We start from the raw sequence: 144,179 nt of genomic DNA, 5'->3' as shown, positions 1-144,179 counted from the left end.
CCCAAATTAATACTATATTCATTATACTAGAAATTTGAGCTAGTATCAAGAAATTTGAGCATTCCTTGAATCTATGTCAGTGGTGCCAGGGTGACTTGTTCAGCTTTGGTCGAAGCTTACCTCTAAGGTGTGCCGACCGTCACTGTTCTAGATCTTTGGATATTAAGGATAGACAATTTTGAACAAAATCAATAAAATTTACCTAATTTTCAGCTCAAGCAGGTTCAAGTAGATGTCTACAACCACATATGGTATGGAACGAATGTGGATCAGCTTGTGAACCAACCTGTGGCGTACAGGTAGACTATTGTATTGAAATTTGCATTTCAAAATGTGTCTGCGAGGATGGATATATCTTATCTAATGATGGCTCTTGTATGTTGGAAAGCGACTGTCAATTCTAATTGTTTTTTGTTGATAATTTTATTGAATAAAAAGTTGGATGTTGTATGTATTTATGCTTTTTAATAAAATCAATCTTTATCACGTGGCCAGTAAATTTTGCACCGATTTTCACGGTCTATTTCCTTAAAATCAAACCAAGCAATTCCTAACTCGCTCAGATTGATTTCTTAAACTTTATATCAGTGCATACCAGACTTTTTATGGTAAAATATAATTCGCATTTAATATTTTCCTGGTATGCTGGTTTCCCATTGGAAGTATAACTTATGTTCTAGAATTAATTTTATAATGATGAATCACTTAAATAAACAAGACTTAAAGTAGAAATTTAGATGTTGACACCAATAAGGTACAAGTTGTTGTTTAACAATAAACTGATAAAAGTAATAAATTTTGTCGCTGATGGATCCTCTAAAATTATCACTTGCAAGAATATTGAGGCAATTAACTAGTACAACGTGAACAAGAAATTTGAGCAAGTGCTCATCATCCTTAGAATTATTTCAGAAATGAATGCGCAAGTTGGTCTCTTAATTGTCCTCCTTTTAGTGGCCTGTCTGGAATCGGTGAGTATTTTAATCTTGAATGAAAATCTACTAATGTTAATCTCAAAACATGATTCACAAAAATATGTATGGATCGACTTTGTCCAGCTTGTGCAAAAATCCAGATCCACAAGTTTTGTATTGAATGCATTTGTAAAATGTATTTGTTGCATAATATCTTGTCCTTAAATGTAGAGCTCATAAAATTGGAAAGCGACTAAAATTCTAAGCATTTGTTGTTTTTAATAATTTTACTGAAAATAATTGTCGCTGTGTAGTCATGTATCAGGTCATGCTTATTTAATGTTCATCAATCTTTATTAGTGGCCAGTAAAATGTGGTCCGAGGAACACAAGTGCCACCAACATTTTTAAATTTACACCGTTTTTATGGTCTGATTCCTCAAAATTATGTCAAGCAAAACTTGACCTACTCACTGGAGATTGATTCCTTAAATGTATGCCAAGCGAATCATTGCCTAAAAGGTACGGTGTGAATATATTTGAATTTAGTATTCCACCAATTATGCTAGTTTCCCATGGGCAGTCTAACTTATGTTCTAGTTAATTTTATAATGATGATCCTTTAATTAATAAACAAATTCAAAGTAACGTGAAGATGTTGACACCAAAACAAGTTGTTGTTTAACAATCAACTGATAAAAGTATAAATACTCGCTGAAATCCTCTAAGATTATCACTCAAGATATTGAGACAATAACAAGTACAACGTGAACAAGAAATTTGTAGCTGTGCTCATCATCAGAATTATTTCAGAAATGAATAAGTTGCTAATTGTCCTCCTTATTGTGGCCTGTGCTGGAATCGGTGAGTTTTGAAATCAGCATCATGTGAACATCTTTTGTTCATCACTAATATGATACTGATACACGGACCAATTGATGCTGACTAATATTTCAGCACAATCAACCGAAAATTCATGTCCAAATCATAACATGGTATGGAACGAATGTGGATCAGCTTGTGAACCTAGATGTGTTTATAAGCCAAAAAGGTGTCATCATATGTGCATTCCAAGATGTGTCTGTGAGGAGGGATATGTCCTTTATGAAAATGATGTTTGCATCTTAAAAAGCGACTGTTCAAAGTATTTGTTAACTGATTAATCTTAGAATTTAAATAAAAAGCTGAATGCCATTTGATGATTTTATACTCGGAATGTCTTTCTGATTCAAAGTTTATAAGCATTAACTCACGTATACTTAAAAGGACTAGACATACTCCGAATAGCACTTATGATAACCAATTGTATCCAAAATCCGGCACCAAATTAGCCTGTCTTAAGCATGTTACCAGATTTCAAGACGACAGTTTATGAAAAAGAGACTGAGCTTAAAACGGAATGACAGACAGAAGGACAAATGACCTAAATTATATTAATAATGAAACTTAACATCCAACTGCTCCTATTCTAAAATGAATGCATAATATTTCAGCTCAGTCAGACGAAAATCCATGTCCAAATCCTAACATGGAATGGAACGAATGTGGATCACCATGCGAGCCAGTATGTGGAGAAAAACCAGCAATTTGCTTAACAGTCTGCGAGCCAAAATGCGTTTGTGTAAAGGGATATATACTAGATAGAAATGGAAACTGCATTTTACCAAACGAATGCCCTACTGCTGTCAATCAGATAACATGTACTAGGCCAAACACAGAATATACGCAATGTGGAGCAGTTTGTGAACCAACTTGTAGTTATCCTGGTCGATCTTGTAAAGATTATTGTGTTGAAGGATGTAAATGTAAAGAGGGATATCTTCGTAATGATCGGGGCATTTGTGTCCATTCAGACCAATGTTTGAAGAACTTGTAAATTAAAGGAAGTAAATAAACATTTTTAATGCCACAAACCAGGTTGTAGTCTCCTCCCAATTAGGAGTGTATCCAAGCGACAAAATGGTATTTTTGTCATAACCTTCATCACAACCTGCCTTCCCCCTTGTTTTTAAAATTGTAATAAAATCAATTGAAAAGCACGGAAATTAATAATATTTATGTCACGACTGTATTATGGCTGCTTTGGACTCCATATAAATTAAAAGTAATTTTAACTTTAATTGTCAGTTGTAAATTTGTCACGAAACTTTTCAGATATCAGTCTTTAGTGCCATACTTTATAGTTTAATCAGGAAAAAAATGAAAAATATTTTAGTTATTTTCCTGATTGTCTGCCTGATTGGACTTTGTAAGTTGAACTTTTTGTGAATTAATGAGAAGAGGAGGTGGAGAAAGGGAAGTGAGGTCGAGGACCATCACTGTTCTAGCTCTGGATATTAAGGATAGACATTCTTAAACAAAATCAATAAAATTCACCTAATTTTCAGCTCAAGCAGGTTCAAGTAGATGTCCAAAACCACATATGATATGGAATGATTGTGGATCAGCTTGTGAACCAACCTGTGGCGTACAGGTTGACTTTTGTATTCTTATGTGTGTTCCAAAATGTGTCTGCGAGGAAGGATATGTCTTATTTGATGATGGCTCTTGTATTTTAGAAAGCGAATGTCCTTAATTTTAATATTTTGTGCTGATAATTTTATTAAATAAAAAGTTGGATGTTGTATGTATTTATGCTTATTTAATGTTCATCAATCTATAACAGTGGTAGGTAATTTGCGGAACAGACTGCCATTAGTCGATCTGATTTCTAGTTATAAGCTTGGCAATCTTCGGCACATATCTACAGGTGTATAGTTTATTAGTAGGCATAATGTCGACTAATCGAAGCTTTTTTGCTTGGACATAACTTATTCTGCTTCCGATAAGTGGAATTTAAGTTACAACAAAATGCTTTCAATCTGACTCTGTTGCTGGCTCTGTCACTTAGTATGTCCAAATCCTCTGTCCATACGTTGAGTTCACTCAGGAATAGTAAATGGTTAGGATTAAAACCCAAAGACTTTCCATCTGCAACATCAAATTTGATTCATGCTTGCTATAATTATGCCAATTCTGAAACTGTCATACAGAATCAAATGTGAACAGAAATGCAAAAAATGTATGGAAAATCAATAAGCAGGAAGAAATTGAAATTGAGGCTCATTTTTCACCCATCCATGAAACGTGACGACTATCAAGTCTTAATGGATTTTAATAAATTTCTCAAGCACAAAAAAAATGCAAAATTCGTGAATTTCCATTAAAATCTTGTATTACGCGCTCTCTAAGCTGCAAAATGGAATCATAACGGAGATGAAAAAAAAATCTCTGATAAATTAAAGCTCAAAATCACCTGCTCGTCTCAGCAGTCAGCATCCACGACCTTTTCCTTCTGATTTCACATTCAATTTAACAAAACGTGAAGGAAATAAGCCATAAAAATTTATTAGATCAAAGTTGAGAACAGAGAGAGTGAGTTGATAATGTAGGAAGGGAATTTGTGCCAAAAAAAAAAAAAATCGATTGGAATTCCAAGAAGACTTCAAAACTTTCCCATCAATTTTATAATTGTTTACAAATTTTTTTGTTTGACTAACTTTCAAGGTTGAAGAACAAAAATCAAATTATTTGCTATGAGTTAATTTTTTGGGTGCCTTTTTTTATTGAGAGGAGCTCCGTGTTCCTCAACATTCTTCTTGTTTATTGTAATTTGTTGCTGGAGCTATAATGATGTTATTTTATTGCTCACTGAAAATAGCTTCGTTTCTCATGGAAATTACTGAAAAATTATTTTTAAATATGTCTTGTTTACGTAGCTATGACTCTCTCCTTCTCACTCTTATGTAAGTGAGTTTCAGGATAAAAAAAATTTATTGCGTTGTTTTGCTTGTTGCTAAATTTAACATAAATTTTGAATTAAGTCGATTGTTTACGGAATTATTGTGGAGTTATTCACCTTATATTGAATGAATTAGTGCTATACGAAACATCTGGTCCTAGATAATAAGATCCAGTTCATATTTAGACAGTCTACATTCATTATAACAAGATCCAGTTAACATTCAGACAGTCCATATCCATAGTATACATCAAATTAACCTCCAGATAGTCAATTACCATCGTAACGAGATCCAGTTGATATTCAGACAGTAAATGTCCATAATAAAAAAGATCCAGAGAGCATCCAGACACATTATGCATATAATAATAACATTAAGATAGTCTATGTCCATTATGACAGAATCTAGTACACATCCAGACAGTCATATGACCCTAATAAGATCCATTTAACATCCAGACAGTCTGTGTCCTTAAAAACAAGATCCAGTTAACATCCAGAATCAAAATTCATAAATATTATTTTGTGTAAATTTCAATCTAATTAAACAGTTTTTAGAAATTCAAACTTAGTGACTAATCCAATATCAATGATATTACCACTAAAAAGAGAAATGATATTTTAACTAAGCAATAGTAATGACTTTCAAAAAACCAAAAGTTTTGAGCACCTATACGAATTAACATCCATCGAATGCCAAAATCCCGAAGTCTCCAAATGCTTCCTACATCAAGTTATTACAGTCACTTTCTTCTCCAAGAAAAATGCGCTAAAAAAAATTACACAATTGAACTTCTCTGTTCATCAATATGCAACAAAATAATTTCTGAATTATATGTATTTGCAGCTTATAGTTTTTAAATTAAAATTTTGCTTAGCAAACTGAAAAGTTTCTAAACTCATCGAAAACCATAAAGGGGTGTTTGCACTTGTTACGTTATGCATGAAATGAACTTACTAGCTCTCTCCGTCCCTCTATATTACATACAAATATTCCATCCACAATTCATTCTTTTTAAGCCATTGTTGGCCAACATGCGTCCAAAAGAATCACATGTCATGTGCGATTTCGGTCGTGGCTTACCACCAAGATGTGCAGTGACTCAACTTGGACACAACGCTGTTTCAGCCATTGCAAGATCTTAGATCCTTACCTCTTAAAAATACAAACGTAACAAATGAACGAACCCCATATAATACCCCATATGTTGCTATGCTAGAAGTTAATAACATCCTTAATTTGTGCATACTTTGTAGAATAAGAAATCGATAGATATAGTCAAAGAGTTAACTGAACTCTCGTCAATTATTCCTCAAAGCTCAATGACTTCTCTCTTTTTTCCAATAAAGTTTTATGTATGCAATATTTAAATATCAAATTTGTTTCCAAACTCAATTAAACTTTATGGAGTTGTTTGTGAGGATATTTTCCATCTCTAAGAGACTGTAGCCAAGTTCCTATGTGCAGATTAGTTTACAATAAGAGGGTTGGAATCTGGCAGTGTTGTTGAGATTGTCATTTCATTGATTTAGTTCGGTGGCTGTATAGGTCAACTGTGATTCATGGTCTAACTTGATTGACGACTGAAGATGGGTTCCTATCTCCTAGTAGGCAAAGAGCTTGTTATCAAGAGCAGAGTAAGTTGAGAGCACGATCGGGATGTAGGTTTGCTAGTATATTTAAGTACAGCAAGCTCTTGACAGCATGCTCATTGCATATTAAGGATTTATGCAACATTGTCAAGGCTCTGTCATCTAGTTTGAACAAATTCTCTGTCCGCACACTGAGCTGACTGTCTTTCATCAATGTACTACGCCAACCTCAGCTTATGGACCTATTGGATGCCTTTTAAGCTTCCGGACCCCAAACCAAGGGCGAGGAAGGCATGAGAGCTGAAATTTCCATTCCTGAAAAGCCTGGATCTGCAGGTTCCTGTTCCAAAGTTGGACCAAAGCAGACCAAAGTTGGACCTGAAAAGCACATGGAGCAGTAATGTCCAAAAATCTGGCATCAGGTGCTGGATTTAAATCTAGAAATCCTGAAACCAGAATTTTATCGAATTTGGCCCGAGACCAGAATCACTCTGGCCGACCCTAGAATCCAACCCTATGGATTCTAGGCCATATCTATACTGTGTGACTTCCTGGGAACGTCATTTATGAATAGCTGCATAGAAGCATTCCTAAAATGTGCCTAACCAACAATATTTCAGTCAATAATTAAATGCACAATAATTGAAATAGATCCTTACATTCCAATAGACATTCAATTGATTAAAAATTAAACTTTTTTCATTAGAATGTTCCAGCAATTGCATTCATGCTTAGTAAATAAATAAATCTTACTGAATATTCAGTAAGACGAAAATCAATTTCTGAGGATGCAAAATTTTCCAGCATTTTGATTAAATATTTAAAATTATTTTGCATTTTATGTGTCATCTACAGTTTCAGGCAAAAGTTAAAATAATTTCTATATTTGATACTCGAAATTAAAAAAATAATTTTTTTCTTCTTCCTCTCTTACTCATGAGACTTGCCATTGATGCTGAATATGCAAATAAAATTAAATGAATTTGAAATTATTATTAGATTTTCTATTTTGCGCAACTTGAAAAGCTTTCGTGCTATTTCTAAATTGTCTATGGAAACGATCTATATGTGCATGTATCTATATGAAGCACTTTTGTGGCTGTAGATTCATCAAGATGGATCTGTACACTTTGAGGAAAAATTTTGAAATTTTTGGTAAATTGAATTTTCAATTCTTAAACATGAATGAATATTAATACTCACAGCTTACGCAGAAACGGGACCCCTCACAGCTAGATTAAGGGTGTTACCACAGCTTACCAGGGGTCAGGGCTTACCAGAAGGTCACAGCTTACCAGGGGGGTCACAACTTACCAGGGGGGTCACAACTTACCAGAGGGATCACAGCTTACCAGTGGTCAGCTTACCAGGGGTCCAGAGCTTACCAGGGGTTACAGTTAACCATGGTACCAAAGCTTACCAGAGGTCCTCAGCTTACGAGTGGGCCACAGCTTACCAGGGGGTCACAGCTTACCAGGGTGCCACAGCTTACCAGGGGGCCACAGCTTACCAGGGGGATCACAGCTTACTAGGAGACCACAGCTTATCAAAGGGGTTTACAGCTTACTAGGGAGCCACAGCTTACCAGGAGGTCCCAACTTACCAGGGTACGCTCTCTCTACTCTTCTCCTATGTAACAAAGCCACTTAACGGCGCTCTCCGCTAACAGCCTTCCAGGATTGAAGCCAGAAATTAGAAACAGCCTGTCTTGGCAGGGGTGCCAAACAAACTCCGTCGGGTGTACCCTGAAATTAGAAGCATCCTCATCTAGGGCTCTAATAGATATTTTTGAGATTATTTCATGCAAAATCTTGAGCAAGTTGAAGAATTTTATCAAAAAAGAAGAAGGTTTAGCCTCAAAACTCCACATACACCCTCCATCCCAACCCTCCCTCTTAACGCCTCTGTGCACCTTACAGACGCTTTTCTCAAATGAATTACGTTCATCATTCCTTTAACATTCATCATGTCATTTTCCATCTGTTTTTATTAATCAATTCCCAGAATCTTGAATATTAAATTTCCATGAGTGTATAAAGCAACAATAAAATAAATATAGCATCAGCATTACCAAACAAGCATGTATGCTGAGTAAAATGATATTCCTTTTATAATTAAATTTCTCATTCTTTTTATTATTTTTTTACTCTCTTAAAGAGAATCAGAAGCATCGCATAAAAAAAATCAAATTAAAAGAATAAGGAAAAGTTTTTCATATTTTTTTTATGATATAAAAATTGCAAAAGGGAAACTTTAATGCGCTTCAATAGCTTCTTGCATAATAATGAAAGACAAATTCTTATTACAAAGATATTGCAATTGACAAGAGGAAGAATCATGTAAGTAGAGAAATTATTTGTGATTTGTGGCTTAAACGCACTTTAAACCCGGAAAGTAGAAGTCGCAAGAATCTGAGATAAGAAAAGCTTAGAGCCAAATTAAGCATGCTAATTCCAAATAACTCAAATGAAAAAGGTTCCGTCTTGTTTCCACTTAATAATGCTGCCTGTTTATTTTGCTCGGAATTTGAGTCAATAAAGCACGACGTTGACCTTATCATACATTTTTGGCATTCTGGATGTTATCCATCTGCCAGAGAAGGTTACCTATCAACATTAAAACAAATCGTTGAGTACAAGTCAATTGCTTTTTTTAATGAATGGTTAGGATCCGTGTCGACCAAGTGACGATTAAGAAATGTGGATAGGGAGTAGATCAGTTTAACGATGTCCCGATTTCGACGAATTATCGAGATCGAAACCAGAACCGGAACTGGAATTTAGGTTACAAAAGAATTCTTCAATCCCTCGGTCACTATCTCCGGGATCGGATGAGTCAAAAAGTCGATTTTTTGCATCAATTTAGTCAATTAAAGATGCGCGGTCTCAATTCCTTTTAGAAATCAAACTTCAAACCACCAAATTACCATGATTACAATTAGGAACGTATTCGTTGATGTGTAGACACGAGCTCTAAAGTCCTTAACATTTCGAACAGAAGTTCTTGAAGGATAGAGCCGACTTTAGGAAGTAAAAGTAAGTAAGTACAATAAGGAAATCGAATATATCCTCCAACTAAGAACAAAGCTATCATGATGCTCAATTCCATCTCAAAACTCCTCCAACATCCATTAACTTATGCTCCACTTTCCCCAAAAATTCCCAAACTTACAAGTCATTTTCCTTATTAATATAGTCAAAAAGACACGAGTCAAATGATTCATGAAAATTCATCTTCAAAATAAAGTTCACAAAGTGCTCAAGGATATTTTTCTCTCAACATCCATTGTGCATCAAATACGACTGTAAAAAGTAAAGTAAAGAAATTTTTTTTTTCATCTCCTTGTGTCATTCCGTGCCTTTTTTTCGTGTGTTTACATAAAAAAAGATAAAAATCATTTTCTGCTTACTTAAAAGTCATAATTCAAATATTTTACAAAACGATGTTCAACTTTAAAGAAAGTACCGAGATCAAGAGGAACAGAATAAGTTACATAATAAATTAAATTATACAACTTTAGCATTTGCTATCGTGCTACTTACAACAACGAAATGTTGATGACGAATATAAATTGCACATGAAAATATTAGCGTGCATATTTTAAATGTTGAGAGGATTAGAGATACAGTTTGGAGGGAAATTCGAGTAATTTAGATGACCTTTTGTATCTAAGCATGGTTGGCGGGACTCTCCGCTTCTCATCTACGCTCCTTTACGCTGCTTTCCGCTCGTCTACACTCTTCTCCGCTCCTCTACGCTCTTCTCCGCTCCTTTACGCTAGTCTCCGCTCCTTTACGCTCCTCTACGCCCTTCTACGCTTCTTTACGCTCCTCAACGCTCTTCTACGCTCCTCTCCGCTCTTCTTCGCTCCTCTACGCTCTTCTACGCTCCTATATGCTCCTCTAAGCTCCTCTCCGCTTCTCTACACTCATCTCCGCTTGTCTACGCTCCTCTCCGCTTGGGTACGATCCTCTTCGCTCTTCTTCGCTCCTCTACGCTCCTCTCCGCTTGTCTAAGCTCTTCTTCACTCTTCTACGCTCCTCTCCGCTCTTCTACGCTCCTTTCCGCTTCTCTACGCTGCTCCAAAGTCCTGCTCCTCTGTATCTATGCTACTTCTTGATCGATCCGGTCATAGCTTTAATGAAAGTAGATTCGCTCCATGAAATCCACGTGACTTAAGCTCTTCTACGCTCTCTAATGAGGTCGCTTGCCGCTCTTCGATGTGTACGCTCCTCAACGCTTGTCTACGCTCTTCTTCACTCAAATTCTACGCTCCTTTTGTAGTATGCTCCTCTAATCATCTCTTCATCCTCTACGCTCTTCAACGCTTCCTCTACGCTTTTGTACGCTCCTCTTTCTCCTCTCCCTTCAGGCTGAATGATGAAGACACCTCCAAAGTCTTGCAAAACTCTGTATCTAAGTTCTACTTCTTGATCGATAAATGTCATAGTTTTAATGAATGTAGATGTGACCTTTGAAATCCACGTGACTTAAGGCACATCGCAATTAACATCCATCTACATAATGAGGTCATTTGCCACTTATAACTTCGATGTGTAGGTTGACTTCACCCACAGGCTAGATGATACCTTCGATAAATGTCATTGACATCGTTAGTGGCAAATTTGTGTCAATTTTGAACTAAAATGCGCCTTTTGTAGCATGCATCATCCATAATCATCCCCTGTATTCATCCTTTATGTATTAATGCTGAAGGTGAAACTGTCGTTTATTGCAAATGATGTATTTTTATGTAAATGAAGCTGACAGTGTCATCGTATTATAATTCACAAAGTAAAATGAATGGTACAGCTATCACAAAAAAAAAGAGGGAGATTAACAGTTTTATGTTTCGTCTTACACTGTCTGTACAGTCCTTAAGCTCAAAATAATGGCCCATCGAGATAACATGCAAGAGAAGTAAGAAGTAAAAGCAACAAAAAAAGAATTTTATGTATTTCATTTCAGTTTACTGTCGCTGTCTACGTGTAAATTTTTCTTTGCTGTAATTTTGCTGTATTGCGCTCATTATCAGCACAGACAGAGACAGAATGAATGATGATAAATGTGTTCAAACTCAACAGATATATATAATAAAAAGGAAATGATGACTGAATGTGTAACAAGTTTAAACTGGAATTTACTTAATTGAAATTAAAATTCTTGTGTGTGATTAAGGTGAATCCAATTGGCTAATTAAAATTAATTAAAATTTTGAAATTGAGAATTGTTGTTGGGGATTTTTTTACTGTAGATGTTCATGTAATGCGGAAAAATGTACTGGATGTAATTCTGTAAATTCTGGCAATTTTACAAATGGATTTGAATAATGAAGTACAGCATTTTTATAGCATTTATTGCATGAAATATAGGATTCTTTAAAGAACAGTATATATTGATTACTATTGAAAATCTGGACCCATACCGGGGTGACCCTGACTTGCTGCCGGATCCGGTTCAAATTCTAGGACGGATTTGGTTTAACTGACTTAGTGTTTGAATTTGTTAAAATCCAAGGCCGGCTTACTCTGTCTTGGTGCCGAATTCGGTTAAAATCCCAGGCAGACATGACTCTTGCTTGGTGCCAAATGCGAATCAAATTCCAGGCTAGCTCAATTCTAATTAAGTACCAGATTTAAAACTAATCCTTATTTGTTCATGATTCTGACTTGGTGCTGGATTTGGTTCAAATCTCAGTTCGACGTGATTCTGACTTGGATCAAAATTCGATTCAAATTCAAGGCCGTATGTGTAACTCTGTCTTGGGACTGGATTTGGTTAAACCGGCATCATGCCAGAGTCACGTCAGTCTGGTGCCAAATTCAGAAGAGTGGCCAGACCACACCCCAGCCAAATTAAAGTTCGATCATCCGACTTGTGCTATTCAGCTCTGGACTGATTTGAAATAACGCAAATGGAGAACCTCAAAACCTTTTCTCAGAGCTAGAAGTCGACTCGAATTTTATATGAAGTTTACTTTTCAATACAAAATCTCTTTTTCCTAATGAGCCTATGAACATTTGTAATTAGCAATTATAATATTAATTTTGGCATTTAATTCCTTTCCTTGGATACTCTTGATGAGTTGATTTTTTAAAAAATTATTCTGAAGAACCATAAATTCAATATTATTTAATTAATTAAAATTTAAATACCAAACTGAAGTCTACACCAATAATTAATACATTAATCGAGACAGATTAGGCCAATTTATTATGTTTTTTGATCGACGCTAATTATGAACAAGGTTCGTTAAAATAATTAAATTAACTAAATTTTTAAAGTTTGTTGCTTAATACTAGTTCAATACTCTTTAATATTTTATACAAAAATATTTAGAATCAATTATTATTTTCCTCAAAAATACACAAGCAAATATTTTAACAATTTTTTGATCGAATTAAATAAAAAATCTTATTTTAATATCCTAAATGTGCTGTTTGCGTTGCCTATAAAAATATTTTTGTTAACAATTTTAATTGTGAAATAAGTTATGAAAATGTTTGGTTTTCATCATCGATAATCTATTATTTTTTAATTCAATTAAATATCCGCAATACTTAAATTTGGTCATAATATGTCTAATAGAGTGAATTTGAATCATTTTTGGTGAAGGTAGCATATAATTCAGTGATGTTTAAACTTTGTGCTGTCACTAAAATGCTTGAACAAAGCTGAAATAAGTACTAAGATTGAAACGCTTCTTGAGTTGAAAGCAGGACTACCCAAAATCTCAGTTTTGACAAATTTATGATACCAAAACCAAGACCAAGACCGGGACCGAGACCCAAAATCCCTTTAGATCATTGAGATTCAGAGTTACGCTAGGCCGTTTCGAGGCTAATGATTGCTTAACGAATGAGTGAGATCAAAACTCTGCATTAGAAGACTGACCTTTTGCCGTAGAATTAAAGTTTATAGTGAAATCAGAACAAATTTGATGACATCCACAGCTCGAAGTCGAGTCAGAGATTTTGTATGAAATAGTCAACTTGAGCCGACCGGACTCCATACAAAATTGTAGTCAACTTCAAGCTCTGGTTGAAATTAATGCCTGTAGCCAACAGGGGAAGGAAGAGCATGTCGCGTTTCCACTTCATAAGATTCGAAAAAGAACAAACGAAAAATTTCTCCTGCCGAGTTTCAAACTCATGATCGCTGGATCGATGGTTGGAGTATTAAGATATCGAAGTGCTAAACCACTCCGCCACCGAGCCACTTCGACTCATCCGGTACCGAGACTACAAATATGCATATAAATGCGTCATAATTTTACTATTATTCCTAAAATCATCAAACTTATAGTGATAACTCAAAAAAAGCACAAAACTATCCAAACAGAGGCAAACCCTCTATACTGATAGTAAAAAAAATATCAGCAAAAGCTTAATGTTTAACCAAAAATCTACATTTTTCATGATATATATTTTATTGTTTTAATTCCAAAATAAATTCATCTGCGCTATTTGATGTCCTCAAGGCAATTCAAAGCAGATGAAGCAGGAGTGAAAAATGGCTGGAAAATTTCACTCGAACAACTCTAATCAAATTATTCGGCTATACCGCTTTTTATACAAAAAAAAAGTGTCATAAAAAATATTGAAAATTAAATTTATATCGTGTCATATGAACCGTCGGATATAATTTAATAATTTTCATTCCCATACACATAGATAACACCGACGGATGTATGGGGGGGGTGTTATTGCAGAAAAATGGCAGATGCAATGTCAATATGCATGATCAGTCGACTGAAATTTTTTCTTGCAAATTTAATTGCTTACGGCAGCATAAAAAAAATCATCATTATTAATAATACCAAATGCTCTTGTCTAATTGAATTAATTTATTCAGTGCTGACTTTTTTTCTGCTCTCTGTCGTCTCATTTCAATATGATTGGCTGGTTGTGCATGAAAATATTTTGAAATGGTGCTTCAACGCTACATGATTGACACGATGCAATTAAATTTTTATTGCTAAATTATTCAATATCTGCATACTTGCATGGTTGACATATTGACTCGAGTAAGAGATGTATGCTGGATGTGGGTGCATATCCCGAGCTGGACAATGCTGCAGACTCGCAATTTTCTCTATGAAAATGAGTTGAAATCAGCTGTGACGGTAGCTTAAAGACCTCATTCCGTCTAACAGTTAATGAAGCGACGTAGCAGTGTCCTAGCGGACACATTGTGCTGTTCGGGATTTTTCATCGAGATTCTTCGATTCAAAGGCATTAAATATTCAATTCTCACAGTTACATCAAGATATTTGATTAAATTAAAAGACTTTTTAATTGAATTCCTTTTAGTTTTGAGGATTTGAGATGTGAATACTCTATAGACACGCGCGTAATAAATGTTTAACGAGTAAGGGCGAGCTAGATGTTATGTGCTGAAATCCCAAGTCTGAGCAACAGCAATAAAAGCTTTTAATGCTCCATCAAAGTGCTTTTAAAAGCATCAAATAGAAGTCAATTCTATAAAGGAGCTATTAGGATGCTCCACAATACCACTCGAAGCCTGGGGTTGAGCAAAAAAATCGGGACACTTCCAAATTCGGTACTATTAGGTTCTTTTGAACAATTTTTAGTCATAATATTCATAGAACTAGTTAAATTAGGTAAGAAACTTGCAAAAAAGAGCAGAAAATAATTGAAATTCCGAAAAAAATATTTTCAGTCCTGGGCTTGAACCCGAAACTCCAAAATGGAAATGTTCATAATTTATCCAAAGTTCCAAAATTTGTATGAAGTTTTCGACTTCTTGAAAAATCGGGACATTTTGATTGCTTTGTCGGGACACTGCAGCAAAGCAGAAAAGTACAGCAGCGTCCCGGCAAAAATACAGCAGATGACCGCCCTAGCTTTTGTGGAACTTTACTCAAATAGCCACGCTTCCCGGTAAGACTCAAGGTTGTCGTGATGACACAGTAATTGCGGATTTTGACCCAATTTTATTTCGATAAATGCATTTCACTGTCTTCTGATGCTCGAGTCACAAAGTCTCCGTGGAGGAGCCTTCTCCATTTGTGACACTCGGGAAGTCTCCTCATCATCCCTTAAAGCCATTGAAGTTACAAATACCGTCGAATTAATTTTAAATCCCTCCCAAAATGACATAAAATCCACACCATTATACAAACTTTTCAGTCACGCTATTTAAAAAGAATCACATGATTAATTACAGTTTACAAGATTGCCATGCAAATTAATAAACTTGACGCGAATGTATTAACTAGTTTGCTTATAAATTTGTCTTTACTAGCTACTTTATCTCTCAATCCCACTAATTTTCCATGTCACAACTTTATAAATGCTGATTTATCACAAAAAACAGCTCGTGAACTTCACAGACATAAATATCATGTGAATTTAACATTAGATTGCCGTAAGGCAGGAAAATGTAATAAACTCACATCCAAAAATTTCTCTAATCAAAGTGGTTTTGACATTTTCAAGTATATAATATAAACCAGATGAGGATTTTATGATAGGAAATGGAAAAATGAGTGGGTAAATCGGAGATTTAAAGGGCTTGAGAATAGAAATGAACATTTTTTTTGACTCGAATGTAGAGATGGTGATGATTTCAGAAGTTTTATGTTTAAGTTTATTGTAGATTTGGATATTTATGGATTAGATATAGGAATGGAAATCAATAACCACAATCATTTATTTTATTAATGATTCACAAGTCTACTTAACATCAGATAGAATGATGTAAATGCATTAATATTATAACTTTGAAGTAATATGGTCGATGGATGCATTCATGCATGCATTTGTGTTTATTTTGTGTGGTTTATTGCATTTTATAGTTCATTAGTGATGTTCCTGTCCATCAAATGGATTGAAAACTGTCGTGATGATGAGGCAGTGAATTGAAGTGGTGGATGAGTTGTAGTAATTCGGTCTTCTGAGTTAGCTTCCGGACTCGAGTCACTAGGGAAGAACCAGTTAGAATTTGGTTCTTTTTCGCTGTTTCTAGTCATTTAGTTTGAGTGATTTACAGCATATTTGATTGATGTACTTTAGCGACTGGGGGCATTTTGGTGCTGTTGAATGTAAAGCACAATAGGTGGGCTGGAACTGTCTTCTATAAAAATTATGCGGATGATTTTTATACCGATTATCAGAATGTTATTCGTGCTACTTTCTCTCTTCCTTTCCCTAAAAGGCACAGAGATCGCTTTTAGGTACAATAGTGGCCTTTCTGTAATATGAAAGCATACTCTTTGTTTGTTAGGATCAACTGTGCTCCTCGTGCTTTATGAGACTTCTCGATTCACTTAACCAAGTTACTCTTGCTGCTGAGTGCCCTCTGTAAGTGGATGCTGCAATATCCTGAATCCAGTAGTAGTAAAGGATTGAAAAAAAATCAATTCCTGTCAAGCAACTAACTCTTTCTTTCATGATTCGACTTGAACATGCTGACATAACAAAACCCAATACCCTATCCCTTATGATATGTCGCTCAAAATGCCTTCATTTTGGAATGTATTCAGGAAAAACAATCTTCTAAATGTTCACATTTCAAATCACGTTTATCTTCAAAATACACCTCAATAGCTTCACATAATAAATTAAAAACCACATTTGACTATTATCAGGCAGTTCCATTGAACAATCACATCTCCTATTATTTCCAAGAAGCAATATACTTTTTGACTCTTATCAAATTTATGTCATCAAACTCACCTTATAACTTTATGCTATATCCTTGAGCAAATAATCACAGCGTCAGATCCCAGTTGGAACATCGTACAGGAAATTGAATCAGCGGAGAGGATGTAAATGAAATGAAAGCAAAAAAAAAAGTCGTAATTAATGTCAAAGCGAGAAGTGAAATTTTTGATGTTCTTATCAGCACCTGTGACACTTCATAGGCACCATGGAATGAAGGAGGAACAAAAAAAACTTTTTTTTTATCAGGAGAAGCAGCAACGAGAAGAACAATGTGAAAATGTAAGAGAAAATTTTTTATTTGTTTTAAAGATTTTTTCAGTTCTTAACTAATTTCCGTTCACAGCTGAAACTTTTTCTTCCCGAGGATTTACTTTTCTATAGAGAATGCGAGAGAGACAGAGCTGGGCTTGATAACATTACTAGTGGATTATTATTATTCGTACTCTATTAAAGAAGAAGGATTTGATTGATTATGAAAAATTATGTGATTTTGTGAATGGAACTGAACGGCACAATTTGGTAAATCACATGCTCGTAGTAGATAAAAATAAGTAGGGTTCGCCAAAATTAGATGCAGAAAACTGCAGGCCTGCGCATCTGGATGCGCATCCAAATGCATCTGAAAATTTAATCAAATACTTTAAAAACTCTGAAAAAGACCATTTTTCACATGAATTCACATATTTTAATGATGAAAAATCTTGTAAAATGCTAGTTTTCCCTTAATTTTCATATATAATGATGAAAAACTTGGAAAAACACTGGAAAATTACATTTTTTTTTAATTTTTAAAAATAAAGTTAGAGTATCGTAGAAAATGTTATTTTTGATTTAGTTTTCCAATTACGACGGTGAAAAACTCTCAAAAATGCAATTTTTCATCATTTTTTATGAAAAAAATTTCCATACAAAAAGTTCAAATGGATGCAGTTGGATGCAATTGGATGCGCATCTAGAACAATAGAAACTGCAGGCCTGCTGCAGGCCTGCGCATCTGGGCGAACCCTAAAAATAAGAAGTACAGTGCGGTGAACCAGTTTGAAAAAAATGGGACCAAAATCCGTCGTCATCCTGATCGGCACAAACTATTCATGGAAGCTATGTAACAATTATCATGTTAACTGTCATAAAATTGAAGCAGCGAAAAAGCGGTAATGCTCAAGTGGTTAGAGCGTCGGACTACTGTTCCAACGACCCGGCTTCAATCCCAGGGAAAGTCTAGTTGTATTCGGATACTTTTTCGCTGTTCTAATCACAACAACTCGGTTTGTTTGATTCGCGACACACAAATTATGGCTTGGGACGTTGCATTGATATACTTTGGGTCATGCAGCGTGCAGAGTTGGGGAAAGAAAAGCATCCATTGGACAAACAACTGTCATCACGACAAAATCTTGATCTTTAATAAATGCAACAATATTCAATAATCACGGGGCACGGTCCTGTCAGAGCAACATATTGTCTTTCCGTTAATACGGTGAAGTGGAGGTGCTCTAGTGGACACGGATTGGATCCCGAATGACACACATGAGGAGGACTCCGACAAGGACCTGTTAAAGCTCCTCTAAACCTCTTTTATCAATATCAAATGAAAGCCGCCTCCGTTTGGTGTTCAAATGGAAGCCAAATTTGACATTAATAACAAATGGAACGATTTCGTGTTGCGTCCATATGGTTTTGATGCTAAATTTAGCTTTCATGGTGTTGAAGCAGTGTTGATATCTTGCCTTTGACTTTAAAAAAGGCAAACTTTGCAAAGGAAATGAAAAGGCAAAGTTTCTCAAAAAAGAATCTTTCAAAGGCAGAAAAAAGGCAAAGGCAATTTTTTCTGCCTTTGCAAAGGCAAAATCTTTGCAAAGTCAAAGGCAATGCCTTTAATTTTTCAAAAAAAATTGATTTTTTGACAAATATAAAAGTGGAAAAAATTTCAAAATTACATAAAACGATAGTTTATGATGACAGCTTATGTTTCCAATAGCTAAGGCACAAAAAAATCCAATTTTTAAAAAATTGTCTGCCTTTGCAAAGATTTGCCTTTGCCTTTGACCTTGACTTTCAAAGGCAGAAGAAATTGCCTTTGCCTTTTTTCTGCCTTTGAAAAAGGCAAAATCTTTGCAAAGGCAAAGGCAATGCCTTTTTCAAAGGCAATCCATATCAACACTGTGTTGAAGGTATCGATACCGAATTTGGATGTCATATAGACACCAAACAGAAGCAGCTTGGATTTGATATCAATATAAGAGGTATAACGGAGCCTTTAAAGTTCCATGTCTAGTAGCCTTCTTCATTTGTGTCACTCGGGATGTATAAGCTACAAAACTTCAGCTGTTATTAGAAGGCTTCTTATTACTTCAATTAAAGGTTAACCTTTTTTAACTTAAATATGAAAAACATTGAAGATTGCTATTTATAGAATTATAAGCATCATTAACATATACAATACATCCTACATACGTATATACACATTAAAATGACATAATGATCGTCAACTTACTATACAAAATCTGTTGAAAAGTCGCCTACATGATTTAGGGGTGTTAAGGAATCAGAAAATATTTCACAAATTGTAGCTTTTGGTTGCCTTGGAAATTATTTTTAGTCATCATAAATTTTGCGTAAGTTTTTGGGTTTGTTTTTCGCAAAAATATTTTTCCTTCTTGAATGTTCTCTTTTTGTTGTTTTGCTGATTATTCATGAAAATTTTGTTGCTTTGTCGAGCAAATTTGTTGAAAATTTATTTTGATAGAATATGTAATCAAGTGAACTTTGATTTATTTTGCAGGGATTTTGTGAATATTTACGAAACTTAGGGTGAGTGGGTCTGTTATTTTGAAGATAGAGGAAGTATTGTTCAGTTTAGCGTTTATTGTGATGGCAAATTGTCTATATTTGCGAATTTAAGTTAATTCCTTATTTTCTTGAATCTTTTGATCTACTTACTTGCTTTACTGGCCATAGAGATAGATTGTGATCCATTATCTACCAAAGATGTCGCCTGAAACTGATAGTCCAGCTAGTTATCACTTGCTCCTGATTTTATATTTGTTATGATACAAAAATGGTCCTTCTTAGGTCTAAATTTGATTTTATGAATCTATTAATAAATTGGCAATACTCATTCTTAATGGCCATATTTAATCCATAGCATTTCAAAGTCAGCATCCTCATCAGAAGCAAATATTGCTATCTATGCCAACACTATTACTTCCTTTATTCTAAAATTAGTAACATCCCACATATTACCCACATAAATGTAATCCCGACAAATCCCCAACTTACAGCATCACCAACTGCCCTACTCTTAATCCACGAAACAATAGTAATGATAATGTTACTTAAAAAAAGTGAGAAAAACTTTTTATTTTCATCTATTACTTACTATGTCTTCCCGCTTTTTCTTTTGTGTATTTTCAGAACCGCACATGTTCAGAACAAATTTTTACTGTATTTAATTAGTACAGCAACAAATTAAAAGAGTGAGAAAAATATTTTCTTTGTTTAAACTCAATGGATGTTGCACATGAATTTATTTTTTTAACTTTAATTCCATTTCCAAAAGTAATTTTGTTCTAAAATTGAATGCGAAGTTTTTTGTTACTTAATATTTTTTGCAGGTAAGAAGGAAAAGGTTCTATTAATTTTTGCAATAAAAGTTCCCAATTAAAAATTGAAATTACAGCTTCGAAAAGTTTTCTGAAAAGTTTGAACAATAAAGTTAATAATGAAGACTATGTGGACAGTTGCTTGATCTCTAGGAGATAAATAGCTTGCTTTCGTGTTATCGAGATTCACTCTCGATGGGTACTGTCCAGTCAAAGGCAATAGTTTTTGCCTATAACAGGAATGCATATAACACGCACTGTCTATAACATGCATGCATATAACATGAACTGCCTATAACAGGCTATGTTACTTTGATGATACTTATAACGAACATATAACATGAAGCTATTTAACAAATTTTTGTTATATCGTTATATAATATAATTGGTACGAGATTTGACCTCCAAACCCTATTTCCTCTGAATTCGCTCCTGATAACTAAATTTTATAATTTTTTCATTATGCAAATGTTCAAAATTTATTTCAAAGATTGTGAAATTATTCGAATTTTTTTTTTATTTCCAAACCAATTTATTTAGTAGCTTTTTTAAAACTCTTATAAAAAAAGCGCTAAGTATCGCAATAGTTTGGAACAGAGTTGGCAGGATCTCAAAGTGGAGTCCGGACTTCAAAGTCCTGCCAACTGGTTTGGAATTTTACTTTTTCTTCTGATTTCCTTGGTTGTTTCCTGAACCTTTATTCCCAGAATTATTTCTGTCTTGAATTCGTATAGAATCATTACGAGCTGTAGATGATGTCAGATCGTTTTGCTGTTGACTCAAAAGAGATTGATCCTTTTTTCTAAATAAATAATAAAGTATGAAAAATCTTGCGATCAAAAATTATTAATTTCTAGTGGTAAGTACTTCTTTAATTTTTTCCTTAATTTGGTAACTTCATCTTCGTCAGAGTCTTCAGTATCAGTTGAATTAAAATTTTGGCTTATTCGGTCATTTTCGAGTTTATCCTCAGCTCTACTCATAATTTTTTCAATTTTTTGGAACTGGATTATTTTTTTCACTTGTGAGTTTGTCGACAGATAGATTTATTTTTCATTATCATGAACAATCTCAATTTCTAATCTATACATTCTCAAAGAGTAATCACTACTAGTATGCGTGAATGGAAATTTGAGAGTCGTAATTTAAAATTTATTCTGACTGTTATGACAGTCAATCTATTTTCTATATGCTGATACTACCTCCGGTAGTCACACATAATACGGACCATGATTTCCTCTTGTATACTTAATAATTTGCATAATTTACATTTTGAATCTTAGAGCTGGAGCATAATAACTAACAAATGCAATATACAAGAGTGGACAGTCCAAAACATAACAATTGACCACCTTTATCCTAATTTAAATCACATCCTCGTGTACACCAACTCAAAGTTCAAGAATCACTGCTTCAGCTTTATACCACCACTTATCTAACCTCCCATCCAAATCCACAATTTTATCATCCACAGCCCACCATAATAAAAAAAAAAATTTCATCTTCACCTTAATCTTCACTAAAGCTATAACTTGTCATATCCAATAAAATCAAGTTAAATTTATTGCAACACTAAATCAACTCGACTTTATTATCCCATGAATATGCCCAAGTCAGTTAGTTTCTTTACTTAATTACTTATTGTTCTTAGTACAGCATCAGCCATTGGAAAGACAGGAAAGGAGATGAAAAAAAGTTACGGAATGACAAAGTTGAAGACAATAATAACGAATTAAATATTAAACAATTTTATTTAATTAGCGTCATGGAAGTTTTGAAATTGAAATATCAAGGGAGGAAGAAAGGCAAAAAAGTGGAATGGATGCGACAGAAAGGCACGAAAGTGGAAGAAGAAAGAAATGAAACTTTTCGACAGTTTTCTTTCGTCACATTGGTGATGGAAAAAAAGAGAAAAATAAGAGCGGAAAGGAAATGGAACAAAAAAAAGTTTCGATCAAGTGACGCAGTTTTTTATGAGATGAGGACGGGGGGTGTTGTTGACAATATGGTTTGTAAGAGGATGAAAATAAGAGCTTTGAGCTTTTCCTTTTCTTGCTGTGAATTTAATGAGTTTGATCAAATATTCGTTTTGTAATGTTAAGGAATATCCTGATAGGATTTGAGAAAGTTTACTGATCTATATTGAACCGGAACTATCGGAATTTTTGTGCTGCATTTATGTATCTGAGTGCTTTTGAGTTTTGGGTTAGAATTGCTAGAATGGCCAGTTTGATCACTTTTTGGAATGTTCCTTGTAAAATTGGAAACTAAGCGAAAATCAGGTGAATTCCGATGATGCTTATTCTTTAATGTGTACTGCTGATGTCAACAGGACAACTGGCTGAAAATCACAAAAACCGCCTCAGGCTGACCCCAAGCCATGACCTTCAGGACTTAACTCTGGTCTGTGGAAGGATATCCTAGTCTGGCCTAATTCCACGCAGGGGTCTGAACCTATTTTCCTCCGAGACTGATTCCATTAAACATAACTTCAAAAATCAAAGACGTCTGTTCTCTCAATATTCCCTAGGCTTCTAAATTATGGAGTCTAGTAGCTGTGATACTTTCAGGTCCTCTATCAATATTCGCTATTCTAGTTCCTAGTTCGCTACAATCAAGTCCGATCTTTCCTTAATCCAAACATTGTCATGAGCTTCAACCTCATACTAAACTTCAAGTTTCTAATCCGTTCCTCAATCTAACGCAGCCTAGAGCTCCAATTCCGATTTGATCTTGCAAATTAAGCAGTCGAAGTATCTAAAATGCCTAAAAACACCAATTTTGGATATGGCAGGATTCGAAACGATGACCATCGAGTTACCACACCAAATTCGACCCTAGCAATTTACCTATACCATCGGTAAGACCAGCAATATATTAAACAGCCCATCAAATACCTTCCAGTCTTACAAAAGCGCCTTTACTTCCACCAAATCCTCTTAAATTTTCACCCAAACTTTCACATCATCTTAAAAGAAAATGACAAAAGTCTTAATTTGAAGCGATTGTTTTCAACAAGCAAGACATTTGAATTATTAATGACTGACGTAGATCCATTCTTCTTTATTTTATTTTTTTCTTTTGTTCACACTTGAAGATGAAGATGTATGTACGTATGTACATCTCATTTCATCTCATCCGTAAACAATGTTAATCCTTTTTCTGTTCTAAAATTCAGAAGAGCTTTTTCAACTTAACATAACAAGATGTAAGCATGAAAAATTTAAGGATGAAAACTAGAGATAATTTTGTCAGAATTTTTTTTTGTTAAAGGAAGTGAAAATTGATTTTTCGTAGAAAAAGGCTGTTTACTTACATGCTTACTAGGAAGTGGTGATATTGGATTTGAAGTGAGTCTTGGAACTGAACTCATTCAAGCTTCTGTCAACGATGATTTGTGGTAGTGCATGTAAATGCCACCTAGTTTACAGACGTGGTGGGCAAACTTTTTTTCTGCGGCACAACTTGATAATAAGCCACGGCAAAAACCGCAAACTGTATAAGGTTCACAGTAATGTGCCTCGACTCACAAGTTGTCTACAGCACAAGTCTACAATATACAGCAGTGGTGAACAACATTTTCTTGTTCACGGCGCACCTTAGTGATATGTCTCGCCAATTGCGTATGGCGGCACATTAGTGTGTCGTGACACACAGGTTGTAGTCTCCAGTCTACAGAACTCTGCAACATAGTCTAGTCAACCCACTTTTTACTTATTTTGCTGACCGTACAGAGTAATTGTCATCCATGGACTCTTTTAGTTGGCGTCTGAAGTTACTCTATCGCTGACTGCTCCTTGCCTATTAGCAAATGTCAATACAAATGCTAATAAGACGTGAATTTGAGTTTGAATGAAAATGGACGTAATTTCTAGTCTCAATCGCACCACCATGCAATCTGCTAATTCCTTCACATCCCCTCACTTATAGACATTTAAATACCCAAAAACGAAAGCCAATTCTGCTAATTTCACCATATCAGCTTCCTCCATACACCCAAAATATTGTATGAAAATTTATGAAAAAGTTGAAATGTCAATTATCGTGAGTGATGTGGGTATCGAGACACAAAAGTAACAAAGACAATAAAAGATTTTTTGTTTTAAAATCTTGTGAGTTTCTGGTGTGACCTAAAAAAGGAATAAAAATACGCGGAAGGAGATGAATCAGTCGAAATCTCTTCTTGTTCCTCTCATTTTTGAACTTAATTTACATTTCAAGGGTTTATGTTGTTCCATTTCATTAATTCTTCATGATTTGTAAAGGAAAGCAGCACACAAAAAAAGGGAGAAAAGGTTAAAGTAAGATGAAAGGCAAGACGACGTTGTGGTACTTCTTGGAAGTTCACTCAAGTTTTTGTTGTGTATGTTTTGGAAATATTTTGGCATTTCTGATGTATTGTTGCCCCAATTTGTTCATGGTAATGCTATTTATAGGCATTGATATTGTGTTCCTTTGAAAGGTTTTTGGACTTTAGTTAGAATAATTTGAAGACATTGTGTCTGTCATCGAGTACGGTCGTGATATATCCTTCAAAATTTGATTGATCCAACTGTTCTCCTTTATCTGCTGCACCCACGCAATTGAGCCTTTTTTTGGTGACGTTTTGCTTTATTCCGACTCTGCACAGCAGCATATCCCAGAATATATCAATACAACCAATTTTGCACGGCTGAATATCCCAGAATATATCAATACAACGTACCTAGCCACAATCTGTGTGTCGCAAATTCACAATCCGAGTTGATGTGACTAGAAACAGCGAATAAGCACCAGAATTCGACTAGACTTTCCCTGGAATCGAACCCGGGTCGTTAGAGCCGATAGTCCGACACTTTAACCACTACGCCACTACGGCTCTTTCACTGCCTCTCGCAATAGAACCAACTCCACTCAAATATCACAGACATGAACATTTCGTTCCTATACTTTACAATACTTCATTTCCTCATTTTTAAAGGAAATTTACTTTAACATAAGAATTATTATTGAAGGTGTTATGCTTTTGCATAATATACAGTATGATTACATCCATATACATAAGTATATTGCAAATATCAAAATGAAAGTAAACGTACGTGATTCAGCTCTTAAAAGCCAGCTTGAGGGGTTGAAATTCATCTTCTCATCTTTAGAACATGAAAAGAGTAAGAATTATAATTGCGAAATTTTTAAGTGTATTAATGTTAATGAAACAAAGTAAAGGAATGAACATTTTTTAACCTGTTTCACACTTACTTCCTACATGGTTTTTTTTTTGGGTGGTTTTGTGAAGTTATGGAGTTTTTGTAATGAAGGAATTTTGAGGAATTGATGATGTGAAGTCTAAAATAGACTTTATTAATGACTTCTGGAAGTTTTAATATACATTTCATGTACATTCCCGAAATGGAAGCCATATGGATTCAAAATTTAGAAGGTTTCCATTTGATGTTAATAAAAGAGGCTCTTGAAGACTTAAATTGTGTCACTTGGGATGTCAGGGGTTGATGTGTCTTTTGAGTCTTTAGAGTTTCTTGAAGAATATCAAATTCTTTCTTGCTGGCAATTGTTATTAATGTTCTCTCTTAAATGGCGCCTGAATTTTGGTCAAAAATCTTTAATCCGGCCCATATAAATCTTGAAGATGAATAAATCTTTCATCCGGATGAAACGAGTACCTATGCCTTGGTTTCTATAGGTCTGTATGATCGTAGGCCCTGTGAATCTCGAGGTAGACCAAAGAGCTCATGGGATTGCTGTGTGAGCAACGATGCAAAAGTGCTGGGAATGAGAAACTGGCAGAAGTTATTTAAAGACAGATCATGCTTTCGACGAGTTCTAAATGCGGCAATGGGCCCCCGTGCACCTTCGCCAAGGAAGTAAAGTAAGCAAGCTCTGTGGAAATCTTTTTTCATACCGACAACAATCAATATAATGATTCAATGATCAACCTATAATGAGAATCGAACTCATGTCCTCATAAAAACAGCGACATTGATATTCGGTCGATAGCTTAGTCACGAGGCCACAGAAGCATTCCCGAACAACACATTGTGTCCGCTGAAGAAATCGGTAAGTTGCCCGATTAACGTCAAAACGCAAAGTTTCCCTGAAAGCTTCATGTCGAGTGATTTGGAACCATTTTGACGGCTTTGGTTTAATATCGCACTTGCAAAATCAACTGTACATGGCAGAACTCGAAGTCGATATGGTTGAAGTCGAGTCGAGTCTTCTCGACTGGACTCAAATGTAGTCGACTTCAAGTCGACTCGACTCGACTTCGAGCCCTAGTTTACGGTCTGATACCCTAGATTCCACTCTACTCAGACATTTCAAGGTCTTACCCATATATTCTATACCATCTGATTAACATTTCTCAAATCCAACAAATCTTCAAATATATTCTGCGTAAATCGAAAATTTCAGATAAAAATATCCACAAAAATCACATTAAGAAGTTCCAAGAACCTTCGAAAAACTGTCAAAAATTTCACGAAAACACCCTCATAACATCTATACATCTCACGATTACGATGAATGTCATAGCAAATGTTGTATGTCTGTATGATGATAATATGAAATGATATAAACTCTTACCTTCATCCCAGCTCAAGCCCCGAGTAAGGCTCAAAAAAGGAGAAAAAACTTTTATTTTTTCGGTATGTTTGCTTTAATTATGACACATGGAAAATGTAAATTTTTCCGTGCCTCCCTATGTATTCACATTCTGTGAGGATGTGAGAGATGCCTGTGACTGTGATAAGAGTTGAGAGCAGCAGTAGGAAAAGAGGTGGAAAATAAACATAATTATTAAACATTTTACATTGAAAATTTTCTTCGCGGTTTATGCTTATCATTTTCCTTTTGTGTAATTATGCAATGACTGTGAATATTCCTTTATTTTTTTTTGTATGTTTTATCTTTATGTTAATTAAAATTTTTAATTCAACCAGCTTTCCTCATTGTCTCCTTTTGCCTTTTTAAAGTTTTACGCGGTAATTTTAAGGCAAAAATTATCATTTTGATGCTTAAAATTCAAAACGGTCGACTAGATCCAATTTTTAAGTTTTTTTAAGGCGAAAATTATGTCGGATTTTTAGCATCAAATATGGATCAGATTATTGTAGCTTTCATAGGGATAATGATAATTATGATAATGATGTTCCATAGTAAATAGACCTAGAAAATTAAAAGGGGGTGTAATTACAATCAACTGTCATTACTTGAGTGAAGAAGCAAGACTTTTTACAATTTTTTTTGCTTTGGAGGCATGCGGCGGAAATTGGGACATTTATTGATCTGCTTTAATAAGGCTTCAAAATTTGTGGAATCGCAGACTTTAAGGAAATCTGGAAAAATCATTAAATAGCGTACAGAGGGATTTATTTGCGATTCCAACCAATTGATAGCGGAATAACTCGATAGCACGGAACAAATGCTTCAAATTAGAGCTTTTTACGGTGTCTAGTTAGTAAGATCTCGTCCCTTACCCAGCCAGCCAGCCACTTAGCCATCCAGCCAACTAGCAAACCGTCCAGACAGTCAGTAAGCCTTCTAACCAGCCAGTCATCCAGCCAACAAGTCATTCAGCCAGCCAGCAAGCCTTCCAGCCATTCAGCCAGTCATTAAGCTTTCCAACCAACCAGTCATTCAGCCATTCAGCTAGCCAAAAATTGTCTAGTTTTGCATTTTTCAAAGAAATACGGCACACCTGAGATTTTTCACGGCCTACAGGTTACCTCCTTCTTACCAAAATGGTGAGTCAAAGTGGCTTGGTGACATAGTAGCCTACAGGTTACTTCCTTCTTACCAACAAGATGAGTCGAAGTGGCTCGGTGACATAGTGGCTTCGTTCTTCGGGATTTAATCATTGCACTCTAACTCAACGATCATGAGTTCGATATTCGGCAGTAGAAATTTTTCACATTTCTTTTTTCAAATCATATGCACTGTAATTGTGTCTCACTGCCTCTCATTTTAGGCTACAGGCAGTAATGTCGTCAGAAATATGCTTCGGATCCCACTACAAACTTCAGGTCTAGACATAATTGCGGTGGTTTAGTGAACTCTTACTCGTTTAGCCAGTGGTGGGCAACTTATGTTACATTTCCTACTAGTGTGTAGTCAAAGAAATTTTGGAAATGCCATCGTTCGCCAAAAATCACCAAAAATCGTATGTCGTGTGCGGTTTTGGTCTAGACTTTTCATCAAGATGTGCCGCGAATAACATGTTACCCACCACTGCGTTATGCTGCCATTATCAGTGATACGCATATAACGCGAAGCTCTAGATCTTTCACATCCGAAGTTTATTTTTCAGCTTATCCATCACTAATCAAGACTTGAGACAAGCAGGCATGAAATGTAATGAAAATCTTTTCATCCAAAAAAGTGAAAGCCTTCAAAGTTTCTTTTACAGATTTCTATTTTTGCTTCCTTACATAAAATAATAATCCACGCCATACATCTCTTCAGGTGTTTTTGCTGTCGATGACAGATGATTTTTTTTTCTTCTCTATTTATGCTGCTTTTCATCCACTTCGTCATGTAACAAAATATTCATTTCAATTCATAAACATCTGAATGAGCTTCTCATCATGTCTGTTAATTAATAGACTTGCACGGAAAAATCTCACCAGAAAAAGGTAAAATATACTTACTGGCGCATAATTAAATGAGGATTAGTGGCTTGTTTTATAATTAGAGGTTCTGAATTGTCTTTAATTGTTGTAAAATTTATGATTAAATCCTTGACAATGGTTGTGTTGCAGACTGCTGATTATGAAACTTTTTTCATACATAATTAAGCAATACACGTTTTGTAGCTTGCTGTTACTGACTTGTTGTCGTTATTTTGTTGTTTTTATGAAAACGGAATATTTTTTTTTGTTCTTTTCCTTCTCCAAGTTAATTAAAACTAATTAAAGATTTATTAAAGCTTTTCATTATAACATGAGCTCAGTCTGATACAGAGTTGGTGATTGACGGCACTCGGGCACCGGGAGCCGACAGTTCTGGACACCAAAGTCGACCGTCAGCTATTGACACCTTCTACTAGTCAACTACACCTTCCACTAGGAGCCGACCGTCAGCCATTGACACCTTCCACTAGGAGTCGACCGTCAGCCAGTGACACCTTCCACTAGGAGTCGACCGTCAGCCAGTGACACCTTCCACTAGGAGTCGACCGTCAGCCAGTGACACCTTCCACTAGGACTCGACCGTCAGCCGGTGGCACCTTCCTCTAGCAGTTAACCGTCAGCCATTTAAACTTTCCACTAGGAGGCGACCGTCAGCCGGTGACATTCTCCATCAGAAGTCGACCGGTGACACCTTCCACTAAAACCCGACCGTCGGCCGATAACACCTTGCATCAGGAGTCGAACGTTCGCCGGTAACATCTTCCATCAGGAGCCGGACAGCCAACTCTGTAATCTGATATAAAATAAATGAAAATGAATTTCGGAGAGATGATGATGATGATGATGCGCATTAACATGTGTTCAGGTATGTTATCATGCAGATAACGGCAATCTCAGATATCCGATGATGACCTTCTGCCATTTTATTTTTGTGTTACTTAAAACCTCAAGTTGCTGGATATTCAGGGCTTTATTATCCATTCATAAATAATAAGCTTAAAATTTCCAATTAAGACTTGATTAGTTTCGTTTATCAAAACAGAGTGTCAAGAAGAATTAAGTCGGTAAATTCCACATAGAATCAAAAAAAAAAAGTTATTTCCACATCCATAAAACTGTCTTATTTCTCGGAATAAACTCAAACAGAACTTGAGTGAATGATTAATAAATGATGAATTAGTTCTATGGGAATTTTAATAGGATGTAATGGAATAATTAATGCCATACTCTGAGCTACAAGTTTTGACATAAAAAATTTATATTCAATTTCGGTGCTATACTTTGTTGTTAATTGAAATTTGAAACACTTCCTGTAAAGTTTAAAGAAGATATTTTAATTTTTTGTAAATAAATTGTTGCTGTTTTCGAAAATTTGGTTTTAGCGAGAAATGATGCTTACTAGTTCACTTTGATCGGCTGGATGAAGGTTCACTTAAGGCTAGAGATCTCAGTAAGTAGACATTGGAGAAAGCTTGGCAGGCGCGTATTCAAAGGAAGAGAAGTTCTGGTTACGTCCAAAGAGCTTTGATTTGAAACATTGGTGCCATCCTTTTGAGTTATTTGACTTATCGCTTGATTTGGAAGCTTAAAACTACAACTGAAAGCTTGAATTAATGATTTTATTTTCAAAATTTTCCAATTTATTTGCAAAACTTTTCGACTATTTTCCCATCGACAGCAATTTAACAATCCAGCAACAACGTTTGTAGAGCAACGATGTAAAAGCCCAACAATTTTCCTTAACAATAATTCCTTAAATCAGGTATTTATGCATACATAAGCTCAGGAATACATAGAATAATCCTTTTTCAGTGATTGTTGGATAGTAACCAATTAAAAACCTCTTATAACATTTGAATCAGGTTTCATGTCAGTTTTCGTTCCAATTATTTAGTTGTGATGTATTTTCAGGTCCTTTGCAGTGACATCCCTTCATGTAAACTCGAATTTTGTATCGTTGACTTTTTCTAAAAATTTGAGTTGACTTCGAGCTTTGATCAAAATCTTCATTAAATTGCTACAATTAAGAAACCGAAGTATCTAAACTTCCGAAAAATCACCAAGGATGATGGTGGGATTTGAACCCGGATGTTCAAATTGAACACCAATTTAAGTGACCTACACCATGCTAAATGAGCTATCAGGACAATTTTGCTTGTTTTCTTCTTTGAAAAAGGCTGTTATATTTGACCAAATGTGAGATTGTCGTACTGATGAGATTTTTAAATCGATTCTTAATCGCTGGACAAAAACTGCGCTTACGTCCTTTAATAACACATGGACTTTCAATATAATTTTGAACGAAAAGCTTCAAGCAATCCACAAATTTTCAACATTAGGTATTTCGCTGATTAAAAATTAAAACTTCCAATTCTTTATGTTAAACAAATATAACATTTTATTATTATTATTTTTTGAAAATTAATGATTCAGTCTTTCAATATATACAATCATAGAAATAAATTTTCAAATTAAATTTACTTTTTTTCACTATTTTTTATATTATATTATTTTTCACGCTGTAAGTTGCTGCATTTGAGAAGAGAAAAAAATTGTTTTCAATTTTTTATTTAATTATGTTCATCAATATTAGTAAAATTTATTTTACATTAATTAATAGAATGGTTGTTTGATCTGATTCACAATCTTTGGTCGTATACGATGCAATGTGATACATGAGGAACCTGATCAGCATAGAGATGAAATGACTCATTTTACGACGGGAAAAAACATTAAAATTCTAATCTTAAGATTGTTAAAAAATTTGATCATTTCTACTCAATTACGAACAGTTATAGTCATTGTATCTCTATGCTGCACATGATCCTCATCGTGTCGTTTCCATCTGAATCTCAAATAAACAATTCCGTTCAAATTACAAATTTTCTAATTCTTAAGTAACAGCAACTTTGGACGCTTTTTACTGATTCATTTTTTTATCATCATTTCCTTCTTCCATCTCCTTCAATTATTAATTTTTTTTGATTCTTTTCAATATTATTTATAAGTTTAAAAAAAAAATTATTTTCTCAATACAAACAGCTCCGAAAGCTGCTCGCGATAGGAAAAATTTTTTAATTAATGAATTTTCTTTGCTCTAATAAAAATGTGGTGAAAATGAAAATGCAAATTTGTTGGAGATGATTTTTTTTTGGTGGAATTAATAAAAACGGAAATGAACTGAATGATTTGAACGAGATAGAGAGAGAGAGACAAAGAAAGAAGGATTGAGAGTTTTTTTCTATTATTTCTAGAGAATTTGAAAGGGTGCTCAATCAAATATTTACAATTTTTTTTACTTCTTCCATTTTTTATATTTTATAAGAGTTTTAAGGATGAAAATTTCGTTGTTTTTTCATCATTCTGTGTTGTTGATCCAGTTGATGATTAATTCGAGATCGTGGCATTGAGAGGCGGCATGAAAATGAGAGAAAAAAAAGGAAAAAAAAGATACTTTAGATATATTTTGAAATAAATGAATTTCATTTTATAGATCAGGCTTTGGGTATTTCAAAGGTTTGGATTATTATTCAATTATTCAAGTCATGGCTCAATATTTGGTAGTTAAATTTGATTCAAAATTGCAGATTTTGAGTTTTTTTTTCCAAATTTTGTAGTCTTGAGTCTGAAATAATTGGAAATTACCCTAATCAGCAAAGAGCTTGATTAGTGCTGCATACAAATTCAACCAATCATCAATCTCATTTCTAGATTTTTGGATTGTCCCGAATAGCAAATCCAAAATCTATACCAGACCGGTTAGGACATGATGCCAGATTTAAATTGAATAGGGTCGGATTTTGGATCGATTGACAAATTGGTAAGTGGAAACCTGCGATAGAGCCAGATATAAGCGACTCCCGTGGAATGTTATGGATCAAGACTGATCTGTACGACCAGCCAAGTAAGTAAGTAAATTTGCATCGATTGGCAAATTAATGATGCTACACAAAGGACGGCTTTTAGCACATATTTGGTGAAAATTTCATGTATGATGATGGTAAATTTTCAGATCTAGCTTGATGCATCCATAGTTTGAAAAATTACAGGATGCAAGAAAAAACGCTAGGATGCCGCATTGATGGCAAGAAGTCGATATGACTTGAAAGCAGCATGGCGTCTGTTTCAGGTTGGTCTGACCCTTGGTTTTAGACTCATTCTTACGGAAAACAGAAACTTGCCGCATCGTACTGATCGACTATACTTTAAGAAAGGCTTGAAGTTTTGTCTAGATTTTGTTATAGTCGGTAAGTTTTGTATTGTATTGAAGTGCTTACAAGATTTCAAATATCAAGACTTATTTTGTCAAAGAATTCAGATTTGTAAGCCGACCAGCATGATTATTTGATAGGTTCAAAATAATCAGACTAATCCTAAAGCAAGGATGTAAAATGTGCAGCATCAATTTAAAAATTCAACAAAACTCCCTCAAAATTTTTCAAATCCAACCCCAATAAATCCTCCGTAATGTCCAAAGCCTGCCTTTTAATAATTAATAACAGAATGCTAATAAATATCGTTCTGCCCCGCTTAGCAAGCGAGGCATTCTAAATACTTTTTGAAAAGCTCTCACAATTTCCTTCATGCTCAGTAAATTAATCATTATAAAATACCAAGGATTAAAATACTGATACGCAGCAAAAGAGAGAGTGAGAAAGAGACAATATTTATAGCAGACGAAGGCATAAGAAGAAGAAAATGTGAAGAACCACTTCTTCTTCCTTCCTTATTTTTGAACGATGTTTGGTTTGCTTTTATCTGTTCCATATTTTGAATGATACTTACATAGCACAATTGCCTTAGATTAGAAACCATAAGAATCTCTCGCACATTTCTCATTACGTTAAACGTTTGAAGAATGAAGTTTTATGTCCTTTATTTTCGAGTTAGCGACGATTTAAATTCATCCGAAATTTTCTTCTTTAATTTGATTTTTTCTTTAAATTTATCTTATTAAATTTATTTATATTCTTAACCTACTAGGGATTTGAGGGGGGAAATTAAATGTTCCTGATATCACTACAAAAATGTTCATCATTTCTTTTTTTTACGAAGACTAAATGAAAAATAAGAAAATTTTTGTGTCTTTTTTTGTTGTTGTTGTTGTTGTTGTTGCTTTTACAAAGAATGGATTTTTTTTTATATTTTTTTGGGTTTGTTGAAACATCAATGATGATGTCCCATTAAAAGTGATGATGGTCACAAGAGCTGTCACACTTCCTTCATATCCATTCATTCGTCTTCTTCGTCTTTTTTTTGTTGAGAAAATATTATCGCTAAAATACATTATCCATCTGATTCACTTCATTTACTTTTATTCATCTGCTATACTATATTCTTTATATTTATATTGGACAATCTTGCGCTAAGGCGCGCAGTTCCTCTCCAACAGTACTCGGATATATTATCGGCGAAAGTGATTTCTTCAAACGTACTTGATCCTCTGTTGTTTTACGATATACGGGATTATCAAAGTTTATGGACGTTAGATTTTTGTGAACATAATGTCGGTAGACAAACACAGCCAGCTTGAGATGAAGGAAGAGAAAAAAAAAATTATAATGAAAATTAATGGAACATGATTTTTACATTTTTATCACGCTCAATGCTCATTTTTTTGTGTGTTGGTTCTTTCAGCACAGCTCACTGTGTTTGCACAGCACTGCTGGTGATGATAGCACCAAAAGAACGAATGAGGGAGGAAATGTTATTTCAAAGCTTAAGCTAGGGAAGATTTTATTTATAGCGCATTCTTAAGGTGAAATGAATGTAATTTTAGATATAATCCCTGAATGAGTTCTTACTAATTTTTTTAAATTAGATGGTTGTGAATAACTAGATTTGGGATGTAGGAAGAAGAGATTCAATGTTCTAGGCACAAATGTGACCAATCTTCCGTAAATTAATGCTTCAAATAACTTATCGTGGTCTTATTTTGGGGGTTGTTTGGGACAGAGTTGCAAAACAAGCACATGTGACAGGCAAAAACCGTACAAATTTTCGACAATTTGTATGGTTTTTCTTATAAAACCATTGAAATTACCAAGAATTTGTACGGTTTTTTACAAATCCATACAAATTTTCTAGAAATTGAACGGTTTTTGCCTGTCACAGACTGGATTTGTAAGAAAATCCATACAAATTGCCAGAAATTTGTACGGTTTTTGCCTGTCACAGGAGCCTGTCTTGCAACTCTGGTTTGGGATATTATAAAGCTACAATAAATAAGAGTGACTATCCACCAACCCCCAAACCAAGACAATAACAAGCTAGCAAAGTAAACTAAGTACATAAAATGACTTACGACTGTTAAGACGAGCAACAGCAACGTAGCAATAAGAATTGTTACAATAGCAATATATCCCGAGTCGGGTGCAACATTCAAGACCTGTTCTGGTTGTGTAGCATTATTGTAAAGTCCAGCTGTAAATGTAAAAAAAAAATTTAATTTCATTAATATTTGTGGTAATTAGCTAAATGTCAGTAATTTTGTGGGTTAATAATTTTTCCCAGCAACTTTTTAAAATTATGTTTTGTATCATGAACAGACACTGTGTGTAGCATGTATGAGAGGTGGACTGAAAGTGAGTTAGGATGAGCAATAAAATAACAAAAAGTTTTAATGTTTATGCATTAATGTTAAATAACAGAAAAAAATGCTAATTAATGTCTTTTGTGAAATTAAAAAAATGTTTATCGCGTTTGTAGTTTGTGGATGGTTAGTTCTAATGAGAATTAACAATTTTGTAGGGATAATGAAAATTTACGGGAGCTGTAATGAGCTTTGATGATAGATAAATTGAATTTTTTAATTTTTTGAGCATTTTTGCTAAGAATTTTGCAATAAAATTGCAATTTTGAAGCTTTAAGATCTAAAACTCATAAAATTGGCGCATTTCTCACTTCAGACCAGAGTTGCATGTGACAAGTGCATGTGACAGACAAAAACAGTACAAATTCTTGATAATTTATATGGTTTTTCTCATAAAACCATACAAATTAGCAAGAATTTGTACGGTTTTTGCCTGTCACATGCATCTGTTTTTCAACTCTGCTTCAGACACCTGAATCAAATAGAAAACTGGGTGACATCAGCATGTCTAGCTGGTAAAAGCTCCCACATCTCATAAAAACTAAACCACACTAAAATAAAATACCAATTTATATGAAAGTTATGACTATAACTAATGTTTTAATGCTACATTAACGATACCATACGGAATAAATTAATTAATATTTCTACTCATAACCCATCACCAACATTAAAAAAATAAAAACAAATCACATGTACGTCAACATATTAATCATAAAAGATAAAAATTATGTCCGCATGTGTTCCATGAATGAGCAGCACAAAAAAATAAAAGCTTATTTTACGTGTGCAATTGTGTAGGTGAGATGTGAGAATGGATGCTGTGGAAAAATGAAAATTAATGTTTGCTTATTTTTTTGTTTCCATTCCTTCTGATGCTCTGCTAACTTTTTTTTTCTCCTTCATTGTTTACGCTCGCAATTTTTTTTTGCTTTATTTGTGCTCCTGCATAAATATTATTTACGTGGCTTATGTAAAAGTATTAAAGGAAAAAACCAAAAAAAAATTGAATAAAATTGATGTTGACTACGTACAATCAGTGAGGATTTAAAGAAAATCTTTATTTATTGTTTATTGATGGAAATAAACTTGATTTATATTTTAGACACATACGGGGAATTTTTAAGCTGAATAGATGAATAGAAATTGGAATTAAATTAGGGTGAGTTTTTATTCGAAGCGGTGAAATTGAATCAGTGGCATGAATGGTAGAGCGTTGGCTTTACATGGCAAAGATTCTGGGTTCAGGCTCTTGTGAAATACACAAACCGAGTTGATGTGACCAGAAACAACGAAAATGTACTCGAATCCGACTTGAGACCTTCTACTTTCCCTATAGATCAAACCGGTCCCGATCCCGAAGCCGAGAAAGCATTCTAAACCCGCAATAAGCCACTTCTAGACAACTGCTTTTTTGCTGCCTTATGGGTCAAGCTCAGCTTATGTCCAATTTTCTAAGTTCTTTTTCCATTTTAGTCAATCAAGATACGAAGCTCGGTTCGGCTTCTGGGTACAAATGTGAGTACTTTGGGTCATAATGTATCTACATTGCTAGGTTTATCCACTAGGATATACTAGTGTCTGGATGATTTTCGTGGCATTATCTTGCGCATACGAATTGTAACTAGGCACATTTTAGGATAAATCAGTCTTACAATGTACCTGTATCCTTGCAATGTGCACAGAAAGTGAAGAACTCTTAGAATACTAAAAACTGGATTCAATAACTCATCAGCTACGTCGGCAACTTTGACTATCAAAAAAGTCCAATCACCCTCAAAACAAAAATCATTTCAAACGTAACTCACAATCGATACGTATCGACATATAAAAGAGAAAGTGCGCAGGCAGAACAAAAATGCGAACAATTAACGACAGATACAGATTTTTCATCTTATCCAACATTTACAGTAAAAGGTATGATTAATCAATCTTCCCTTTTTTCGTATTTACGATAAATTAAACTTTTTCTTCTTCCAGTTCACAATTCTTTCAATTAAACCTTAAATGTCATCTCATTGAGCAGTAAAAATAATTAACATTAATTAATTGTGAACATCTTGAAATGACACGGGGGTTATTAATTATAAATTAATCATTACTGCTCGGTTATTGCCACTATTGTTACTAATTTTTTTTTTATTCCAAGTCTTTTTTTCTCTATTCACAGATGTTTACAATGAAGTGCATCATGTCGTTGCTGTTGTTGAGAATTATGGTTGGGAAAAAAAGTTATTAAAATTTAATTGGAAATGAGAAACAACAGGAAAGAAAATGAAGGATTTATTTTAAAAGTGATTCAGAGTTGGTGAGAGAATGGGACGAAATGAATCTGCGGATCTATGTTTAATCGTACGACATTCTTGATAAATCATGGGATTACTGTGTGAGCAACGATGTGCTGGGAATTAGAAACTGGCAGAAGTTATCTAAAGACAGAATTCCAGCTTCCGACGAATTTTAAAAGCGGTAATGGGGCTCCGTGCGCTTTTGAATGAATGAATTTATTAGTCCTCACGGGTAATCCTCCTTTGCCAAGGAAGTAAACAAGGAGGTCTCCTGAATTTGTCAATTTGAATCTTCAGGATTTGATAATTATAGCCTTAGCGGTACAGCATAGCTGCTAGGGTACATCCTCGTCGCCATGGATATCCTGGATGCATCGAGACATCTGTTTTTAGTAGGATTTATCCAAAATGGTAGGGTTTGCAGCCTTGGACAAACTATAAGTTACAACCGATATCTACAGGCTTGCGCATCTAAAACGCTGGAAATGCAGGCATGGTCGAACTCTAGTTTTGCGTATTTGAACGTTAAACTGTGAGTTTTGCCCCCAATTTTGATTGAATTTCTCCAAACTTTCTGATAAAAAGTGAAAACTCCAAGGAATCGAGCAGAAAATCCTCCCAAAGCACCAACTCTGTTACATTTCGCAATAATTTCAATTTTACGCGCATCTTTGAATTCCTCCTCAAAGCTACTTATTCACATAATTCCTTCATTTCCTTCCTTTTTCAGAAATCGTTTTCAGGTTAATTAACACGAACAATAAAAAGCATATTTTTAAGCTTTTTCAACAGAAACTCATTAAATAAATTCTTGGAAGTCTTACAATGAATGAAAATATCCGTTTTTTTACAGAATTTTTAACTTTAGGAACCGCAGTAAAATAATAAAAACTACCTCAACCATGACAAAAATTTCTTCTAAGCGGCGCGAAAAAAAAGAAAAGAAAATTTAAAAAAGTCTTAATGAAGAAAAATGTTCTCAACGAGTAGAACAATGAGTAAGGCTTTAAAAGTTATTACGTCTATATGGAAATATAAAAAAAATTATATTGTAAGTTATTGCGATGGCAGATTTTGCTTCAAAAATTTATGACATTTAATAAATTGATGGGACATGAATTGTAATTCTATCATTAAATTAGAATTACTTCCAGCATTTCTTTTTTTTGCTTTTCATTTTTATGAGCATTCTTTACAGTTAAATTGAACGTGAAATAAGAGTACAGGCTGATACGAGCAGGTGATTGTGAGCTTTAATTTATCAGATTTGTCATCTCCTTTTTGTTCCTTTCTCCACCGTTATGAAACCATTTTACAGTTTAGAGAGCGCGTAATACAAATTTTTAATGGAAATTCATGAATTTTGCATTAATATTTTTTTGTTGTTGTTCTGCTTGAGAAAAAGTATTAAAATCCATTAAGACTTGATAGTCGTCACGTTTCATGAAAGGTGAAAAATGTGCCTCGATTTCAATTCATGCCTGCTATTCGATTTGCATACATTTTCCGCTTTTAAATATGCATTTTGAAATCATTTATATTTTCTATTGTGTATTGAGATTTTCAATATTTTCAGACAATTGAGACATTTATTACTTTTTATGGCTGTAATGGATTTAAGAAATGATTCATTTACCCTAAAATTTAACAATTTATAATATTGAAGTCTACACAAGTGAACAGCTTGGAATAGTTAACAAATAGACCAGCGGTGGGCAACCAATGTGCCGTGACACAAAATAGGTTGCCATCACTGAAATAGGCCTGAGGCCAGGTCTACGGTTGATTAATGGCATTTCCCTAGGAACTAGGTATTATCCCGAGTAATACAAATCGGTTAGTGGACTATGGATGATTTTTGCTATAGTACGTCGTGACTCTGACTTGGTTACGGGTTCTGTTTAGATCCGGCAACATGCCAGAGTCACCTCAGCCTAGTTATCCACCAGGACTTGATTTTGAGCTGCAATTAAGCATTTGATTGTGATTTAAGTTGGATTTAAGCATATTTACCAGTTGACATAGCTCAGAAATATGCTTATTAAGTACTATAACCACGAATCGCTCTGGCACAGCTCTGGATTTCAAAAGATTTTTTTAAGATTCCCAGAAATCCTGGCAGAAGCAGATCAACTCAAACTTCATCACTATCGAGCCAAAATCCCTCAACATTCAATCTTCAAGAAACTTAAAGATTTAATTTTCAGCTCCAAGAATCTTCCGAAATTGAAATTCATCGCCCACTAACAAAACCGAAAACAAGAAAGAAATGAATACAGCTGTGACGCTGTTGGTGACCCAAAAATAATTCTGTACCCAATCCGCAAAAGAAAATACTTAAATTTCGAAAACAAAAACAAAATGTTGATTGACACAAAACCTACTTTACTGCTACTGATCTCAAGGGAGATTTTGACATAAATAATTTAAAAATCAGATTTCTGGTGCCTTGTTAGTTCGTACAAATAGGAACGTAAATACACATACAAATTGGAGATGACGATCTTTACCTTGTTTACACAATAATTCTAATACTTTTACATTTGTATGTGAAAAAGTTTTATCAGCACTTGAAATATCCTCAAAATATTCTTTCTTACGGTAGTTGTCAGAATGTTCAACAAGTACCGAAGACCAATAATAAGTGTCTGAGGCATTATTTGGAAGTAATTTGTAATTGTGATCCTTAGGTGAACCAGCACCTTTTGATGAGCCAGCATCCAATTTAGCTTTTAAATTATCACAAATACCTGACTTTTTTAAATATTCCCGACTCAATCGTTGATCATTTTTGTCTTCAAGTTTATCATGCAAAATTAATTGTCGTCCTTTTCCTGATTTTTTGTTCAATTTTATATAGCGTAGAAAAATAAATGTTATTAATTATAAGCAGCACAAACACACTCACACACACTCACAACAAGCAAAAAAAATTAATCAAGCCAAAATTTAATTTATTCTTTCTCATTCCTCAATTCATTTTTTTTCTGTCTGTTCAATTATGGAGCATCTCTCATGTTATTTAGATTGTTTCTTGTTGCTAAATAAATAAGTTTACGTATATCATTTCACAAAATACAAGCTTGTTACAAAAAAAAAAGCAACAGAGATAAATAACTTTTGGGGATATGTTATTCACAAAAGATATTTTGGTATGATGCATATGCATGATGTTGATAAAATTTGTGTCTTGTTGAAGTTTATTGTCAGTATCTGAAGCATTTTTGGGAATGCACAGATTCAAAAGCTGTTTTGAATCAATTTGTCTAATGAATTTCTCAGCTATTTACAGTGAATTCTCAACTATTCTGCTTTTAAAAACCTTCAGATTCTGAAAAAGTTTGCTTTATCTTCCCAATTAAATCCTGACAAATAGGATAGGCTTCACACTTTGAAAATGGAATAGTGTTGAAGCTTGGGGAGAGACACAAGCTTGCTATACTGCCCTTGGTTGGAATCTACAAGGGAAAAGGCGTCCAGGTGCTCCAAGAGCAACGAACGGTAATGAAGGAATGCCAGTTAGATGTCAAAACTGAGAATTTGTACAAGCTTTGTGATACAGCCAGCAACAGAGTCAGATGGAAAGCATTTTGTAGCAACCTAGGCTCCAAGTCGGAGCATGGTTCCAGTAAGTAAGTAAGTAAGTAGCGGACTTTGAGGTTGTTTGAGGACATACAACAAAACAACGCTATTTGGACATTGTTGGCTTTATCAAGGACATAGGCATTTTGTAGAGAATTTGGGATGGTACAACAGATCATCGATCGCAGTGCCGTTGCTATAAGCAAACCCTACATTATATTCTATTCTATTCTAAGTAAATTTAAAATAAAATAAAAAAACACATTAAATAAACAATTTTTCAATTCTCGGAGGGGGTCCTATGCCCCCTATGGCCCCCCTGGGTACCTTCCTCCTGACAAAACATCTCTAAATAGGATTTAAAATACGAGAAAAATAAAAGGCAAGGTAATATTTATAATTAAATTAACTTCCATTTCCACTCACTTCAGCATTATTTCTGATTTTTTGTTTGCTTTACTTCCTTTAGTCCTATTCAACTTATCGTCTTATATAAACATACGTTAAAAAATCACGTAGAATCTCTTCATCAACAAACGTCATCATCATCAGAATCCATTAATATGATAGAATGTGATGACTTTTAATGTGTATAAAGGGAAAGGGAAAAATATGTGTCGAGTACAAGGGCAAAGATCTCATCTATATTTAGAAATTCAATATAAAAGACATCAAAAGATCCTTTTTTTTTGTGCCTTGTAAATTGTTTGTGTTTCTAGATTCAACACATCCATACAGTACAAAAAATGAGAATTCATTTGGAAAATTGACATTAAGAATGTGAAAAAAAAGCTTTTTAATAAATTAAAATTTGAATTTTTTAAGATATTTCATATAAAAGTTCTGTAGAGGAAAATTTACAGCATGTGTTGATACATGAAGTTTATAAATAATTTTTCTTTCAACTCATTGTGATGCTGCTGTTGAATGGATGCATGATTTTAAAGTATGAGGGTATGCTTTTAATTTTGAAACGCTATTAAATTTCATTTGATGGGTTGAACAGCTATGGAAACATGTTGTTGTGTACTTTGCAAAAATGTATGATTTTAACTTAGAGATAAAATGCTTTAAATCTTAGATTTAGTGCTGTAAGGACATTATTATGTCTCTATAGTGTTTGGTAATTGACAATATGTGATGGAATGTTCGGAAATTTCGTAATGCTTAGGTTAGGGCGGGAAGGGTTTGCAATAACGCTTAGATAGGAGCAGGAAGTACAAATTTTGGTTCATGATATTGTTACTCAGGGCTAAAGAAGCGGGAGGGGGGCATTCGAGTTTGTAATTTTGTAACAGAATCAGAGTTCGTGAAGATCGAAAAAATCATGATTTTCTGAAATCCCAAAAAAAAAAAGATTTTGTGAGAATCAAAGATTTTTTCGATCTTCACGAACTCTGAACAGAATGCAAATTTTAACTCGTGATTTTATTACAAGACGTTACGGTAAGGCGAGGGAGGCTTTAAAAATGCAGGATTTGCAATTTTGTTACCGAGTACAAATTTTGGCACGTGATTTTGTTACAAAGCGTTATGATGGGGAGCCCTAGCAAACATAGAACGTACTTTCAAGAATATAGTAAGCTGAGAGCAACGTTTATTTAAGGTAAGCAATCTTTCGAGAGCATTATCTGTTAGGGGGTCTGTTATGGGGTTAGGTGGTCTGCTATGGGGTTAAGGGGTATGTTATGGTGTTAGGGGATCTGTTACGGGGTTAGGGTAATTTATGAACATTCCCAGAAGTTCATGTACTCTAAGTTATTTTGCCTTGTTCGGGTCAAGGCAAGCTGTGGTCGATCTTGCCATAAAGCATCAAATTCATATCCTTGACTGATTGCAACCTAATTGTACCAAAAATCTTGAAATATCTCAAACAAATCCTAAAAGTAAGTAACCCTAAATTGACCCAAAAAAAAATTTCCCATAACTTTATTGTTCCAAGAACATTTTCATAAAAAAAAAACAAAAACTTTTGAAGATGTTTTCCTTTCATCCACAAATGAAGAACCTTCAAGTATCATTCACATACCAATTCCACACTTTTAAACAGACAGAAAAAGCTAAGTCGAAGAAAAGAAAGCTCTCAAGACGCAAAAATTTTTTTTACAATGAATTTGTTAGGTTGTCGAGTGCAGAACAATCACGAAAGTGTAATAAATTCACTTCTCATTCACTCAAAATAATGTTTTTTTTTTTTGCCTTTTACCATTATCATTGTTATTGTAATTAATGTCTCGTGCAAGCAATGAGGGAGGCAAAAAGGTGTTTTTTGTGGAAAATAAAACTTCAAAAAAAAATTAAAATAAAATAATAAAGCTTGTCGAGCCTAGATATTACTCACTGTGCGATCTAAAAATATCTTTATCACTATCATAAATATTTGATGAGTGATGATGTATCGGATGCATACTTTTTACTTCTGTTGTTTCTTGATGATTTGTGCTTGAAGTTTCAGCTTCCACGGGTTTTGTAGTTGTTTGTGTTTCTAATAATTTGAAGGATGTTCATGAATTTTTGATGATTTTTCATATTATTTCGTAGAATTCAGCATGTTTTGGATGATTTTTTTCAAAATAATTTTTGTAATAAGCATGAGCGGATGTTCAGAATTGTATGAAAAAATTGTTAATAATTTACAACATTTTCAGCATTCCCAGCAGAGATTACAAAATAATAAAAGAAAAAATCCAATTTAAATATTGCAAATTTCATAAAATAATCACAGATTCATCCAATATTCACAGGATTCCAATCGATAAACAAGTTGGTTGTGTAAATAAATTTATTATGATGATTTTTTTGTATTTTTCGCAGATATTGCAGTTTCAGAAATAAAGTATGTATAAAGCACATCCATGTAGTGTTGAAAAAAGTTATTGTGTAGATGGGGAATACAAAATCATAACAATTGGCGATGGAATCGAGAAATAAATAAAAAAAATAAAAATATATAAAAATTAAATTAAAAAATATATTTTATTAGATTAACAGAAAAATAAATGGAATATGTTGTATGGCTGGCTGTTCATTTATTGTTTTATAAATAAAAATTGGTATCCAGGGGATTTAATTGCAATTTAGCCATTATGATATAAATCGATAATCTCTCATTTTATAAATCTCCCAAAAAAAAAGGATTATCACGGATGAACAAGTAGAAAATGTTCCCTTGAATACCATAATACAAGTTATGTGGAAATTGTAGATGAAGAAGAATTGAGAGAAATATTGCTTTTTTCGGTATCAAGTAGAGGTTCCATAAAAGCTTTTGTGTGTGAAAATTTATTGAGTTTCTTAATGAAGTTTAAATTGTTAGATTAATCTTTAGCTTTGAGGGGACTTTTTTGTGAATTAAACTCAGTGATGGGCAATCTGTTATTTTGCGGCTCACTTTGATAGAAAGCCTTGATCGAAGATGCACACGATATATGTTTTATGGCATTTCTAATGATTTTAGACAGCATAATTGTGTGTCATGGCACATAGGTTGTCCACTATTGACTTAACCCTTTGTAGAGTCCATCAATTTGACAGAAAGCTAATTTATTGTGAGTTTGTGGACTGAAAGACTCCACAAGCTGCTGTCATTGTGAGTTTGTGGACTCCAGAAATTACATACGGCATACCCACACTAATGTGCCGCTGTACAAAGGTTGCCCACCATGGGTGTAAGCTCCACAAGCTTCATTAAGAGTTTGTGGAGTCGTTCATGTCCTCAATATAATCTGTGGTGTGTATGGTGGCACACAGGTTGCCCACCATTGAATTAACCCCATCCTGAAAGCTCTACAAGCTTCATTAAGAACATGTAGAGACTTCCTGTCCTCAATATAATTTATAGTATCCACAACAATACCCCAAACCCATTCATTAATCAAAAACCCATCCCCAGCCCATGATAACTCTAACATATGCTAAGTCAATACCATTACAACCAATAAATTAACCAAAATTCCCATTAAATTTTCAAATTAAATTCCATTCTCAGAAATACCATCAATAAAATTCAATTGATTGACATTTTCATCCCAGACAATATCCCTCATATTATAAATGTTTTTTCCTAGAAATCTACACACACATCACATCATGTCGGAACCCCTACTGTACATCAAGCAGTAAAAAAATAGTAGGAGAAAAAAAAAAAATTAATTGAAAAAGTTTTTTTTCTTCTCTTCTTCTGTGAGAAAAAAAAAATTAATTGAAAAAGTTTTTTTTCTTCTCTCCTTCTGTGATGGCCATAAAAAAAATAAAAGTTCTTTCCCCCAAAATCTCTGATAAATGTGAATCAATAAACGATGATGAAAAAAATGGTCTATTTTTCAATTTTCACATCCAATTGAATCACATTCATCAGTAAAAGAGGCAAAAAAAAGTTCGAATGAGAGGGAAAGGGAATCGAAATAAAAAAAAAAGAATTGAAGGGCAAAAACCACAAAAAAATGGCAAGTGGCACTTACCATCTTCAACACACATCAGTCCATCGTCCATGAGTTTTAATCCTGTCGGACATGCACATGATATTCTCGGACTCTTATCGTTTATATGGGGTGCTGGTAAACATAAATGAGAGCAGTGTCCATTCACTGCTTGACAATGATTCTCGCCATCTGGTTGTCGATAGGGATGATACACATGAATTGTCATCGGATGTTGTAGCTGATGCATGATTATTGAATTGTATAAGATTTTGTGGGTTGAGACATGGAACAGATTTCGAATGAGAAAGAGAAAATTCAATTAACATATGTTATTCTACTTCCAAAATTGAGTTTAGGAATGTAGTTTGAGTATCTGTAGCGCATTTTTGCAGAAATCAGTAATCTTCAAAATTCTGAATTTTAGTCAAAAATATCAAAGTTCAGCTTTAAGAATCATTCATATCCAATCCTAAATATACCTATAATCACACTCAAACAGCCTTGGAAACTGAACACCTGTTACTGCAAATCAGCGCTAGTGTATACAATCATTTATGCATGTTCTTACCATATGTAATGCTGTGACAGGTTCTACATCTTTTCCATTGAATTTATTTGCACGAAATACAGCCTCCTTATCCCAATCGGTCCAATACACATAATCTTCAAATGTTGTAATTGAAAATGGATGTCTGAGGGTATCGGTTGAATGAAGCACTAAATTACGTCCCGTACCATCGTAATTACATGATGAAATTACATTTAATTTAGCATCGACCTGTGTATATGTGTATTTTATGTAATGTACAAAAAAAAAGTTAAGATTCCATGTAATATTGAATAGATTAATTTAGTATCAGCAATTAATTTTACCCAGTAAATTCGTTTTTGCACGATATCGAGTGTCAATCCATTCGGCCATTTAACATCATAGCTAACAATCGTTTGTCGATGTGTACCATCCATGCCAGCACGTTCAATTCTTGGATTTGATCCCCAATCACTCCAAAACATCCAGCCATCCAATGGATTTAATGCAATTGCTCGTGGTATTTCCAAATTGTCTTTTATCAGTACTTTTCCCATATTACCATCAAAATTCATTATCTCAATTGTATAGCGTTTTGTGTCAGTGAAATAAATGTGATTGTAAATCCAATCTACCGCAAGTCCATCTGATGTCACTGTCTTGTCCTGTAGTACCACAATTTGTTCCGTACCTTCGTCAATTGGCGCTCTAATGGACAAGATAACAAGTTTGAGATTGTTAGATTGAAAATTAAATTGTGTGGTTTGAAGCAAGCTCAAATTAAATTTTATAGCATTTTTCAAGTCAGTAACTTACTTGTAGACACGCTGTTCGGTTACATCGCTCCAGAAAATCATACCAGTACGAAAAACGTAGTCTAAAGCTGTGGCCGATCGTGTTTCATTAACAATTGATGTCATTTCACGATGGTCAAGTGAGATTTTTCTAATATCATGACGACGTGCGAAGAGTAGTGATGCATGTCCTTCAGTTGCCTTACATTTTGTGTGATCACGTGGATCCTTTAAATATCCTGTCGCACATTCACACTAAATATATGAGAAATGGTAATGATATATTATTGGGTCAATTTGATTCTCAGAAAAAAGGACTAATTGAGATGTATTGTATTAAGGAGTGCTAAATTTGAGATTATTGCCCGAACTATTTTTATAGGGAATTTTAGTACATGACTAATGAATCATATTATTCAGGAAATTCAATAAAACTGTCTACGATTCAGTACCAAAACCCATCAATTTGTCAGCTTCTAACTAAATTACATCACATTTGTCCTTACACAAAATGCACGACTATAAAATATTAATACTACTTACTTTAAATCCACCACGTTCATTAGAACATAATTGAGAGCACGAACCAGGTATTTCACATTCATTAATATCCTCACACGTACGATTGTCACTTAACAATTTATATCCCTTCCGGCATTCACAATAAAATCCAGCCTGTGTATCAACACATATATGTGAACATCCGCCATTATTCGCTTTACATTCATCACGTCCACATTTATCAATCGGTTCATCTTCCATATTTGGACAATCTTGTATCTTATCACAAACTTTTGACAACGGTATACACATACCATCACCACAATCGAATTCTGTCTTGCGGTCACATGTTCTGTCTGGAATTGCTGTTGGGGATTTAAAATTGAGAAAATGATAAATTGAAAAATTATCGATTGAAAAAATTTATTTCGTCCTTACGGCAATTTAATTCGTCACTTCCATCCTTACACTCTGCTTTTCCGGAGCAATGGAATCGTCCATGAATGCATGTCTTATCAGCACATTGAAATTGATCAGCACGACATGTGACATTTTGGCAAACTGGTGGCTTCTCATCGTCACCACCAGGACAGTCTTGCTCGCCATCACACACCCATGAACGATGTATGCATGTAATTCCATCCTTACATTGATATTCGGCTTGTACACATGAGGATTCACGTCTTATGATAACCGAGCAGTTCTTTAAATAGAGGAGATTTATAAGGTGGTGGTATGAGGTATAAGATGATGAGTTTTTTTGGAATGGGAGAATTATGGATGATGATAAAGTTTTGCATGTACATTTGAATATTTTATAGCATAGATTCGGATTAGTTTGGAATTTTCTTATTTTTTGGGTATTATTTATGCCGAGCAGCACTATGTGCTCGCTAAGGATCTGGTCAGTCGCCGTATAAATGGCAAACTGCATGGTTGCCTTGAGGGCACCTCGACGGATGATTTTGACCCTTTTTTACAGCAGAAAATTCAGTCAAAGAGAATGTTCGGCATATAAAGACCACTACGGTACCTAAAAGTGGTCTCATTGACTGTTAGGGACTGTGCAGCTCGGGATATTTTCCACAAAAATTGTCTAAGATATTAAATGGTCAAGATTAGTCTGCATCGAATCATTTTTGAGCAGTCGTCCCCAAAGAACAAAGAACAATATTAGGGTGAAAACTAGCCAGACCATGAAAATTATTGTTTTTGTTCAGCTTGAAAGGGGTGTGTGAGAAAAGAAAATTTATTATTTATATCAAAAAAAACTTTTCATTGTTAATGCCTCAAGTCATTGAATGTTAATTGAATTTTGGGTTATGATAAAGTTTATTCTCATGTTCCCTTTTTGCTGTTCTGAACTTTTTTATTAATTTTCTTTGAACAAGAATTCAAATTGAAAATAATCTTTAATTTCAGAATTGCAATAAGAAGCTTTTACTGCTTCTGATGGGAATAAATGTAAAAATATGGCAACTCATTGACCTTTTTATTTAAAAAAAAAATCTTTTATGTCCAAATAACTTTAAAGAAAAAGAATCCAAAATAATACCCAAAAGCACTTTGCTGTCTTGTCATTTGCAACATTTAACAGACAGCAAATTGAAGGATAAAGACAAAAAAAAAATAAATTTTAGATTTTCTTACCTTTTCATCAGATCCATCAGGACAATCCATTTCACCATCGCAACGCCATTTTGATGTAATGCAATACTTTTCCGAACATTGAAATTGTTTAATCGGATCACACATTTTTGGTGTACATTTTGCCTCATCGCTACCATCACCACAATCATCATCACGATCGCAAACCCATCTATTTTGAATACATCTACCATTATTACAGGTAAATTCGTCAGAACGACAGGTATCATCTGAAAATTATAAAAAAATGTTTATTTTGAGTAAATCAGTTGATAATGTGATTTAATTTTAGGGATGGGCGCTTTTATTTGGGGGTGAAAATATTGATTTGCTGAAGATTTTGGCAGTGATTAACTGATTATTGTCGAAAATAAGAGGTTTTGACAGTTTGGCATGATTTTACATGAGCTTGTCTGAATTTTTGCCCTAATTTTAACTTGAATAATTTTTTGGCTGTCTTATGAACTTGGCTGGTGCACAGAATAGTCAGGAAGCACAATATTTGCTTAATCAAGTCAACATCGAGGTCTGAAATATGTCAAAGCTCAAAATATCCCTTAACAGACAGTGCAATAGACATAATCTTCTATATGAGATGATTCAATCACTATAATTGAGCATACTCATTTTTGTGACCATACTCATGAGCATGCTTACTGTCTGTTACTCCCTCATTGACATTGAATCAGCCTTTTCATCTCATAACAAAATTTCACCCATAAAAATCCTCATTGTCTCTCATTTAATCAAATAACTTCCAAGAACATCTTAAAATAAAAACAATTGTGCACCAAAAATATCCAAATTCTAAAGCCAAATAAAAATAACCTCAGATGCCATAAAAAAAATCATCTCAAATTTCCTAACCTAAAAAAAAGTAAACAACAAATTCAAATAAAAGCGCGGAGAAAATAAAAAGAAATTTCCCTTTGAAATAAAAGTTGATTTGTTGCAAAGTCATTCTGTTTGCGTGTGTTGTGAAAAAAGTCTATTCAACTTTTTTTATATGGATTGAGCTTTCCGAGCAGTAAAAGTCGGTTAGTTGATCCAAAATAAGGCTTAATAGTAGGCTGGCTATGGCATGTTGCAGGATCAGAGTTCGAGGTCTACTCGAATTTTATATGAAGTAAATTCGACTCAGGTCGACTTTTCTCGAGCTGTCGACTTAGATTCTGTTTAAATCCTGACAAACGTGACTCTTATATGTTGATCAGACCACAAACATATGAACTCAAGTCGACTTTTCCATACAAAATCTGAGCCGACTTCGAGCTCTGTGCTGGGTTCTGTTTATTAATCCAGCCTAAGCCAGCGTGACTCTAGCATGGTGCCGGATTTAAGCAGTATCCGAATGCTAGAGTCACAATTCTGCTTAAATCCGGCACCATGCTAGAGACACAACGGCATGATGCCAGAATTAAGCAGTATTCGGATGCCAGAGTCACAGCAGCCTGATTCCGAATTTCAGATCAATTACCCAACTTGTGCTGTTCGGGTTTGTTTATTTCCATTCTTTTTGGATTCTTTTTCCACCAGAGAATCTTATTTCCGATGCCAAAAGTAGAACAAAAAAGTTTTATTTCTATTTTGACAGTCTGCATCATTCGATCCGATTTTCACTGTTTTCTTTATTGTCTGCTCGTTAATTATTCTAATATTTTTTTCTATTTAGAAGTAACTTTCTCCTCACGAACAGATGGAATTTTGTTTTTGTTCTCTTTAACTTTGATTTCATTATGCGCGACTGAAGGAACGAAAAAATTTTTTCATCAATTTTCATCGAGTCATTTGCATAATTTTGAATATAATTTACATTAATATCATCATCATTATCGTCATTAATGATGGTTTCATTACGGAGCTCATTGAAAAATTGTTGTTTATTTTTGTTAATTCACTAAATTCCTCATTCTTTATGGAAAATTTTGATTATTAATTCTTCATGTTACAGTCTTATCACGTAACATGCTATATTTAAAATTTTCCTATTATGATCAGACAATTATGAAAATTGTTATGTACATTAAATGCCATTTCTAATAGCAATAAAACCTGTGTATGTGAGTGGGATTTTTGATGATTACTAAATTGCGTTCATTTTTTATTATTTTATTATTAAAAAACTTTTCTACGTCTCATATGTTAAAAGCTTTTGTCCCTTCTCGGAAGGGATTTATTTATTTTAGCATATTTTACAGCATCGACCGTAAATTGATAATCCATTTGGTTATTAAAGAGCAATTCCCTTTAAAGCTTATTTTACAATTTCGCGGAACAACTCTTAAATCCTTGTTTTTTAAGCTTGGTTACATTGGAATTTATAATAAAAAAATAAACTTAGCAATATAGCTACTTTGCATAATGATCATTGAAAACTTTAAGCATCCATTCAGCTTAACCTTCTTTCTGTAACTGATATGAAAGACAAAGTTTGCATAATTTCTTATGCTTTTATTTTATACATATTGAATCTGTTGCACATGCAATGTTTAAAGTTTACAATTCTTTACATCTCTTATTCAACTCTTCAAGTTCAAAGTTTTATAATCCTCAAAAACCAATGGCAACCATTGAATAAATTATTGATGCTTTTTTTGTTATAAGTTCCTAATTTTCAATGCTATTTTGTAAGACCAATAGATTGCCAATAGAAATATGAAAGAAAAGCAGTGTTGTTGATGTTGATACTTTTGATAATTCTACATCCTGATCTAATTTACAAACGAGAATTGATTTCAATCCTAACAGACAAAGATCATACTCAAAGTATACTCACTTTAGTGAACATGCTCATTTTGAATCTTTTAATGGTTACGAGCATCCTCTTTGTATGTTAAGGCAACATCCTTTTTAGGACATACCCTAGCAGGCAAACGTTTCGTGGTATAGAAAGACCACTACAGTACCTAAATGCAGTCTCTTTGTCTGTTAAGGATCTCGAAAAGCACAAATAGGTTAATCGATCAATAATCCGTTCTCAGGCCGACGTAACTCTGACTTGGTGCTGAATTTGATTTACATCCGGCATCATGTCAGAGTCACGCAGACCTGGTGTTGGATTTTGAATCGATTAACCGACTTGTGCTATTTTACAAAACGCAGATGCATCAGATATCAAAACTACCAAGAATTAGATTAAAAAAACTTCTCGAACATCACAGTGTATTCGCAAGTGCATCGCAAAGTTGCCCTAAAGTCACCATTGCATCTGATTTCAACTCATTTTCACAGTGAAAAATGAAACTCACCGCATTGTGCAGCTAAGGCTTTATTTAGTAATAATCACGGATAAATCAATTCCAGAGTTATCTATATCAAGTGTCATTTTCCATTCAAATCTAACTCCAATTTGCCCTGATTCAATCATATAACCAGATACCAACTTTGATTAGAAAAATTATCTAAATTAAAGTTGTAAAGTTTTTTCTCAAAAGAGCTTGAGAAATTTATATTAAATATAAAACTTTAAAGAATTTAGAAAACACAGAATAAAAATGTTTGAGATGATTCAGCAATAAAAAGTTTTCTCATCATTCCATTCAACGCATTTTATTGTGAACTTTTTGTGGATATTTTTTTATTACCCTAAAAGCATTATCGAATTGTTTCTCTTGTTTTCAGCACATTCATTATTAGATTTAGAAAAATATTCGATACAACATAGAAGTTTTCAATAAACACATGACAAAAACCACATGTTACAGACAGCATGTCTACAAGACATAACCTCAAAAATTCATTATTGTTGTTGTATCATAAAATTTACTTATTATGTTACAGTTCATGTCTTGACGATTTGCAAATCAAATTTTATGCAAACAATTTACAAAAAATTTTTTACATGTCAAAAGAATTTTTAATGAAATTTTAATGTACTTTACAGCTCACAACAACAAAAAAATGGCATTTATGTTGCTTATGCATAATTTTTTTTTCAATAATGCTTACTATGTGCAATAACATGTCGTGAACATAAAGGAAAATTTCTTCATAATATTCAAGCTTGTGTAGCATATTGCCTTTAACATGTCATCATGTACACATACACGTATTGAACTTCATTTCTATCTCCTGTGAGAAAAAGTAAGATTGATTGTTGGATGCTGTAGACTTCCACGATTATCACGACATGATGTGTTATAGTGAAATATGATGGATGTTGTTTATAGAATTGCATTTCTATTCTTAAAATTAATAAGATGCATTGAAATGTTTTATAACTCTAGCATAAGATGTTATTTTAAATGATTGACAGCGACAGGAATTTGAATTAAATGGATGGTTCGAGAAATGAGCTAGATATAGTGTGATCATGATCGTTTCGTCGTAAGCAATTGCCAGTAACCGCAAAATCTGTACAAGCTTTGTGATGTGGCCAGTAACAGAGTCAGATGAAGGATCTTTTGTAATAATCTAGGCTCCAAATCGGAGCATGGTTCCAGTAAGTTAGTTAGTAAGTAAGTAAGTAAGTAAGGAAGTAAGTAAGTAACCGCAAAGTTATCATTAGCTCCACGGTCAATTAGCGAACATTGATCGTTAGGATTCCGCTCGATCCGGTCACTAAACGCGAAGAGATTGTGTAGCTAAATTCAGTAATTTGAAATGCTTGTCTTCGCAGCCATTCTGCACAAAATCGAATAATCTGCTATCTGGAAAACCAGACTATGAATTGCTCTTAATATTCAACCTTCAATTGGTATAATTCAGAATTATATCCCTAATAAACAAAGCGTACGCTTTCTAGAGCTTGTTCACTTAAAATATACTAGATGAGCATGCTCGTGAGCGTTGCTCTCTGTTTATTCTGCTCTCGAAAGCACGCTCTTTGCCTGCTAGGGTATTCCATCAATATTCTATTCATTAGGTAATCTTGTCGCATATTAAACTGTATGTTCTTGACCTATCCATAATTCAACACTGTCTAAAACTCGTTTATTCTACTAAATGTTTATTCTCCAGAATTTATTCTGCAAATGAACAGCAATAACCACGCATGGAAGCCGAAAAACATTTATTTTATATTTTATTCTATTTATTCCCATGAAAAAAAAAATATATTTTTTTTGTTGACGAAGGAATGTTCAATATTCTACATGCACATAGCACAATGATAATAATAGCAATAATGATATGATGATGCAAAATAGCAGTAGGGTAGAAACAAAATTTTTTTACTCAATTTTTATTTAAGCGAATAGAAGCACATGAGTAACATAATATCGAAGAGTTAAGAGGTAGAAAAAAAAAGTTTATTTTTTCGTCACACAATTCAATTGCACGAAGACTTTTGCCATTTTTGCACATTTAAGCAATTTTAATGTGAAATTGATTCAATGTACTGTGAAGAAAATAAAAAAAACGATGAAATTTTATTGAGTTGGTGTAATAAAATTTGTATATTTTTGCTTGCATAGCAATTTTATATATATTTTCATGATGGAACAAATTAAGAACAATTTTGAAGATATTTTTATGTGGATTGAAGACATTTTTGAATAATTTGGTTCTCACAAATTGCAGATTTGTATGCAAAAAGGAATTTTTTTCTATTTATACATTATAGAAATCATAAAGACGACTATAAAAGTTACAATACACCCACTAAGGATGAGCAATGACATGTAATTTCACTTACTGACTAACCAAATCTGTAGAAAATTCCCAGACGACATTAGCAGAGAGTATGAATAAAGACTATAAATATATTTGGCATTTTGACTGAAATAAGAGAAAGTTTAACATAGTCGTGTAGGTTTTAGACATTCTTTATGTTCGACATTCAAGTCGTAAGCACCCAAAGCAAGGATGTAACCCGATCGATTCAAGATTTGCATGGAAATCAGGTAACGACCACATGGCATTTTAGTGGCAATTTTTATGGGAGTTAATAAGAAAATCGGCACTTGTCACTTGCTGTCATGTGACAGCCACTTATGACACCCATGTGGTAGCCACCCATGACACCCAATGTAGCAGCTACCCTTGATACCCATGTGGCAGTCACATATGACACTCATGTGGCAGCCTCCCATGACACCCATGTTGCAGCCACACATGACACTCATATGACAACCACCCATGACACTCATGTGGCATCTATCCATGACACTCATGTTGTAGCCACCCATGACAACTATGTGGCAGCCACTCATGACAACTATGTGATACCCATGTTGCAACCACACATGACCAACTTGTGTCGATCGGGTAAGCAAATATGAGTAGTTTCTAGAGACATATGATAAAAATAGCAGCAAAAATCCCTTTTGTCAAAGCAAATGCGCTAAAAATTTCACATTCTATCCGATGCAAAAAGCTCAAAAGCTTCTCGTTATCATAAGCTTTTAAGATTTCAAATAACAAGATCTAATATGAGATTCAAATACCAAAAACAGCTCAGTAACAATCTTGATTTTTCTATTTTCACAGAAACCCGAAACACTTTCTTTGTAAGTCTACCTAATATAAAATGCTTATTGCTATTCGAAAAAAGAGGAGAGAAAAGAACAGAAAAAAGAACAACAACGGAAACGAGTTAAGCACAAAAGAAGACGTACTAATGCTATTGAGCATTTAAAATTGCTGTGAGCCTGCTTTTTTTTACAATGAAACAGGATATAATAAAGCTCAAGTACAAACATGTCTCAATTCGCAAATAATTTTAGCTTTACTATCTCTTACATATTTATATACACGTTAGATACGACAATGAATGCTTAAAAGGAAGATGAAAAAAAAAAGAAGATATAAAAGAATAAGAGAATGTCCTTAGCTACGAATATAATATTAAAGCTTATGCCCCCGAGGAATTCATAATAAACTTGAAACGTGACGACATTACATTCTCGCTCATTCAATTTCATTTTAACGCGTTGTCTTTATATACTCGACACAAAAGCTCTCCTTTTTTTTGTCCTATTCTGTTCTGAAAATGCTTTCAAAATTTCTGTAAAATGTGGATCCGAATAACAAGGAATTTTTTTCTTTACAATTAGATATCTTATGAGAATGACGTAGACATCATCGTAAGTAGCAATAGGAGACTTTACTGCGAAATAAGTTATCGTAGGCTTCCGAGGAGACATAAGGAGATTTAGCGTTCATTTTTCATGTGAAGAAGCATAAAAGAATTTCTTTTGGGATTTAAAGGGCAACTGAAGATATGATTGGGAGAGATATAATCCAATTTAGTTTATTTTTCTGGTTGTTTGGATGGAGTTTTGACTTTAATCTTTCGTGTGAAAATGCAAAGTCTGTGATATGGGTCGTTTGATTTTAATGACATGCAATACGCCAGAGGGGAAGGGAGGGCGAGGGTGTGTTTGAAATTAATTTGTGGGATTTTTGACTCGAAACGAATTTGGCCCTTAAATGGTGGTGTAGTGTCCATAAAGGGTGGTGCAGTGTCCATAAAGGGTGGTGTAGTGTCCATAAAGGGTGGTGCAGTGTCCACATGCCGTGGATATCTTGTCGCTAAATAACGTTATGATTACTACGAGGTATATCAGCGGCATGTGGATGCTACACCACCCTTTATAGACGCTGAAGTGAGTGGTTTTGACCACAACCCCCCTAGAATACACCCCTGAGCAACAACACTCCATCAACCCCCGTCCATACTCAATATTCTATTAGCATCTTTGACACACTTTCTTCTTGATGATCTCAATATTTACTGACCATGGAGACAGAGAGATAAAAATATAGAGCAACAAATTATTTTTTTCTAAAAAAAATATGTAAATGTCTACCCACGTTGGTGATTGCATTCACAGCAGCTATATTCTAATGAAAGCATGTATTTTTAGTACAAAGAAGCATTTTCAGTAGAATCTTTATGAGGGCTTATGTCGGGATCAAATCAAATTTTCAGTTATTTTCGTGATAAAATGGCGTTCTTTCATCGCACACACGCGAAGACATGGAATGAGGATGAAAAAAAAAAATTAATTAAATTTTCTCTATTTTCTTCTTCTTTTCCACATTCCACGGTGTTTAGATGATGTCTATGCATTATGAAACATCATCGAGAAAGAAATTTTCATATTTTTGCTTCCTTAATTTCATTTTTTTTTTCTTGCCGAGGTGAAAACATTTTAATAAAAACATTTTTTTCTCTCGCACAAAAAAAGTTACTTTTTAAGGTAGACTCGTTCGTTAGATTAACTGACAAAGTAGCAACCTTGGCATATTTTATTTTTCTTTAGAAAGTACAAATTAATGAATGTAATTTTGTTTACTTTATATGGAATTTATGAAAAAATTTATATTAACATTCCGAACAGTGCACTGAGTTTGCTAGCGTACGACTAAGTTGCTGTACCCTACCATGCGAAGAGACCGCTTTTGGATACCGTAGTGGCCTTTCTGTACGGAACTCAAAGGACTGTCGATAGAAGTTTGCACTTGGTATCGAAAATTGGCAAGTGGAAGCGATAAGCCACTTTAGACGACTCCTGTGGGATCATGATCAGAATTGATCTGTACGACTAGCGAATTGACTCAATTTCCATTAAAAATTGCGATTTTTGACGCATTGTTTTGCAATTCGCCGCATTGTTCCACTCGGGTTAGCGATTTAATTGAAGATTTATGCAAAATTACTTGTTTGCATAGCGACAAAGCATCTTAGACAACTTTATCATATTTTAATGACTTTAAAAAGCATCTTTCACCTTTGTGGTAGGTCTTGAACAAAACCGCAGACTTCAGACGGTTTTTGGTATTTTTTTAAAATTTTAGATTGCCCGCCACTACTTTAGAATCACAGCTGTCTAGCCCAGAAATATCGTGAAGGAAGAAATGCCCTTAAATCCGCCCCCAGATCAGCTCGACACTGGTCTGAGATTGGATTTCATCGGATCTGGCATAGATCTAAATTTATGCTGTCTTGGGCCTGGATTTTCAGCCATTTCTACGCAGTATGTCTTCCAGGTAACAGTTATTTCGACAAACAATGTTACATCCTTATCAAATTACCTTCCGCATATCCCGAAAGATGATATGTTGGTGAATTTTATTTCATTTTCCCTCAAAACCACAAACATTATTTGAAACTCGTATAAAAATGCGTCATTTTTCACGTCAGGAAATTTCCACACCTGAATTTTTCTTCTCACCCTCATAGCTTTCATCCCCAAAAAAAAGTTATGAATATTGCGAAAAATAAAAATGTGTAAAAAAAATTCCACATTATGTGTTTTTATTCCACATACTTTTATTTTTATCCCTCATATACCTATTTACGATGAACTTATAATTTGTTATGCGATATTAGACATAATGAGAAGGGAATAAGTAGAATGTGAAAAATTATCATGGATCACCCACATGAATATGAGTATTTTCATTTTTACATCTTATTTTATGAGTTTCATTTCTTTTTGCGCTTCCTTAATGTTAAAATCTCCTCCTTTATTTGCCATTTTTTATCATATAAGAAGCTTTAGTGTTTGTTGCCATTTTTGCACAGAGAAATTGTCATCAAATTTACCATTTTATGGAGATTAATGATCAAATGACAAAAAAAATTGTTTTCTCCTTTTTCTTCACTGTTGCCATTTCCTTGAATGGAATTTACTGGATTTTAAACTGTAATTTTAAATTTAAATTAATGATGTTTACAAATTCGGATAAAAGTTTGATAAAAATAAAAATTTATGATATAAAATATAAGTTTAATCTCAACAAGTTCCGAGAAATCCCAATAATATCTGATAAAACTTATTCAAGGACTCTTTTGTGTGTAAATTGAATGAAATAATAAGACACTTCACATCGTATTTTTCTCTCTTTTTTTCCGTTTTGCTCTTTGTCGTTTTAAAATTTATTTGCTGAAGAGCTTAAGGAAGGATTTTAAAGAAAGAAGCGCACAAAAAAATAAATAAATGTTACAGAGGAGAAAAAAAGTGCAAAAGCATAAGAACTAGAGAGAATAAAGAAGAAAGAAAAAACGTGGGAATTGAGGTGATGTGAAATGAAATTTACAGCAGTTTTTACTTTTCTCGTGAGAAATAAATGAAAGACGAAAGGAATATAAAAGCGAATAAATTTCTTTTAACAAAGCTTTTGTTCCTTTAGATAAGAAAAGAAAGTTTATTCAAAGCTGCTTTGAAGATTTTATGCTGGGATTAGTTAAGGGAATAAGGAACAATCATTTTGATTTTATTGTTAGATTATTAGGAAGGAAATATTGGACGGTGGAGTTAAGAGTTCTTAAATAGGACCTAGACAAGCGTAAGAAGGTGTTAGACTTGAACCTGATTAAGATTAGCAAAATAATGATACAAGGATATCACAAGTTGGTTAATTGATCCGAAATCTTGTACCAGGTCCACCATATTCTGGCATGGTGCAGGGTTAGAATCGGATCAGGTCCCAAGCCAGAATCATGTTGATCTGATGCCAGATTTTGGATCCTCCCGAAAAGGAGAAATAAGTTAATCGATCCAAAATCTGGCATCAGGTCAACTTGATTCAACCTCGCTTGGGACCTGATCAATTCAAAAGTGATTCATAATGGAATTTTGGGAGTTGAATTTAGGCATTTACAAGTATTGAAAAATGAAGATCAAAAGTAATACAGCGTTGTCTTGAATATGGTTTATTTCGTTTTTTGTCCAAAGAACGATTGTTTTTCCAATACTGCACGATGCATTACCCATGGGTATATTAATGCAACACAAGACACTAAACACTTCATATCGTTTCTATTCGATTTAACGCTTTTAGAAGTAATTCTTTCTAAATAAAGCTAAGTTACAGCATTTTATCGTTGACGCCTCATCAAGCATCTTTAAGATAGACTGCTTGAGTAAAATAGATCAAAATCAGCCGTCACGGTGTCATTATGGCAACTTTTCATCTTACCGTTAATACAGCGACGTAGCAGTATCTTAAAAAAGCAGATCAAGTTGAAAGATAATTCAAATTATGTAATATTACACTTAGTACTGTTGCGTACAAATGTATCCAGTAGGACTCAAAATCCACAACACAACTCTCATGGCACATCTATCCTATGACATTATAGCTCTATGTAATGCTATGACGTCTACTAAGGATCTAGATTTTATCTAACTTAGGATAAACATTCATACTTGATGTCATTTGAAGTTAATCTGACAGTTCTTCCTCCACATCCCAAACCATCTCCTCTTTCCCTATCATTATTTCTTACATTTTCATTTATTTTCTCTTTTTTCCATTCCCACTCATATTTGATAAGATATAAATAAAATCTCAAAGCAAATATGAATATTGTTATGCTACATTTTATTAAATAAAAATATTAATAATAAAAAGCAAAATCACGAGCAGATAACGGAGAAAAAAAGTTTCTTGTTATCACATCGACAATAATGATGCAAAAGTAAATGTTGAATTTGACGTAATTTCCAATAGCTTAGTACATAAGACGAAAAGTAAAGAGAAATAAAGACCCATTCTTTCATTAAAATTGACATCATGTAAATATTCTTGACATTAAGGTTCTTAAACGGAAGGGATGAAATGAATTGTCATGAAATAGTTGTTTGGATAGCATTTTTTTTTGGTACAAAAGTGAGAAATTTCCTATGAAAAAAGGATTCAATTTTTTTGAGGTTGATAGGATTTTAAACTGATTAAGTGAGGTACTAATGGAAAAGTTGAAGGAACAGCTTTAAGTTTAAGTCTTTAAAAGCTGTAGAAGTTGTTTTTATGAGGAGTAAAAATTTGTTTTTTTACTCAAAATTTTCAAAACTAAATTTTTAAGACAGTTGTGGACAACTTTCATTTTTCGAGGCATATTTTGGTGGTAAGCCTCCCCACAAGTTATATCAGGTTCAAGGGATTCCCAAAAAAATGAGACGGTACAATTCTGGATTGGATGTGTTGAAAAGGACGTTAGAGTCCTTAATATCCCGAACTGACAGAAGATTTTGAAGGATAGAGCTGTCTTTAGACATTCCCTACGCGCGTCAGAGGACCCTTGTGCACCCAAGCCATGGAAGTAAGTAAGTACACTCCTGTGCCTCACCAAACAGATTACCCATCACTCCTTACCACAAAACCCCTTGAATCCCGCAGAATCACAACAAATACCTTCAATCATGTTCAACTCCAATAAAAAAACATTCTCATGTAAAGTTCCACGACGGAACTTCCTCTTTCATCGTCAATATTACTACATCATCCCTTATTTCCATTATGCTTGAAATTATGAATGATTGAAAACTTTTTTTCACTTCCACTTGAGAGCTTTCCGGCAAAAGGAAAAAAAAACAAGGTGGCATCCACCATCAAACTCCATATTTTTTCATTCAATTTATATTCAAATTATTACGGTTACATGTAAAACTTTCTCGGCATAAATTTTAAAGTTGATCATAACTCTCATCACATTCAATATTGTTGGTAGTGAACAGAAGAGAAAATGTGAGGATTATAATTTTTTTAAAATCATTTAAATTATGATTCTTAAAACTATATATCTATAAATAAACATTATAAAATGAATGAGAATGGAAGACAGATTAAAAAGTTTTATATTTTTTAATACTTGAAGCACACTCTATGTAGCAATTTGATGCTTGAGTTTTTTAATTCTTTAACTTTGATGATGAACAAACTGAGACGTTCTCATAAAAATTTACAATTCATACTTGAATATTCACACAGAAATTAGATGCGATTGAGGGCTGTTCATTAATTAACCACCAACCTAAGAGCGGTAAACGCGGTTAACTACCTTAAAAGAACGGTTAACCACCCTAAAGAGCTGTTAACCACCCTAAAGAGCGGTTAACCCCCCTTAAAGAGCGGTTAACCCCCCTTAAAGAGCGGTTAACCCCCCTTAAAGAGCGGTTAACCACCCTAAAGAGCGGTTAACCACCCTAAAGAGCGGTTAACCACCCTAAAGAGCGGTTAACCACCCTAAAGAGCGGTTAACCACCCTAAAGAGCGGTTAACCACCCTAAAGAGCGGTTAACCACCCTAAAGAGCGGTTAACCACCCTAAAGAGCGGTTAACCACCCTAAAGAGCTGTTAACCACCCTAAAGAGCTGTTAACCACCCTAAAGAGCTGTTAACCACCCTAAAGAGCTGTTAACCAGCCTTAAGAGAAGTTAACCACCCTAAGTGCGTTACGTAATAAGTGAACGACCCCCTTGACTGTAAATTGATGACTTGACAATCACAAGCAAGCAAAATCCATCCCTTGTTAATACCACGACTGTTTACAAAAAATTAAGATTTACATCACACTGTACTGAATTATTGTCAGTTGCATTCATATACATTTATATCTTACAATCACAAAATGCAATGTTCTCTGGTTTTTATGACTCTCATTTGTCAAATATAGTTATAAAACTTGATTTCACCCCCATGAATTATATTATATGATGAAATAACATAAAAAAAAAAAGAAAATTGCATAGAGATTTTAAGTTTTAGTCGATACTCACTGCATGACGTCTCATCAGATCCATCTGTACAATCCTTATTTCCATCGCACATCCATGCTAATGGAATGCATTCGCCATTGTTACTTCTGCATGTAAAATCCTCAGATGAGCACACTTTTGCCTCTACATGAATAATAATTTTTTTTTATATCGTGGTATTATTTTTGTTAGAGGATGTGAGATATGGGAAAAAGTAGCGAAAAAAGATACAAAAAAAAACGGTAAATTGTTAGTATGAATTATATCTTTCGGTTTCCTGCATGCATGAGCTAAAAATAATATTTATTTTAAAATTCAAAAAATAGAGCCAAATAAAAATTTTTTATGTTTGGAATAAATTTGGCATGCATACACATACACAAGCACATGGAACGAATAGATGCACACATTCATAAGCATATAAATAGGAAATGACAGAAAATGAAGTGAAATAAATGGATGAAAAGTATGAGGATAATGAAAATGTTGATTTTTATGCGCATTTTTGTGATAACAATAATAATGACTGTTAATGGTCAACAATATTTCCTGAATTGGGTGTGTTGATAAGGATGTTAGAGTTCTAAATACTCCGAACTGGTATAAATTATCGAAAGATAGAGCTGTCTACAGACGATCTCTAAATGCGTGCACCCGTGCACCCCAGCCAAGTAATTAAGTAATGTTTAACTTAGGTTGAGATGATGATATTAGTAACTAGTGCGAATATTGAACCCAGAGTTGATATTAAGGTGTCAAGCCGCATAAGGTAGCTTTTGCCTTAGATTTGCCAATGTCTACGTTGCATAAGCATTGCCTAGACATAGACACTGACCTGTGTAAATGAAAGAATGCATAGATAAAGCCATAATTTGCTGTCAAAAAAGCAACGCCTAGAGCTCGGAATCGACTCACAATTTATATGGAATCGAGTTGATTTGAGTCGACTTCAGCGCTGGCAATGTCTGTGATAGATTTTTTCTTTGGCAATTCTGATTTAACTCCTAATTCCCCGATGTAACCAAAAATAACTCAAACTTTAATTTGAAATTTAGAATATTGAACAATTTTTGTATTTTACGGGGTCTTGAACTGTCTGGATAACCCATTTAGCAGTTTCTGAACGGAATTACTGTAATTGCTTTATTATAAAGTCAGATCAGGAAACTATTGCCAAAATTGCATTCAAAAAACGACAATTTTAACAAAAAATCTCCAAAAATAATTTGAGTGAACATTTGGCTTGCATTTGGCAGTCAAATAAATGCAAATGAACACACCAAACTACGAAAACGAGGAATCCAGGAAGCAGATTAATAATTTAAAACGAAAGCAAAAAAAGAGCATACAAAAAATGTTTCTGTCATGTATTTTTATTTTTCCTGTGAAGCTATGAAAAAAAAATTTTGTTTAATATAATGCATATGAGCATAAATAAGAGCCCCTTTTAACTGAAGAGGAACTTTTTTTTTCATTGTTAAAAAAAGCTCACACAAAAAAACGAGGTGTTATTCACACTGTGTGCAAAAATGCAGACAAAAATGTGATATATATTCAAACATATTTCATCATGCAAACAATAATTCACATCACAACATTCAGACTCTGTGTTGTTTTTTACATTCATGAAAATGAAAATGGATATACAGGAATAAAAATAATGTTTATATGCAAGGAAATTTTGTACATTATACACAAAAAATGAAAACTTTCATCTCGAACCGAGAGAAAAACTGATAAATATTTAAATTTGACCCGCATGAGTCTGTCTGGTTGAGGGATCTTGGGGATGAAACTCAATGAACAATTTTTCAAAAAATTGGATTGAAAATTGATCTCAAAATTCCATTGGATTGGAAAATTGATCTCAAAATTGGAAAAATTCTCAATTAGAAAATTTCAGGCGCGAAAAATAAAAAAGTTAAAAATCCAGGTCGTATGTCAATGTTCAAACAACCTTTTTAGTCATCATAAAATTAATTAACCTTGTCACTCAAAAAATTTCAATTTTTTCAATATTTTCTGTACATGAGGCTTATTGGATGGTGGGAGAACTGCATAATATACACCAACATAGGTGGGAATAAATTGACTGAAGGGAGGAAAAAAAAATGCTGTATAGCACTGAGAGAATATATAAAAGTTTAAAACTGCATAATTTTTAATTACACTTCATTATTATCATGTTGCAAACACCAGTGACTTAATTAACATATAAATTGAAATGGTTACAGCATTTATCTGTGTGATGCATTTTTATGAGATAATATGATATATCGTATAAGTAGGGTAGAGGTTTGTAAGTTTTTCATGTTGTTACTAGTTGTTACTTTTGTATTGAAAATGTTTTTCAATTTGAATTTCATTATTTTTTTCAATTTTCTTAATTTGTAGCATTTAAAATTTTCTGTTCATGTCAAGTCTATCTAAACTTGAATTACACCTTCAAAATCATCAAAGTAAACAGAAAGCACTTTCCATACCATTCAGAATCTTTAGAGGATGGTTTGGAAATTGCGTAAAGCTTAGGTAAAAAGGCAATGAAGTCTTAAACTAGGAACTCGTCCAAAAATTCAGGTCTGCAAACATAAAACGTTAACTAGGTAATGTGTACGTATAGGCATGAAAATGCATCTTAAAACAACTTGCCTTTGTAAAAGCACTGCCTAGACAAAGACACTACCTCTAACAGGCAAAGAGCATGCTTTCATGGTACCTAAAAACGGTCTTTTTGCCTGTTAGGGTACGTATGTAGGCAACGGAATATCTAGATAAAGACAAACTTTGCTGCCAATGCAGACATAAAACGCTGTTCTGAAGCTAGAGTTGTCAATTTCGGGATTAAAATGAGTTGAATGACAGGATTAATTATAAATCAATCCCAGGACTGAGAACCCTACCAGCAACATAGGACATATAAGGTACAACCAACAACTGCAGATCTGCGCTTCTAAAATCCAGGAAATGTAGTCCTAGTAATTAAACGAAATTCAGGCCTACAGTTCTTCACTGAACCCTATCTTAAACCTTGCTTTTTTCAACCATCACGTAATTCCCGAACATTTCCCCAAAGTAATATAACCTATAAAATAGGTGCCATATAATTTTACATGTATACATATATACACAACGATAATAATAGTAATGCGAGAGATGTGCATAATTTTTATGCAGCTTCATCAACATTGAAAAATGTCAATATAATCCAAACTGAATTAATTAAATGGTATTAAAGCTTTTTTGGATGCAATAATTTATCTCTGCAAGCGATAATAAAATATCAGTTACTGATTTTTAAATTAAATTTGTTATTAAAGAGTGCTTTAAAGTTTGGAATCTCGTATTTTTTCCCATAGAAACCTATGATTACTCTTAACTGACTATGCTTGTAATCTTACAAAATTGTCTGTTTCTATTGTCTTTTATAGAGAATAAAATGGAATAAAATTCTAGAATTTCTAAATACCAAAAAATCCTTCCGAATTCTGATTAATTTACATAAAAACTAAATCTTTATTATCGCCCCTCAAAAATCTACAGTCATAACATTAACCTTTACCGTAATAAAAGCGCTATTAAAACCCACTAGCAATAAACATTTTAAATCATCTAGATCAAAATAAATAAATAAAAGTACTATCATTTCCACTTTTATTTTCATATTGTAATAAAGTTGAGCATGAATAATTTATGTATAGTGCTCAATTTCAAGTAGTAAACGAGAAGGATTGTTGATGACAGGCACAGTAAAGTCGCTCGTAATGTGACATAAAACAATTGAAAGCAGTTGTAATTGCCTCAATGTAAATGAATAAAATACAAAAAAATTTAAAATAGCGGCAGAATGTAAACAGACTCTGAAAATTGAATGTGAATAAGAATTTGATTAAATACTTGTTGAGTACAATCGTTTTTCCTATTTAGCATAAATGTATTGCTTAACCATAAAATAGGTCATCGAAATTTAATTAAATCTCGCAGATTTTTAATTAAAAAAAATCTCTTTTTTTTACTGCTGCGATGTTCAGAACAATTGAAATCGAATTGATGATCAAATTAATGGAAATAATTTCTCTGGTGTTATATGGTCGAATAGACTTTTGAGAAGCTAGCCTGAATTATTTGAAATGGAAACTTTGAGTTTTCCATCAAATTTTAATGATTTGACGAACAATAAATTACTTTGTCGGAGTTTTTGATCCATAATTACTATACGGACTTCCCAAATTCTCAGACTAGCTCCACCGAAGTTAATAATTTCACAGACGCAAACAGAACGAACAAGTCCGTAATGGGAAAATAATTTAACTTGACTCGCTGTCGCAATTAAAGCTATTTAAACTCATCTTACCACCACAATGACTCTCATCAGATTTATCAGAGCAGTCGGACGAGCCATCACAAACCCAACTTCTTGGTATGCACGTTTCACCATTTCGACATAGAAATTCATCGTCTCGACAGTGCGTCAGTTTTTCTAAATCTTGTTTTAATGTTTAATGCATAAAGTTAATTAAATTATAAAAATTATAGATAATTATTTTCATTCATAGAAATAAAGAAGCATACAGGCACAGACAACTTTACTCATTCAGTGCAGTAGAATAGGTGAAGTGATACAGTCAAGGGAGGGAAATTTTTATCTTGACTAGCTACAATGTTCTATAAATTTAAATTTTTCCCTCCCAGTCTCACAAAGAGAGTAGACTAAATGGTGATGATGGGTCATGAACAATAGAAGAAAGAGAAAAAAAATATAAAAAAAGACCAAGCATTCTTCTAGAACAATTAAGCATTCAATTCAATTATGTGTCATACAAAATAAAAAGCACACTTTGTACAATAAACTTACGACAATTGCTTGCATCTTCATCGCTTCCATCACTACAATCTTTCTCCTGATCACATTGCCATCTTTTTGGTATACATCGTCCATTGTCGCATTGAAATTGATCTTTAGTGCACTCATTTTCTGAAAAATATAGAAGAATACAAAGACATAAATTTAATTGCCATAAAAGTTATCGTTTCGATGAAAGTAAAAATATCTTTTAGCATAAATTGAATAATAATTATGATAGAAACAAGTAATGGAATTATAGTTGAAAGATTGTCGATGTTCCTTTGAGAAAGTTTATGAAAGTCAAAAGAGTTGAGATGGAACATTTGTAGCATATAATTAGATTTTACATCAATTTATTAATGCATTTAAGGCTTTGAGTCGACATAATTGAGTGTGTGATAAAAATATCTGTCCTTTTGTCCTTCATCAAGCTGAAAACCTTCTTGGAATTTTTGTATGTGTTTTGAGCAAGTGTGCTGTTCATTAGTTACGTAACACGACTTATTGACCTTCCCAGATCCGTAATTTTCATTGTTTGAGGATAGACTCAATTTTTGGAAGGTAAAAGAGCTCGTGTGGACGATCAATGAATTCTTGGAAGGAAACTGTCAATAGATATAGTTCTACGCTTGGTATTGGAAATTGGCAAGTGGAATCCAGCGATAGAGCCAGCTTCAGGCGACATTTGTGGCTAGTCATGGATCACAGCTGCTCTGTAGGCCAGCGAAGCAAGACTCAACCCCATCCCACCCCCTCTTTCCACTATCGTTACATAATAAATTAACAAACCCCAAAAATCTTCACCAAAACATCCACGCACCCCTTCCAATTCATCAATAGTCTTTGCTCAAAATTGATTGATTGGTTTTAATGACTTTATTCATTACAATCTCTATCACGGTAATAAATTGCCTTTCTAGCCTTGATCAACAAATTGATGAAAGTTCTTTATTAACACACAGCAGCAATCAAAACATCTGGTCGATTCGCATTAGAAGCTTCCATAATTTCTAATCATATTTTCTTCTATCGCATGTGTGACTGTTGAGTTTATTGATTTTTACTTTTTCTCAAGCGGCATCGAGCCGACTGTCCTGACAACAACAACAAAAAACATACGCAGTTGAACGCTCTATTTAATGGATAACAAGAAGTCGTGTACCCATTTCATGATCAAGAGCACAAAGGAAGAAGTAGAAAAAAATGTTTATGCACGGTTCACAGTAAGGTAGCTGCATCAATCACAAAAAAAAAACTTGTTTCGTTATGTATTACATAAATGTTAAGTTGTTTCAAATAATTACATCCATTATCTGCAGCCGGTCTTTACCAAAAGTGTATCATACTCTTACTTGCTGTACTGTTAGTAATATTGATGATAACCGATATTTTATCGATTACCTTTCACTTCATCAACATGATCCGTTAATGCTTCATGATAATGGATTTTTCCGTTTTTCCTTGTATGTCGTGCTTTACTTTCAATTTCAGCATTTAAAAGTAAGTGAAAAAAGGAAGGAAATTAAAAATTTTCAAGGTTTTAGATTAAGAATATGTTGGAATTTAGATTTGATTCTAGAAAAGTCCATCCAAATCTAAAGCTCTATACCATCATCATCCCTCCACTGTCGCACTCAAAAGCTCAAATTAAAACAATTTTCTTATTTTTTCCTTCTCGTTGCTTCCAATAAATTCGACAGTTCTATTTTTGGCAAAATTTTTTTTATATCTAAATGTCAGTCCAACATCAGGTTCAGCCTATATCTCAACAATAACAACAACATAAATAAATCTTAGTCACGTCAATGTTAACGATGTTACTGACACTGAAAAACATATCTCAATGTCATGTCAATGAACAGTTGAAGATTAAATTGCAATAAAAATTTCTTTTTTTAGATATCCAAAAAAATGAAAATTTTCACATTTTCACATTCAATTAAATTAACAAAAAGTGAAAAATTATTCCATCATTTAAAAGGTTATAGCAGCATAAAGCCAGCCAGCATGAAAAAAGTTTGTTTAATGTTGATTATGCATATGTATATTCGTACATTTTTTAATTTCAGAGCGTGTTAGAATTTAATTAATTTTTTTGCTTTCAAAAAATGAGCTTCAATGCTGTTGTTTGAGTAAAAATTGAGGAAAGTTGAAAGCTTTAACAAGAAACAGATGAGAAATTATTTTTTCAAAGAAAAACACAACAAAAAAAGTGAAATTTTTTCAGTTCTGAAAAACTCCTTCACATTTCCAATATTTCGTCCCAAATACACAGCTGTATATGTATGTGTAAAGCATTTTCATCATCAATTAAAGTTGAGAGGGTGATGAAAGGTAATAAATTTTTTTGTTCTTAATTGTCAAAAAAGCAGCATAAAGGAAAAATTTACTCTCTCGGGGCGATACATTAAGTCTCTTGAGTGTAAATGTCTTTTATGTTTTTTATATGAGTTCAAACCAGCTCAAAGCATTGTGGAAGGAGGAGTAGGAAGGAAAAACAAATGCGAGAAAGAAAATTCTCCGTTCTACACTTTGTTGTGTGTTTTTGTTTTTTTAATCATACGAAATAAAATAAAGCAGTCGAAAAATAAGAGCGTGAAGAGAATTATTGCGCCTTTATTTAATTAACGTAACTTACTACAGTTTAATTATTTTCTTTTTTTCTGGGGGTGCTTTGGCATGAGTTACATGATTTGGTGGTATTTTGTCGGTTAGTCCAGTGAATCCTCTTATTGGCTCTCTAAGCTTGTGTTTAAGGATGGCGGCTTGTTAGGCGTTGGCAGCTAGGGTGACAGACTGAAATATTTAGAGCCTCATTGGACCTCGTCCTACTAAACGGCTTGGATTGACGACTTTTACCGCAATAAAATGAGTTTGGGACATGGTACATGGTGGAATTAAGCTTGGAGCAGCTAGAGTCAAATGTGTTTCAAGTTCATCACCTTTAAGAATTGGCAAGCGTCAGCCTGCGATAGAGTTAGTTTTAGGTGACATCAATGGGATGCCATGGATTAGAATTGACCTGTACGGCCAGCGAAGTAAGCAAGTAAGTTGTCCACGAGTCTCTAAGACAGTGGTGGACAACCTGTGTGCCGTGGAACACATTTTGTTACGCATTTTGTGGTTGTTGAGGGTGCCCGAAAAAGGCGCAATTTGGAAATTGTTTGTTTCATCAAGGACATAGGAGTTCTGTAGACACTTTGGTATGATACAACAGATTATCGATCATAGTGTCGATTTTGCTATAACCAGACTCTATCCCAAAAATTCTCAAATGTGCCGATGCACACAAGTGATTGCCCATCCCTGCTTTAAGACATAATCTGAAGCTCCACATGAACTTTGCTTAAAAAACCTATAAAATGCTTCTCAGAAAATCAAAATCTTCGAAAAAGACCATAAAAAATGGCTAAATCTAATAAGCCAACAAAATCTCTCAACAGTTCCGAAAATTTGGCCATAAAAATTCAACATTCCATAATCCATCAAATTAGTTGATGACTTTTTAACTTGTCCCATGCTTATTCACTTCTTAATGCCAGCCTCCCTTCATTTATGAGAGAAATTTTACTAATTAAAAAATAATAAAGCTTTACTTTGTGCCATTATTTTGAAGAAAGCAGAAAAAAGAAGGAAAAAATTGAGAGCAGAACGTAGACAAGGATAAAAAGCCATAAAAATATCTTTCTCATGTATTTTGGCCCTTAAGGGAGCCATTTAATGGATTTTTCACATTCATTGTGACACATAATGGCTATCATGTTTGTTATAAAATTTAAGTATGTACGCATATACACATGTATGCAGAATTGAATGTTTAAGTCGCCCAAAAATTGCGGAAGAAAAAAATTGGGTCATGTTGTGGAAGTTTTTCTCGTATCTAAATTAATTATCGATGCAAAACGCAAATCATTTTCTCGGAAGAAGAAACAGAAAAAGTTTGGAAAAACTAATGTTGGAATTGGTCGAGACCACATTCATTTATGTCTTATCTTGGATAATCTATTATTCTTTCTGTTTTGTTCTTATTTTCTAACTTTTCTTCTTTATTATCGGATATGCGATTTTGTGGCTATTCTGGGATATTTCTTATAAGGTCAAATTAGTTCGGAATAGCTTTTGGCATTTTAATCATTGTGCATGAAGTCAGAATCATTCAAGTGCATGTAACATATCGATTGTCAATGATATCAGCACGTTAATTACTGCTACATCCTTTCGTCTAGATTACTAAGCCAAATGCGCTTCAGACATTCACTTCCGTTCACAAAACATCTTCTTGTTTCTTCACAAAGGCTCAACCCACATCAAGGACGAAGAGAAGCAAAAAAACACTGAATATGAAATTTTGTGAGTAACAAAAAAGTCTTCCTCACTCTCCCACATGTCCAAACAAGAAAATGCTCACATATCTTCAAGGATAAGCAAAAAAATTCTTCCGCAACATAAAAAAAGGAGAAATGCCAGTGAAATGGGGATGAAATGTAAGGAAAACTATTAATATTAAAAAGTTTGCTATTCAATGATGAAAATGAAAAAAGGAATATAAAGTTTACCAAAATCCTTGGCGCTCAAAAACTTTGCTTTCCTTTCTTCTTAACACAAAAAAATACAAAAAAATAATTTTTAAGTTGAAAAGATGTTCAGAATTAATAAAATAAATAAACAGAGCGCATATTTATGAAGTTTTAAATCAAAGTTGCTTGTGATTGGCAAAACCGTACAAATTCATAAGTTTTGTAATGAAAACCATACAAATTATCAAGAATTTGAACATTTTTTGCCTGTTTACTCAACTCTGCCTTATTATAAATACTTTATGGAATCAAATCTAGCACAAATATTTAACTCATCTTCAAAATCCTCAGCCCAAAAAAAATTTCCGCTCCACTTCGTTCCATCCATCCGAATTTCAGATTCCATCCATAAAATAGACACGTAAATAAACTTATTTATGTATGTATGTCAATAACAACCGTCGATAATGTCGAAAAAAAAAGTTTATTTTCAATGTCATGTCACTGAGAATATTGAGAACGAAAAAATTTGTCAATAAATGACATTAGACGTTCTAATTCTTTCATGTTTGCATATTGACAATTTTATATCAATTTCAATTAAAATGTTCAAAATTTTGTGCAAAATGCGGTGTATTCTGTTGAGCATTAAAAATAGAGTAATTGACATAAAATAAGTTTCAAATAAATTTTGTGGTATTGAATAAGTCAGAAGTCGTGACATTTAAATGAGATGAGGCGGTGTCTGTGTTGAGTGGAATTTGGGGAATTGGGGCATTTATATGTGAATCTGCTAGTGCGAGAGAACGGCTTCTGTGGACGAGTAGCTAAGCAACAGACCGGATATCTGGAACACTCTTTTGTGAGGACATGGGTTCGATTCCCAATAGAGACCGATCTTATAATCATTATATATAGCATTGTTGTCTAAACTGTGTGCCTTGGAATTGCCAAAGCATGTCAACTACTCGTAAGGACGTAGGTTCGATTCCCACCAGAGACCGAATCTACCAATCATTATATGAAGCTGTGTTGTCCAAACTGTGTGATTTAGAACTGTCAAAGCTTGTCAAGGCTTACCATGAAGTTGTACCATGGATCAAAACAGTTTGGCACTGATATAGAGTCCTTGTCAGCATGACAAGGATCCGTACAATGCTCACGACATTACAAGATGTCTAGCCCGCATTTTCATCACATTTAATAGCTAATGGCGAGTAAAAAAATCATTTCCAGGTATAAATTGTGGGAAGAATTTATTGACAAACCTTTTTAGAAACCTTAAAAAATGCACGAAAAAAAAATTACTTTATTCATACAAAAAAGTCCTCTACAGCGTTTAAGAAGCCCACACAAAAAAAGATAAATATAACTTTTTTTTATATTCGAATATAAATAAATTTTTGCTTGATAAAAGTACAACCTCATCAGCTATGCAGCCCAAAGTGATTCAGACCTATTCAGCACAAAAATTTTGCATTTAAATAAGAAGAAAACAAGCAAAAAAAAACAGAAAGAAAGAAAAACGAAAAAAATGAAGAAGTTTTACTCGCTCTTATTTTGTAGCAACTTTTTTTCTTCCTTTTTCTTTCTTTCATTTTTTCACATGACTTGAAAAAAGGAAATTTTCTCTCTTTTTTTGTTGCATTATATACCGGGAAAACAAGAAAGAGGAGAAAAAAAGTATGGAATAAGAGAAAAAGGAAAGGAAAGTTTTTGGCAGATGAATATCAAGCTGAAATGAGATAACTGAATACTTAATGTAGTTTCTGTTATTTTTTTGCTTCCGTTCCTTGTCGGTTGCCTATCAGAGAAGTTATAGATTCGTGGAGAATTCTGTCAGATTTATTAAATCTGCGGTAAGTTTAGTTTGACTATTATCTTGCTGTCAGGTGGTTCAGGTTTGAAGTTTTAGTTACGAATCATTTGAAAATTTCAAGAATTGATTTGTGTCAATGGAATTTCTGTAATTGCTACTCAATGGTGCATCATTGAGTGTGCAGTAGTAAGGGGGATACAGAGGATGTATACTTTATAAATGGCAATTTTCCATATAGTCGAATAACCTACGATAGCCTAACGATAGAAGCATGCGACCATAAATCGGACAGGGCATTATGAATACCATGAAAATTGTCAAGTCTCTGGCTTTGATGTTGTCATGTGATAGTCACACAAAAGCAATGAGACAGTCACACAGATGCAATGTGACAGTCTCACAGATGCAATGAGACAGTCTCACAGATGCAATGTGACAGTCTCACAGATGCAATATGACAGTCTTCCAGATGCAATGTGACAGTCTCACAGATGCAATGTGACAGTCTCACAGATGCAATGTGACAGTCTCACAGATGCAATGTGACAGTCTCACAGATGCAATGTGACAGTCTCACAGATGCAATGTGACAGTCTCACAGATGCAATGTGACAGTCTCACAAATGCAATGTGACAGTCTCACAGGTGGGCTCGAGTCCCATTTCGAATGAATTATTCGGAATCATACTTTTTCTATTTGATCAACAAGAACCTAGAGCTCAATGTCGACTCAGATTTCGTATGAAAACTCGACTTCAGTTGACTCTCGACCTCCATTCAAATCCGAGCTTACTTCAAGCTCTAAGCAAATTTTAATGAATCCCAATCCCAAAATCCCCACAAAATAATCCAAAGGGACTATATAAGAAGAATTTGTCATAAAATATTATTATTTATGTGAATGTGAAACTTTCAGCGAGAGAGTATAATGAACAGAGAATATAAAACAGAATGAACAAAAATAAGAAGACAAGAATTAATTTTGAACAAACATATCATTAAATATGATTTTATAGAAAAAGTTTCTTGTATGCAAAACAGGAAAGGGGTTGGGCATTTTTTTCTGTGGATTCACACGCTCCCCCAAATAACTTTTTTTTTGCCATTGACACCAGTTCTTCTTAATTTTATCATTTTTATATGAAATGAACACAAAAAAGGATCAAATTGAGCATTAACTCGAACCTCAAACCACTTTTTTGTTCACTCTCCCTTTTTTTGCTATCTCTTTTGATGTTTTCATAAGCTGACCTCGAAAATGGATAGGAGGAAGTAAATGAAGAAGATAAAAAAAAAGTCCTCATCTTCAGAGATTTTCTCTCATTAATTTTTCATATTGTTGGAGAAAAAAAAAATGAAAAATCTTTCACGAACGCAGACACAGCAGAAAAAAGTGTGTATATAAATACATATTTTAATATTAAAGAAAAGAGTTGAAAAAAAAAACTAAAAACGAGATAAGGGTTAGAAGAGCTAACCAAAACAAAATTGAAGGCAAAAGGACACTCACATATACCGAAGGAGATGAAGAATAAAAAAAAAGGTTTGATATTTTCATTTTAAGTAAAACTTTTTTTTTATGTTTAGCTCTTGACTTTCGGTTCTTTTTTTCAGAATATAAAATTAGAAAAAAGAAACTATTTTGCCTTCCTTTTTTGCATGCTATCTAAAATTGAGTAAGATTTAACTATTTTGATATCGAAAATTCAATTTAAAACGCAGATTTATTGATCGGAAATGTAAATATAGAGTTTGAAGAGCTTTTCAGTCAAGTGTGCTTGAATAGTTTCCAATTGAATTAATTTTGGCAATTAGTAAGGTGTTGTGACACTTTAGCGATTGTGCCTAGAGCTATGATTCCATCAATTAGTTGAAAATGTACAAAAATTCCTCAATTATGTCATTTTATATCTGACAAGACACCACAAAACTCATAATTCAGCTAATACCGAAGCTTATCACCATCACACTGTCAATTACCACACATGACAAGACAAAATGAGCAACATATTCCACATGTTGTCCTGAACTTTTATCCATAATGCCTCTTCATCTTTTTTTCATTTTCGATTTCCTTTAAAAAACAGCTTCACCCTGATCATTTCAGATGTACACTCACAATCTTTTTTTATCTACAAATCTATCTATATTAAAGATGCTCGAGGAGGTCGGAGGCATGATATAAAGAAGCCAAAAAGTTTTTGCCATATTGATTTATTGCGGTCGATCGAAAAGGAAGCAGAAAAAAAGAAATCATTCAATAAGTCTGCTGGTACTTCAGTTCTTTCCATTATTTTGAATGGCAAAAGAAAGAATAAAATTTTTCATCCTTTTCAAATAATATCACGTAACATAATGTGTCAAGATCTGGATTATTGACATGCAACAACATAACATTTTTGATATTGAACCTTTTTTTCTCGTCCTGCACCTTAAATCGATATTCATTCTAAATTTTTTATGATGGACATGTGAAGGGTGTCATCCCGTCCCTTACCTTTTACTGTCGTCTCCAAATCACGTTGCGGAATTGCGGCATTTACTGCAATCGCTAATGTTATGATGAACAAAAGATATAAATTCTTATTCATCATCAATTTTTATTATTCATACAACACAATGGCTATGAAAATTGCACTAAATTGTTCAATTTGTGAAGAGTCTCACGGAATTATGTTCTTGTTTCTTTTTTTTTTTCACTCTCACACTGACGGAATGAATTTTTTATCACTTTTTATTATTGTCCTCTTTTTATTTCGTTTGCCGACTTTTTATTCCACAAGCTCTGTACAGTTAAAAAAATATGTAAATTCTCTCGTATTTTATATGAATTTTGACTTCCTTCTTTCTATGCTGTTTGTTCCTTTCTACCATATTTTTTTGAAAAATAGCCTCAAAAGAATTCATTTTTCATTTCAATAAATCATTTTCTAAAATTGTTTGCATTCATTCGTAGTCGACCATTAGGTAGCCATGAACTTTTCATTTCCATTGTTTCTTATCACAATGTCATGAATAGAAAATGTCCATGATCTTGTTCGTTATATATTCATAGCTTGATGAACGAATTGGTTAATTAATTTTTAGATTTTTTTTTTTACTTTTTCTTAATGAATGAAATTAAAAGGTATTCAGTGGCTAGAGGTAGTCTCTTTTTTGTGATATGGTTGAAGGTAAATTTAAAATTTTAATGAAATCATCTGCATAGGATAGTCTGAGTGAAGTTTGTATAGGACTTGCTTTACTCGATTTCTTGACTGGGACAAGATTTTTTTGAAATATTTTACTTTTAGGTCAGTGATTTAGATTTCGTTTAGGTTATTTAAGTTCGTTTCGTTCATTCAAGTGGTTATAAAAAGTAATCTAATATTTCTGATTACCCGAGCGACACAAATGAAGAAGGCTCTGCCATGGAGCTTTAAAGGCTCAACTAAATCCTACTTTAGTATCACCAAATCGAAGCTGCCTTCGTTTAGTGGCCGTTGGGCTTAAACAATTGATCTACATTTGTATTACTCGGGCTGCAAGTGGCTCGGATCCCACTATAAACTGTAGAGTGTGGTACAACATATTTAACATCGGAGTTCCTCCAGCTCATAAGGCTGGGCCCTTCAAGCATTATATTACTCGGTTTCAAATAATATTCTTTATCAAATTTGTGTTTTTTAGACTTCAAATGGGAAAAATTCTTCTAAAATTTGAGCTGTAAGTATTTAAATTTTCGTAGAAATTATGTTACAAGCAGATTTACAAGCATTTAGATGAAATACGTTGGAAATACGCAACAAAATACGCAGCACGTGTATGATTTTAAAGATTGTTTCTTAGAAATTTTAAATAGAGCTGATCAAAAGATTTTGAGTACTGAATACATCAAAAGGAATGAATTTTAAAATCGTTCCGAACAGTACAATGTTGGCACAATGCGATAAATTTCTGCTTTCATCTTAAAATTGTGTCGAATTCAAAAATCATGTGTTGGTTAGGGCGCCCTTTAGGGACAGCAGATCGAAGTCATCAAAGGGCCCTAGGACACCCTCAAGACTTACTGTCAAGACCAAGGGTGTGACCAGCTGGAGCATATAAAGGACTAACAAGCATTTTTCAAACTCATTACAGAATTTAAGTGTCCTTTAAGAAATAAAATCCAAAATAAATTTGGAATTAAAATGTATGAGCTTCTCCCCTTTGGGCGGGGACTACAAACCCCTCCACCCCTGCCCCCTGCTTTAACCCAACGACTACATTGTAACTGCTCAATCCTAATGTAATTGATAATTAAATATTGTAAATTTTCTATGAGTAAATAAAGCTTCTCTAATACTAATTAAAACAAAATTTACTTTCATCATTATACAGCCCTAACATTTGCATTTAAAGGATTTAATAATCAAGTTTCTAAGAAGGTAAAAGAGTTTCAGTTTGAAAATTATAATTTAAGGATTTCGAGTTGAATTTACAAAATTCCAAAGAATTCATTTATATTCCATCAAGCTGCTTTTACATTGATTGAATTGATGTTTGTTGAAGTTTTTTTTCATCCGAATCATTTTTTGGAGCAATTTTTTACATCAAAAGCTTTTATAAAGTGTTGCTATGTAGGTTTTGACTTTAAGATTTTATACGCAGAATGTATAAGGACTTTTATCAATTGATACTTAATGGCGTATTGTGTATGTCTGCTTGCCTACGCTTGATATATTGGGGATCTTTAGGATTGAATTTTGTTGGGCTTTTCTCAAAAATATTTGATTTCGAGAAGTTAGAGTAGCCAGAACTTGAAATCGAGTCGACTTTTCTATACAAAATCTGAGTCGTCTTCGAGCTCTGAGAAAAGCTTTAAAAATTGCTAAATACTTGAAAATTTAAATTTTTACATATTTTTTGTTCATTCAAATCATTACAAAATAAGAATCAAGCACTGAATTCCAGATGTGTTATTTTTTACATTTTAATATTTTATCAAACATTTTCAGCAGAATTTCTTTAAGTATGAATATGAAAAAAGGCTGTCGCTTGCTGTAAAATATTTAATAAGCCTACACCAACCGCCTGCCTTGAATTTCAAAAGAAAACAATTTTTTTTGTTCACTTGAAGCATTTTTGTGCATCAAAATTCATTTTATTTATTTGACCGAATATGAAAAGATGAATTTCCACTCGAAATAAAATCACAACTCGCTGAATTCTAACAAACAAAAATAAAAATTCTTAATTAATTCTTTTTAACATCACATTCATTGCCACAGCACAGAAAATCCAACATCCGTACTTATTTCCACCGATTTGTATGCAAACAACATTGATTCATGAAAAAAAAAGAGAAAAAGTTTGTTTGTATGTGTGTACATATGTGCACATATCTACATGACAATAGAAAAGAACAAAGAATAGGTCAGAAGGAAGACGAAAAAGAAAAAAGTTTTGAAAAAGTTTCTATTGTTAACTTCCTACAATTCTTATTTGTGCACGATGGCTCGTGTGCCAGAATAATTTAATTCATTAAAAGTTTTTTTTTTTTTAATTCTATTCTTTCCATACGTTTACTAATTTTTTTCACAATTCTCAAATCCACGAGATATTCACAAAATACGATTATAGCTGTTTTTCAGCATCCGAACCGAATAAAGATCTGGAATAGACTGAGAAAAAATCTTCGTTGTTGACGGAGAGATAAGCAGACTACAGGAAAAATAAAAAAAAAAATTCATAAAGCTTCTTTTATGTGGGTAAATACACAGCAATTTGAGAGAGAGCAGACTGGAAATCATGCACAGCATCCATAATAAAAAAAGGTGGAATGTCAGTGTGTTAGTGTCTGATGATTGGAAATTGTTGTGCTTCGAAAAGTGTGCTTATGGAAAGTTAGATTGGAAGGACTTTAAGGGGGATGATTTTTAATGCTATGTTGCCAAATTTTACTTATTTATTATTTTCTATTGTCGATTATCCAAAATAAAAATCATAACAACAACAACATTCATTTGATGTCGTCATAGTTTGTTACTAGAATCGAGCTGTACAATTGATTGATAGCTGTGGATTTAAACTCTTCGCCCCTTTCTATATCGTATGACATAAAAATAACAGTTTCGTTAAACTTTGTATTTTCGCACAGCAAACGGTAAGAAAGGAGATAAGATAAAAATGATTTTTTTTTACTTCTACAGCAACTGAAAAGCAATTTTTCATCTGACAGGAGGGAATTATGAAAGGAGAAAAAAAATATAAAGAAATGTTCTGAAACTTTTACGTTGATTGTTTATTTAAGATAAAAATCTCAAATCTTCAAGCTAAGAATGAGAATTTTATGCCAACAAAAGGATGCAAGTAAATAGTATTTTGAGAATGATTCTGGGTGAAATAAATGGAAGTATTTGAGCATTCTCGGTCATTTTTAATAGCTTTTGTGTACAGAGCAATTTTCATGCAACCTTACTTTAAGGTTGATAAATTTTGAAGAATAATGACACAAAGGTTTAAATATTTTCAGAGTCTGATGCACATGACATGCAGTTTATGACCCTCCTGGTAAGACAATCAACCCTTGAATTCCTTAAGCTAAATAAATTTCAATCTTCTTTGTCGTGTGAATCTACGTTACTTAATCTCATTTGCAATCAGTCAATTTGAATCATCATAACTTTAACGAAAATTCCATTCCAAGAAGCATGGCTTATAAAAATCCCACATGATCTCAATAAGTGTTGAACGCGATGAAGACATGAACAAAATCCGTTGCAGAACAAAGACGGGGAGATAAGGGCAAAATCAAGGCGAAATTCCGAGTGACACAATGCGGTGGTAGGGGAGCTTCATACAGCCAGGGAGACTTTGAACAGTCAGGGTGACTTCAAACAGCCAAGACGATTTCAAACAGTCAGGGCGAACTTCAAACAGTCAGGGCAACTTCAAACAGTCAGGGCAACTTCATACAGTCAGGGCAACTTCAGATGGCTTGAAATCAACCATCACGAAGCCGTCAGGGCAACATCGTGTTTTACCAGCGATGTATCAGTGCCCTAGCCCAACCCAATGCACTGCTCGGAATTCTTCCATAAATTGCAGGAATTTAATTAAATCATTGCCCGAGAGATTATTAAATGCAAGAATTATCTTTATTAAACACAAATCCCGACAGCGAAATGATCATAAATAAGGGGAAATGTTATGTAAATAAATTTCCAAAGTACACAAGCATTCAGTGCGATTATGAAAAGGAATTCTCTTAAATAAATAATTAAAAAACTTTTTTATGTCTTTTTTCCTGCATTTGCCGTTTCATTTGACTAGCTTATGTCAAATGACATCATTATTTTCCAGGTAAATTCCCATTTTTAGACATCAAAACATGGATAAAATTTTCTTTATAAAAATGACGAGTCTAATGAGCTTTAAAAAGTTTACTTTTTGGAGAATAAAAAAATCCAGATAAAGCAATCAGCATGTGTAACCTTGGGAGTGAAATTGTTACCTAGACGTAACGTTCTATGGAAAAATCGTAAGTTGATCAATTTATTTGTATTGTTGATCGAAACATTGTGTCTAAGTTACATCCAAAACAACGATTTCTAGGAAACCAAAGGTTCGATGTTCATCTTAATGATTTACACAAAACATTTCGTTCATTAAACTTCTTATTTGACCCTTTTTTGAACTATGATTTGTTATATTCCGCTGTGATGCGTAATTCAAGCAAAGATTATCTCGTTATTTTTGTTTAATGTATCATTTTATGCTGGATAGAACACGTGCCACGCACAAGTGTTCTCGAGAACGAGACCAAGGCTTCCTAGAATCGCTATCTAGAATTGTCAAGGCTGAGACTTCGAAGAATTCACTTGTCTGGGTTTCGGTCCCCAAAATTCGTCGAAACTGAAATTTCCAGGGAACCCCACCCATGCATAACCATACATGAACTCATAAAAAAGTCGGAACTGATTATTTTTCATTGTCAATTAAAAGGAAGAACTTTTGACGCCACAATTACGGAAGATTCTAAAGTTCGTATTTTAAAATTGTTTTATTACTGCGTTTTGATTATCATTGCGCAATAACGACACAGCTGAATAAAATTTTATTTTTGTCGCTTGAATAATGAAAAGAATGTCAATTTTAATATGATAATGAATAATTAGAGCAAAATTAATTATAATATTATATTTTTTTTCCGTTGAATATTGAAATCATTAAAATTCAGAACTAGGCTACATGTAATTTGAATTATTAATTTTGCGAGAAATTGGGTCATAACTAGTTTTTATTTTGTTTTGTTTCTATATTGGAAATAAATAGCAAGCTTATACGTTTTATTAAAAATTTGTTTACTCAAATCGCGACAAATTGATACACGTTGATAATATTGAATTGAAATAAATAATAACGGGAGTTGATGCACGTGCTTGTCATAGGGTTTCTAAATATTTTGATTTTGTTGACAATTTAGTTTATTTTAGATTGTAATTGCAGTGGCTCAGTGGCATAGTGGCTTCGCTCTTTGGGACTTAATTTCTATACACACCGACCAAGCGGTCATGGGTTCGAGACTCAGAATGGGAAATTGTGCATTTGTCGTTTTTGGAATCAATATGCACTGGAAAACGCGCCTCCAGGCAAGCTACAGACAGTAATTGTCATCAAACGAGTGGCTTGGATTCTATTTTACAGTCTAGGTCCACTAAGTGCAGAGATCTGACGCATCCTCACTCTTTAAGCAATTATTAACCGCAAATCACACTAGCTTAGCTCTAGATCTTGATCTGAGTGGGCAAAATTCTCTTTTTTAGATGATTTAGATGATAATCAACACTCAGAAAAAGCTTCTATTCAAACCCAAAATTTACTATAAAACTGATAAAAATCTACAACTCAATAGATCATTCAAACCTTTACAACTCTCGTTAACACAGCCATTTACTATCAATAAAGACAAAAAAAGAAGAAAAATTGCTAAAAGCAGAATCAAGACAACAAAACCGGTCTATAAATTATACTTAATTGGTATCCATTATGCTTTGTAATTTCATAAAAACTTTTCATCACTTACACATGCTGTTTGATTTAATATTGTTGAATTATTGCAAACTATTAATTTATGTTCTTCGCAGTGCGTAATTGTATCATTAAGTAAATGCTCTCGATACTAAAAAGATGTGTTAAAGTCGCACGACTATTTCATCAGAAAAGCAACTTTTAAAGCATGGAAGCATCAACTTAATAAAGTTCAGAAATATTTTAACAAAAATTCATCTCACGAGAGTGGAAAATGCCATAAAAAATGTAACCAGAAAGAGAAATGAGCAAAAGACAGAAAGTGAAATAATTAACGAGGTTAAAAATGCAAATATTTAAAGAAAAAAAAAATGGAAAGAGAACATAAAAAATTCCACACAGTCACTAAAGCCAACATGAAAAGGAGAAAAATTGTAAAAAGAATACAGAAGAAAAAATATTTTCAAATTTAGCTTAAATGAAAATTCACTTAGTTGGTTTTCATGACACAGAACTGAAATATGCAAGATGAGTATGGAACTGGAAAAAAAAATGTTGAGTTGATGATGTAGTCAAGTATAAATTGTTGGTATTTTAAAGAATTTTTAGTAAGTATTGTTGGGAGCGCGTTTTTAGACAAAGGAATTTAGGGAATCTGCAAGGAATAATATTAGTTAGGCACATCTGAAGTTCATGCATTTCCGTAACATATCCGTATAGCATGTTCGTATCGGACGGAAGAAAAAATCGTAAATGAATCGGGTATCAGACACAGAACGTACCATTGGGTATTGATGACGAACGTACCATCGGGTATCGGACGGACGTATTATCGGGTATCTGACGTGCCACGTACCATCGGGTATCGGATGAACGTACCATCGGGTATCGGAACGGGGGTATCACACGGTTGTACAATCGGGTATCACACGGGTATCAGACGGTCATAATATTGAATATCTGATGGTTTTACTTTCGGATATCGGACGGTCGTACCATCGGGTATTGGATGGCTGTGCCATCGTGTATTGGACGATTCTACCATGGAGTATCGAACGGTCATACCATGGGGTATCGAACGGACGTACCATCAGGTATTGCATGTTCTTACCATCGGGTATCAGACAGCCGTATCATCGGTTATCGGACGGTCGTAATCATCCCCATCCAAATATTGATTACTGCGTCCCTCTTCCCTTCAATTGATGTCATATGAATAATCAGATATCAAGCCAGCCAGACCAAACCCAGCACCACACAATAATTTCAAAAACTTTTCTTCCCATCCCCACAGACACAGCAAATGAGCTCAGAAAAATTCAGCATGAAGAATGGCAATATTTCTCCTAATTGAAACATGTTAACTTGCTTTTTGAGGAGTGCGCATTGGGTTCATTTTACCAGATGCTGCTGTTGCTCTTAATACAATTTTAATTATTCTAAAATTAACAAATGAAACGTTCCTTTTACTCCCATTTTTCTTCCCTCTTCTTAATGTCAGTCTGACTATAGATGAGATGAATGTTGTGCAATATACATAGAAGGCACTTAAGTTGAAAGAGTGTGCATAAAATTTTCCATTTTACCATTTTATTTCTCAACGCATTTAATGAATTTTTTTTTTGCTCGTCTCAGTGCAACTTCCACTTTTTGTGTTGAGTAAATTTGCATGTTGTGCATTAAAAAGTTTTTCATCGAGTAAATTGAAAATGCTTTCAAAAAAGTGAGGTAATTTGTACATATCTGAAAATGCATATAAGTACTTTTATGCTGTACATAAATAATGGATATCAATCAGCTATGTTTATTGATGCTTTTGATCTTTTATCCTTGCCTCTGCCATTTCCAGTTATACGCATGCATAAAATTGATAAAAAAATTGTTGTTTTAAACATTAAAAATTTGGCATTTAAAAGTAATCCACTTTGTTTTTGCGAGACTATCACATTTAATGTCAATCAATCATGATAATATCAAATGATTGCAATATCCAAAAAATTTGTGTCGTTTAGATAAATTGGAAATTTTTGCTCCATTTTATTTATGTAAAATATTTAAAGGTAAAAAATATTTTATTGTGGATTTTTAATTAATCGATTGAAATAATTAATATGAAAATGAATTATTTATGCGATTTATTAATTGCACAGAATGAGGATTTTGACCTGTTTCGTAAAAATTTTGGAATGTTTTGGGGAATGTTAGCTATTTTAATTTATATGACCTTCATTCCTATCAAATTTCGTAATTCTCAAATTATTTACTGATAACGAAAATATGATTTTGAGTCAGAATGAATCAGAAATGTTTATTACTGACCTAGAAATACAAGCTTGCGACTTTTCTGGTGTATTTCCCTAATCTATAAAATGATTTGAACTAAATTGACATAAAATGTATGCTTCCTGAAATGCGAATGGTTTTTTATGTAGAAATTCATTCTGATTGATTGTTAAACGCAGAGAAGTCGTGAATTTGTGCCATTTAGTGTTGAACATGAAAGAGGACTTAAAGCTTAGTGAGAGGTTATAGATTTTATAGAACAGTGTAAGGATTGCTAGGTAGAGGATCAAGAAAACAAATTTTCAATGGATTTTAATAAAGAATTACCTCTAAAACGGTGTTGTTCAAGCTTTTTTGAGTCATGGCACACTTTTGACCATAGGAAATTTGACTTAAATTTCCTTTTACCGACGCATTAATTTTTGACCTAAAAATCCATTTTTATCGCTGGTTTCTTGGAGAAAAGTGGGAATTCTGGGTTATCAAGATAGGAGGAACAACTTCTAGAAGGTAAAACGCCCCGGTGGTTTCAAGGTGAGGCACCCTTTTTAAGTATTTAACACACTTGAACTTGTTCTACGACAGACCGGATCTTGTTCTACGGCACACCTGAGCTGTTCTACGGTTTGCAAATAAATCTACGAAATATCTACCTTGCTTGCTACGGCACACCTGAGCTTGTACCACGTCACATCAGTGTGCCATGACACACAGCGTAGACAACCCTAATCTAAAGCTTTAAAAAATCGATAACTCAAACAAAAATAAACCCCTAATGAAAATAGAATTCCGTGAATTATTTATCAATTTTACTCATTCAGCATATTTGACAATAAACATTTTTTTCAGACTAAAATAAATCGTACGAGATCATCTCAAATGAACAAAAAAAGGTCACCGAAAACAAAAAAAAATGTCAACATTTAATTCCGAAACACAAATTCAATGATTTTATCTGACTCGCTTAAATATTTAATGCCAAAAAATTCATTCCCATCCTAAAATAGGAGGACCTCTTTAAACTTTAATCAACTAGGGATACTTTTTTTTGTTGTCATTCTACTTTTATATTCAATGTTTCATGTGATGCTTTTAATGGACAATAACGGAGAATAATAGAAGCTGTGAGCAACAAAAAAAATTATTATTTTTTGAATGCGAGTTTTGCATAACTTTTAGGCGAAAATAACAATAAATAAAATTGAATAGTTTTTAACTCTGTTTTATATTTCGGATATTATGGAAATTTTCATCACATAAAAAAATGTTACGCTGTTTTTAATAATTCTTAATTTTATTAGTCATTCATTTCGATTTTCATTATTTTCAATAAAAACTTGGGAAAGTTAGAAGGCTTTGTTTGAAATATAGTTGAAAATGGAACTAGAACGCAATTTTGTGTGGATTTTTTGGGGTGAACACTAGTGAGGCATGTTAGATATACAAATTGGGAAGCGGACTTCGCTATTAGTTTCTTATTGAAATTCAGGATTCAAATATTATAGTATACAGTCACAATATCTTAATGTGCGAGGTTAGGGGTCGAGAATCCACCCCGTTTAGGAAACGATTCTTCAATTTGCTAAGGGTTTCATGTGAAATTACGGCTAGCTTAGTCAAAAATAGCTTTCTTTGTGCAGCTTATCATTGTATTGAGATCCAGAGCTGCGCTGATGCGATTTGCGGCTAATAATTGTTTGACGAATGAGTGTGAGCCAGACCACTGTACTAAGCAGACCTACACGTTTATAGTGTGATCAGAAATCTACTCCTTTAATGACATTTCTGTCTGAAGTTTACAAAAGAAGACTGTAAATCAAATTAAAATTGTCTCCTGTCGAGTTTCGAACCCATGACCGCTTGGTAGGTTAATTGGATTATCACAATAATTAGAAAACGAAGTACCAATCCATTCCGTCATCGATCACTTCAACTAAATTAGATTTAACCCTTCTAACTCAATCTGATTGAAAATATGCAAATCACCTTTATTTTCAAGTAAAAAAATATTTACAAAAACACATCCCAAAATAAGTGTATTGCATTCAAACTTTTTTACGACAGCTATCAACTTTATTTTCCAGTCTTATTTTTTGAAAAAAACTTTTTTATTGGAGTTGATAGTTGAAGTGAAGTCGTGTTTTGCATAGAACGTTTCTTGAGCATTAAAAAAAATTTCCACTGCTTCTTTTATTATTTGACAAACAAATTTATTTCACTATGAAAATGAAATGACAAACAAACGAGCATCAAAAATCAATAAATTCTTATTGTTTATTGACGCCATCATCAAGATTATTTACTATGACGAAATCTGTCTTGATTTATGTCTGTAAAGTTAAGTTTTTATTTAAAGATTGCTTTTTGCAGTGTTTAATCCTTGGAGGGAAATTTTATTGATTTTTGTATTTGATCCTGAATGATGACCTGAATATGGCAATACTTAGTAAGCCCTTAAACAATCTAGACCAGTGGTGGGCAACCTGTGTGCATTGACACTCTAGCGTCACCACAAAATTTTGAAAAATGACATGAATCGTATGTCGTATGCCGTTTCGATCGAAGCTTACCACCAAGGTGTCCCACGAAATTCAAAAGGTTGCCCACAACTGATTCTAGACCCATCATCAATCCCAAATATCCTCAAATGTATTTCCTCAACATAAGAACCATAAATAAATCTGACAAATTTCTCCCAAAGGTATCAAACAATTCCTTTCAACTCAGCTCCAAAATTTTTTTTTCTTCTTCGTCGACGACATGACAAATTAATTTAGCTTATAGAAAGTCATCATAGCTTGTATAGACTTGGATGAGAGTAATTTTTTATTTTTCATCCTCTTGGGAAATTAATTGAGGGTAAAATTTAATTTAACGGAAGTTTTTAACTTGAAATTTGAGAGTTCAATGACTTTGTGGTTAAATTGATGATCTATATGCATTGGGTTTTGTGTTGTGGCTACTTAAAAGTGAGATGAAAGTACGTAAAACTGTTTAAATAGTTAATTTTGTCCCAAATTGACGTCTACGAGTTGGGTGTCGTAGAATCTTTTAAATTGCATAGATAATCCAAGAAGCAGACGGTAGTTTGAGTTTGTAGAGTTATTAGTTTATCCCGAGCAGCACGTAACAGTTGCCAGGACACAGTTATGTCGCTGTGTTGTCGACAAAACGCAAGGAGTTACCCTATCGACACTGTGGCAGCTGTTTCTGACTCTTATTTAATACGAAAAATGAAATTCACCGCAAGGTGCTGTTCGGGTAAATGTACGAAAAGCAAAGACGTTGTCAGTGGCCGAGGGTTGAGTTTAGAGGGTCAAATTAACTTCCCTTATTCAGAAAAAATCGTGAAAAAATCCTTAAAAACCCCAAAAATTCTCCCTCATCCCTACCCCCACCTCAAAAAATTCATCTACGCTCCTGCAAAAAAAGGTCACCAATTTCTACCATCATAGCTAAAAGTCATCTCATGAAAAATTAATGACACCAGATGACGGCTTTTTGAATAGTGAACACAATTTTTTTTTAATATAAAGTTTTTGATGAAGAAATTGAAAATTGAATCACAAACACCAACCTAAGCGCATCTTGTTTCTATCATTCCATCCCTCGTTAAACCCAGACATACATATTAAATGAAAATTTTCATCATACTGAATAATTAACTTACTTATATTAGAGCACTCTGTTGGATCCTCATCGCTCCTATCCTTACAATCTGATTCACCATCGCATATGTATTTAATAGGAATGCATTCACCGCTCTTACATTGAAATTGTCGATCCGTACACTTTGGTTGTCTCACTGTAAAGAAATAAAAGTAGAGAAAAAAATGGGGTTGAATATAAAATTCTTTATAATTTAATTATTCAGATGACCGAGCAGTGCTTCACTTGCTTCCAACCCAGTCATATTTTCAATTAGTTCTGCACATCAAAGCATGTGTTAAATATATAAAGCATTGACATTGATTACTGTGTAATATAAAATTGATTCAACGTTATTGACATCTAATAAAGCATCAATTGATCTCTGCTTGGAGCATTTTACTCGTATGATGTTTAATTGAGTTATCGAGATTGTTTGATTTTGATCATGAATATAAAAGGTTTTTTTTGTTGTCTAGTGCAATTAGGTGGATTTTATATGTTTGATTTGTAGGAGCTTTTACTACAAAATTCCATTTCCAATATTGCAACTGGATCTCTAGTCCAATCTAAAATTCACCAATTTTATTTTTCCAAGAATCAACTGGATTTACAAATGATCAAAATAAATATGAAAATTATGCTACACAAGCAATAGATATGTTGTCCTAACAAATGGTTCCGAATTCCGATTTATTCGAAAATTGCAATTTAATATACACAATTACGTAAAATTGCTTTGCAATGTTTATACGAGCTACATCAATGTCAATTTGTGATTCAAAATATTTACCCAACGACAACAAATACCGAATGAAAACTGAAATCATTTTTTTAGGGGGGATTACGAGAGCAGTAAGAAGCAGAGAAAATATCTCGATCATATTTGTTTATTTTATACTTTATGGAAAAATCAATAGAAAATTTAATAATAACGGTTCATCGAGTGTTTGGTTGTGCATGGTAAAGGAAACTATGACAAAAACTATGGAAAAACAAAAAAGTTTCTAAGTAAGGATCAAGCTTGTGGCAATAACAAATCCGAACAACACAATGTGAACGATAGGACACTGATATGGCGCTGTGGTGTTGACAAGATGCAAAGTTGCACTTAAGGCACGATGACAGCTGATTTCTACTCATTTTAATGGCGAAAAATGGCAGGTATATCAATACAACGTGTCTAGCCAAAATTTGTGTGTCGCGAATCATAAAAACCGAGTTAATGGTAGAACAGCGATCAAAACTAGGTTTCCTGGCTGTATTGAACCTGGTGTTAGAATGGTAGTCCGAAGCTCTAACCACTGTCATTTTTTCGCTGCTGCTCCTGGATCCTGGACTGTAGTTATAACCTGGTGCCGAATTTGGTTTGAATCTGGCACCTTATCAGAGTCAGGGCAGTCTGTGGATTACCTGACTGACTTGATGCCGAAATAGGTACTATTCTAGAGTCACGCCCGTCTGATGCAGAATTTGGGATCGATTAACCAACTTTTAATTAACCAGCTTGAGCCATTCGACGCATCTTGCCGCTCGGGATAAATTTTAATCATGAATATTCATCTCAAATTATTGTTTTAAAAGCCAACCGAAAATCAATTTTTATTTGCCAATCAATAACAAAGCTTGCAGCAATATTACAAACATCAACAACAAAAAAAAAATTATTATGTAAACATTTAATTCCCCATTTAAAAGCACTCGTAGGCAATAAATAAATAAAATAAAAAAATTTGTGGGCTCGACTTCTACTAAATCATTCGCGTCAAATTGTTGTGTTGTACTTGAGTTAATTATTACATTTTGGTAACTGTGTCATCAGTTTTATTGTCATAAGCATTTTTAAATGGATGACAAATATTTACACGTTTTCCACTTCGTCATTCAGAAAAATACCGCGCGAATATTTATTTTTAGTAACTCATAAGAATTTTGTCACACAAGCAAACAATTAAAATCGTACAAATGAAACCGCTTTAAACTTGAAATTTTGAAAATAAATAGCATGATAAGAGTTAAAACCTTATAAGCCGTGTCATTTAAGATAGCTGAGTATTATTGAGGGTTTTAAATTAGATTAAATAACTGAGTGGATTACAGAATTTAATTAATTTTTATGGCATTTAATTCCTTATCATACGACATTTATCAATTAAAATGGATTTTTAAGCACATACATACTTCCGACTCTTATACACCAATGGGGAAATTTACTCTTATCAATGAATTAGATTCTGTTTCAATTGCACAATGATTTTTATGTACAATTACAGTGGATTTTTGTTGAAATTACATGCAGCACATTGACTTGACTTTGATAATTGTGAGAAAATGATGTGACTGGTAATTGGATGTATTGTTGGATAGAATATGATGTTGGATGCTTATATGACTGTATAGGACACAAATTTTCAAAAAGCTCAAAAAATGCGCTTCAAGCATAAAAATACACAAAAGCTTTTTTTAAGCATTAGCTTTCAAGTCACATACACAAATCAAGTTTTAAATTGGATTTCCCTTCAAGAAAGCGAAAATTTTTTTATTTTTCCACTTCTTTATCAGTTAATTGCTCTCGAGAATTTTCCTATCACTAACTTCACATCACATAAATGTGTCGAATAACGAAAATTTATACTCTTTTATTCGACATCGCAGTTGAGAATGGATTTCTGATGAAAACAAGATTCCTTAATTGCTTTTCAATTTACATCTATCGTTAAATGAAACGGAAAAATAGAGACATTAAATCGCTTCTTTTTTCCTATACGATAAACGAAAGTAAAAGGAATGAGCATGAAATAAAAAAAAGATGAAAATTTACTGACTCTAGCGGCAAAAGTGCTTTTAGAAATAAATATTCTTGCGAGTTGTCGTAAATATTTGTGTAAGCATGCAGAAAATTATAATTCTGGGGATATTAATGCGCATTTTGTTGTTGTGAGCTTATGATGTTGTAAATTGGGAATATGAAACAGTTAATTTTATTACAGCGTAGATCGCTCTTTTTAAAGAATCGTTCAAATTAAATCTGAATTTTTAACTTTCAAAATTAAAGGAAGCATAAACTGAGGGAACGTTTGGAAATTACGTAACGCTTAGGGGAGATGTTGGTGGGAATTCATAAGGATAAGAGACCCATTGTGCTCCAAGAGCAACATGGCATAGATCAGTATTGCGAGAATGTCAATTAGATAGCCGGTATTTAACGATCTCTCCGCGCGGCAATGGGCATTCGTGCACTTCAGTCAAGGAAGCAAGTAAGTTAGTTTGTAATTTGGCCAACAAAAGAGCCAGATGGAAATTCTTTTGTAACAACCTAGGCTACATGATGGAGTGTGGTTTCAGAAAGTAAGGACGTAAGTGTGCAGGAGGATTTTCAACAATATTAAGGAGAACAAATTATGGTTCATGATTTTGTTACAAGTACAAATTTGGGTTCATGATTTTGGGACAGAATGTTACGGTAGTTGAAGAAAAGTTTAAAAACGCTATTTTTAAGTTACATAATTTCCGAACATTCCCTAGCCCAGACACATCAAAGAACTTTTCTATCAAACCAGAAAAAAAATCATTTAAAATGTTTCATCATTTTTCATTTCACAAATTAATTAAATGAGCAGTTTTAAAAGCTTTCTGGAGGCAATTAATATAAAATGTGGCAAGAGTTAAGTGAAATTATAAGGATGAGCAAATTTTTCATCTTTCATCCTTTCATTTAAGAACAGAAAAGAGAAATGACATAAAGTAAGATAGAAAATATATGACGAAAAATTTTGATAATCATTAACACATAAAGAAATGCTTGAAACTAAGCAACAAAAGCAATCTTTTTGAAATCCTATCCACAAGATAAAAAAGAATTTCATCTTACATTCCAAGAATGTCAGATCCCCATGGGCAACCACCATGATTAAAACAATCCACAAAGTCCCAAAGATGACAGCAACTAAAAAAATCTGTGTGGATGCCAAATTTTTAAAAGAATCCTAGCTTTTGTGAAAGGTTAAGTGCTCGTTATGCTTCAAGGTTAATTTTATACACAAAATAAACTTCTTTATATTTACAATAAACTTTTACTTTATTGGATATTCTTTAATGATGTACTGTAAAAAAAGAGCTCATAATCCTTTGTGCTGATGTTTTTATTATGAATGAATTGAAAATGAGATTTTTTGGAATAACTTTTTCGTTTCTTCTACTTGATCAGCTCGTGTTCATAATGTGGGTTTTGGAAGCTTTATTGGCAAAAAAAATTGGTACATGTGTACGAAATTTATTTCAAGGAGAAGGTCAATTAGTAAATTAAGTGTTAATTATAACAGAATGTAAATTAACGCCTCATTTGGATTTGGTTTTTAATTTCTTTGAATGACTATTTTTTTTGTTTTGATGGTTAATCCTGTTTGGAATGTCGTATTTCATTCAATAATGCTAAGGCTTCCCCAAGTTGGGATCACGATTGTGGATTTAGAGAAAAGTGAAGTTCTGGACTCGGCAAAGCTTAATTAATACTTAAGCTTCTCTATATCGGTAGCGGAATCGTGAATTAACAAGAAAATCAAGTCTCGGACTCTGTCTCGAAGGTCTCCCAGGATTTGACTTAAGGAAAGCTCCAAGAAAGCTCCAAGAAAGCTCAAATAATGCTAAGTTCGATACAAACATCTAATTTGACTTGAATTTTATATGCAGTCGGATCTTCCGAGTCGACTTGTACACATACAAATCCAAATCAACTGCAAGCACTTGTTTAACAATCGCATATACTCAAATCAATCTTAAATTCACAGAATAAATTAAAAATAACGTCAATTTGCACACAAAATAAAACTTAATCTACCCACAAGCACAAAAATCTGAAAAATATTTTATTTTTTGCAATCTCATGGTGATTCTATATCTACGTACTTGAAAAAAAAATTAATTAATCGTGTCTTAAACGAAATCATCTTGTTGAACAAGGAACAGATTTCTACTGTTGTTTTTTTCTGATTCTACAAGGTTGTAGAACATGACGATAAATTTTATTGGATTTTAGAAAATTTTTGCTCGGGATGCGATGAACAAGTTTTAATGTGAATAGAGTTGGATTTTAGGATGTAGCTGTGATGAAACCAGAATTTAAGGAGACAATAACAACTTAAGGCAATTTCATTATTTTGTCAAACCTTAAAAGAATTCAGGCTTAACGCCCACGTGAATCAACTCTTTAACCATCCCCGAATCAACACAATATTGTTGCTGTCTACCTTTTCGTCACAACAAAGCTGTCTTTAGGCAATAAATTTGATTGAATTGTTCAAAAAATCACAATGATACTCACAACTTATCGCCTTTTTCTTCTTCTTTGTCAATAATTCGCTTAAAGTATTTATCAACTCGATATCTCATTCAATCGGAACTCAATGAAATCAATTTAGTGTCAAATGTCATACAACACAACTCAATAAATTACTTAATTGACGTCTTTTACTCAAAATAACGTGGTTAGTGTTACATTATGAAGTTTTTTTGATTTTTTGTCGATGAATATTCTTTTATATATTTGAATGGTGCCGAGAGGTCGAGCAAGATCACACGTGGAACCAAGAACTCATGGAGAGAAGCTGTCGATAGAGATAGTATTGCATTTGATATCGGTAATTGGCAGACGGAAGCCAGCAAAAGAGCCATAGATGTCAAAACGGAGAATTTGTACAAGCTTTGTGATGTGGTCAACAAAAGAGTCAGGTGGACAGCATTTTGTAATAACTTAGGCTCTAAGTAGGAGCATAGATCTAGTAAGCAAGGTATGCCATGGATCTCAATTAATCTATACGACCAGTAAATTAAGTAAGGATGGTTCTGAGATGTTGGAGCTTCGGACATACAAAATTAGGTTCCTATCCACAAAACTCTACAACCTTGACAAGTCATCATTCTAGTAATTTCAATACACTTCCATCAATATCGTCTGACATTTTTCAATTGATTCAATTAACGCTCATAAGCACAAATAATGTTGAAAAATTATCTCAAGCATCAGTTCTTAAATTTTTATGTCGACAAAAAAATTATAAAATAATTCTCATGTCGGCACCGACAACGAATATAAAAGGCGAGAATATCCATGACATAAATAAAATAAAAATTTATTTTCAATTTTCATCGAGTATTGTTTATAACATTAAGAAGAAAATAAAATTTCTTTTCAAGGATCATTAATTTATCAAGTTGATGGGCTGAGAAGTATTCAATGAAAATGAAAGTTAGACAACTTATTGGATTCTAACGAGACTTCAATTACTTAAGTGATATAAAAGAAAATGTAATAAAGTTCGTCTTTTGAAAAGTGAAATATACAATAGAATTACATTAAGAGACCAACTATTTATCTTCATCTCTCACTGGACTTTCATTCTGCCCTTATATTCTATTGAATTCAATCATTTGTGTATGCTTAGATCCCTTTTTTATGGTCTTTTGTTTTGGTGTTCATGAATGATCACAAGTTATTGTTCGCAAAAAATCTTCTGTATTGTTTGGGTTGAATAATACTCAAAATCATAGCACCTCCTACATTTTGAGAGGGGTTTATTCAATAGATGTGATTTTTATCAGTAATTGGAGTGTTTGATGAGTAAACAGATTTTCTAGTTGTTGAACATCTTGTAAGCTATTTAGCTAATTAGGACTTGATTCAAAAATATTCAAAAATTCGGCACTTAAATTATTTTCTAAGGAGCAATTAATGAAGATAAGAATTTGGCAGATAGAAACACAATCTTAAATGCGCTTTCAAAATTCCATTCATCCAGTCAATTCACAACTTTCTTTCCACTTCATTCCCTATGCACATCAGCCATCCTCTAACTTTCTTCATCAATGGACTTTACGTAGTCATCCCTTTTTACCTCCTATCCATTTTAACATTATTGAAAGTAAATTTGATGAACTTAATCCTATTGTTTTGCCTTTCATGATGGTCCGAGAAAGCATATAAAAAAAGAAGTATAAGATAGAGATTCATTGAGATTGTATTAAACAAAAGGATTTTACTCATTCTCTGTTGCTACTCGCTCAATAACCTTTTTTTTACATTATTTGATTATTTTACATTACCATCACGATGATGTATAAAAAAAAGGAATGATAAATGGACTGAATAGATAATAAAAGAAGAAGTGTTTTTTGTTATATAAATTACAGGGCAGATGAAGATTGAAGTGGAATGTTATTTTTCTATTCACAGGTAAATAGCGCGAGATGAGAAGATGGATGAGGAAAAAGCCATTGTTTTCATTCTTGAAATAGATTAAATTCGATGATGTTGGGGATTAAAAATAAATTTGTAATAATAGAATCAAAAAAAAAGGTTGAATAATTGTCTATTGATAGAGATTTGTTTACGAAAGGTTGATTCATTTTGTGATACAATTAAGATTTTTTTTTGGGGACAGAATTGTCTAGGTTGTCATTTATTATTATTCTCTCGTGGCTGATTAATGTGCTATTTTTGGAAGAAACTTTGAGCTAGAGCTCAAAGTTTGAATTTCTCTATTTTAGGGTTTGCTAAAATTAGATGCGCAAGCCTGAATAGATGCAATAAACTGAAGGCTTGCGCATCTGGGCAAACTCTATTCTATTTACATCGACTCAAGGGTGACCAGAGGATTTTGGCAAAAATATTGGGATACTTTTGGGAACTAAAAGCAGGACATTCTAAGTTTGACACTTTTATGGCACTATTGTGGTTCTTTTGGGCTATTTAGAGGCTTTGTCGGACAATATTTGGGAGATTTTTCCACACATTTCTGCACATATTTAAGTTTGGCACTATTAAGACACTTTTGGACCATTTTGAGGCTTTGTCGGGCAACTTTTGTGAAAAATCGGGACATTTCTAAGTTTGGCACTATTTGGGCTCTTTTGGACTATTTTGAGGCTTTACCAGGACACAGCAGCAAGGAAGAACAGTACAGCAGCGTCTCGGCAGCAATACAGCCAAATAGCCACCCTAATCAAGTCAAATCATCTTCAAGCTATTCAAAAATAGCAAAATACCCCATAATAAAATCAATTTACAATCACAAAATCAATCATCAAAGCTCACAGCACAACCTAACCTTAAAAAAATTCATGAGATCAAAATTCAATGCTTTGAAAAAAAAAGCGTCAAGTAACAACTTTTTATCATAAAATTACTAACCTTTAAGCTACCCTTTCTCATATTCTTCTCACTTTTTTTTGCACAATGTTATGAATAAACTCATTCCGTTGAACAAGATATGGTGGAAAAAAAATCATGAAGCAGTTTCTTTTTCAATCAATTGACTTTTCAAAACATGAGCAATGTATTAGAAAATTTTATTATAGGAGAAAATTGATGAAAGTTTAGAATGCGTGAACGCACAGTAAAGATTCGTTCCTTTTTCTGAACTTAAAATAAGCACTTCAATATTTGAATGATGTTTTATCTAAAGAGAAACTCGTTTCACTCACACACATATGAATAAGCAATGTCGTGAATTTATGCTTCTTTTGAGATTATCATAAAAATAAAAAAAATTTCTTTTCCTTTCGTCTTCTTCTCAGCAAATCCTTAAATTGTTTATGTTCTACGAATACTTTTTGTATTATAGGCATACCGTGATTTTTTTGAATTTATTGAAATGGAAAATTTAAAAAGTTTATTTTTCTAATAATTTTAAAATTTGATTTTTCACTCGAAATGAGTTCTGAGTTGCAATACAGGCACCTGTGACAGGCAAAAATCGCGTAAATTTTTGGTAATTTGTATGGTTTTGTTAGAAAAACATTAAATCATAGATTTTAGATACAACATTTTGCAACTCTTCTTTAGTTCTAATATCAAGCAACAGAGTATGAGGGTTGTAGCCAGTCCTGTTAACATTCTGTCGCTTTCTTTGAGCGTGTTAGATTAGGAGATTGTAGATTACAGATAGTACCTTGTTGTACATTACTATATTAATTGCAGGACAGTCATCCTTCAGGCAGGGTTGTTTGGGATTTTAATCTATTCTTTTAAGTACGTATTCCGGCAGGTAGCAGGAGATGACATGAGAAAATATGTATTTGATATCTGATCAGTTTCGGAATCAGACGTTGGCTTCCCTAATTCCCACAAAGTGAAAAGTTGTAGCAGTAAAGAAATACTTTTCATATCCTGAAGCCTATAGTTACATATGGAGATTTGGTGACTTGAGTTTTCTCAGCAATCTGACCTGACGGAGTTCAATGTCGATTTGACTTGAACCGGCTTTTCCAAACGTAAGCCAAGTCATATTATCGAAAGATAGAGCTGTCTACAGACGTTCTTTAGACGCGGTAATGGGGCCCCGTGCCCCCCAGTTAAGAAAGTAAGAAGTAAGTAAATAAGCCGAGTCAACATTGAGCTCTAGTCCTAGCTAGTCAACCTTCAATTACTCTACAAAACATTACATCTACATCGTCATAAAAAACGGTTCGAATATCCACTTAGTCCCCAGAAGACAAATTTTATTCGCAAGTTTTTCTTGAGCTTTTTCGTTGCCTCTTCTGTTTTCTCTTAAGCTTTTTATGTATATTCGAATATGTAAGAAGGCAATTCTCATATTTTTATCGACACTTTTCGCTTCTTTTCTGCTGCTTCAAAAATGTAAAATAAAATTTATTGAAGGATCTTTTGCTCTTCTTTTTCCTTCCGTTATGAAAAAGTTCTCTCCGATATGAATCATAATATAAATCAGCCTCATTGATTGAGATGAAAAAACAAAGTGAAGAGGAAAGAAGATGGAAAATGAGCGAAAAAATATCAAATTATAATAAAAATCAAATTTACCCTCATGAAGAATTTTCCATCGGCATCCAAAGGAGCAGTAAATTGTGAATCGAAAGGAGAAATGAATTGTTGAACAAGATACGAGCAAAAATATTTATGCATAATAAAAAATTGAAACATTTTTTTCCATGATGGCCCTTTTTTCATGTCATGGAATGAGATATGACTGTTTAGGGAATCTGTAAGGATTGATTTTCTAAAAACATGGAAATTTGGGATATTTAAAGCTAATTTAATTAAATAATATCATTCTCCTAGTAAAGCAATTAAGCATCTCAGATACTTTAATATGAGCTGTTAAAGCTAATAAGATGAACAAGAACTTTTTTGATTAATTATATTATTCCTAAAAGGCTGAAGGCAATCGAAATCTGATCGGAAGCGGTCTCAATTGTCTTACACAGAAAGAAAAAAAAGTTTCAACTTTCTGGTTTTAATTTCCTACACAATTACATGCCTTGTAATAAATCTAATACGAAATTAATTAAATTAATTAGGATCAAGATTTTGAGAATTTAGTAAAATTAATCAGTGGAATAAAATAAGTAGCACAAATGGGGACTGTTCACTAATTACGTAGAAATTGACTTTTTGAGCCCCCACCGACCCCCTCCGTAATTGTTTAAGGTGTACCAAAATCATGAACCCCCCTCCTTGACGATAGTGTTACTTAATAATCGACCAACCCCAAAAATAAATGTAACCAAATTTACGTCGAAATTCAGAGTCAATTAAAAAGTTTATCTTTTACTACAGTTTGGATTGATTTTCATTCATAAACTTTTTTTTTATTAAATTCACATTTTACGACAAAAAATATATAACAAAGAAACTCATTCATTCAACTTATCACATGGATTAATGTTCTTCATTGTTGAAAGTTGTTGATCATATTAGAAATTTAAATGTTAACGTGTGAGCAATTCTGTTTCGGATGTATGAACTTTGCTAAAGTTTTAATTAATTTTTTTTTATCTAATCCCACATGAAGTGCAGTTTATAATGGAAATAATTAATCATGTTGCTTGGAAATTGACATTTTTAAATTAAGATTTGAATTTTGAAAATTTTGGAATAAAAAATAAAATTTTCCTTAATATTTTTCTCGTTTTTGAGTTTTTATGGCAGTGGTGGGCAACCTGTGTGACACGTCACATTGATGTGACTTAAAGTACCGCAGGTGTGTTGCGAATATTGTACGTAACACCAAAAATAGGTGATGTTTTAAAAATTCTCAGATTTGTATAGGATTTAAGATCAGAGAAGATCTTGATGGTCTATCCAGGGGCGTATAAAGATGGAACGGAGTTTCTAGTCCTGTGTCCTCAATAGACTCCTAATTCAATCAAAATCTTGCTTGAATCTGGTGTGCATGAATAAGCTTCTAAGTCTGACGTGTACCATGGTCCAAAAATGTTGCTCACCACTGGATTCTAAAACCATGTCACAGTCAATTTTGAAAACAATCAAACATTTTATCAAGAACATGAAAAAGAAAAATCATTTTTTTTTTATCAAAGTTATGCCGAGAAAGTGTCAATCCGATTTATATGAAAATTTTTTATTGATTGCATGCGTATATTTTATTCAATAAGAAAATTTTTGATGGAAAAAAATGAAAATTTGAGTTGTAAATGCTTCAAGAACCGAAGAAGAGTAAAGCGCGTTGAATTTTATTGTCTAAATATGTTGGTGATTTGAGGATGAATTTTTTAAAAGAGAAAATTTCAGCGAATATGAATATTTCATGAGCAACAAAATGAAAGGTTAAATTATTCATCAGGTATAGTTTACGGAAACTATAAAGATGAGAAATATTTAAGCCAGATTTGCTCGTTGCTATTTTTTTATTCTCAAGGATGCAACAAAAAGATGTCTTACGAACTAGCTCCACTTCATTTTCATTATTTTAAGGGTGCCATCCATTCATCCTTGCTAAAATAAGCATAAATCTACATTCATTACAAAAGAACGTGCTAAGAAAGCATGAAAAATATTCAATCCTCACTTGAGACGTTCTTCAAAAAATATTTTCATTTTTTTTTTATTTTGTACCGATGAAAAGTAAAGCAAATAGGAGAAGAAAAGAAAGTTAGTATTTTCAAAGTATGTATGCATACATAAATGAAATATTTTTCTATAGAGACGTTCGGAAGTTACGGAAACGTTACAGAATGAGATTTATGGAATGCTGTCTCGCTATTGGGATAGGCATCGGGATATCCCGAAAATTTGTCACGACCGAGATTCGAATAAGCATTTTTTATAAATTTACGCTCTCCCTGTCCCCTCAACGTAACGTTTTGTAACAGAATCATGAACCAAAATTTGTACTTCGTATCAGAATTGTAAGCTTCCCTTTCCCTAAGACAGTATTCCAGTGTCCAAACTGTGTACTGACATATAAGCTCAAGTGTACAGCGCACAACCTAATTGCAGTTTTGATATGTAGATTGAAAAATCCCTTTTAGGTTCGGTATTAATGTAAGCTCTCGTTCCAACTATTCAGTTAGTTATAATGCATCCAGGTCCGTTCCATAAAAGCCATAAATCTACGGCTCTCGTTTCTATTATCATTCTAACTACATCACTCATGACCCGTTCTAACATTTTACGTTGCCTAATTCTTAAGAACAACATACTGTATGCAGTTTCAATCGTGGCTTACCACCAAGTGTGCCATAGCAACAAAAGAGTTTGAACAAAACTTCCCTAACCGTTACGTAATATCCGAACGTCACTTATCCTATTCATCCTCCAAAAGAGATGCTGATGGAGAAAGAAGGTGACAATGGGAAGAGTGAAAAAAAAAGCTTTTTCAGCAGACACAACAGAGGATGCGAGAATAAAGAAAAATGAATGTAAAAGAGAATTTTCTTTCTTTCGCATATAATAGTATGTAACAGTTGGATGGATTGACATATGTTGATGAAATATTCACAGTTTATGAAGACATAAAAAAGGTAGAACATTTACATTTTTCGACATTACAAGTTTTTTTTTGTTACTTCTTTTTTTTCATCGTCGAGATTTTTTTGCTTCCATTTTTGTTACTACTTTCATATCAAATCCACTTATGCCTTTTTCATTCGCTTTTTATTATTATAGCCATCAAAACGGAAGGAAGGAAACAAGCACAGTAGACATCCAAGTATGATAAAAAGGTAAGCTGGTTTTTCATGAACTAATTTAATATTTATTCTCGCTCCTTAAGCTTCGATAGAGCTTAAATCAAAAAGAAACTCAGAAAATATTGCGTAGAAAAATATTTTTCATCGTTTTTTTCTCATTTCCATCAATTATATATTCAAATTCTTCTTTCCGCTGCTTAGTTTTTTGCTAATTTCCGGAATATTCATCTTAAAGGAAGTTACTAAGTTGGGTGACTTGAGATCAGATTGGAGCGCATTTTGTAGAGCCTTTAAATGGCCAATTCAGGCCTGAAGACGTAAAATGCCTTTTGAATGGTCAATTCAGGCTTGAAGACATAAAATACAGGTCTGCAGCCTTGGACGAGCTATTAGGTGCAGCCGTAAACTACATGCCTGCTGTTCTTGACCAAACCCCAGTCAATTCTAAATCTTTAAGTTCCCTTGAGACTCTACAATACAGCAAAGGAAGCAGAATGAACCATTTTTGAGTTAAGAAACGTTAAGACGAGGTCTGAGCATCAAAACTAGATTTTGACTCCCTAATACATCCACAGAAACTCCCAGCAGCTCTCTTATCTTCCTCATTATTCCTTAAAATAACATAATATTTTAATATCTGTCAATCAAAATCCCAGACATCAAAAAAACTTAATTTTTCATTCCGAAAACTGCCAAAAACCATTCCAGAAAAACTTTCTGACAGACTCAAGACATTTTCATTTAATATGAAGGAATAGAAACTCATTTCCAAGAAAATGAAAAAATTGAAGAAGGAATAACATTTGCTATGTTGAAATCCGCTAAGCATTATTTCAGCTAACACACAAAAGAAGTCGAAGCTGCTTTAGTTATTATACTTCATACCTCAAAGAGAAATATGAAAGAATCAGTATAATAACAAGAGCAACATGCGTAATATGCGAAATAAGAAGTAAAACTTTTCTTTTTTTCTCTCCTTTTCCATCATCGCTGATACTGCTTACTTGCTTACCTTACAAAAGAACGCATGAAGGCAAATAATTTTATTTTCTGGTATCCTTTTTTTTATTCAGCAACAAAAAAAAAAGAAAGAAGGAAAGAAAAATACGAATGGGAAAAAGTTGATCAAAATGAACAACATATACAGCTAATGTAATAAAAGATTCGAAATTCTCATTGGAGTTCCTGCCGTATGGCTCATATATGTACATACTGAAAGAATAGAGAATTATTGATGGAACATGTGGGTTGATGGGAAATAGAAAAAAAAAGAGAATGAAAGTGGATAGGGGGTAACAACAAGTTGAGATGAGTGAGAGAATAGCAAGAAAAAATAGGAAAACCTTCGATTGACATACAACCAACCTCTCGAGAATGAAGAGCAGGTACATTGTGTGACATGTGGGACTTTAAGAGCGTAAATATACAAGAAGAATGGATGAATCCTTTCATTTGAATTGTCATACGTTGTGAATACGTAAAAAAAAAGTTATGTAGATGATGAGAGAATGGAGAAATAAAAAAAAAATAAGAATTCCTTCAACCAAATCGACATGTTCAAGTCAATAATTGAGTTGTAGACGAAGATTTCATGTAAGCAAGTTTATTGAGTTTAATTTCTACAATTGATGAAAACTTCTTTATTCTTCTTCTTTTATTATGTCGAAGTTATTTCTATTGATTCTCGTCTAAATGGCTCTGCAGTTATCAGAAATTGTTATTTACCTTATTTATTAAGAAGAAGAAGTCTGAGCGTAGGATGCGATGGAATTTCTTGTGCAGTTTGACTTAATGATGGATTTGAGACGTGTAGAAATATTTTTTTATGTGATTTGTTTACTTTAATCTTCAATGGAATTAGATTGTTGATGAGATGGGATCATTGGTCAAGATAGTTTCGGGTTCAATGATCTCAATTGAAGTGAGGTTGGAGAATTTAATTTTCGCATTTTCGAGAAGATGCCGAAAAGCATCTTGAAATTTTAATTGGAATGCCTTAATTTTTAAGCAGAACGGACTTCTGTGAATGTTATTTTTGGGATTGTGACCTAAAAATGCTCACCTAGAAACAAGCCAAGAAACTTGAACTTCACGAGCCTCTCGCAAAATATTTTTATCTTATTTTTCAGCCCCACTCACCTATCCGCTTGCTTCGATTGTTCAATTTCGCCATAATGATTTAGATTTCGATACCAAGTTTAATAATAACATTGTATAAAGTAGGCGATAGCCTTTTGTACTTAAAGAAAATTCCTCTCATTCTCTGATAAGATCAGTATAGAATCGTAAAAAGAAATAAGGGATAGCAACGTTCAGTAGTCGAATAAGAATAAAAAAATCCAATATTGATCATAGAAACAGCACAAAAATCAATTAAACTTTATTGGTATCGATTTCATAATTTTTTTTTCGTCTTTATTGCTTTTTTTCCTCTTACACACTCAGATATCTCTACATACGAATCAATGTTATTAAGTTTCGTGTTTGGCTGTAGGTAGAATGAGAAGCGATTGGAAAATTTTTTTTGGTGTGAAATGTCATTGAATGTAAGAAGTTGTTGACGCATTTCTAAATTAGATTGGAAACAATTAAGGTCATTGTATTGATTAAGGACGTCAAACTTGTAAGGATATGTTGCTAACTAATTAGTTTTAAGATTGAAGATGATATCTAAAATAGACACGCATATACGTTGAGCTAAGACAAAAGCTACGACAAAACAGCCTTTCTGAAAAATTGGGAACTGTTGACGCCGAAGTCTGACTCCGAGTGTCAAGTGAGCTTAAACCTTCTCGAAGTATTCTCTGATATCGCCAAATATACCGCTGGTAACCGAAAGAATAGAGTAAAAGTCTATCCAAAGCACCTTATCTGAAGGATTGCAGCACCACAATCAGGATAGGTTTGGTTAGGTTTTCAACCGACCATTTCCAAAATGGCAGACGGAAGCCAGCGAAAGAGCCATCATTATGCGTCATTGGAGGATGGCCATGGATCACAGTTGATTTGTATGGCCAGCGAAGTGAGTAAATAAGTATTTCCATAATTAATGTGTCAAAGAAGCAACTTAAGTTAAGCAGAACTGGACCATTCTTAAGACACCTATCTGACAACTCTGGACTAGATCAGACTTCCAACAAAATTCTTAAAACCTTCAAACTAAATTAAAAAAGTAAACATCCCCAAAAAACTTTACATTGCACATGTTACAATGCATAAATAGACAGTCATATCAAGAACATCAATCTTCTAAGAATGTAAGCATTGAAATTCATGCATCAATTTTTTTTCCACAGCGTTTTTTCAAAACAAACATTGAATCCATTTTTCCTCCTCAACTGCGAGCAAAGCATATAAGATTGCATCCGCTTTTCAAGAAGGTTATTTTCATTTATCACTTCTTTTTCCATTCCTCAAGAAAACGAGAAAAACGTTCAAGTCAATGTAAAAATATTAAAATCAATGAGACGCACGTGGTGTTCGTGCTTTGCAATGTAACTTTACTGGTAAAAAAAATTCAATTCGCTTCTTTTGCAACTCCTTTTTCCATCTCATTTTGATCGATTAATTCTACTTTTTGCTGTTATCGCAATTTTCTATTTAATATATCAAAATAATGTTTTATCGATGGTAACATGTTAAGTGCAAAAAAGGGAGGAAGTAATCTTTTCGCATATCAAAATCTCACGAAAGAGGGGAGAAAAAAAATTCAATTGAATAAATTATTATTCACAGAAGTTTCCTTTCGAAGTTCAATGAGCATTGAGCAATCAACTGGTAGAGTATTAAACTCTCAGTGAAATGACATGTTGGACGATGGGTTGGAGTTAGCACGAGTTTGATGATGTAATCTGATTGAAAATCTATAGAATTGCTATAAGACTCACGGAAAAATGTCATTAATTTTGAAAATTTTCAGTGCATCGTAGCCTGTTTAAGTGAAAAACTAGCATAAAATATATAAATTGCAATAAAATCATATGAGGATTTCAAAACCATTAATCATTTCATATAGATGCACATCCAGGACAATAATTTCTGAATCTGAATTATAAATTGCCAATTGAATGCAGAACATTTATGGAACTTAATGGTTTTCCCCATTTCCAACAAGTATTTCGAACTAATTATGAAGCATTAACGCAAGCATTTTATAGTAAATGTCCATTATATGATGCGTATAATCAAGTTAAGCTACAAAATTGAAAATGATTAAAAGGAATTTTCATATTTCGTATTAAATTACTGCAATAATAATGAAATTTGATTTAAAGTCAAAATTGACAGCATAATTAATGTTTCCAGGAAGAATTTGTACCATTTGCGTAATGAATTCTGATGAAATCTATTAGACTTAATAGGCTTTGCTCATGAAGCCATAACTAATCATAATAGAGAATTCTTCTTATATCTAAAATGCATCAAATCAAATCCAATTATACCTTGCATTAAGAAATGCCATTAAAACAATTCCACCGCAAATGAATATTATCAAAACTGACAACTTTACTCAGCGTACCCTCTTCTTTGATACGTCACATTATCAAATTATAAGATAATAAATTCCATGAACGCCCGTTCATTTCAAAACGAGAAAGAAAAATTGTATTTCAACATCAAACAAAAATGTCTTGCTTCTTTTTATCATTCATCGCAAAATTTATTTCTCAAGAATGAAACAGAAAAATAAGAAGGAAAAAATAAATGAAATTTTATTTTTATCGCCACTACGACTTTTCTTATTAACAGACAAGTTTTTCTTAATAACTAAACTTTTACTTCAAGTAAGCAATTTAAAATAAAAATTTTTAACACACTCAACACTTTTTGAAGCTTGATTTTTAATGTAATGTGAGAAAGTTGAATGTGTTGGCAATTTGAGATGAGTATGTGGATGAATATTGATGGTTTAGTGCATTAAACTAGGGATAGTTTCAATAAGTTCCCGAACTGGCAGAAGTTATCCAAAGATAGAGCTGTCTACATACATTCTCTAAACGCGGCATTGAGCCCCGTACTCCCCAGATAAGGAAATAAGTATGTAAGTCTCAATAGTCAATGAAATTTTCAAGATTTTTTGTGTCATTCTGGCATGAAAACATCAAATTATTTTGAATTTTCTGGATTTGAGGTTATCTGGATCCTACGCTGTAGACATCACTATTCAAGGATCAGCGATATTAACGATATTACGCTTGTTTACTCATGATTGACTCATGTTGATGGCGAAAAATGAATGATTACAAATTGAGGAAATATGTAAGTTTTACAAAGCATGCCAAAATCTTAAATTCTACACAATCTCGTCACTTGGGATCAAAAAAGAAGTCTCGGTTTTAACGAATTTTTGGTGATCGAGTCCTAACAGGCAAAGAGCATGTTCTTGAGATCTTCGCCTTGAATATACTAGATAAGCATACTCGTAAGCGTTGCTCTACTATCCTTATGAGAACACATAGACTCTTCTAGAGGAGACTCATCAGATTTAAATCTCGAGATTTGTCGGACCATGTCTCATTCTTTGTCCCTCGGAGAATCCTCATCATCACTACCTCAAAACTTTCCACTACAAATTCGAATCATCTTAAAAAAAAGTTTTATATCTTCTCAGATATCTCCTTCATCCCCCCTCATCCGTGACACATATAAATTTCAATTTTCTTTTTTTATGACAAATAAAAAGAAATGAGTGAAAAAAAGAAGAAAATAGTTCAAAGTGTGAGTCGACGATCTATATTCCGTACACTTTGTGAAATATGAAACTCAAGCCAATTATTATATTCTCTTCTTTCGCTCTCTGTTGCTCTATATTTCATAAATAGCATTGCGAATTGAAGAAATAAGAAGAAAGAAAAAAATTGTTAGTGAGAAAGTTCAAAATATAAAATAAATAAGTACATATGAGAGGTTCTTGTGACATGTGAGAAGCATTATTCGTTTTTTTAAGCCAATAATGCTATTGAAGTGATCGGCTTTGAAGCTGTAGCAGATTTTATCGCTGTACAATTTTCTGTTTATGCTTCACATGTATGCATGTAGTGAGAGTAGAACTTTTAGAAATGGCTTCAATTTAATCGATATCGAAAATCAGTTTCAAATGTATTGTAGTGTTTGCATGTTTGGGATTTTTAGACTGTGCTTTGACAAACTGAGTGTATTTTGTGGTTATGTGCAAGCAAAATTCAAGTTTGGGAGTTAATCAAGCACCTGAAAGAATAAGGCTCAGGAATGTACAGCAGATCCTCAATTGCAGCGTCCATTCTGCTCCAATTTCACTCCATTCTACAAATTCCATCTCCTATGCGCCACAATCACACCATCAAAGCTCAAACAAGCCTCACAAAACTTACTGACATTCATAAGCATAATGGTTATTGGTGTATACAAAAATTTCCAATTCTGTCCATACTTGGATTAAAATCTCCATTTTACGAATTCTATTCAAGCGTACAAAGAATATAGTACAAATGTAGAATCGATTTTTTTGTTTAAAGGGACGATAGGAACATAGAACTAAATTAAGCGATTGCTATTCAATTGTAAATGCTTCAGTAGCTACTACTAATGTCATTGTTAAGACCATTTGAAGAAGAACTAAGTGCATTACAAAGAGTAGGAGGAGAAAATAAACATCTATATCAAGAGTAATGTAACTATTATTTTTAATCGTATTGAAGTTAAAGGAGGGAAAAGGACCCTTTTTGTTAATGTGCTGGTTTTATTTTGTTCATTGACATTATTAAGCGATTTAGCCGAAATTCGATTACACTATGGACTATTGAAATGAAATTATTGTGAGTGATTTCAAACATATTAATCAGATGCGTTTTGGGAAAAAAAGGAATAAAGTAAGAAAACATATGGAATTCTGTTCATAAAGCGCATATCCCGAACAGACATACTCATGAATATGCTCACAAAATTGAGCATACTTAATATATTGATTGAGCACGCGAATATAAGTGAGTATGCTCATTGTCTGTTAGAGTATTTCTATTTGATCCACTCAGCCTTCCTTAGAAAGCAACGAAACTTTAAACTAAAGGACTAAAGCAACTACAAGACACCAATCGAACATCCTTTAATCTACTCGTCTCAAATTCATTTTAATTGCCCCCAAGGAAGGCAAATATAACAAGAAGACAAGCAAATCAGAAGTAGAAAATCAATTACTTAACGAACAAATGTCATTTTCAGTAAATTTTCTCATCTGATTCCAACAACATACTGACCTATCTTCCCACATTTTATTTACATGACTAGCTCGTGCAACAACAAAAAATTCAGACAAACCAACAAAAAAAACAAACATTTCCCTAATCAAAAACGTGCTACACGAAAAAAAAAATGGGAAATATTGAGCATCTATAGAAATATTTTTAGTGGGTGGAGTAGGATACACACACAAAGTGGAAAATAACATTATAATGATGCTAAAAATACATGGCTAGAGGGGTTAAATTCTAGATGCGGTAATGTCATCGATTCATCAATTTGTCTACATCAGCAGATGTGTTAAATTTATTTTGTTCTCAATTTCAAATTAAATTCTATTTCAATTCTGTTCTACATTTATCGTTCAAAATCACAATAAAAATCATAACAAATCGTATCAATTAAAGTTAAATTTTTATATATAAAAATTACAAAAATTTGTTCCATTCGAATTCATTGTTATGACCACAGATGTCTTTCATTTGTTTCTGGTGAGGATCTTTTAATCCTATTGTTTGTTTTTAGCTATTTTTGTGTGATCAATGTAGTATATGATTTGTCTTTTGTTGTGTGTTTGAGTGCTTTGTTGACCAGACAGATAGCATTGACACTTTGGAAATAGATTGTTGATGGTCTGTTCTTTTAGATTGTCATTTTATTGAGGATATAAATGAAATTCTAAAGCCACAATCCCATTCGCGAATGGCACGAGACGACAACAATCAACAATCACGATGACGTCACTGCAACAGTCGCTGTCTTACCACTGATAAGGCGACGTAGTGAAGCCAAAGAGAACACACTGTCATGTTCGGGTACTTTTCTATCCCATCCCATGCGCCGCATGTTAATCCAATCTCAAATTTTTTCCGATTAAAATTAAATGTTCCTTGAACCTTATTAAATACAAAAAGGCCCTTTTAGTGGTAAATAAGGCAAAAGGGAACAAGAAAAGAAAACAATATAATAAGGCCAGCATGAAATATCCCAAAAGAAAAGAGTGAGTAAGAGGCACCATTCCTTTAATATGTATAAGACCGAAGCGTGTCAGGGTGAATGGAAAACACACAAAGTGTAATATGAATGAAACGCACGTCTTATATTAATAGCCTTATTCAATAACGAGTTCGCATAACTTCTTTTCTATTATTTTTTCGTTTTTTCCCATTCATATCTTCGAACTAATACTGAACAGTAACTAAGGATGTATCTTTACATTACTCAGCTTGTGCGATTTGTGATGGGAAATGAAAGAGAATGGCAGCAATTCTTATTCGAGTAAAAAAAGGCTCATTTTACACGAGTTCTAATGGAAAATAACTTTCAACATCGTCAATGAGATATTGCATGCTAGAATGGCTTATTCTTTTTATTTTCACGTCTTTATGCTAATCATTCTGTAATTTTATTTAAATTCCATCTGGTGGAGCAAAGATTGGGTATTTTTGTGAGATGTTTAGATAGCAGGGTTTTGGGAAGTTAGTCAATTTGAGGGAATCAAGACGCTTTTTGGTGATATGACGTAGGATGGTAATGAAGGAATGTCAGTTTGATGTCAAAACTGAGTATTTGCACAAGCTTTGTGATTTGGCCAGCAATTAAGTTAGATGGAAAACCTTTTGTAGCAACTCAGGCTCCAAGTCGGCTTAGGCTTCAAGTCGGCCTAGGCTTCAAGTCGGCCTAGTCTCCAAGTCGGCCTAGCCTCCAAGTCGGCCTAGCCTCCAAGTAGGCCTAGCCTCCAAGTCGGTCTAGCCTCCAAGTCGGCATAGCCTCCAAGTAAGCCTAACCTACATGTCGGCCTAGGCTTCAAGCATGGCTCCAAACATGATTGAAATACTCCCAGCAACCTCATTCATCATTTAAAATTTAGGTCTTATTTTTTAAGCATCACAAATTGTTTACTTTAACTTCTGAATGAAAAATAATTTTTTATGGCTTCAACAGTTTTTCCCTTCAAAATTTTTCATCATTATTTTTGTTGGTTAGCAAACAAAACGCCCACGATAGCAACCGAATATTGCATTTCAAAAACATATTTTTGCCAATTTCAAATCATCAAATAAAAATTGCTAATATTTCAAATAAAATTTATGAGAACAACAAGCATCATTACATCACAACATTGCGATTAATATCAATTTAACCCCAACAAACTGACCGGATAAAGTGAAGATCAATTCGTGTAGGTTGCAACAAAAAAAATTGCACCAACAAAAAATGTTTAATGAACAAAATTTTCCAATAAATTTTATATATATTTTTTCATATATTATCTCTTCAGCAAAGAGAATGAAAAAGGAAAGAAATTTTTCCACTCAATGAACTGAATTAAATGCCTTTCAAGCAGACTTATTGACTTCGATGATGCAGCAAATCGTGAAGCGATGAAAAATGTAAAATGATGAGAATAGACAGTATTTTTTATATATATTATATAAAATTCAGTATCTTGGCAATCAAGAAGGAAATTTTCTCGAAAAAAAAAGAATAAGAACGAAATTGGATTAGGAAGTATGTAGTGTCAAGTGTACTCTTGTCATGATTCAATAATAATAAAAATGTATAAAAAGTTTTGGAAAATTCCTCAATCTATATTTAAGTCATTCGACTTATCTACATTTGTGCTAGTCGTTCGACTAAAGTAAATCAAGGCTTTCAATTCCAAACATGATTTCCGATAATTCTTCTTCTTTCGCATACTTGCTGCTGATGCTATTTTTGTACTCAGCAAGTAGTTTTTTCTTTTATTTCATCTCCTTTTTATGTTAAAAACTTCACTATCAGATATAACAGCTGAAGAAAATTTCTTCCTTTATTTTATTTATCTTTCGTGCAACTTTCAAGCTTTCAAGCTTTTATCTTTTCATTCTATTTTTTTCTGAGAAAGGAAATGGAATAAGAAGATTTACTTCAGATAACTATGCGGCAACAATTTAAAGGAACAGAAACTCGTGTCACTCCTTATTTCTTCATGTTAGCATAATTTTAAAGCATTAAATGGAATCTCATGAAGCAATAATATAAACATTTAAGAAAATTGATATGCATTAAATGAATGAAGAGCATAATGTGTCTGATAAAATTAGAAAATACATTTGTAGTAGCAATAATAGCTTAAATCTTCATCAAAAGTTCATGAATAATTCATATTCAATCTTCTTCATCATAATCATTTCTCAATAAAATTTGCAAAATGCGCCTTAACCATAAACATCATGCTTATTATATCCAAAAAAAAGAGAATTTCATTTCATTTCATTCTTTCCATTTTTCTTCTCTCATCGTCTTATAGAATCATGTTTTTTAACATTGCAAACGCGATGGAAGCAAACATGAAAGGAATTTAATTTTAAGACAAATACAACAGTGGAATTTACTATGAGAAAATATCTACGCGACACAAAATTTTCCACATTACCACATAGCGATATGGGTAGGTAGATGGGTTTAGAAAAAAAAAAAATTCATAAGGAACTAACATACACACATATGTTACTACATGAACATCATCATGTTTAGATAATGTGAATTTATGCGGTAGGTTCCTTAAAATGAATATGTGAATATTCGTTGGCAACAGTGAAGAAAATGAAGAAAGAAAAAAAAAAGACGAGATTTTTATCCTCACAAAATTGATGACTGTGCAACGTTGAATGTGAAACGACCATGAAATTATTTAAATTTATTTTACCCTCTCATGTGAAGCCCACGATAATTCCTTTTTCATACATCCAACTTGTTTTATATCCATTGGGTGTCCAAGACCTTTTTTTTTTGTTGAAACTAATTCAAGAATGTTTTTTCTTTTCTTATGGATGAGTTGATGGAAATGATTTAAATAACGATTTGATGTTGAAAAGAAGAATCATGGAAAAATAAAATTACTTAAAAGAAGATTTTTTGCAAAAAACACTTCTGAGAATTGCTTAGCTAATTTCCGTACTGTAACTTCTTAATGAATGCTATTCATAACGAGTTGATGAGAAAAAATAAAAAGTTTTGCAAGTTTTTTTTTTCTTAATTAAAGGAAACTTTTGCAATTTTTTTCACATTTAAAGTTTGTTCTTTATAATTATTGTTTTTAATACAGGAACTCTACGGATGAGATCAGCAAGTGCAGACTCATCAACTTATCTCATCTTTTTGATTACATTCTTGACTTTATTCTTTATTATTCGTGGAAATTTTTAAATTATTTAATCAATGATTTAAATTAGTTAGTGGAATAGTGTTGTGCAGAGGTTGAAGTCGACTCGATTTAAATATGGAGTCTAGTTGTTTTGAGAGGCATTTCAATACAAAATCTGGATCGACTTACAGCTATAATTGGAAATTCTTGATATGTTGAAAAATGCTTGCAATTCTAATAATTATTTTGCCAAAATTTGAGGCATGAATATCAAGTCAAGTGGTACACATCACAGTGCTAAGTAAAATTAAGAGTTATTGAAGTATAAGAAGTCAAGAGTTCGAATCTCTTTAACATTAATGAAAAACCAATGATGAGCGGGGAATTCAACTACCTATTTTTTGTTAAAACACATTTACCGACCTCGTTGCTCCTTCTGTCCTTGAATATAATAAGTGAACAATCCCCAATACAATTCAATATTTCAAATGTTTTGTTTAATTTCTTAAAAGAAACACCTGAAAGAAATCCAAACCCTAATCCACAGCAATTTTAATTGATCTAAATTCAAACCATATAACGTCGTCATTCAGCTTAAAATCTAATCATTATAGCTTCAATAAAGGAAATCTCACTTCATCCAAGTATCACACTCAATGTGGACACATCTTCTCACTCATTCATCCACAAATCCATCCATTAGTTGCTAATATTGCTTAAAAACCCCATCGAGCATACATCCACCAAGAATAGTAAAAAGCACTCAGCATGTGCAGGGAGAAAGAAAATTTTTTAGTTGTAAAAATAAAATAATATTATCACTAGCTATTATAGAGCACTTAACAGTGGAACATGAAGTGAAAATGCACACAAAATAACCGCAGAAAGCACACGGAAAAAAAATTATATTATTTCTCATCCTCAACTTATCTAAATGTATTTTGAGTATATCTCGATAGTTTGAAGAGGAAGTGCTCAGGTAATGCAAATTCATTTTACTACGTAAATAACTGTGAATGAGTGTAATAAAAATAATGTTTAAACATCGTGGATAGAGGTTCTGAAATGTGGAGGATATTCGGAAGGATGGGATGAATTTTGTGGATTGGCAGTTGACGAGTTTTAGTATAAAGATTAGTAATGGAGATTTTAGAAGCAATTTGCAGCTAAAGACTCAAAAATGTCATTAAAAGCAGCACAAGTGACACGATAAAAATAACGAATATCATACTTTAACAGCAATTCCTGACTAATGAACCGATTCGAACCCCCAACAGAAAAAAAATAATCATTTCAGGCATAAACAAACAAAATCTCATAAAAATTCTCTCGATTCATTCGTATTTACAGAGCAAAATAAGTAGTGCCTTTTTGCATTAATGTGAATGAGATCATTGAAGCTTTGCATTTCCCATTAAACACGTTTCAAGATTTTTCCACCTGACATTACACATTATTTATTCATTATATTCCCTTCTTTCATGAGAGAGATGTTAGGGAGAAATGTACACAAAATGCAGGGTTTTTTTTTACTCAGCATATAAAAAAGACACTAATTGTCATAATAGTGAAGCTTTCGACATCATTATGAGTTTGTGCATGCTTTTTTTGGCTACTCATTGTGGCCTTAGAAACAAGCAAATTTAATCGACTCCGCACACAAATAACCACGCATACATGACAGTGGTATGAAATTGCATGCTTAAGAGGATTTTTTTTATGCATTTGTTGTCTTGTACCTGAATTTGAAGCAGACGATTGAGGGGAATTGAGTTCATCGTTCTTGCTGCACAGCACGGTGCATTTCAGACCGAAAAAAATGTTATGCGAGTAGAGATTTAAATGAAAATTAGGCAGCATAAAGCATTTTTGGAACAGCAGTTGTTATGTCCATTGCATTCAATTGTCTGACATGTTTATGGACTTTTAATTTGAAAATTAGATCCTCTAAAATTGTTCAAATAAGTGTAATTCAAGCTTATTCAATTATTTGAAATGGTTTACAGCCATTTAATAAATTTATCTCTATTGAGCCACAAATGGCTCAAATTGATGATATTTCAACCAATTGATTTATTTAATTAAACTTGCTAAATTCGCAAATATTATCTAAATAACAAATTTGGAATGTATTTTATGACTTCAGTCTAATTGAGGCATCAAATTAGAGTCTATATGACCTTCAACTTTAATTGAAGCTTCAATCTAAAAGAAGAGAATTGTTTAGGAGCAATAAGAATAGAAATCTATGAACAATAAGTGTGTTTTGTTGAGAAAAGAACGTTATGAAGGGTGATTTAAGCTATAAACTTGGTTTAAGTGGTTCAAAAGACATCATACAGACATTGCAACACGAGGGTGGCCAAAGAACTCTTGAAATGAGTCTATTGATAGAGACAGTATAGCATTTGGTATTGGGAATCGGCAAAGAGCAGCTAGCGAATGAACCAGCCCGATCAGTCAAAGAGCATGCTCACAAAATTGAGTTTGGTCAATAAATTGATTGAGTATGTTCATGAGCACGCTCAATTAGGTGAGTATGCTCATTGTCTGTTTGGGCAGTTACACATGCTAACTTAGAGAGCCCATGAATAACAGTTGATCTACACAGCTAGCAAATAAGTAACAGTCAACTTCTATATTGATACAAAAATTAAATTTTGTCTTCAATTTTTCATGACCACTCATCTATTAATGAACCCATTAAGAGCCAACAGCAAGCTTAATCTTGATTAATGACAAGAATTAAACCAAAAATACCCAAAAAAACCCCAGATCACTCTTAATCCTTCACAATTTTTCATGACCATACAGCATCCAAAAAATTTATACATCCAAAAAATTCAGCTAAAATGTCAATGCTCAGCATGAAAAGATGACCTTGCAGTGCATTTACTTTAAGCATCACCAACAAAAAAGAAGATGTTCTTATGCTTCTTTTATTCATAAAATTTAAAATGGAATGAAAGAAAAGAGACACAAAAGTATCTCGACAGGTTATGTTAGGCATGAAAATCTGTGTTTAAAATTGCAAATTTACCCAAAAAAAAAGCCACAAATACCAGATGAGTACCGAAGGCCGAATGTAGAAAGATAAAGAGGAGCAGAATAAAAAATTAAATGCTAAAATATGTATTTGTATGTGGAGAGACAACAACAACAAAAAAAAGGGTATATATAGGAACAATAAAAAGGCAACGATGTTGCATGATGATATTTTATCTATGCTACACAATCAAGGCTAGCACTCACTCCTACCTGTGAGTTTTTTTATGCGTGCCAAGATATGTTTGTTATCATCTGAAGGGTCTTTTGTCAATGGTTTATGTCTCAAAACCAAAATTTGTCGTATTTGTTTATGGTCGATGGTAACAAAAAAATAAAGCAACAACAAATTTAACACCTAAAACAGAATTGGAAAATAGAGAAGAAGTAAATACACAAAACCTATGTCCAGATGCTCAATGGTAATAAATTAAGGTAAAAATAAAAGGAACGGAGAAATTTGTCGAAAGAGACATAAGAGAGGTGACTTGCATCCATAAATTTTTATGGTCCGAACAAAATGTCATCTTACATCTTACACAATTTAATCAAAATGTAATGTTTAATCAAATGACACATTGGAATTTACTTTTTTTGTCAAACAAAAGGGCTCGTTATAATTTTTTGTTGTCAATTTCCACTCTGATAGATTATTTATTTACAAGCTGAATGAATTCACATCAGGCATGATAAATGGGTGATGATCCGAAAAACTAAATGATATTTTTTTCGATTAATTTGAAGTTTGAGATGCAGCTTTTTTGTGGGTCTTGTTTGATTATAATGAAAATTATTGGATGTTTAAGTTTATGTTACTTTATCTTGGCTCGTGGATGTCGTAATTTAAATGCTGTCAGATAGTATAGAATTTACTACTTTACTTCCTTGGCGAAGGCGCACGAGGGCCCATTTCCGAATTTAAAGATCGTCGGAAGGTGGATCTGTCTTTAGATAACTTCTGCCAATTTCAAATTCCCAGCACTTTTGCATCGTTTCTTACAAAATAATCCCAAGAGTAGCATGAAACAGAGATGAGAATTCTCAAATAGCACAAGTCGATCAATCTACTCAGTTTGGGTTGATTTTAGCTTGCTTCCGGTTTCGGTTTAAATCATGCCAGAGTCACGTCGGTCTGTTGCCGGATTTCTGATCTATTAACCGACTTATGGAGCCAATTATACAATTGATCTGTACGGCCAGCGATTTGCCAGTGAAGTGAGTAAGTAAGCGACGTATGCTACTCAGGATTGGCTGTGTTAGGGTTCTTCAATCGACAGTCGGCAGGTCAATTGTAAGCCATTCGTATGCAAGCATTTCACCAAATTAGAATTTGTTTTCGAGATATTTACATACAACTTAGAACTGACTAGCTTCTGACAACCATTTAAAATCAATCATTGCTGAATGCCACGCAATTTGAAGTTCAATCACTAGCGATTAATTTGAATACCATCTTCATTACAGATATCTACATCTCATTCTAAACCATCTGACTTAATCGACCTAAAAGGTCTATTGATTCAACTGTTCAACTGCCCTCTACATCCATCTAGCAATACACAATTGCACGTATTTATTCACTTAAGTGGTATTAAAATAAATGCATTTAATTAATTAATTTGCAGGATGTTAGCTTCAACTTCAATGCAAACAACCTGTTTACATATTTAACAATGAGTCAAGTCAATCCAATCAAGTTTTATCTAAATGAATGTCACTTTTTTGCGGATTAATTTGGATTAAATAGTTTTAGCAGTCAACAATATTCCATTAACTCTATTTTGTGGTAATGATGATAATTCCAAGAAAAATTATGAATTTAATTAAATTAATTTACTAGTTTTGAATAATTGTTGTGTGCTTGAAATGAAGAGTTGATTGGACATTTGGGGTTTGTGGGAAGTTATTATTAAAGCACAAAAGCTTAGACGAACAGCACCTCAAGTGGACAACTTGACATAATATCTATTTAATAACTAGAACTATGGTCGATTAATGAATTTTTCTCCGGAGCCATAACAGGCAAAGTGAGGAATACGTTCTTGGTACCACTACGGTACCTAAAAGCTGTCAGTTCGATACCGCTTTAAGGTATTTAGTCTCTTTACCGGTTAGGTACTAATTTAAGGTCCCGTTTTGGTACCAAGAAAGCATACTCTTTGTCTGTTAGAGGCACCATCCATAAAATATGTCACTAATCGACAGGAGTTCAAGCTATTAACTAGACATTCTGTCAAGTTGTCCATTTGGGCAAGATGCGGCAAATGTAATTTCTCATCCGAAAAATGAGTCGAAATCAGGGACGTCAAGTAGCCATTAAGACACTCATAGTAGTTGCCGTCAACTCGATAACACAGCGGCGTTCTAGCGACTTCAGTATGCTGCTAGGGGATACATTTGTCAATCTCACATAGAACTCTAATATAGCACCCTATTTAACAATAGATAATAAACGTCAGAATCAACAATGAATGACCAGATGAATGATCACTTTGAAAAACCCGCAATACCCAACATAACAGACACATGATCATAATTGTCACATGACTACAGCAATTCCCAAGAAATAATAAAAATTACATAGTCAAGTTTCTCATAAATTTCATCTCATTTCTCCACACTTCCTTTACAGTTCCCCCACCATCCAATGATTATGTTATTAATCGCCTTCAATCGCTTACAAATTTTTTACTGTCTTTTTTTTATTCGCCGAAATGGAAAGAAATGAGAGATATAAAAAAGATGAATAAGAAAACGAGTCGAAGAAAAAAATTAATTGGAATCGAATTTGGATGGAAGCGAGAGAGAATAAAATATTTTATAACATATTTCAATTTCAGTTACAGTGAAGAAATTACACAAATTATGTGTGTTACAACCAGAGGTTCCAAAAAATTATTTAAATCTCTATCTAGTGAGCTGTACAGCATAAAAAACTTGAATGTAATGAAATTGGAAAGTAGAAATGCTTTAAAATAGGCTAAACATTTCAAATGTACAGCATAAAGCATAATGAAAAGACTTAAGAGACTCTCTTTAAATTCCCAAAATACCAAACACTTCACAATATTCCCGCCCTGACATTACAGCATTAATAAATAATTCCTTTCAATTTCTCTTCTATCATTTTGTACTTCAAACAATGCTGTAACTTCATAATGATGATTTTTGAGACGTAAAGAATGAAAAATTAAATGAATGAAATTTTAAACTGCACGAGCGACAAATAAGAAGCAACGTTCGTCGAATTTTGTTGTTAAATTGAGCAAAATGCAGTATTTTTTATGTACAAAAAGAGAATTTTCAATAAGCTATAATGGATTACAAGGAAGGAAAAAAGAACCGTTAATGATTACATGAAAATATTTTTTAAACAAATTGAAGTCATTTGATGCTGAAAATTATCTTCTGAAATATCCGAAAGACGAGAAGTATCCACCCACATTTATGTTAAATTTAAATTAGTTTGACAGACAATTTATTGTCCTTGTTTTAAATGCAATTATTTTCCTACCCAAAAAAAACATGTACAATAAAACTCAACTGAGGATGTAAATCTAAAATGGATTGAGAATTGAGAATCGAATGCAGATGAATTAAGTGAATTAAGGAGCTTGTAAATTCGATTTAATTTGAAATAAATGTAGTTTACCAAGTTAAAATGGTTTGAAATGTCTTTGATTTTAAAAGTTTAATTTCTGTCTGAATTTGGCAATTATTTTGACTTCGCTGGATAGTTTTGTTAGATTGTACAAGATCAAATTCAATTTTTGGCACAGTTTAGACAAGTTTGGATACTTTGACTGATTCTTTTGAGATTATTGCGTTGAATGTTAAACGTAAGGCAAGTGAAAGGGTTAAGGGATGCGGTCAGAGAGAGTCCCCCATGACAAAAATTGTCATCAATTTGCAAGCGTTATTTGAGAAAGAAGCTCGATGACTAAGAAATTGCAAAACAAATCGCTTGACGCAGGCAGAAGGTTTCGAATGATCTTCAGACATTCTTTACAAGCGGCAATGGGCCCTCGTGCGCCCAAGCCAAAGAAGTAAGTAAGTAATCCTTTGACGAATTTTTAGTTCCCGCTTATGAACGGATTAGAAGCTTAAAACATAGTTGAAGAAATAAGAACGCAAGCTACACAAGCCCTAGTGAAACACTCTTACAGATTTCATATTTTTGCTGCTTGTCTTCAACGTTCCTATAATGATTCATCATCACTAGCAATGAATAGTGTGCATAAAAGATCAGTGGTACCTGAGAACAATGCTCATCCACGAGCGTTGTCATCTGGTATATTTAAGGAAAGCAAGTTCTCTTTGCCTATTAAGGTAGTCAATCAAAAATTGTAATATTGAGAGTACAAAGACTTAAAAACTAATCCGAAAAAACACGTCGTGAAAAATCGGAAACCAATATCCCCAGGCCAACAATACTCTGACTTCGAATCGGATCTGACCCGTCACTAAAGTCATACTAGCCTGGGGATATTATGTTCCGACTATTTTCCCGTCGTTTGACATTCGGATAATAAAAAATTGAATAAATCCACAATTTACAGATGAATTTATGAGCCGTGAAAATCCGCCCCTAAACAGTCTCAAAACAAAACCCTCAAATTCATTTAAAAAGCCTATAGCAACCACAAAATGTCTTCAAATTAATCACTTAAACAAATTCAAACTTTAAAATACCATTTTATAGTTCTCAGAACTAAGGTTTAAATTAGTCTTTGAAACTTCTCTACCAAAGGATTCACTCTAAAAACTTTAAAATTGCCTTAATACCAGAAAAATATTTGACTAATTACAAAATTTCACTTCAATCTTAATTACCCTGAGATTTTTCATTTTTTTTCCATCCCTTCCATACCATGGTACACAACATAATCTTCAAATTCCCACTAATCGACAAGACGAAGTAATTTTCTACTCATCTTGTCTATGGCCCAAACCATTTTTTTTTTCATATCCTGTAGTAGTTGGCATTGTTTGTTTAATTATTAAATTAACTGTAATTTGTAATTTTGTTTCTGTTCGGTAAGAAGAGATGAAATACACGACTGTAAAAAGGGTTTTGTGTTTGCTTATCGCAAATTTGTTTGTTCCTCTTTATCTTCCCCATTGCCATCCGTGCCATAAAAAAAAATAAAAACTAGACACAGAACAAGTGAGAGAACACCCATTTATGTAAGCGCCAGGAAGAGAGAGAGAGTGAAAAAAAAGGAATAAAATGATTTACATTAGGCGTTGCTCCTTTCATTCACATTTACTGGTGTGAAGTCTAGGCAGAGAAAAATTGTGGCGCCTTTTTCTTTTTGTATGAGTTTGTCAGATGCTCTTTTGATGTTTTTTTGTTTGTTTAGATTCTTATTTACTGGGTTATGAGATTTGTTGGTAGTAGATTCTGCTTTGTGCTGGACACTTTTGGATGATTTATGTGAGTTTTGATGATTTTTAAGAAATTTTGATGATTTAAAAGAAATTTCGATAATTTAAAAGAAACTTCACGATTTATATGAATTTTGATGATTTTTGTGGGTCTGGGGACTATCCATAAATTATGTATTTATGTGAAATTGGACTTAAAATGCCTCGAAACGTCCAAAATGACTCAAAACATTCATAGAAAATTGATTTCATGATATAATGCATCTTCAGGTCACTATACTGCCATTAATTAAATTCCAGACAAAACATGCGAATTGACCCTTAATTAAAGTCTAGTTGACACTCAACACCAAAAAATTCACAACTCAAGTCTCATCTTTCCTTAATATTGGCACAATATCAAAAATCAAACATCACAAAAAATTGGCCCCATAGCTCAGTTGGTTAGAGCGTCGTGCTAATAACGCGAAGGTCGTGAGTTCGATCCTCTCTGGAGCCAAACTTTTTTTTTATTCTTTTTTTCACACAAACTTAAAAAACTACCAAAATTCCTTAATAAGCATAATTATATCCAACAAATATCTTAATAAACTAAAGTCAAATTAGCTCCCAAGACACCCTTTTAAATTATTATCACCTTTTTGTTTCCCGCACATTCCCACTCTATACTTATTTCCGTCCATTAATCACGCCACACACTTATTATACAGAAATGAAAATATGAAAAATGTTTTGCTGAATAAAGTGACAAAAAATGCAAATAATAAAGCAATATGTGGGACAGAAGTTAATTAATCTGACACGTGATTCTTTTGCATTTGGACATCTAACAACAATTCATTCTGACTTGACTGTGATTTCTCTAGAGAGTAACAATAGAAACAACAACAACAAAGAATAGAGAAACAGAAGTCATTTTCGAACTAATAAAGTCATCACTCTTGTGGATATATTTTCATCTATAAATTAATTTTAATTGTTTACGTCTAGTTTTTTTTTCATGACATTTGGCCTAACAATTGACAGTTTGTAATAAAAAGTGCTTAAGTCTCGATAAAACACGGGGTTGAATTTTAATTTATGTGGATTTGCATAAAATTTGTAGATTTTTCATAAAAAGGGGTTGAATGGACGGATTTAATTTATGTGGATTTGCTTTAACAAGCTGTATATCCTATATTTTTCCATTTCATTCATTTCCCCTATATGTTCACAATTTATGAGATGCACGCATTTATGAGTTCATTTTGCATGGCTGAATAGTTAATTGAGACTTTTTTCGGTGAATTATTTCATGAATATCATCATAAATCGAAAACAAGAGAGACTGAAACAGATTCGAACTAAAAAATCATTTCAATTAATTTATTGACCTCGCTGATTTGGAGATGAAACTTTTAATTTTTAAGTGAAGTGGAGTCGAGTGTGTTGATAAGTTTTTATACAGGAATAGTTGATTTGGCATTGAAATTTATTTTTGATTTTGTATTATTTTTTGATATTATTTTGAGAATTTACAACTGATTTAAAATAAAAATTTATTGATTTTGATTCCCGAGAATTTCAGTTAAATAAAGTTTTGAATTTAATTTGATTTTTGGGAATTTTCGTTAAATCAAAATTTGAATTTAATTTGATTTCAAGGAATTTCCGTTAATTTAAAATTTGAATCTAAGCTCAAAAAGTTCCGTTAGAATATTTGGATTTGAAAAATCCGTTAAATTCAAATTTGAATCAGTTTTGAGTTCAAAAGTTTCGTTAAAATTTTCAATTTTCAAAAACCGTTGAAATTTAAATTTTGAAAGTCCGTTAAATCAAATTTTGAACCTCACTTGAGTTCAAAAAAAATTCGTTAAAATATTTGAATTTTCAAAAGCCGTTACAATTTAAATTTCAAAAATCCGTTAATTTACACTAACATTTTAAACTCCCAAAATCATCAATAAATCACCCAAACTACATCCTATTAATGCGCTTAATCTTCCCTCACTGTAACGACCGATTAACTACTTAATATTTTTCTGTCACACGTAACAGAAAATGTGTAAAAAAATGTATTTCAATGCCAAGTTCTCGAATAACATGAAAAAAAAGTAAATAAATACATGTACGCGCCATATCAATATCCAAGCACATACATCGATAAGCCTACAAAATAACTTGAATTGTATAATTTTTGCGGAATTTCATCATCCATAAGTCATTTAAAGTCGTTTATTGACAACATAATATTATCAATTACAGATGCAATCAGACGACAAATTCAATTAGACCAACGGCACGCAATTGGCTATTTTTTTCTGCTTCTCCTTTTGAGTTTGAAGGCAATTAAATTTAATTAGCATCAATTTACAAATGCTTCGACTTGTTCAATAATTCTAACATGATCCAGTAAATATAAAGCAAATATAGACATTAATACTCACTCTTTTTCGGTCCAGGAAAAAGACCAACACTTGTTGTGGATGTCACCGATGTTTGTGTTTCATATTTACTATTCAAATTTGAATATTTCTTCTTTATCACTACACTATCAGCACTAGACTCTGGTTTATTACCGTTTGTCACACTTCTATTGTTTATGTTAATTGAATTAACTTTACTATTTGGCTGTTGTGGAATTGATAGATTATCATTTTGTCCATTTACGTAAGCAATTGTAAGTAATAAGAAGGAAAATAAACATAAACTGAAGAATACGCTTGTTGAGCGTAAAATATTGATAATCATGATACCAAAATTTTTTATTTATCACACAATCTAAAGTCAATAAATATTATTTAACTAATCTCTTTTTTTGGCACAATTTAATAAAATTTTCTTCACAAATACACAACGCGGAATTGGAAACAAAGCTTTTTATTTCTTTTATTATAAATCATCACTTTTCTTTCTTGTTAACGAATAGATTTTTAACACAATTAATTAACAACACATACATTCACTACATGCATTACTTGCTTTTGGCTATTTAACATAATTAACACAATTTTTTTTATTTTTTACTTGTTTCGATATTTTTTGATTCGCGTCGACTACTTTGTTTTTATTTTTTTGAATTTCGAGAAGACGTTGGAAAATTTTTTGGTCACTTGAAGTTGGCTGGTTTTTTGGTTTTAACGAAACTTTTTTGAATTTTTGAAAACCGTTGAAAATTATTTTTGTTCTGATGTTGGCTATTGAGTTTTTCAATCACTTGAAGTTGGCTATTCTTTTATATGAACAAATCTTTTTTGAATTTTTGAGAACCGTTAAAAATTTTGGATTTTTAAGTGTTATTTGTTTTAAATTTCGAGAATCCGGTAATGAATTTCTGATGTTTTAAGCTTGGTGATTTTGATTTAATAATTTAAATGTGTCTTTTCTGATATTCTGAAAACCGTTTTAATTTTTTGAAATTGGCTCTTTTAAATTTTTGAAAACCATTGAGATTCAAAATAATTTTTTCTGTTGACTTTTCAAATTTTTGAAATTCGTTATTGAAACTTGAAGTTGATTTCCTTAGATTTCAAATATTTTATAACCGTTATTAATGTAAATTCGCTCTGCTTTGGTATTTTAGGCTGGTTTTACTGCAACTTTAAGTTATTGAGGAACTATGTTGGCTTTCTAGTCTAGATTTAGCTTCTGTTTTTAAGTTGTTTGACGAAACTTTCGATAAATTCAGTGTTAAGTTGGCTTTGAATATTTTTTGAGTTTTTTGAATTTTTCAAATTTTAAAATTCCGTTAAATTTTCAAAAATATTGTTTGTTCAGGAATGTAATTTCAATTTTCAGAACTCCGTTGATGATTAATTCGAGTTTTATTTTTAGCCGGATATATCTAGTTTTTTATTATTATTGCACTGATGAATAATTCCACTTTTTTATCGCAGATAGAATACAATATAGATAACAAATCAGCTATCAGCTTTATTTGCCAGCACAATTTTAATATTATTTATTTCTGCGATTTCACTTCAACTCTTCACAATAACAACAATAGAATAGCGATATTTTCTTCATTATTTCTCGAATCGATTGCGATTGTAAATAAAATAGAAAATTTCGATACACGAAAATAGATAAAATATGTGTCTTTACGGTGTTTACTTCTTCGTTTTGTTCCTTAATATACTTTATTTTTTTGTTTTATTGTTCACGATAATAGAGTAATACTTTATGTACTGTATATTGGCACCCACACGTTGTCTATTTATCAGTATGCTCTATATAATTTTGGAGTGTAATTTCACATATATATGCGACACAAAAAAAGCCTTCGGAACTTCTTCTTCTCTTTTCTATGCAAAAAAAAAATACTTTAGAGATTCACACACACCTTATTTTTCTTTCTCAGATTTTTTTTACGTATATACGATTTTTTTTTATATTTTTTTTTATTTACGTAATTTCTCGCCTCGATGTCTAGTTTGCATCCATCCGCGTAAATGACAATTTTTTGGAATTTCCAATAAAAAATCCTTTTTTGTCCGTCCACAAAAAAAATAAATAAAATCGAGTCCTTTTCAAGACTTGATTCTTATTTTTTTTCAATATATATCCACAATATTATACGCGCAAGGCTCACGGAGAGTCAAGAACACTTCGTCTTCGAATGAGATCTACCCGAGGAATGGCATTACAGCTCAATACGAATTTTTTTTTTTATGATAAACAGTCAATTGAGGAGAAGAAAACTTTCCTAATACTCAAAAAAAATAATACTCAGATGCTGAGATGTACCAAAAAAAAAAATATATAGATATACACACACGCGTTTAAGCACTTCGGTCTCGAATCGTATGATTCGGCGCGGTATAATATCAAATTATTATACTCATATCATTTCTGGTATTTTTCTCTTATTTTTTTCTTACTTTGGCCTTGCATTCATCATCTTTCGATCGTTACACGTAATCGTAATTAATTATTATTTATGCAGTTAACTTAATTAATCAATATTTTAATTTTCTCCGACCGGAACTTTTTATATTTTTTTAGTGACTTTATGATGTGTGGAATATTGAGGTACTACTTGCTTAGCTCTCTGCAAAATAACAATTGTACCATGAGACCAAAAACAGAAAGAGATGGCAACAGAGAATGAAATGAAAAAAAATTTATCGTACGATGTGAGGGAAATGAGTGGAAGTGATGTCGCGTTTCTCTCTTTTTCTGTTGTTATCCGATTTTTTTTATTTATTGCTTACTCAACTGACGGTATGTTGTGGAATGTTCTCTCAGTTATGGACGTGTCTAAGGTGTTAGGAAAGGATATATGAGATGAAATTTAAGTCAATGATATTTGTTTGACTGGATGTTTTACAATTGTGGAAATTTAGCTGATTTTACAGGTTTACGTTGGTTAAAATTGCTCGTTTGCGTTTATTTAAAGCTGATTTACCATAGTAACATAGAGTATGAATTGAATTTAGTCCAAAATAAGCAAAAATTCAAGAGAAAATAATTATTTATTAAAAATTTACAAAATTTTCATTTAAAACTCAAAAGTTATTGAACTTTTGTGTGCTGGATGTGGTTAAGACAGCTAATATCATTAAAAACATCCAGTATCAACTGATTTAATATCAATTCAATGGCTGAATTCCTTCAAAAGTCAGATTATTTTATGTAAACAAACTAAATTGAAATTCCATTAAAGCCACGCTTTACTGGAATTTTTTGAATTCAAAATGACCGTTTTTAACAAATTTAATTGAAATTTTATTGAAGCAAAGCTTTACTGGAATTTTTGAATTTAGAAAAACCGTTATAAACAAATTTTAATATAAATTCCTGTCAAACGAGGCTTTACGGAATTTTGCGTGTATTTTGCAAAATTTTTGAAATTTGAAAACTTTTTTGAAACGTAAAAATCCAAAAACTCACTAAACAAACGAACTTTCCCGTTACTTTCCAAAATAACCAATGACATTCCCCACGAATCCCCCCAAACAATTATTTCATTCGATAGTTCGCAAAAAAATACAAAAAAAAATTATTTAGAGAAGCGGCTGAGAGAGAGCGAATCATCGAGCAACGAGTCACGCTTTTGAGCTAGAAAAAAAAAAACCTGTGTGACTCAAACATTAAATTTTTTACGTCAGCCGATCAGTCCGCAAACTGAAAAAAATAACTTAATGTGTTGGTTAGCTTATCAGCACAATATGCAATGTGTTTGAATATTGTGATGACGATTTTCATATTAAAAGGAATTCCGATCATCAAAATTCTCTTTTTTTCTCATTTTGCTCGATACATAAATGCACAATTAGTTTTGAGTACGGGACACATACACAGAGAGAAAGTCGATTTGCTCTCAATTTTACTCTCAGCTCTTTTTTTGTTGTTGCTTCTCTTTTTCTTCTCTTTTTTGTCTTCTTCTTGTTCTATTGTTGTCGGACTTAGGGACGGAAAACAACATATTTATGCTACTGCAGCATGAAAGTCAACATAATTTGTACTAGATTCTTAAATTACACATATGTATTGTACATTGCATACCGTTCCGGACGGTGAAATTATTGGATTTAAGATGAATTTTTTGGTATTGTTGTGTTATTAATTAACACATTGTGACACATGACTAAGCAGTTGTGAAATAGAGGATGTTTTTGGGTATTTTTAAAGCTAAAAATCACGTATGACTCAAGCATGGCTTGTTTTGATTTATTTAGGAATTTCTCGGTTATTTTTATACCTGGTAAACAATAGAAATTGGGTCAGTATCTTTTTATTGTGTTGGGATTTTTCTTAAGTCACGAAAGGAACAGATTGCATCCCTTAGAAAAGTCAAAAATTCAATTATTCTTTAAAATTTAAAAAAAAAATATTTTTTAAATTTTTTTCCCACTTCGAAAATTGTTTTCGAATTAAAACTGTAATTAAGCACATTTAAGCCTTAAAAACAATTGAAACAGCTAAACAAACATAGCACAAGTGTTTTGAAAATGTGTAAATAAATAAAATGTCAACAAAGATTCCAGTATGGATAATTTTTTGCAGTAGAGTTGGGAATTGGGTTTGTTTTTTAACGGATTTTTGAAATTTGAATTTATTTTTAACGAATTTTTGAGTTCAAAAGGGAATTGGTTTTTTGAAATTTAAATAAAATTTTTGAATTTTTTCTCACTTCAAAAAGTTTTTTGCTTTTAAAACGTTAATTAAGCACATTTAAGTCTTGAAAACTATTGCAAAAGCTTAAAAAACATGGCACAAATGTTTTAACAACGTTCAAATGACTAAAAACATCAACAATAAAGTCAATTCCAGGGGGAAGATTACTTGGCGTGATTTCCCGCCAGAATTTTCACGCAAAAAACGGCGTGAATTTCACAAAATTGGCGTGAAATGGCGAAATTTTGACTTTGAAATCTTGAAGTTCGTGGAAGTGACTTTGAACTTACTGGATCTTGATTTTAGTTTTAATTTGTAACGAATTTTTGAAATTTGAATGAAAAGTTCGAATTTTTTTCTCACTTCGAAAAGTTTTTTGCGATAAAAACTTCAATTAAACACATTTAGGACTTGAAAACTATTGCAATAGCTTAAAAAAACATGGCACAAATATTCTACCAACATGCAACTGACTAAAAACATCAACAATAAAGTCAATTGGAAAAGTCGATTTTAAAAATAAAAAAATTGGCGTGAATTTTAGATCAAATTGAAACGGCGTGAAATGGCGTGAAAGTGGCGTGATTTTCAAGTCATTATATTTCAGCTCCTTTCTTAATTCTTAACCTCCGTTTATTCTTAAACTTTCCCAGAATCACCTTGAAGCCAACAAAACTTTTAATACTTCCACCTACCATTATTCCTCAATTCCAAAAAAAAAAGAAAAATCTAATCAAAATTAATCCAATTTAAATTCACATAAAAGAAAGTCTTTAAGCCAGAAAAATATTTTCCAATTTAAGTCAAATCCAGCAACGAAGATTGATGAAAAAATCATAGCTACGTTATTTTTATGAATAGCTTGTAATATAACCTCTAACACCCAAACATCGGCAGAAAAAGAATCTTTAGGAATAAATTGAATGCGAATAAAGAGAGCACGAAATAAAAAAAACTGTTATTAAAGACTGTACTTGCGTCACTTATCGTTCAAAACAACTTTTGAAGGTGAAACATCGCGAAAAAAAAAAATTTAAAATTTTAATTTTTTGCTTTATTCAAAGGCCTAACAGAGTTACGTAATGACACGACAATCCGTTGTCGTGGAAATTTTTCAATCAAATAATAATTTTTAATTGCGAACTATAAATAAATTCTTCCTGACGTCAATATGATACTGCTTCCTTGATGGTTATTTTAGGCGCAATTATGAATTTTTCATTTTGTAGGTTGATTTTTAATTTCCACGAAAACTATGAAAATGTTGATATTTTCATTCATTTGCACGTTTTTAAAACATGTGTGCCATGTTTTTTAAGCTGTTGCAATGATTTTTAAGGCTTAAATGTGCTTAATTGTTGTTTTAATTGCAAAAAACTTTTTGAAGTGAGAAAAATGTAAATAAAGGATTTAAATTTCAAATATTCGTTACTAATTTAATGTTTTTACGCATTTTCAGGTTGAATAAGGATCTGTGCTATGTTTTTTAAGCTGTTGCAATGGTTTCTGGGATTTAAATGTGCTTAATTATAGTTTTATTCACAAAAAACTATTCGAAGTGAGAAAAATTCAACATTTTAAATTTAAATTTTAAAAATCCGTTAAAAAATCCTGAATTTTTTCCTTTAAATTTTTTTTTAAAGTTTCCCATCCCTGACCCTCACAATTGCGCTCATTTCAACCACTTCCTCAATTTCCCCACATCAATTTCTTGCTGATATAAATTGCTGTTCATTAAAAATATCATTAGACATTTAAGGATAGACCGCAAGACAGTAAAAATAATAATTATATCGAAACATTTTTAGCTTCTTCCATCTCCCGTCCGGAAAGAGATTCTCATTTTTCGTCTATGCTGTGAGGCTGGCAATCAAGGACCATTAACATTAAATATAATGTAAATCTTTTTTGATGAGTCACGATCAAGAAAATTGAAAGAAATTTTCATCGATGAGTTTGTCTGGATGAAGGTTCGAGTTAAGTGGCTTTGGATTGTCTGTGGTGAGGAACTGTCGTCCTTAAGTGATCAGATTTCCATCATTTTGAGGATCAAAATCATTTTTATAACCAGAGTGTGGCTTTCTCAAAAACGAATTTTTTCAAAATTCAAATATTTTTTGACCGTTACTTTTATTTTTCGTCGTAACGTAAATTTTTATTTTAAAATAAGTTGAGTTCGAAAAGTTCGAATTTTTTGACAATCTAATGTCGAAGAATTCGAATTTGAGATGGCCACACTCTGTTTATAACCTTAAAAATGCGCCAATTTCACAATAAATTCACCAAAATTTTCAATCCTCAAACCTTTTCTCACCTCGTGCCTCAATAAAATCCAATAGAAGCGTAATTAGGACTAATTTATATTCATGCTCAATGATTCTTCAAAGCAATAAAGTTTATGATTGATTACCTGATGATATAATGCGAGAATGAGACAATAAGAAGCGGGTAATCAGGAAATTTTTCGTACTTGACAGGCAAAGTTGGAAGGACAAAATAAACTTGGATGATAAAATATTGAAACAGACGTGGACAATCGGAAGTCAAAACATTGGAGGCACTTTTTTGTGTGTATTTTTCATTCTTTTTTGGCCATCATGCGACAATAAGAGTGTTACTATAAAAAAATGAGAGATATTTTGAGAGGCAAAAAAACAACATTAAGAAGAACTCACAACTTGAATGGATTCCAACAATAGAAAGGAGCTCAAACAAAAAAAGCGAGGCAGAAAAGAAGGAAAAACAAATTTGGAATTATCCGGGTGCATGATTTTTCAGTCTCAAAAAAAGCATAAATGTGTTTTTTCCTGTTTTTCTTCTTCCTTTTTTTGGTTTAAAACTTTTAACGTTTTTTTTGTGTGTGCTTATCTTTAAAACAACTAAAGTCATGATAGTAGGAGTCAGTCATATGTATGTGGGCATGTATGAGAGACATGCAGTGATGAATTGCTTGGTTTTAGAGCGTTTTTGCACACTTTAAAGCGTTCATTTAAATTGAATCATTTCTAACGAAAATTTAGAATTTAAATTCAATTAATTTTCGAAAATTAAATTCGAATTTTCGAAGTAGACATTGAAATTTTGTTCAAAATCAATTATCAAGCCTAAAATTCAATTATTTAACATTTCAACTGGCTTTAAACATAAAATCATAAACCATTTAGCAATAAACTCCATCAATTACTCAATTGTCATTTTAATCAGGTAAATATAATGTTAATTTATTGAAATTTGCATTGTTTAAATACCCAGTAATACATTTAATCACAAAAATTTTCAAAATCAGCTTATATTCTTATTAATTCCTTCTAATTACCACCAAAATTGTCAATTGAATCATTATAAATGAAATAATTGATTGATTTATTGTTAATTAATTAATTTACAGTATCAAGGTAACAATTTTCAATTTTAAATGCTTTAATTTTCTTATTTGTTAACAATTGTTTCATTTCAGCGAATCCAGACGGACGTAATAAGCTCAACAAATCAAGATATCCACCAAAACTAAAAGATACATCTTTCATCAAATTTTTGAGCGTAAAATTGGCAAAAAATATAAAAAAATTAAGTGAAGCATAAGAATAAACTTTGAGAATGGATAAATCTATGAGGAGACAACGATGTAGAAAGGGCAAGAGAACAACAAGAGTGGAGATGAAGAAGAAGAAGAATAGAAAAATGTCATAAAGTCCTTTGCTGAATTATCTTTCCGGTGATTTATTATAAGATTTAAGCGCGCTCTCGGATATTCATGCTAGATTGACTTTCTCTATGATGGCTTGTGGTACATAACACAAAAATTAGATCTATATCCTGTAGAAAAAACAGAAAAAAATAATAATCCAGTCAGACATGTTTCATTCATGGCGTGTTTATTTTTTTTAAAACGAAGCATTTTTCACTTTGGATTGACGCCAGAAAGCTCATAACGGTAGTTGATGGAGAAAATAACAATAGTAATAATAATGAGGAGACAGAGCTGTAAGAATCAAATTGTCTGTGAAATGAACAGGAAGCAGACAATTTTCGCTTATTGCCAACTCTGTGTTGGGGTTGTTGACTTGTTATGTAACGTGAAAAATTGACATTTTGAGTCAGGACTCCCCGAATTGCTTGATGCGTGCTCGAAATCGACTCGACTCCATACAAAACCCAAGTAGACTTCGACTCCATACAAAACCCAAGTAGACTTCGACTCCATACAAAACCCAAGTAGACTTCGACTCCATACAAAACCCAAGTAGACTTCGACTCCATACAAAACCCAAGTAGACTTCGACTCCATACAAAACCCAAGTAGACTTCGACTCCATACAAAACCCAAGTAGACTTCGACTCCATACAAAACCCAAGTAGACATCGACTCCATCCCAAACCCCAAGTAGACTTCGACTCCATACAAAATCCAAGTAGACTTCGACTCCATACAAAACCCAAGTAGACTTCGACTCCATACAAAACCCAAGTAGACTTCGACTCCATACAAAATCCAAGTAGACTTTGACTCCATACAAAACCCAAGTAGACTTCGACTCCATACAAAACCCAAGTAGACTTCGACTCCATACAAAACCCAAGTAGACTTCGACTCCATACAAAACCCAAGTAGACTTCGACTCCATACAAAACCCGAGTTGACGATTCTGTTACGTACCATACAAAACCCAAGTAGACTTCGTAACAAACAACAATCCCCATCTAGAAAAAGGGGGAAAATGAGCATACAATGAGACACTAAGGATCCTTATTTCTAGCTTATTTAACGCTATAAATCCTTGTAATATTTTTCTCTGCCTCAATATATCTATATATTTGTATCTGAATGTCTCTTCCATAACACACAAACAAACAAATGATAAAAAGAATGAAAATCAGAGCAGCAAGTGTAAGCTCTTTTTAGTAGGCTTAAAAACAGAGGAAATAAGTAGGATGATGAGAAAGTTAACAGAAAAATATTTACTTAAGAGGGAAAAAACGGAATGAATATAAAAGCTTGAAAGAGATTAATAGTTGGGATTGCGATAGTCGACATTAAAATAATAGCAATATAATCTTATTCAAATATACTTACATGAGGCTTCCTTATGTGCCTGCGTATGCCTTTTTCTCTCTCACATCCTTTTTCTTTAAAAAAGCCTTTTTTAAGGCGTTCTTCACACGATGGAAAATTATTATGCTTTCAACCAGGGATTATCTTTTCATAATGGCTTAAAAATGGATGGGAATTATGGAATTTATTGGGATGTACAAGGTGTGTTGATGGTTTTATGGACGAATGAACAATTTTTTATCCTTTTTAGAGGAAACATAGAAGTAAGGCAGAGTTAAGAGATGCAGGGGAGGCAAGTCTGGTGACAAATTTTGTCAATTTCCTAGGGTTGGGCAAAATTGTATTCGAATATATTCGAATGTTTGCCCAACCCTACAATTTCCAAACATTTTTGTCAAATTTTGTAACTTTTACATCACTTGTCGCTTAAGTAGTCCGATTCACGAAAAGATGAGTCGCGTTCGTTGACTTTTCTGTTCATTTTGACATTGATTAAGAGATTAATGGCAAAATTTGTCACAAAGACGAATGGATAGCTTGACGGCACCATGATAATTAAATGAGGGTAAATATAATTGAAATTCATGAAGTGTTTCTCTTCAGTTGCTTACTTCCTTAACCGAGGCTAAAAGAACAATGAACCCTTTTGCCAGTACGATATATTAAAGCTGACTTGCATACCAATTCAAGAGTGAAAACAAAAATTTTCAGTCTTAAGATAAAGCCTAGATAACTCTGGATAGATCCAAAAGATAGAATTGTCTAATAAAACTGTTTTATTTTGTGCATTAATTAAGGAACCCTTAAATTTTTGTCTACACTTGTCTGGATAGTGTCTAAATAGAATTGTCTAATAAAACTTTTTATTTTGAGCATTAATTAAGGAATTCCAAATCTTCAGTATTAAACCAAAATTTTGAGTAAATTAAGACATTCATATCCAAAAGAACTATATACAATTCTTTTAGTTAATTAGTTACTTTACATGCTATACAGATCAACTGTGATTCATGGCCTCTCTTAGTTGAGGCGAGTGAAGCTTTCTGACTTCTGTCAAATATAATACTGTTTCTAATCAGACAAAAGGTTAATCGATTAAGAATACTCACTTTTGTGAGCATGCTCATTTGTATGAAAAAAAGTATGCTTTGAGTATACCTTTCTAAATGTAACACTTAATACGAAGAATTCATGGATTGGATGTGTTGAAAGCAACGCTGAGTCCTGAATATCCCGAATTGGCAGGTTTCGAAGAAGCTGTCTTTAGAAGTTATGTTGAACAGTAATGTGCCCTCGTGCGCCCCAGTCAAGGAAGTAAGTAAACTAAATGTAACACTGATTCTATCGAACACAAGTCGTTTAATCGATCAAAAGTATCCCAAACTAGCTTAAATCTTACTTGATTCCGGATGCAGTCTGAATTCGACAGTACCACCATCTCGCTAGCTTGGTGCCTAGAGGCTAACGACTCTTGCAATTCGAGATAGTTGAATTCCTCCAACTAGTTTCAATCCAACAAACTGACAGTATTAAATAAATGGGATATTCAGTACATCAAGCTCCTTCCTCAACACCAAAAAACAATCCCTCATCATAATATGTTTTGAACCATAAGAATCGCCCTCACTCCGAATAACCCATAGATTTACCTAAACCAGCTCAAATGTCTTTTCGTTCCTCCTTCTTTATATCCCTTTTCAAAAAAAGGAAATATTTATATGAGAAGAATGAGGAAGTAATCTTTATTTTATTGCTGACAATATTTTAAAATATTTTTCACCATCCCTTCCCCTGTACCCCCTCTCCTTCTGTACACAACTTGACATGCATATTTTTTGGGGTAAAATTTATTTTCGAAATTTTCATTGGAAAATTTTCTCAAGCATTTCATTGCCATTATTTTATTGAGTAGGTCAAGAGATTGTCAATTTATTAGTTGGGTATGTACTGTTCACAGGCATCCTGCATAGATATAAAACCAGAGTGTGGCCGTCTCAAAATCGAGTTCTTCGACATTAGATTGTCGAAAAATTCGAACATTTCGAACTCAACTTATTTTAAAATACAAATTTCCGTTACGAAGAAAAATAAAAGTAACGGCCAAAAAAAATTTGAATTTACCACACTCTGTATAAAACTTTTGACAAAAACATATTTTTTTCCTTATAAAATATTATTTTGTGCCATCCTTCCTTTAAGACAACATGAAAATCCTTCAATTGCTTCATCGCATAATATTTTATGCAAATTTTTTTTTTATCATCAAAAATATCCTCAGCTGGATGTATTTTGTGCTTGTGCAAACAGACGAAATTTTCAGTTCTTTTTTATTCTTACCGTTCTATTGTTTTTCCCCTCATTTAACTGCTCCCCAGCTGATGGTGGCTCGAGACGGAATTTTAATTTATTATTCCAGCCGCAAATTTTCAATTTTAAGGGATATAACATTTTCATCTTTAAGTGAATGAAATGAGTAAAGTTATGTATATATTTCTCTTATTTCTTAGTTCTTGTTCGTTCTCGACAGCACAAAGTGAAACATAAATAAGTAGTAAAATAAGGAGAAAAGAAGGATAGGCAAGTTTATTAAAGTATGGAGATAGTGGATGTCTTAAGAAGCATACATTGGATTTGGAATTGATTGATTTGGTAATTTGGCATCTTAAAGCTCAAAATGGTATCTTACTCGAGCAGCACAACGTATTCGTTAAGTCAACGCTAAGTCGTCATATTAGTTACATGATGTTTAGTTCCGGAAGTTAGCAATTTATTTCAACAACAACTGAATAATTGTTAAATATAAATTTTATTAGATTTCATAATAAAAATGCTGTGAATAAGGAAGCAATTAATGGCTTTGAACGGTATGTATTGAGATTTATAGTTCATGATTAGAACCGTACAAATGCACTTTACTGAATTCGACTTAAAATTCACATCGGTCCGAGGTTACTCTTCAATGCCTTCTTCTCATCACCTACTTGTTCCTTTCTAGACACTTGAATATCCATAAACTTTTCTAACTTCAAGGAGAATCTCAAGATATGCCAAATTAATCATGTACAAGACACTCATCCGACCAGTAGTGCCTTATGGTGCTGAGTCATGGAACATGACTGTTGCAGATGAACATGCAATTTGAGTTTTTGAGAGGAGATTCTCAGAGTTATCTTTGGACTCAATTTGGACTCAAGAGAGAAGGTAACCAATACAAATATAAAGCAACGCAGAAGTATACCAGCTATATGGAAAGGCTAATATTACAAGAAGAGTCAAAGTCAACAGGCTCCAATGGGCTGGACATGTTATTAGAAGACCAGTAGAAGCTCCACTAAATAAAGTGTTTAAATCAGGCTTTGTAGATGGGGAGAAACCTCGTGGTAGACCGAAGAACTCCTGGAAGGAAGCTATTGATAGAGAAAGCATTGCACTTGATATTGGCAATTGGTAGGCGGAAGCCAACGATAGAACCAGCTTTAGGCGACATTTGAGAGAGGCCATGGATCTCAGTTGATCTGTACAGCCATCGAAGTAAGTAAGTATCCATAAACCATCCAAAACAGACAAAATAAGACCACAAAACATTTAATCCACCAAACCCTTCAACTTATGAGAAAAAAAACTTGCAAAAAAAAGTCTACGAGACTGAAAAAAAATATTTCAATAAATCACAAAAACCGGGAAGGGAGTAATGTGAGTAGGGAAAGAAACTTGAAAAAAAGGGAAAAAAAAGAATTCATAAACATAAAAATGTGTTGAAAACAGAGCAGCATAAACTTCTTAAAAACAATTTTTTATTCCCAGTCGATAAAATTTCAGTCAAGAATGAATGAATTGGTTATTTATATACACAATTTAAGTTGTGCCATTAAATGTTAAGAGCCTCAACAAAAATAATCGTACATCACGCGATTCAATTTATGCTGAATCTTCAAGTTTTGCTGAAAAATGTTGTTTAAAGTTGCATTGTTTGTGGTTTTCAAGGGCGACAAAATGGGAAGTCATTAGAGTGAATTTGTCAGATTTTTGTGGTATTCGATGAAGTTGTGTCCGTAGCCGAGATCGTAGCAATGGGATATCTGAAGTATTGACTGATATTTAAGTGAATCTGTCAATTTAAGACATCGTAAAATGCTCCGAATTGAAGCATTTGGTTCGTCTTAACAAATTCCTGGCTAATCGTCCAATTATGCTGTATTGCTCAGAGTCATGGAATATAACTGCTGCAGACGAATTAATTCGTATGCAAATTCTAGCATTTTCAAGCAATTGCGTACAATGTGCGCATATTTCACACATTGTGCGCATATTTCACACATTGAAATTGCGTACAATATGCGAATATTTCATACGTCATGCGCATATTTCACATTATACGCATATTGCACACATTATGCGCACATCTTCAAACCTTAGTTTAATTTGTGATAACAACATCCCTGACACAATCCATAAATATTTCCAACATTCCCCACAAAATCCACCTACAATCACAAATTGCAATAACATTGCATTAAAATAATTTACGTTTAATTAATTTGTGCACAGCACACAAATTATTACACGATTGCGAATTAAAAGTGGGCACTTAATAATTCTCAATAATGAGGTACTTGCGGTTAAAAATGCTTAATGTACGTTTTCTTAATTGCTCGAGCAAGAAAAATCTTAGATTTCACTTAAATTGCATTATCCTCATCGTTATTCCTTGCCATTGTTTGTTTGCTCTTGTTGTTGGTACTGGGGATGTGGAAGTGGAACAACAAAACTTTAAGAATGAATGAAAAAAGAGAGAATCACTTAAAAGCACATTCATGGATGACAAGAAATTGAAATGAAAAATGGTTTTGCTGATAAAAATTTTTTTTTTTTAAGGACCTGACCATTTGGCAATGGAGAAAGTTTTTTCCAGCATTTTTCAACTTTTGATTCCCATTTATGTGGGTTTAAATATTTAAGTTTCAAGTTTAAAACTTGTGCTGCTTACTGTTTGCATAATTGCTTAAAAAGTTCAAGAATCACGACTGTGAAAAATCTGATTTTCTTTATTTTTTGACAGCTTGTAAAATTTCAAGTTTTGTACTGACTTGCTTATCATATAAAGCAAATCTACATCCAATTCATGTTTACATGCGGAATCTTATTTCCAATGATATTATTATGGCTTTATGAAACAAGAAATCTCACATTTCATATTTGTTTTTGATACAGAATTTTTTCTGATTCTGATTCTCAAATTTCATATAACGAGTGCAGTTCGAGTGCTTGAATGTTTTGGATATATAATGCACAAATGATCAACTTTGAAATCAGGAATGCTCTTTCCGGATGTTTTATTGATTTAGTAAAGATGCTCTTTAAAATTTCTTTGACAAGCAATAGATAGCATACTATTGACTTGACTGGATGTTGGAACTTAAAGTGAATTTTGTGATAGCTCTCTTGAACAAGTCTTAATCAGTTTAAGAGGTGTAAACCTGGATTTTTTTGAAACAGGTAGTAATATTAGGGTCAGTGTGTTAATGTAAGCTTTCGTTTCAATTATTAGTCAGTTACAACATATCCAGGTCTCTTCATAAATGCTCACTAAATGTAATGAATTTACGACTCTAGTTCTTATTATCAATATAACTCTATATGACACTCATGGATTCATCTTACCCTCACTCATAGGTTCCAACATTAAACTGCTAAACTTAGAGTAATAAGCTCACACAGATGTATCAGAACTTCTGAAAAATCACAAAACCGATGGTGGCTATAAAGGCACTATTGCTTCTTATAGCAGTTATGGAAGCTTGCTAACTTCACTAACCTTACAAATCAATTATGATGCATGATCTCATATTTGTTGCCTGACGCTTGTTTTATCATTACCTAACGATTGCTAATTCGCAATACCAAGTGCAATGCTATCTTTATTAACAGCAGTTAGAGAGTAATTTTCGAACAGCCGTTAATTATCCAAAGTGAACAACTGAACATGGGTAACATCCAATTAATTACTAGACCTGCTGTCAACAAATGACAGTTATTAACTAGATTAACTAGATGGTCAGGTTGTCTATGACTGACTATGTCAGGTTGTCCGTTCGGATGTCTGTATCGAGAGACTGTTAACAGTTATTTTCCTGTTTTTCCATAGAAACTTTGTTAAGCCTTGTCCATTTCTAACTTAAAGATTCTTAAAATATTATTGGATTTCCATACAGAGTCTACTCAATTAGGGTATATCTTGCAGTATTCTGGTACCTTTTTCGTTATTTCTAATCTCACCAACTGGGTTTGTGTATTCGCGACACACAAATTATGGCTAGGTACATTGCATTGGTATACCCTGGGCCATGCAACTGTGCAGAGTAGGAATATAGCTAAACGTCATTTATGACAAATCACAAAAAATAAGAAATTGGATTTCCATAATCTCACCCACATCTGATTCCAAAACAATTAATATTCCAGAAATATTATAAATTAAATTCCAAGAACCCATCACTTCTTACACAACATATCAAATTTTCAACAAGCATTTATCAAACATTTCAAAAGAAGACTTAGTAAAAATTTATTTTCATAAAATAAAAAAAAACTCCCCCATTTCACAATTCTCGTATCTGCATTTTTCATTCTCATGACTGCAATAAAATACGTAAAAGAAGAAGAAGAAACAAAAATTATGGAAAGGAAGTAAGAACAACTAGTTCTTGTATGAAGAAAAAGTTTTTACTTCTTTTTTTTTCCATGCCATGCAATACATATTAAATCGCATTTGAAAATCACATAAGATGAAGGAAAGTGAAGCATAATATTTGAGCATTTGAATTCCCTTCTTTTTTATGCTTTTTATATTTTCTGTTATTTTCCCATTCCCTAAAGAGAATTAAATTAGATTTCAGTTAAGTGATTTTATAAACATTATACTTATGTATTATATGCTCCTATTCTCAGTGTATTGTGTATGTCAGGGGTGGAGTATGATGAGAGGTTTGGGAATGGAAGCATTTATAAAGGAATTTGATGGAAATTAGGATATACCAAGTATGACATGGTGGTCTTAGTAGCTTCATTATTGGGGACTAAATTATTAAACTTGACTCAACGTGTTCATGGGTTCGAAACTCGGAAAACGATAATTTTTAAATCATATGCACTCAAAATGATGCTCACTAGTCTAACTTCACAATCTTAGGCATGAACAGTGTAAAAGTTGTGGTTCGAATCTTACAGATAAATCTGTTGGTCTGATTTCGACGGTTTGTTAAAGAACTTATTTGGAATTTGCATGAAATGCTTTCTGCTATTCCTTAAAAATATCAATCATTTCTTCAGTTGCTCGAGTGCTGGTCAACCGTCCCTAACCCCTAGGATTCAATCTCATTGAAAATCTAGTATAGAGCAGTGCGGCGAATCTAAAGAGTGCGGATAGAGAATTTGTTCAAACTAGGTGACAGAGCCAGCAAAATAGTCAGATGGTAAGCTTTCTGTTGTAACCTAAGCTCTACATAGGAACATGATTGCAGTAGTAGTAGTAATGCGGCAAATCGGCAATGGAGCGAACCACCGTAAAAATGGACCGACCTTCACTATGGTAACGTCAGGGTAGACATACGTCTGACAACGCAAAAGTGCTCTCGCAAACAAGGTTTGCTGTCCGGAACAAATTACATTTGAGTTCTTTTCATGCTATTCTAGATGGGACTCGATTTGTGCTATTGGTTCGAGATCGCAAAGTGTGGTTAAGTACAGTGTATTAATGCACCCTGGGTCGCCCATGTGTGTTAAGATGAGAATGTATGGAATCAATTATCTCCTAACGGTTTTAAACTGGTAAAAGTGACTTTAAGTGTCCCCTTTGTCCTCTGATAAATGCACTGAATTATAAGCTCACATTCAGTCCAAAATCCTCCAAAAATCAATGAATATATTTGCCAAGTCTCGAACTAATAATAACATTCTAGCTTTAAATGTCACCTAACCCCCAGACACCCTCAATTCTCTCCTGCATTCATCCCAAGCAATATTATGTTGAAGTAAGTGAATGTGAGACAATATGAAGACGGAAGGAAAAAGTCTTTAAGGAGAGATAAAAAGCATCTAGAATCGTATTTATCTACACAAACGATGTAAAAATTAATTCAACATCGCTTCATGTATCTTGATTTAGCTTCATGTCTTCTCTCGCTCATAACAATTTAATCGTTGAGAAAACAATAGTAAATTTTATTCAAAATGCGAACAATTTTCTATCATTTTCAACATAAGCCATTTAGCTTTTCCTTTTTTCTGTACTCAGTCGTTGTCTCATATCTCTGTATACAGATACACATCTCATTCTCCTATTTGTTTCGCATATAGACATTAAAAATAATTAAAATTTATGTTTCGAAATGATGATATAGCAATTTGTATGTCGCACATTTAAAAAATTTGTAGCGTGTATCTATGAAGCAATAACACTGAATGTTGTCGTTTATGTTTGCAATTGTGACATTCGTTTGGTAATCATTGATTCATATCGTAACGTTTTGTTACTTTACACACTTTTTCCCCCAGTCATTTTCGCATTTACTTTCTTATTTTCCCTTCCACCTTCCTCATGAAAGTGAAACAAAATGATTTTTGATGTGAGATTGGTTCTATGGCTGTAGGGATGGGGGGCTACTGGATCTTTAATAGTCATAGTTATGTGCTGTGAGATGATTGTTTGAGATTTGATTGAACTATTGAAGTGTAATTGATTTTGTTAATGGTTACGAATTGTTTTTTTGTAAAAAGGGGGATTGGACGGGAATTGAATGGTGATTTGATGATGGTTGTTTTTATTGAATTGGTAGGAAATTGTAAAAGTTTGCTGATTATTGTGGGCAAAGTTGAAAATAATGTTGAATAAGAAATTGAAGTTGTTGACATTTTGAATTTTCTGCATCAAATGATGCAAAAATAGAACAAATCTTTAAAAATTGCTTCAAATGATGCAAAAAGATTTAAACTGGAGCTCTTTTGCTTCAAATGATGCAAGAATAACAAAATTAAATGTTTTTCGCTTCAAATGATGCAATTAATTTCGAAACTAGAAATTGTTTGCTTCAAATGATGCAAAAGTACTTGCATTGCAACTTTTTTGCTTCAAATGATGCAGCAAATTTAGAAAATAGGAATTTTTTGCTTCAAATAATGCAAAAATTAGTCAAATTGGAACATTTTTGCTTCAAATGATGCAAAAGTTAGACAAAATCATTTATATCGGAGCTTTTTTGCTCCAAATGATGCAAAATAGCAAAATTGGTATTTTTGCTTCAAATGACGTAAAACTTAAAGTATTTAAACTGAAGCTTTTTGACTTAAAATGATGCAAAAATAACAAAATTGAATGTTATTTTGCTTCAAGTGATGCAAAAAAATTAGAAATTAAAAATTGTTTGCTTCAAATGATGCAAAAGTTAGACAGAAGTAGATGAACTCGAGATTTTCCTTCAAAAGATAGAAATGGACTAAACTTACTGAAGTAAAACTTTTTGCATCAAGCATAAATTAACCTTAATTTCGAATTGCTCTAAATAATGCCATAATGAAGCAAAGCTTCTAAAATTGTGAATTATTGGCATCTCTACAACCTTTTCATTCAAGTCATTCAAATACAAAAATTACTTAACTTACCTTTCCAACAGCCTCAATTCCTTCACACATTTACCCAAAAGCCCAACCACCTATCAAAGTTTAAGACATTACAAAACAGAAAGAACAATATTGAGCAATAAAATAGTGTGACGAAATCTATCGACCTGCAAAGATACATCTGTTCTGGCAATAAACACGACTTCTTCTTTTTTAAGCGCCTTACTTTCGTCCTTAACACACGCCATAAATAAACACATGAATGTAATATTTTTGCTGACATTTTCAGATTTTTTTATTTTATTTCCAAAGCACATTTTATTTACATCTGACCGTATGGGAAGCAGACTTAAGAATTCACTTTGACTTATGGGTTTATGTCAGTGGTGGGCAACCTGTGTGCCGCGAAATGTTATTAAAAATGCCAAGAACCGTATATCGTGTGAGGTTTTGGTCAAGGCTTACCACCAAGACATGCCACAAAAACCAAAAGGTTGTCCACCACTGGCTTATATAATGAATAATTGAACTATAAAGCATATGAGGATGATGAATATATCAAAAGATTTTTTTATCCTGTGGGCATCACACAGTGTAGGTCAGCA

At 33.0% G+C, this 144,179-nt stretch overlaps 2 protein-coding genes and 1 non-coding gene across 7 annotated transcripts in view; 2 read left to right on the top strand and 1 right to left on the bottom strand.

The window, feature by feature from the left end:
• LOC139096767 (keratin-associated protein 10-4-like) overlaps positions 1-2,789 on the top strand; it is an 8,891-nt gene extending 6,102 nt beyond the window's left edge. The window contains exon 10 of the mRNA XM_070648518.1: positions 2,407-2,789. Coding sequence (XP_070504619.1) covers positions 2,407-2,789 — 383 coding nt within the window. The remainder of the gene's footprint in view (positions 1-2,406) is intronic.
• Positions 2,790-31,756: 28,967 nt separating this feature from the next.
• On the bottom strand, positions 31,757-126,809 carry LpR1 (Lipophorin receptor 1). 5 transcript variants are annotated; one of them, XM_070648481.1, is made up of 16 exons: positions 126,196-126,808; positions 124,235-126,091; positions 89,106-89,240; positions 67,835-67,954; positions 67,334-67,465; positions 49,559-49,785; positions 48,347-48,611; positions 47,951-48,273; positions 47,430-47,662; positions 46,958-47,321; positions 46,653-46,862; positions 46,124-46,322; positions 44,005-44,148; positions 35,506-35,624; positions 33,987-34,729; positions 31,757-32,564 (listed from the first exon to the last, which is right to left on the bottom strand). In XM_070648481.1, the coding sequence occupies exons 2-15, from the start codon at positions 124,536-124,538 to the stop codon at positions 34,547-34,549; spliced, it is 2,958 nt and encodes a 985-aa protein (XP_070504582.1). In that variant the 5' UTR covers positions 124,539-126,091; positions 126,196-126,808; the 3' UTR covers positions 31,757-32,564; positions 33,987-34,546. The 5 variants fall into 5 exon arrangements, with proteins under 5 accessions (XP_070504582.1, XP_070504583.1, XP_070504584.1 ...); XM_070648482.1 differs by having other exon boundaries at positions 67,334-67,459; positions 124,235-126,808; XM_070648483.1 differs by lacking the exon at positions 67,334-67,465 and adding an exon at positions 63,004-63,126 and having other exon boundaries at positions 124,235-126,808.
• On the top strand, positions 122,234-122,307 carry TRNAI-AAU (transfer RNA isoleucine (anticodon AAU)). The gene has a single exon. It is a non-coding gene; the product is annotated as a tRNA-Ile (tRNA).
• Positions 126,810-144,179: the final 17,370 nt, after the last annotated feature.

The sequence above is a fragment of the Chironomus tepperi genome, unplaced genomic scaffold (assembly GCF_022539635.2).
Source record: "Chironomus tepperi strain 1889 unplaced genomic scaffold, CSIRO-AGI_Ctep_v1 contig_401, whole genome shotgun sequence".
In the NCBI taxonomy this organism is placed as follows: domain Eukaryota; kingdom Metazoa; phylum Arthropoda; class Insecta; order Diptera; family Chironomidae; genus Chironomus; species Chironomus tepperi.
This window is presented reverse-complemented; position numbering and strand designations above follow the sequence as displayed.

Bases quoted from the DNA above. Each gene is read 5' to 3' on its own strand.
- LpR1 (XM_070648481.1), bottom strand. From the start codon at position 124,538: ATGATTATCAATATTTTACGCTCAACAAGCGTATTCTTCAGTTTATGT. The intron at 47,663-47,950 runs GTAAGTAGTATT...TCATATATTTAG, and splicing joins ATGAACGTGGTGGATTTAAA to TGTGAATGTGCGACAGGATA. The intron at 46,323-46,652 runs GTAAGAACATGC...ATCATGCATCAG, and splicing joins CTGTCACAGCATTACATATG to CTACAACATCCGATGACAAT.